This window comes from Loxodonta africana, chromosome 12, assembly GCF_030014295.1.
Source record: "Loxodonta africana isolate mLoxAfr1 chromosome 12, mLoxAfr1.hap2, whole genome shotgun sequence".
Classification (NCBI taxonomy): Eukaryota; Metazoa; Chordata; class Mammalia; order Proboscidea; family Elephantidae; genus Loxodonta; species Loxodonta africana.
This window is the reverse complement of record NC_087353.1, coordinates 19,433,951-19,555,425: the sequence shown is the minus strand read 5'-3', so window position 1 is coordinate 19,555,425 and position 121,475 is coordinate 19,433,951. Positions and strand designations below refer to the sequence as shown.

Genomic DNA, 121,475 nt, shown 5'->3' with positions numbered 1-121,475 from the left:
CAGCTGACGAGGTCACGATCTGCCTGCCTGGGTCTGGGAACCATCCTCAACCTCGTTCGTGGATCCTTCTCTCTCTCTCTCTCTCTCTCAGTTCTCATATCCTTCTCTCTCTCTCTCTCTCAGTTCTCATATCCTTACTGAATTCTCACCCGAGAAATTACTCAGAAATGTCTCCTTCCTCTGCGTGCCCACTGCAGCTGTCCAGTTGCAGAACTCCATGCTCATTCATTTATCTGACCCATATTGTCCACGACGTGATGGTCACTGGAAAACCGCCACAGTCTCCTAACCACTGTTTCCTAATTCACCGCGGTAAGTGTGCGTAGTGTGCCAAGTGGACCCGTCTGACACAACCGAGCCGCCTTCCCACATTGTCTATGCCGACCCCACCACTCTTCTGGGACCCCTCCCCCCAGTTCTTTGGGCCTCACCAATCAGTTCTTAGCTCTGCCTGCTCCTTAGCCCTCTTAGAGCCCCCATCTGGGCTTCAACCCCCCTCCAGGGCTCTTTCCTCAGTCTCAGTCTCGTCCTACCCACTACTGCTCCAGTAGCCCTATTGTCATCTCACACCTCTCAGCACCCAGCTTGTATTTGTTTCCACCCCTGTCACTAGCCCAAATTTTCCTTCTCAAATTGGAGCTCTCTTCTTTTCCAGGGTCTGTTCATTCATTCAACACACATTTATTGAGAGATCTACCATACATGCCAGGCACTCTTATGGATGCTGGGGATACAGCAGTGAAGAAGCCAGATAAAATTCCCCTGCCTTCATTCAGCATCTTAGTGGGGAGTAGCAGACAATAAGCAAAACAACCGGAATCATCTGGACGGCAGCTAACAACAACGATGGTATGTTAGTCTACTGGAGAAAAATAAAGCAGAACAGGCAGAGGAGGAGTGTGGGGTGGAGTCAGGGCTTCAAAAGCTTGAAGGAGGTTGGGTAGTGAGGCGTGAGGATACTTAGGGACAGTGGTCCAGGCACAGGAACAGCTGTGCAGAATCCGTAAGGTGGGAGCATGCCTGGTGTGTTCAGTGAACATCAAGACCAGCATGGTAAAAAGAGAATAGAAGGGGAGAAAGGTGGGGGGCAGAGAAGGAGAGCAAATTGGGTAGGGCCTTGTAGGCCATTGTAAGGGCTTTGGCTTTTACTGAGTGAGATGGGGAGGGTTTGGAGTAAGGTAGTCACATGATTTCACTTGTGTTTTAAAATAATTAATCTGACTGCTGTGTAGTAGGGGCACAAAGGTGGAAGCAGGGAGACCAGAGAGGAGGCTATTGCAATAATATAGGTAGGAGATAATAGTGGTTTGGATTAGGGTGGTAGCAGTGGAAGTGGTGGGAAGTCATAGAACTCAGGATATATTCTGAAGGTAGAACCAGTGGTTTCCCTGGAAATTAGTCATGAGGTATGAGAGAGAAAGAGTCAAGGATGACTACAAGGTTTACTGTCGAGCAACTAAAAGGACTGATTTGCTGTCCACTGACACAGGGAAGATTGTAGATGTGGAAGGTTTGGGAGATCAAAAGTTTTATTTTGGACATGTTAAATTTGAGATTTTGATTAGAGATCCAAGTAGCTATATTGGGTAGGTTTTTGGATATGAGTCTGGAGTCTAGAAGAGAAGTCTGGACTGAAGATACACATCTGGGAGTCAACAGCATATAGGTGATATTTAAAGCCTTGAAATGGGTTCATCACCAGGGCAGTGAGCGGAGGAAAGGAAAGGGAAAAGACTGAGCCCTGGAACCTCCAACACAGAGGCTGGGAAGAACCAGCAGAAGAGACAGGAAAGGAAAGATCACTGAGGTATGAGGAAAATCAAAGCATGGAAGCCAAGTGAAGAAAGTGAAACAAGGAGGCAGGAGTTGTCAACTGCGTCATATGCTGCCAACAGGTCAAGTAAGATGCTGACTTGGCAACACGGAGGTCACTGGTGTCCTTGTTCCCGTGCCAGCTGCCCTTCATCTATGCCACCGTCTTCCTGCTCCTTGTTCTCTTGGCCCCTTGGGTCCGAAATCATCCACCTTAGACCCACTTCTTGCTACCCTGTCTGGCATTTTTAGTTTCTGTAACTCTGGAGACAACAGTGGAGCCAAGGATGCTTTTTTTCTCATTCGCTAGTTTCCTGTTTAAATAAATTATTTACATTTTAAAAGAGAATTCATTTAAGAAAGATTTTGAGTAATACTAGTACAGGTGGGGTATAGATATGGTGCAAGTGACCAGACTTGTGCTGAAACAACTGAAATTTGGAAATATGTCTGTTTGCCTTGTCTTTCCTTCTTTATCCTCTGATCCATCGCCAGAGTGACCTTTATAAAGCACAAATCGTAGATTATGTCTCTCTGTTACACTCAAGATAAAATCCAAACTCCTTACCATGGTATACAAGTGAACCCTTCATCTTGTCCTTTGCAATTCTGCCTCTTCCCATACTGTGTGCTTTCAGGAACCAGCCTCCTCCCCTCATTCTCTGATCCTCCTCTTCCATGCTTGGCAAACTCCATTCAACCTTCCAGACTCAGCTAAGACCTCCCATTCCTGCAGAAAGCCTTCCTGGACTCCTCTAGGCTGGGCTCCGTGTCCTGTGTGCACTCATAGGACCTTCTCTAGAACCCCAGTACTACATTTACCACACTCTATTTGTTATATGTGACTTTCTGTTTGTGTGTCTGTCTCTGCCATAATGTGAGCCCTTCAAGAGAGGGCAGGAATTGTATCTTTTTCATTTTTATGTTTTCAGCTCCTGGTATATACGTAGAAAATATCCAGTAAATGTTTATTGACTGGATACATTCCTCTGCAGGCATGCATTCTGCCTCTTAGTCTTCTCCCTATACCTGTTGCTGCTAATTGTTATTGAGTTGGCTCCAACTCATGGTGACCCCATGTACAACAGACTGAAACATTGCCTGATCCTGTGCCATCTTCTCGGTCATGGGTATGCTCGAGTCCATTGTTGCAGCCACAGTGTATTTTGAGTGCCTTCCAGCCCAAGGGGCTCATGTGTTACCCATCTGTCAGTTTGTCATAGTGTGGTGGTTTTCATGTTGCTATGATGCTGGAAGTTATGTCACCAGAATTTCAAATACCAGCAGGTCACCCAGGGTGACAAATTTCAGTGGAGCTTCCAGATTAAGATAGACTAGAAAGAAAAGCCTGGTGATCTACTTCCAAAAATTAGCTTATAGAAAACCCCGCCATACCCAGGATTGAGGTAAATGATCTTGCCATTGCCTAAGACTAAAGGCCTTGTGCCTCAGCGGCAGTGCCTGACACATGGTAGGCACAAAATGAATATGGGATGAATGAATAAATATCAAATGATAAAAACCAAAAACAACACCAACGGCCCAGGATTATAAGACCATAGGTCTAGTAACTAAAAAAAAAATTGAGTCTATTTTATAAATTTGAATATGGGATTGTTGAGTTTATCTCTAAAAGCTCTCTAAAATATGTGTTAAAAATCCATGAGCTGTTGACAATAACTTCTTTATTTTAAAATTTTTTACTATTTTTTGAATTATAAAGATAATATTAAAGGAAGGAAAGATTGAAGAAAGAAGGAAGGAAAGAGAAAGAAAGTAAATTCAAGCAGTACAGAAGGGTACAGAGCACAGACCAACAGTCTGCCTCCCTCCTGCATCCCCAGTCTCTCTCCCCAAAGATAATCACCATTAACAGTTCTTATGTGTCTCTTTCCAGATGTTTGCTGTATACATGCAAGCATACATAAGCTTGGTTTTCTTACACAATGGGATTCATCCTATGTATAATGCTCTGAAACTTGCTTATTTTCACTTCTTATATCTTAAATATTTTCCACATCAGCACATATAAATCCACCGTACTTTTAAAAAAAGATGGCTACATTTATTTCTTTGAATGGGTGAGTGATAACTAGATTCTGTTGGTGAGCAACTGGGGTTTTTTTTTTTTCTTTCCAGCTTTGCACAATTAACATTCTGCAGTAAGCATTCCTCTAACTACATTTTGTACACTTATTCGAGTATAGCCTTAGGATAAATTCCTAGAGCTGGGGTTGCTGGACAGAAAGGTACACCCATTCTTATGGATCCTGCCAAATTGTTCTCTTTAACACTGTGCCCATTTAGACTCCTACCAGTGGGGTATCAGATTGTCTATTGTGCCACATGCTTGCCAGTCATGGGCTTTATCAAACTTTTTGAGCTTTTCCTGTCTATTAGATGAAAAACAGTATCTCATTGTTTTGACTTGTATTTTTAAAAATTATGAGTGAGGTTTATCATCTTTTTATTTGTTTGGGAATAACTTTTTTTAAGCTCAAGAATGGGGTAGTGGTTTTTAAGAGGAAGATCTTTGAAGGCACCTTCCCAAGTCATGAGCTTCAGAATGAGGAACTAATTTTCGAACCCGCCCCCCTTTGGAGACCATGTGGTACCAACAAGCTTACAGAGAGGCAAAGAGGCAGGGGAGAGGAGACTGGAAGTTCCAGTCCAGGCTTTTCCTCTGACCAGCAAGTGACCTCAGTGCCAATGTCCCATGACTCTCAGAATGGTAGCTAAGAATACTTTTGATCATAGCTAGTCCCTGGGTGGCACAGATGGTTAAGCTCTTGACTACTAGCTGAAAGGTTGGCGGTTCAAACCTACCCAGAGGCATGGCGATCTGCTTCCAAAAGGTCACAGCCTTCAAAACCCTGTGGACCAGTTCTGCTCTCCACACATGGGGTCGCCGTGAGTCAGAATTCACTCGATGGCAACTAACAACAATCACCCCTACTTTACAGGCTGAAGTCCAAATTCCTCAGCCTGGCATTCAAGTTCCTTCTCTATCTGGCCCTAACATACGTCTCCAAATTTATGTCCCAGTAAAAAGTCCCCACTACCCTGTGCCCCTGGCCTGCAATTTCAAGACATGAGTTTTTCCTATGCTTTTCCTTCTCTCCAAGGAGTCTTGGTGGTGCAGTGGTTAAAGCGGTCGACTGCTAACTGAAAGGTTAGCAGTGGCTCCGCAGGAGAAAGATGTGGCAATCTGGTTCCGTAGAGATTTACAGTCTTGGAAACCCTATGGAATTAACTCGACGGCAGTGGGTGGGTGGATTCCTTCTCTCCACCTCACCGCCTAGTCCATCTTCTTTAAAGGCCAAGCTCCAATTCCGTCTGAGATCAAGAATTCTTCCTCATTCTGTTAGAATTACCCCCCCACCCTGAGCCTCATCTATCCCTCTACTATAGCACCGATGAGTGGTATAGCTGCTCTGCCTTTTAGTTCAGTTCTGCGTGATTTTGAGAGAAGAAATTTAGAGTCAAGGAGATCTGGATTCAAATCCCAGCTCTGCCCCTTATTTTTTACCTTAAGCAGTCTACTTCACCAGCAATCCTCATTTTTTTCATCCATAAAATGGGAATAAGACTATCAAGCTTTGTGGAGTTAAATAAGATAACATACTTAAAGAATCTCACACAATGCTTGGCACATAGACACTTGATAGATGGCTCCATCTTCTTCAGAGACGAGGAAGGCAGGGACTTTGTCCTATACCCGCATGTGCTTGTTTGGTGAGCATGCAACTTAATCATAACCTGGCTAGCCGTTTCTAGGGCTTGTGACATTCAGGGACCTCAACTCTGATGAAATAGCCGATAGTCATGGAACATGTCAAGTATTTGAAGGATAATGGTAGAGCCTCCTGTTCTGACCTCTGCACCATGCCGTCATCCAAGAGGCTGTCCTACGCAAATTGCCAGAGCCGTTGTGTCTCACACTGTGACTGTCGTGAGATGAAAGTCTTCCCACTCCTGAGAAACGGGGCATGGAATAGAAAGAGTGTGGACTCTCCGCCCTTAACCTCCTACTCTGTGACTTAGGAAAGTTATTTAACCTCTGTGCCTAAGTTTCCTCAATTGTGGAATATGGGATAATAACTACTATCACCAAGGGTTTTGTTTGTCTTTGTTTTACGAAAAGTATCCCCAACAATGCCGGGCACATAATAGGAACTCAATAAACATTAAACTTTCCACCTTCCTATTTTTCAAAAAAAAAAAAAAATTTTTTTTTTTTTTTATATCATACACTGCTTAAGGGACAGAAAGTACCTCATATTTAAAAAAAAAAAAATCCCTTCAGCATGTAGTATAGGATTAAGCATATTGCAGAGGATCAATCATTATTGTTATTCAGAATGGTAATAGAATTAATATTTCAGCAATATTCAGTGTTCAAAGTGGTTGTGTGTCTGAGCTCATCTAATTCTTAAACAAGCCTCTGAGCTAGACAGGATCATGCCCATCTTGTACGTGGAGAAACGAGGGCCAGGGAGATCAAGTGATGAATCCAAAGTCTCATAACCGTTAAGTTCAGAACTTGAACCCGGGCATCTAGTCTCCATCTAGTCCCACGCTTCCCCTTCCATGTGATGGTACTGCAGGTATTTGAGTATTTCTGCGTGATATTCTGGGTTCAGCCTATGGCCCCATTATAGAGCAGCCTGGACACATTAAGTGTGTCAGGGTCATGGCTGGTGCTTCCCAGTGATAGTATCTAGTTTGGGGATGGCACTTAATTGGTGATGAAGGTTTTTGCTCTCTCTCCCCACCATGTCTGCCAGCCACTGCCAGGATAACTCTAGTCTCAGTTGAGCCTTGTCAAATACCTGGGACTTGATCCAGACACAGTCACGAGGAAGCCAACAGCTCTCTCTGTTCCTGAATGGAGGCAGAAGAAGCTCTGTCAAGTTGCGTGTCACCCACTTGCTGGCAACCAGAAGAACCTAGATACCTCACATTCTTGTCCTGCGGCTTCACTGTAGATCGACCATTCCAGGGAAGCTCAGCAGTTGCAACACAGCTACCAGAAAGCCCAAGGCTTAGGAACGCTGGTCTCAACCTCCAGGAAACCTCTCTCTGCCTGTGATTAACAACGAGTGGGGTGTAGCCATCACGTTGATTGCCGTTTCAAGAAAACACCTCAGCTGGGACCTGAGAGAAGAGGGCTCTGCTACCTGGCTCATATTGACCTATTTTACTCTTTGAAGAAAAGGTTACTAGTGGTAAAACATCTCCATATAAAATAACATCCAGTTAAAGTGGATGTAGCATCTCACCACATTTTGATACGAGAGATATTATCCTCACTTTAGAGATAGGAAACCAGCAAAGAGGAGTTAAGTCATTTACCCAAAGCTGACATTTCATTAACTAGATCCTTACAATAATCCTCCCCCAGCTGAAACTTTCCTTTCCTTGAAATGCTAGTATTTTTAGATTTGCTTTTGAGTACCTTTTCTAACCCATGAGAGCATCCATTCCAATATCTGGAATTTTAAGTTATCCCTGTTGGTGATAATTAGAAAAGGGTAGAACTAGGGATCAAAAAAAAAGAAGAATCAGGAGAATTTTGCAGTAAGCATTGAGAGAGAAAGGCAGTGGAAACAGGTCTTGGGAGTTGCGGGGTTGCTTCTTCCAAGGGGAGAGGGTCTGGTGTGTGCTTGGTCTGAAGTTAACAGGACACAGCTGTGGCTATATTGTCCGGGACTCAGGGAGATGGTTGAGCATTACTTCTTGTTGTGTGCCGTTGAGTCAATTGTGACACATAGCGACTCTATAGGACAGAATAGAACTGCCCCATAGGGTTTCCAAGGAGCAGCTGGTGGATTCAAACTGCCAACCTTTTGGTTAGCAGCCTGAGATCTTAACCACTTTGCCACCAGGGCTCCATTATTTACTTAGGTATCCTCTAAGTTTTTAATGAAAGCTACTCAAAGCGTCACAAAAATCCAAGTTACTGTGCTCTGGAGCCATTGTGGGAATCAAGAGACAGGAGGCATTGATTCCAAGATATGAAATCAGAAGGACATTTAACATCTAGATGGAGGACCAGGCAAAGGACAAAAACAAAAAAACAAACTTCTTAGTATGCACAAGACCCTTAATAAAGCAAAACAAAGTTACAGACATCTCACTGAAAATGCACGGAGGAGAGAACCTGAAAAGTTTCTAGTGAGCTATGGGCAGTAAATAGAAATTAAACCTGGTTATTATAAACTACCTGTGGCCAATGTCCTAGGTATACGTCTTCTTTAGCTTGCTGCCTATGTTATTTTATCTCTGTGACCTTTTATTTTTCACATAAATTCTCAACTTTCTTAACATCTCCTACCAAGCCCTCAGGGTTGGGGAGGGGGTGCTATGCTGACCGCCTACCCACTATGCTGGCACACATGGATGACTGAACCATGGTCCACAACAGGGACTCAATCTAGAGACACAGGCATATTCTCACAAAGGTGTAAGTGCCATAAGGGTAGTGTGTTCCACCTGCTTTGAAAACAATCACATCTGCCTGGAGGAGCTGAGTTGGGGAAGGTTGAACTGAGGAGGTAGCTTTTGAGGAGGGTCATAAAGGAAGAATAAGGGTTCTCTTGAAGAAGAGGGAGAAGGACATTTCTGATGGAGAATACGGCATGGGCAAAGTCCCTGAGGTGTGAGATGTCATGGCTTGTGGAGGACCCCTTTGGGCCTCCTGCCTGAGACTGTGGGGGTAGTGGTGGGACATGGGACAAGAAAAGTTGTATGGGAACCACATACTAACGGCTTCCAAGGCCAGGCCATCGAGGGTGTAGGCAACAAGGAGCGACCGAAGGATTTTGAAACTCAGAGTGTTCTTAGATCTACTTTTGGAAGGTAACTGGCAGAGGAACAATAAATGCTTGGAGAGGAGACTAGGAGGAGACAATGTGGGTCTGAAGTGGGCAGTGATCTGTGTTGATGGAGGGAAGGAGGTGGGTGAGAGAGGCACTTGGTGGTGGAAATGTCAGGGCTGAGTGACAGATGAGATGTTGGGGGTGAAGGAAAGGGAGAGGTTGGGGATTTATAGCTTGGGTGATTGGGTGAATGGCACTATAATTGAGAGACAAGGAACATAGAGAAAGAACAGGTTTGGGGTAGAGGGCTGGAGGTTGAGGGTGGTGTGAGTATACTCTAGTCATAAATGCTAAGAATGTTTTCTCCTGAGTAGAATTTGAGTTCTTTAGATTCCCAACTGACATCACCAGGGCTGAGAGCAGTGCTGTGAGGTGGTGAAACTCACCATCTCTGGAGCCGACTGTCTGGGATCACATCTTGGCTCCCACACTTGCTGTGTGACCCTGGGCAAATAATTTCTTTTTTTTTTTTTAAATAAGAAATTAAACTTCCACCTTATTTTTGGTGGGGCCTATGCCAGGAGTCCAGATTTAAACTCTTCGCTCAGCTGGACTGGAACACTTTGCTTAGAAAAAAAACCAAGGGCTAAATGAGGGTGGGGGAGGGGGAAGGGAGATTCTTTCTCCCATTAGGTCCAAATCTAAACCTTACCTTTCCTAGTGGGAGTTTTTTTTGTAAAATTCACAGAACATAAAATTTGCCACGTTAATCATTTTTTAGTGTACAATTCAGTGGCATTAATTACATTCACAAGGTTGTGCAACCATCCTTACTATGTTTCTGAAATGTTTTCGTAACTGCAAACAGAAACTGTGTACCCATTAAGCATTAACTGCCCGGCCTCCCTTTCCCTCAGCCCGTGATAACCACGAATCTACTTTCTGTCTCTATGCATTTGCTTATTTTAGATAATTCACCTAACCCCTTTTGTCCTTTTGTGTCTGGCTTATTTCACTTTTCCTAATGTTTTCAAGGTTCATCCACGTGGAAGCACAGACTAGAACTTCATTCTTCTTTATGGCTAAATAATATTCCACTGTTTGGAAACCCTGGTGGCGTAGTGGTTAAGAGCTATGGCTGCTAACCAAAAGGTTGGCAGTTGGAATCTACCAGGTGCTCCTTGGAAACCCGAGAGGCAGTTCTACTGTGTCCTATAGGGTTGCTATGAGTTGGAATTAACTCGACTGCAATGAGTTTGGTTTTGGTTTTGTATGGATATACCACATTTTGTTTATCCATTTATATGTTGATGGACATTTGGGTTGTTTCCACCTTTTAGCTATTCTGAATAATGCTGCAATGAGCATTGGTATACAGGTGTCTGAGTCCCTACTCTCAAGTCTTTTGGGTATATAATATACTTAGGATTGGAATTGTATGAGTCAGAATCGACTTGATGGCAACGGGATGGTAATTCTGGAGTTCTGGCAGTGGACCCTGGTGGTGTAGTGGTTAAGAGCTATGGCTGCTAACCAAAAGGCAGGCAGTTTGAACCTATCAGGCTGTCCTTGGAAACCATATGGGGCAGTTCTATTCTGTCCTGTAGGGTTGCTATGAGTAGGAATCGACTCAATGGCAATAGGTTTTTTTTTTTTTTTTTTGGTTGGTGACACAGTGGTTAACAGCTTGGCTGTTAAACAAAAGGTCACCAGTTCTAATCCACCAGTCTCTCCTTAGAAACCCTATGGGGCAGTTCTACTCCATCCTATAGGGTCACTGTGAGTCGGAATCAATTCAACAGCAATGGGTTACATGTTTATGGTAATTCTATGTTTAACTTTTTGAGGAACCACTGGGCAAGTAATTTAACTTCTCCATGGCCCAATGTCCTTATTTGTAAAATAATACAGTGGCACATCATAGAGTTGTTGAGAGGATTAATTGTGGTCGTTGTTAGGTGCTGTTGAGTAGGTTCTGATTCATAGGAATCCGATGTATAACAGAACAAAACACTGTCCGGTCCTGCACCACCCTCACAATCATTGCTATGTTTAAGCCCATTGCTGCAGCCTCTGTGTCAGTCTATCTCATTGAGGGTCTTCCTCTTTTTCGCTGACCCTCTACTTTACCAAGCAGGATGTCCTTCTCTACAGACTGATCCCTCCTGATGACATGTCCAAAGTACATGAGACAAAGTCTCGCCATCCTTGCTTCTAAGGAGCATTCTGAAGAGGATTAATAGAATGAGATATATATATATATATAAAGTGCTTTTATATACATATAAAGTGCTTAGAACAGTGCCTGGCACGTTCTAAGCACTATATAGATATTTGACGTGTCCACAGGACTACCATAGGCAAAACTCATGCCTTTTTTTTCTCTCCTTCTGCCTTAAAAGTACTTCAGCTTGGCTCAAAATTAGCATTTGGAAAGTAGGCAACTGAGTTCATTTGTTAGTGATAATTTCACTGCTGTAATTGATAATAAAGGAGGAAGCTTTTGTAATTTTTCCCTTTTTATCATTAATTTTTACTATCATCAAAGACGTTTACTGAACATCTCTTGGACATACAGCTGTGTAAGGAGCCATGAGAAATGGTCCCCAGTCTCACGGGCTTCATGCCTAGTTAGGAAAACAGCACACATAAGTACCAGCACCGGCTGCTGAGGAGACAGCCATGACTCATGGCAACCCTGTGTGCATCAGAGTGGGGCTGTGCCTCATAGGGTTTTCAATGGGTGATCTTTCGGAAGTAGATTGTCAGGGCTTTCTTCTGAGGTACGTCTGGGTGGACTTGAACCTCCAAACTCTCCGTCAGCAGCCAAGCACATTAACCATTTGCATTGCCCAGGGACTCCACATACGTAAGTAAGCTATACCAAAGGCCAAAAATTGGATGTGCAGGAAGTGCCGAGGAATTGAAAGTAAGGAACGCTCACTGACACCGCAGAAAGGCTCATGGAAGTGAACTTCTCAGGCAGAGGGAGGGTGGAAATGAGTTGAGGAGGCCCACAGCGAGCAGCAGGGGCAGGGAGAAGAGGAGCAGTGGAGGCTCAGGCCCCAACGGGGAAGAGTGTGAGCAGTACCTAGCCTCCCTGGTGCATCAGAATGGCCTGTGGGGGTTACGGGGCGAGGGGTACAGAAGTGATGAAATGCAGATTCTCAGAGGCCATCCCACATACTCCGTGGTGCAGGGGGGTGGAAGAAGGAGCCCCAGGAACATGTTTAACAAGCAGCACACGTGATTCTGTTGCAGGTCTCTGGGCTACACTTTGAGAAGCACTGGAGATAGCTAGGAAACCCTGGTGGCACAGTGGTTAAATGCTATGGCTGCTAACTGAAAGGCTGGCAGTTCGAATCCACCAGGTGCTCCTTGGAAACCTCTATGAGGTAGTATTGCTCTGTCCTATAGGTTCGCTAAGAGTTGGAATCGACCGGATAGCAACAGGTTTTGTTTTGGTTGGGTGGATAAAGGAGTCCTGGTGGTGCAGTGGTTAAAGCAATGGCCTGCTAATGAAACGTTGAGGGTTTGAGACCACTAGCAGCTCCACCGATCTGTAGAGATTTACAGCCTTGGAAACCCTAGAGGTTACAATGAGTCAAAATCAACTCGATGGCAGTTGGTTTGGTGGATAGATAATAAGGAGCAATTAAAGACAAAAACAAACAAACAAAACAACGCCTTTGGAATGGAGAGGGCCTGAGCTGGGTGACTGCTTCTGAGGGAAGCGACCTATAGGTGGAGGAGATCTTATAAGGGAGGTTTTTGTTTGTTTGTTTGTTGGTATGAATTTCTAAGAAGAGAAAGGTAAAAATAAGTAGGCTTGTTTTATATTATTTTCTTATCCTCCAACCTGGTAAGGGACCCATTATCTCCTACTTTTAATCTTGGGAGTTTTTAAACTCAGAGCCCACTCTCTTCATTTTAGGTCACGTTTAACTTAATAACTTAATTTAAATTCATGTGGAGAACAAGGGGGACAAATGGTAATTATATTTAATTGGTATTCAAACTTAAAAAGTCCTTTGGGAGTAGCTCTGAGTCACCCAGTTCCATGCAAAGATCCATAAAACCTGCACTAATTGTTCTAGAAGGAAATAATTGTTTCAGAAGGGCAAAAGGCCAAGTGAGCTGAAATACCAGGTTCTTAATTTATAAAGTCAATAAAAGCCTTCTTTTGTAGGTGCTTCTCAAGTCCTAGTGTATTACCAAGTAAGTCTGGCACACACGCAAAAAAACAAAACAAAACAAAAAAAACACTTGATGTTTAAATACTTCACAAGAGCCCAAAATAAGGGAACATACACTAAAAGCTTCTGGAACACAGTTTTTAAGAGACTTACAACGGTGTGAATTTGCTCAACTTTCAAGCATTCGGAGGCATTTTAAATCTTAAAGAGTTACTGGCTGGATACTCAAAAGTTCACACTTTTAGAGACATCATGCTTTGCAACTTCTATTCAAGTTTTTCTTTCAGATGGAGGAAATAATGCTCCTTCTCTCCTTTCAAGAAATATAGCTTTCTGTGTAAATACAGGGTTGACGACTGCTTTTTTTTTCTGGGTGGCTTTGGGCCAATGGAGTGAAAAAAAAAAAAAAAAAACCCCAAAGAAATAACAAAGACCCACTGACACTCTACAGGTAAAATCCGTAGCTCCCTGCTGCCAGGTGCCACACTGGCCAGCCCTGGGCTATCCCTCCTTCCATTGGGCTTTAGAAGGCAGCTGCACTTCTGTGTGTCAATGACAAGCCTGCTGCATGCATCCCCAGGCGAAATGCTGCCCTTTCGTGAGATAAGGCAACCCTGGGGTGCACCAACCTGCTAGCCATCCTTACATTCCCATAATAATGTTGATTGATTCAATGCAAGAGGAGCCAACCCCGGAAAGTAGCAGACACTCCCTTTGCTTTTAAGTCTAACACAGAAGTCCCAGACTGCCTAAAGAAACACACATTTTTGAAGGATTAAAAAACAAACAAAACTATGTTCAAAATGTATGCGCTGTCCCCACGGACTGAGGAAATCCTTGGTCTGGTGCTCTGTGTTCTCGCAGAAGGCAGCTTCCATTGTGTCTTCGCTGATTTTACAGTTTAGGTTTTTGTTTTAATCTCCTGTGACCAAACCTTTCATTGCTATAACTGTAGAGGAATAGATTTATCCAGTTACAGTGAGTGAGAAAACATGTAAAATGTTCAACACAACATAGGTGCTTAATAAATGTGTTTCACAGCTATTTTTCATAATGCTTTGATGATCCAAATGTGAAATTAAAATAACACCAAATTTAACTCAGTCTCAGCACAAAAATATTTGCATATACTTACACTTAGTTAGATTGATCATAAAAAACCCATTGCTATTGAGTCGATTCAGACTTATAGCGACCCTATAGGACAGAGTGGAACTGCCCTATACAGTTTCCAGGGAGTGCCTGGTGGATTTGAACTGCTGACCTTTGGGTTAGCAGCCGTAGCTCTTAACCACGATGCCAAGTTTTCCAGACTGATTACAGACATAAAACAATTTAAATCTCTTTTCTTCCAGCAGTCTCTGTATTCTACTTTCGTCCCCTAGAAGTATCAGACTTTACATTGCTGTGTTATTGGATCTGAGACCTTGTGAATCCCCCATGGTTTTATTTCCCTTTAGGTTGGCCGCCTAAATTGCAAATTCATGTTTCACTGATGTTGTGTGCTGTCAAGTCAATTCCAACTCATAGCAACCCTACAGGACAGAGAACAGCCCCACAGGGCTTCCTAGACTGTAATCTTTACTGGAGCAGATGGCTGGGTCTTTTCTCCCGTGGAGCCACTGGGTGGGTTTGAACCGCGGATCTTTCAGTGATCAGCTGAGTGCTTAACCATTGTGTCACCAGGGCTCCTTATGTTTCACTCTACTGGTAAGGAATTTAATTTAAAAAAAGAAATAAGATTTGTTCATAAAACAGATTCACAAGTCATCCTACCCGTCCCAGTGGCTATCAAGTCGATTCTGATTCATGGCAACTCCATGTGTCTCAGAGTAGAACTGTTCTCCACAGGGTTTTCACAGCTGTGACCTTTTGGTCTCAATCGCCAAGCCTTTCTTTGGAGGCGCTTCTGGGTGGGTTTGAACCGCTAACATCTTGGCTAGTAGTCAAGCGCTTAAATATTTGCACCACCCAGACATTACTGGCAAAATTATTTATTTGTATGTCTTCTGAAAGGAAATAAAAAGTTTGATTCCTGCCCTGGGCAGGGGCAGCCTGGGGACCAGGGGCTCCTTACTGGGAGTGCAGCTCCTCTGTGCCCAGAGCGCCATGTGATATTAATTTCTCCCTCCTCAATCCTCCTGCTGAGCTCTATTTGTACATCCACTATGGCACTTTGCCCCTTAGGTCATAACTGTGTGCCTTTGTAGTTTAGAAATAACTGAGGCAAGTATTTAGGCAGAACTGGAACTTGAGACCACCTACAGGGTACCCCTGTGCCAATATGAATGACTGCACCAGAGAAGAAATGGCTGCCCAGCCACCCCTACTGCCATGGAGTCTATTCCAACTCACAGCAACCCCACAGGGTTTCCAAAGTTGTAAATCTCTACAGAAGCAGACTGCTCATCTTTCTGCTGAGGAGCCGCTGGTAGTTTCTAACCACTGGCCTTTCGGTTAGCAGTCAATCGCTTCAATCACTGCGTAACCAGGGCTCCTAACTAATGCACCTGGAGGATGAAAAGGATCTAGAAGCACCTTCATGCTCCCAGTGAGGATATGGAAGGCAGCTGGTGGAGCCGAGCACTAAGCAGTCCTGTGGAGGAAGGACGAAAGACCGGAGACTCAGAGGATTTTGAGGACCAGAGGTGTGGAGCTCTGGTGGTGCGGTGGTTAGGAGCTTGGCTGCTGACAAAAAGGTTGGCAGTTCAAACCCACCAACTGCTCCTTGGAAATGCTATGGGGCAGTTGCTCTAAGTTGGAATTGACTCGATGGCAACGGGTTTGGTTTTTTTTTAGTGTGATGAAATAAATGTTGACTCTGCTAATATTATAAATTCCTTGAGAGTAAAGACTGTTTAAATCTCTAAAGAGACGGTGTACTGCAGTAACTTATTCTGTAGTCCAGCTGTGTGACTTTGGGCAAATTACTTAACCCCTCTGTGTCTCAGTTTCCCTATCTGTAAAATGAGAGTAATAGTACCTACATCATGTGGTTATTGTGAGGATTAAATTAATAACTCATTTATTAATATAATTCAGTTATATATATAGATATATATGAAACATTTAGAAAAGTATCTGATACATAATAAACATATAAGTGTTTGATATTATTAGGTATTTCCATTAGAACAATTCTGGATGCTAATAGCTATAAAGTGTCTAACAGTGCAATGGTGGTAGATGGTCAATAGATGTTAGGAATTGTATTACCCATAATACCACAGCATCATATTTTGTACATACTAGGTGTGAAGACTGTGAACTTGAGACCTAAGACCACATATGAACATTGCTCATCGCCTATCCAACAGACAGCACCGCCACCTTTCCCTGTTAACTGTACCCTAGTTTTTTGTTCACCACTACACACCTGTTTGTTGTACTGTGGTGGCTTGCATGTTGTTATGATGCCAGAAACTATCCCACCAGTATTTCAGGTTTCAACAGAGCTTCCAGACTAAGACAGACTAGGAAGAGAGGCCTGGTGATCTACTTCTGAAAGTTAAAAACCAAACCCGCTGCTGTTAGTTGATTGTGACTCATGAGATCCTATCGGACAGAGTAGAACTGTCCCAGAGGGTTTCCAAGGAGGGCCTGGTGGATTCAAACTGCCGACCTTTTGGCTAGCAGACATAGCTCTTAACCACTATGACACCAGGTTTCCAAAAATTAGCCAGTGAAAACCCTATGGATCACAGAATACAGTCTAAGACTTTGATGGCTTACTTTGGAGGCATCATCAGGAGGGGCCAATCACTGGAGCACATCGTGTTTGTGGTTAAAGTGGAGGGCCACTGAAGGTGAGGGAGACCCTCAATGGGACGGGCTGACACAATGGCAGCAACAATGGACTCAAACGTAACACGGATCATGAAGATGCGGCAGGACTAGGCAACATTCTGTTCTGTTATACACGGGGTTTCTACGAACCAGAGGCGACGTGACAGCAACTAACAGCAACAATTTTGTTCAAGTATTAGATAAAGATTCTTAATCCTAGGAGGGTAGGGATGCATGATGATAATCTAAACCAGTCATGGTAATCCTGTTCCTTTTGACCAGTTAATGGCTGAAGGGTGGACAAATGACATCATTCTGGGCGATGAATATAAAGGAAACTGGGGGGGATGGTTACAAGATATTTTCTTCCCTTTTTTAAAAATATTTTAAGGTGAAAGTTTACACAGTAAATTAGGTTCCCATTTAACGATTTCTATGTAAATTATTCAGTCATATTGGTTACATTTTCCACAATGTGTCATCATTCTCATTCATTTTGTTCTGGTTATACCATTTCCAGTGCTCTAGTTTCCCTGCCCTCTTACCTTCTCATCTTTGCTGTAGTTTTTGACCATTTGTTCTCATATAGATGATTTTTTTTAAAGGAGCTCATTACTCATCGGTGGTTAAGAAAATATTTTCTTGCCAGACAAAAATAACTCTTGAGAAAGTCTTTAGTCACAGCCCCCTCTTCCTACCTTGAATTTGGTTGTGTGGAATTACGGAACCCATCTTTGACCATGAAGTAGCAAGCTATAGAGTTAAAAAAAAAAAAAAAAAGCCACCATGCTGAAGACAGCAGTGCAGCAAAATCATAAAGTGTTTCGGCCCTTGATAACACTATTGAGCCACTGAACCAAAGGTGGCATCAATTACCTCCAGACTTTTCATTATGTAACGAAAAAACACCCCTGATTTAGTAGGGATTCTGTTCATTGTAGCCTGAAAGCATTCCTTACTTCATGTATCATGTCACCTATTTTTGAGCCTTTTTTGACATGATAAATCAGTGGTTCGCATGCTTTAGCATGGCTCAGAATCACCAGAAGAGCTCATTGAGCCTCACACAGAATTTGCATTTCTAACAAGTTCCCAGGTGGTATCGATGTTGCTGGTTCGGGGACCACATTTTGAGAGCCAGTGTAATAAGACAATCAAGAAATTTTTATTGCATTTAATTTGTGAAAATATCCACAAGCCTTCCTTTATCTTGAGGATGCCAATGAAAGGAAAACATACAGACTGCTAAAACAATAGGAAGTCTATGGTAGATTATGATTTTTTAAATGCAATTTGGAGTCCAGGACCTGGGCTCAAATCCCAGCTCAGCCACATACTAGCTGTGTGCCGTTGGACAGGCTACTTAACATCTCTGAACCTTAGTTCCTCATCTGTTACATCGGGGGATGGCAGTACGGTCCTCACAGAGCTTCTGAGAAGGCTGAATGAGATACACCACTTAGTACAGTCTCTTATACACAGTGGGTGCTTAATACACGCTATTACTGCCGCTTCTTTCCTCGTCTTTTTGCCAGTAGACAGACCGATAGGCTTTTCCTATGGAGGAATAGTTTTCAGATGTGAAAACACAGACTCTTGGAAAATAACACTTATTCATTATGCTTAAATGTAATTTGTAAGGTTTGGCAAAACCTTATTTTTCACTTCTCTTCTTCCCTGTTAATCTTATTTCTTATTGGTGGGTGTCCCAAAACTTTTCATAGCTTTGAGCTCTCTATGTCTCACTATTTTTAAGTGTGGAATTCGTTAGCAACTTTTTATTCAACAGAAGTGCCTCAGCACTTCAAATCATGTTGGTTCTACAAAATTCATATTCAAATGAATTTTTTTAGTTCAAAATTTTAGAAAGCAATTTTTTTGAGTTATAAAAGACATACTTCCTATATAAAAAATACATTGCCATCGAGCCAATTCCGACTCATAGTGACCCTATAAACCAAAACCAAACCAAACCCATTGCCACTGAGTGACTCCGACTTAGTGACCCTATAGGACAGAGTAGAACTGCCCCATATGGTTTCCAAGGAGTGGCTGGTGGATTCGACTGCAGACCTTTTGATTAGCAGCCAAGCTCTTAACTATTGTACCACCAGGGCACTCCCCGAAATTCTCTCCTGAAGAGGGGTGTTGTGACAGTCAGTAGTTCAGTCCTTTACACATTTCATTGTATGGCTCTCACACCTCACAATCAACCCATCGTCAAACACTTATTCACTCCATACTTAACCTGTATCTGGGATCTAATTCCTTTTTAACACCTCCATGACAATCTCCCCACTCCAAATCACTCTCTCTTGCCTGAGCCAGTATAACAGTCTCTAAAATAGCCTACTTCTGCCCATAACCCCTCTGTTCACCATAGTCAAAGTGATCCTTTTATGGCATAAGCTGGATCATTACACTCTTTTGCTCAAAATTTTCCAAGGGCTTCTCATTACATACTTGGGATACATCCAAACCCCTTACCACGGCCTTCTAAGCAACCTCTTCCACCCCATCTGCTACCACTATGCCATTCAACCACAACGCTGCAGCCACCCAGAACTATGCTTTGAGTTCATCAACAATCTCCTACCTCAGAGCCTGTACACTTCTTTCCTCTGCCTGGAATGATCCTCCCCTGGATAACTACATGGCTTGCCCCCTCTACTGCACTTCATGTAAGTTGGTCTCTGCTCAAATGTCACCTCCCCAGAGGGTCTCTCCTTGACCACTCTATACAACGGCCCACCCTATCACTTATCCCTTACCTTGCTTTTTCTTCATTGCATTTCACTACTCCAAACATTATATATGTTTACTCTCTGCCCCTGCCCAATTAGAATATAAGATCCTTAAGGGCAGATGATCTCAAAACATATTATAAAGCTACAGTAATCAAAAGAGTCTGGTACTGGTGTAATGATAGACATATACACCAATGGAATAGAATTGAGTCCAGAGTTAAGCATACACATCTGTAATTAATTAATCTTTGATAAGGATGCTAAAGCTATCAAATGGAAAAAGAACAGTCTCTTTAATAGATGGTGCTGGGACAACTGGATTTCCATATGCAAAAGAATGACGTTAGATCCCTACCTCACACCATATACAAAAATAACTCAAAATGGATCAAAGACCTAAATGTATGACCTAGAACCATGAAACTCTTAGAAGAAAACGTAGCAGTAATGCTTTGAGACTTAGTCTTCAATAATGGATTCTTAGATATACACTGAAAGCATAAGCAACAAAAGACAAGATAAATGGGATATCATCAAAATAAAAAACTTCTGTACATCAAAGGACTTTGCCAACAAAGTAAAAAGACAACCTAGAGACTGGGAGAAAATTTTTGGGAACTGTATGTCCAATGGAAAGCCTGGTGGCATAGCAGTTAAGTGCTACGGCTGCTAACCAAGAGGTTGGCAGTTTCAATCCACCAGGCGCTACTTGGAAACTCTATGGGGCAGTTCTACTCTGTTCTGTAGGATCGCCATGAGTCGGAATTGACTCGATGGCAGTGGGTTTGGTTTTTGTTTTTTATATGTCCAATTAGAGTTTAATAACCGGAATATATAAAGAACTCATAAAACTTAGTAAGAAAAAGACAAACAGCCCAATAGAAAAATGGGCAAAGGATCCGACTAGATATTTCACCAGATGGGATATTCAAATGGCCAAAAACACATGAAAAGATGCTCAACATCATTAGCCATTCCAAAAAGAAAACCAAACTTGTTGCCGTTGAGTCAATTCCAACTCATAACAACCCTATAGGACAGAGTAGAAATGCCCCATAGGGTTTCCAAGGAGCGCTGGGTGGATTCAAACTGCCAACCTTTTGGTTAGCAGCTGTAGTTCGCCACAGCTGTTAACCACTGTACCACCAGGGCTCCCATTAGCCATTAGAACCCTGAACCCAGTGCCGTCAAGTTGAGGAGATGCAAATCAAAACCATAATGATACCACTTTACTACCACTGGGATGGCTAAGATGAAAAACACGGACAAATGTTGGTGAGGATGTGCAGAAATTGGAACCTTCATTCATTGGTGGTGGGAATGCAAAATGGTACCAGCCGCTATAGAGGGCAGTTTGGTGGTTCCTCAAAAAGCTAAATATAAAGCTACCATATGACCCAGCAATTCCATTCATGTATATACCCTAGAGACTTGAAAGTAGTGACATGAATAGACGCATGTACACCAATGTTCACTACAGCATTTTTCACAACAGCCAAAACATAGAAACAATCCAAATACCCATCAACAGATGAATGGATAAACATAATATGGTACATGCATACGATAGAGTATTATTCTGCCATAAAGAGAAATGAAGTCCTGATATATGCCACAACATGGATGAACCTTGAAAATATTATACTCAGTAAAATACGTCAATCGCAAAAGGACAAATATTGTATAATCTCACTAATATGAAGTACATAAAATAGGTAAATATAGAGAGATCACAGTTCAATAGTGGTTACCAGGGGTGGGAGGGAGAGGAAATGGGAGAAATCATGGTTTAGGAAGCATTGATTTTTTGAATATGAGGACAGACAATTTGGCAAAGGACACTGGTGACGGTTGTACAACATGATTGAGGTAATTGATCTCAGTGAACTGTGTAAGTGAAAAATGTTGAATTGGCACATGTACAATCTATATTTTTTATGAGAATTAAAAAAAAAAAGCAAAAAGATCCTTAAGCGCAAGGACTTTGTTCGATGATGTATCGCATGTCTAGAATGTGCCTGGAACAAAGTAGATGCACAATAAATAGTTGCTGCACAAATAGATGAACTGTGAACAAGAATGCTCAATTTTCCAATATCCTCCAGGTATTATAAACCTTTATAGTCTGTGCCAATCTAAAATGTGGGTAATAGTAGCTCCTTATTTAATTTGCATTTCTTTAATATGAGTGAGTACCCTACCCTGTTTTTTTGCTTAGCCTTTGTTTTTTTTTTTAAATAATATTTTATTATATTTTCAGTGAAAGTATATGCAGCAAAACAGGTTCTCATCAACAACTTCTACACATACTATTCAGTGATACTGGTTATGTTCGTCACATTGTACCCACATTTTCATTATTTTTGTTCTAGTTACTCTGTCCCCACTAACCTAGTATCAGAGCCCCCCAACCTTCTCATCTATGCTTTAGAGCATTTGTTGACCATTTAGTCTCATATAGATGGTTTTTTAAAACAGTGCGGTACTCAAGGGTGATACTCATTGCTTTATGGGCTAACTTGCTATTTAGGTAAAAGATGACTTGAGGGATATATTTTGGTTCAAGGCTTAAAAAATGTCTCAGGGTAATAGTCTCAGGGATTCCTCCTTTCTCAGTGGGTCAGTAAGTCTGGAGTTTTTGGAATTTGAAGTTGTGTTCCGTATTTTTATCCCTTTCTATCAGGATCTATCTATCGTGGTCCTGATCAGAAATGTTGGAATCGGTAGCCGGGCACCATCTAGTTCTTCTGGTCTCAGGAGTCTTTGTGTGTGTGTTTTAAGAGAACTATCTTTTCGTATCCGTTGCTCAGCTTGTCTTTTTCCTATTATGTACAAGAGCAAATTCTTTATATTAAATAAACTAATCCTTTGTCCATTATATGCTACAAATATTTTTCCCAGTTTGTCTTTTGTCTTTGTAATCACATTATCAATCTTTTCCTTTTAGTTTCTGGGTTTGAGGCATTTTAGAATGTCCTTTCCCATTCTCAAGGCCATACCTGTTTTCTGTATGTGTGTGTGTGTGTGTGTGTGTGTGTGTGTGTGTGTATATATATATACACATAAAAGTTTATAATGTTTAGATCTTTGATCCATTGGGGATTTACTTTGGGATAGAAGGAGTAAGGAAGTGATCTAGTTTAAAAAGCAAATTTACCTTTAAAATACAATGAATACAAATTTACAGATACTATTTTTTTTATTTATATATAACTTATTGTTTTAAATTATTCAAAGAACATTCATAATTTAAAAAATAAATCAAAGTTCACCTGTTTTCCAATATATATGCACATATATGCATGTATATATGTATCGCATATATACATATACACATATACATGGTACCATATGTATGTGTGATAAAATCCTATTTCCACAATTTTGTAGGATTTTATATTCCAATTTGACATTATTGTCACTATTAAAATATTTTTTCAAGAAGGTTTCTTTCATTTTCCTCAATATCTTCTCACTTTTCTGGATCTTGAAGATTTCTTTTTTGTTTTACTGTATTTTGTTTTAAAAAGTTTCTTTTCAACTAAGCTCACTTCTTCATGGAGAAAGGACGTCTTTATTCTTAGGAGGAAGGAAAAAAGATTTAGTATAAATTGATAACTCAGAGAATAATTCGATTCTTCATAGGTTGTCACATGTTTACAGTAGCTAGAAGAAGAAGAAAAAGGGCTAAGTTATCTTTAAATGGCAATTTAGAAATGTATGCATATATACCTTGAACAACCCCAAACTTAACAACTTAACAAACATACATGGTTAGGTTTAAACTAGTACTCTGAACTAGAAGAACATTTAGAATAATTTGTTAAAACTCTTTAATTTTACAAAGGAAAAAAATTTTTTTAGCACCATCTGTGGCCATGATACAAGGTAAGGGAGGGATTCTGGAAGTATTTTTAAAACAAACAAAAGACGACAAATAATCCCCACTCAAACTAAAACAGCAGACTTCATACTTAGGCTTGCACTCCTACATGTAGTGTAGAAAGCAGAGTTTACAAAGTACCTGTTTTAAGATAGTGGAACCTGAATCTGATCAAATCTCTGTCTTTACCAAGATACCGGCAATACAGGGACGGAGGAACTTATTAAATATCCTAAGGCTGTAACCAGTAAAATCCACACTATAAAAAAACTACACAGGACAAATGACCTGGCTTACTCTACAAGTAAATTAAAAGAGAATGAAAATAAGAGACAAAGAGGAGGAATTGATGGATTAAAACATACTTAAGGGATATATCAACCACCTGCAATATAAGAGCCTTATTTGGATTCTATGTCAAACACACTTAAAAAAATTAGCTGACAATTGGAAAATGTAAAAATTGACAATAAGTTTGATAATATTACGGAATTATCAGTTTTTTTTGTTGTTTTTGGTAAAATAAATGGTATTATGGTTTGGTTTAAAAAATATTTATAGATTGTTATGGTTTGAATTGTGTCCCCCCAAAATCTGTGCTGCAAATCCTACTATAGCTGTGGTTATAATCCCATTTGGGAATGGGTTTTCTTTGTTATGTTAATGAGGCAGTATTAGTATAAGGTGTGCTTTAAACCAATCTCTTTGAGATATGAGAGAGCAGATTAAGCAAGCAGCAAGAAAGCACAGACGGGGGAAGACAGATACCAGGCCACATGAGATCTCCAGGGAACCAAGAAACAAGCTGAAGAGCGACAAGGGCCTTGCCCCAGAGAGAGAAGACTTCCCCTAGGGCCAGTGCCCTGAATTAAGACTTCTAGCCTCCTAAACTGTGAGAAAATAAGTTTGTTAAAGCCACCCACTTGTGGTATTTGTCTTATAGCAGCACTAGATAACTAAGACACATATGAAATGATATGATGACAACAGGTTTATAGAGTTGATAAAAGGATTATGTATATTAAGCACTTAACCCAATACTTGGTACACAGAAAACCAAAAACCAAACCCAAACCCATTGCCATCGAGTCAATTCTGGCTCCTAGTGAACCTATAGGACAGAGTAGAACTGCCCCATAGAGTTTCCAAAGAGGGCCCGGTGGATTTGAACTGCTGACCTTTTGGTTAGCAGCCGTAGCACTTAACAGACTCATAAAATGTTCGCTTCCTCTACAGGCCCTTAAAAATGTTTGGTTGTTTTCACTTAAAATCTTAAGGCTATTTTAATAATATACAATAAAGCCAATACTAAAATGTTCAGTGACTGGTTTAACAGACGTCAAATACAAGCCATTTACAGAAACTCTCATAAACAAGTGGCCTCCTGCTTTTCTTTTTTCTGATTTTTTAAAAATTTCTGCTATCTATACAAATAGGGCTTCTTTCAGACAAATTTCAAGTTAAAATGTTATCTCAAAGAGGGTTAAATTATGGTTTCTCTTACCTAGGGACCATAAGGAAAACTCTAATTTGATATCAGAAGGATAAAAACAGATACAGAAACGGGCTGTAGGGAACAGCTCAGTGATACAAGGATAAAAAAACTCATCAGAGGCCTCAGAATATCAGGGCTTCCCATAACTGTGATTTTTAATTTTTTTCCCCCTTAGTAAAATAACAACAAAAAAAACTAGCTAAAAACATCTTATTAGTAAAAATTGATAAATTTTAACATTAGCTTGGTAATAAATGTTTGGCAACGAACATTTAAACAGGAGTTACTGATGACGTCACAGTCATAATAGCCTAGCATCAAATTTATTGCTGAGAATATTAAGAAAATCCTAATCTACAAAGAAGTAGTTACAAACATCAAATTTTAAAATGGCTTTCTTTTTTTAATATTGGGATTCTTTTAAAATACATGGTCCCAAACTATTTGATAGAGTAAGAACTTTATTTCTAAGTCGAACCCCTATCTTACAGTGGGTTACATTCTTTATCATAAACTCAGAAAACTATGCTAAAATTATGAGATAAAACCAAGTATAATATAGAATTTGTTATTGCCTGTTATCCTGCTGTGACTAGTTCAGGTCAGGACAGAGTAGAACTGCCCCACAGGATTTCCAAGGCTGTAATCTTTATGGAAGCAGACTGCCACATCTTTCTCCTGAGGAGCAGCTGGTGAGTTTGAACTGCTCATCTTTTGGTTTGCAGCCGAGTGCTTAACTACTGCGCTACCAGGGCTCCTAATAATGATCATAGTGATTATTTATTGAGTTCTTCCTGTTTGACCAAAAAAAAAAAAAACCAAACCCACTGCCGTTGAGTCGATTCCGACTCATAGACACCAAATATCATTAAATTCTCATAAGAACTCTTTGGGGGAAGGCTTTATTTTCCATTCATTCATTCATTTAACAAATACTTGGTAAGCACCTACTATGTGCTAGGCCCTGTTCTAGCCTCTGGGATTTGACATTAAATAAAAGAGACTGAGTTCCTGCACTCAAGGCCTTTATATTCTGGTGTGGGGAAGTAGACAAATAAGTATATAATACATCCAATAGCAGTAAGAGCTGTAAGGAAAAATAAGACAGGCGAGGGGGATGGCAAGTGACAGGTTGTGTGTAGAGGAGGGGTGGTGCTATTTTAGACAGGGTGGCTAAGGAAGGCCTCTCTGAGAAAGTGAAATTTGAGCAAGAGCCTGAAAGTAGTGAGCCCATGTGGATATACAGAGGGTGGGGGTGGGGCAGGCAGAAGGCACAACATGTGCAAAGGTCTGAATCAGGACTGTGTTTGGCAAGTTTAAGGAACAGCTAGGAGGCCAGTGTGAACAGAGGGAGTGGGCACAGATACAGGCAGTAGCAGATGAGGTCAGGGAAGTGGCAGAGGGACAGATCAAGTAGGGGCTTGCAGACATCACAGGGCCTTTGGATTTTACTCTGAATGAGGTAGGAGTCACTCAAGGTTTTGAGCAGAGCAAAAGATCAGTATTATCCCTACCTTTATAACCGGGGCAAGAAAACTGCAGAGATGGTAGGTAACTTGGCCACCATTAGCAAGTAGCAGAGCTGGGATATAACAGCCTGATTCTCTAGCAAGTCCTCTTAACTACTATGGAAAATTTCCCCATAGACAATTTCTAAGCCAATATGGGGATGTGAGTTACTATAAAAATATAAAGTCACAGTGAGACTTATTTTGCCCATACAGATTACTCAGAATGTTAGGGAGGAAAGAATATTAGATGAATCTTTTTATTTTAAATATAAAGAAACCGAGTGATGAAGTGACTTCAAAGTTGTAATACCAGCTTTACTCAATGGCCTTTTCACTAGTATTATATACAACTGAGCTAAAAATTAAAATAGGCGAGAAAGAAAGGAATTTTACGGCATAGCCTGAACTGCTTTAGCTTTTTTCCCCTTACATTATGAAAAAAATTCAAATATATAGTCAAGTTGAAAGAATTTTCTCTAACTGTCCCGTAGTTTTTAATCCTTGTGCTCCTCTCTACAGCTATTGCTAAGACACTACAGAAGACATGGAGGAAAAAAGACACACTCTCCTAACAGACCTCTTCTCTCCACCTAGGCTCAGGAAAAAAACAAAACTTCGGGATTTATCTTGGGATCCACCTAGGATTTAAGACAGGCATTTACTTTCAAGTGCCCAAAAAATACTCTTTTGATTTGAATTTCAGTGTAATTAAAGAAAAAGCAAAATTTGTACTTTGGGAAGTACCACGTTCTTCACCACCCACTACCTGATGAAATTTTCTGAGTCATATAAAATAGATTACCTAAACAATAACTTACACTGTATTATTCCAACATATACCTTTTATAGGGAATATAAAGCTCTTCATTAAGATGACAGAGAGAAAATAAGGAAGCAACCTACCACTAAGGAAGAAGTGTGAGAAGGCAGTGAAGCTCGTCTGCTGAAGGGCCGATCATTAAATCTGACCCAAGTCAAAAGCTTGCATGTATTTTACTTTTTGGTCACTCTGGGGTTTTTGCTATGTCCCACGCAGATTAATTCCCTCTGGTTTCCTATCTTTAATCTCACTTTCTCCAAACTCAATAATCATAAAAGTAAGCTTTGTTTCCTAGTCTTTACATGCCTAGTAGCTAAGAGGAAAGAATCTGAACAGGGAATGCAGAGGGTTGAGAAAGGGGAAAAAAAAAAAAATCAAAGCAATAACTAAGCAACTGAACTAAAATACAATCTCAGTGGTAATTAGTCCAGAAGACACACCTACTCTGTATAAAATTATACTGTATGTTTCACTCATGCACCTGATTCTCTGATAACTTCTCTTCTGTGGTAGACTTGTAAATTAAAACTAGGATTCTTCATTTTTTGTATTACTTTCTGGTCTTTACCAGGGAATTTTTTATTCATATTTGCCAATATGCCTTAGTCCATAGATATACCTACCACCTACCCATTGTCATCAAGTCAATTCCGACTCATAGTGACCCTATAGCACAGAGTAGAACTGCCCCAGACAGTTTCCAAGGAGCGCCTCGTGGATTTGAACTGCCAACCTCTTTTGGTTAGCAGCTGTAGCTCTTAACCACTACACCACCAGGGTTTCCCCATAGATACAGGATAGGTACTATTTTAGAAATGAGTCTCTTAAATTTTTTTCATTATTCTCATTGATCTGATTGCATTTATATGTGGGAAGTCAACTCTATTTTTAAGACGACTATTAAAATTTATTTAAGTATTTACACAAGATATCACTATCAAGCTCAAACTAATATCTCTATTTCCTTTGAATGAAGAAGACCCTCAGTGAGATGGACTGACATAGTGGCTACAAGAACGGGCTCAAACATAGCAACAACTGTGAGGATGGCGCAGGACCAGGCAGTGTTTTGTTCTGTTGTACGCAGGGCTGCTGTGGGTCCTAATCGACTCAACAGCACCTAACAACAGCAACCACCACTGTGGTAACCTAGGCGAATATCCTTATTTTTAGTAAGTACATGAGGCAGTAGTAAGAGGGAAAGGGGCATGATATAAGTAACTTATTCAGAAAAATACATGAGAAGATACAGTATGCTCTCCTGATCCGCATTCGTTTATACTTCTGTTGTTTTGGCTGTTTCAGTGCAGGTTAATTTAGCCAGGAAGAACAGGTTTGTGATAATTGTGCTACAACAGCTTTCTTGATTTTTTTTTGCAGGCTTCCGAAAATTCTTGTGCAAGATTCAATTTATAATTCTCATTATCTTGATTTTAAGCTCACCATTTTCTCATTCCAACAAATAATCTATCTGGCTCTTATTATAGTCAACTATTTTAACTTTTTTTTAATTAGAAAAGAACACTATTTCAGGCCAAACTGGGGATTGCACCATGTCTTATATCTTTTGATTACTAAGAGCACTGTGTACCTTTTACAGAATTTCTGTGTACTAAGCCAATACAGTGAATTCTTGGTTGTCAGAGACTGGTCTTTCTTTTTCAGGATTCCCTGGAGGCTATGTCCATGGAAACAAGTTCTATCAGTGTCTTCTTCAGACCAGCTGAACTGAAAACTTGAAGGGCTTTTTTTTCCAACAGTTGGTGTTGAATCAACCAGTGTGCTAAATTGTTTCTGTAGACTCACTACCATTTCTGGAAATGGAGAAAAAAAGGAATAAAATAAAAATTAATGTTAAATCACAAAGTATGACATAAACAGACTTATTTTAAAATAAATATGACAAAATTAATATTTATTTGTTCATTCATTCATTGTAAAAAACAAACATTTGCTATCTACTATGTACCAGATATTGTACTTGGCACCGAAATACAATCCTGTATTAGTCACGATCTCCGCCCTCAAAGAGCTAAGAGTCTAGAGTAGGAAAGATGAACTAGTGATTATAATAATGAAAGCATGTAAAGAATAAAGCAGGCCTAACAGAAAGAAAGAAAGAGTCAACTTTTTTGCAGAAATGGAAAAGCGGATCCTCAAATAATTGCAAGGGGCTCTGAAGAGCCAAAACAACCTTGAAAAAGAAAAACAAAGTAGGGGAACTCACAACTCCTGATTTAAAAATGTACTGTAAAGCCACAGTAATCAAAACAATCTGGTACTAATATAAGGATAGACATACAGTCCAAAGGAATAGAATTGAAAGTCTGGAAATACACCCATACATTATGGTCAAATGATTTTTGACAAGGGTGCCAAGTCCATTCAAAGGGGAAAGAATGGTCTCTTCAACAAACGGTGCTGGGACAGCTGGATCTACACGTGTGAAAGAATAAAGTTGGACCTCTACTTAATACCATATAAGAAAATTAACTCAAGATACATCAAGGACCTAAATATAAGGACTAAAATAATAATACTCTTAGAAGAAAGCATAGGGATAAAACTTCAAGACCTTGTTTGTGGCAATGGATTCTTAGATGTGACATCAAAAAGCATGAGCAATAAAAGACAAAAAACTGGACTTCATGAAAATTTAAAACTTTTTTTGCATCAAAGGACTTTATCAAGAAAGTGAAGAGAAAATTTACAAAATGGGAGAAAATATTTGGAAATCATATATCTGATAAGGGTTAAATAAGCAGAATATATAAAGAACTCTTACACAACAACAAAAAAACACACAACCCAATTAAAAAACTGGGAAAAGGACCTGAATATACATTTTGCCAAAGGAGACATGCAAATGCCTAATAAGCACGTAAAAAGATGTTTGACATCATTAGTCATTAAAGAAATGCAAATCAACACCACAATGAGGTATCGCTGATTAGATATCACACAATAGGATGGCTATTACCAGAAAAACAGGAAACAACAAGTTTTGATCAGGATGTGGAGAAACTGGAACTCTCACCCACTGCTGATGAGAATGTAAAATGGTGCAGCTACTATGGAAAACCCTTCTGAGATTCCTCAAAAAGTTAAACACAGAATTACCATCCCAAAACTTATGACCCGCAATTCCACTCATGGGTAGGTATGCACCCAAAAGACTTTAGAGCAGAGACTCAAAAAGATACTTGTATACCAATGTTCACTGCATCATTATACACAATAGCCAAAAAGCGGAGAGAATCCAAATATCCATCAACAGATGAATAAACAAAAAGTGGTACACCCATATAATGGAATATTAATCATAACATTCATATTCATATTAATAAAATTCATAATTCAGAAATGAAGTTCTGATACATGATACAACATGGATGAACCCTGAAGACAGTATGAAGATACTATGTATAATCCTACTTATATGAAATATCTAGAGGAGGCATATGCCTAGAGATCCAAGTTTATTCGTGGTTACCAAGCAGCAAGGGGGGGAAGATGGGGAGTTACTGCTTCATGGAGATTGAGTTTCTGTTTGAAAACCATTTGGATATAGTGGTGGTGGTTGCACAACATGGTGAATGCAATTAATGTCGCTGAACTGTACGCTTACGCATGGTTAAAATGGCAATTTTTTGGTTATACATATTTTACCACGATGAAATAAAAAAGAAGGGGGGACTGGGAGATCAGAAGTGCTGGGACAGGGAAGAGGGTAGGTCGGAGCAGGGTTAGGGTTAGCCTCATGAAAAAGGTGATATTTGAGTAAAGCTTGAAGATGAGTGGATTAGCCGGGCAGGCTAAGAGAGAGAGATAGAGAGAGGGGAATCATTTAAGTTGGCAGGAACAGCCAGTACACAGGCCACAGGCAGGAGTGTGCCTGACGTCTATGAGGGTGCATGAGGAACTGCAAAAAGGTCAACATAACTGGGGTGCAATAAGGGAAGCAGATCTTGTAGGGCCTTGTTGGCCACTGTCAGGACTTGGATTTTACTTTGAGTGAAATAAGGGGTTAGTCCATTTTATGAACCAGTCAAGAAAACCACTTTGAAGCTACTTATCACTGTTGAACACAAAAAGTACTTTCCTCATGTCATCAATTTTATTCAAGACACCTGGCTTCAATAACGTCTGGTAATTAAACATAAGACCCGGCAAATCAAAACATTTGTAGCCACTGGGAATAGTTAAAAGAATGGACAAGACCATCTAAAGGCAATTCTCCAAAGAGTTCCAAAAGTCACAGAAATAGGATTTTTGATTTTGATGAGAACTTAAGCTCTATTTTGAATAACGGCATGTTACTGAAATAAATAGAAGAATCTGTGTGGAGATGTCTTGAAAGAGATGACGCTCCTTTGGATGTATATGAGCCCTGGAATATTTGTTGAAGTAAGAAACATTATTCACTTTTCAAGTCAAGATATTTAGCTTTTCTACAGCTGTTTTGTTACTTGGCATTAACAAGAAAAACTTAACTCACCTCTTCTTTTGTATACCACTGACTTATCGATGGATGAGTGGTAGACTGGCTTTTCACTTTTCCATATGTACCTATACAAGAAAAGTTGGAGCAGGATGGAGAAGAAATGAGCTTAAATGCATTTCAGAGAACAGTGTCTCTGAAGCAGTATGTGAATTCCTGATATTGTAAAAGCTCTGGCTTAGAGTCATTTATTGACACATGTGGGTAGAGCTTAAGTCTAGAAGTAAGCAAGTAGCGCTGAATGAGAGTGCAGACGAATAGAATGAGGTGCCTCTCCCAAAAGCCTCCCGAATCACAGAAGTTCCTGAAGAAACTATTAATTATACAAGAAACAGGGAGATGGTTTCCCTCACCATAAAATTCCCTTGCTACTCATTCTTTTTTTTTTTTTTTAAATTGTGCTTTAGATGAAGGTTTACAGAGCAATTAAACAATTAATACAAATACTGTTTTGTGACATTGGCTGCCAACCCCACAAAGCATCAGCACTCTCCCCTTCTCCACCTTGGGTTCCTCATTATCAGCTTTCCAGTCTCTTCCTGCCTTCTCGTCCTTGCCCCTGGGTTTGTGTGCCCATTAAGTTTCGTTTTGTTTTATGGGTCTGTCTAATCTTTGGCTGAAGTGACTTCAGTACTAAGTTAAAAGTGCTCATTCTTATAAAGTTAAGCTACTCAGGGAACAATTGTTCCTCCTTGTCTTTGCTCCAACTGCCCTTTTGCTGAGGACTAAGTTAGTAGTACTTCTGATTCTGGTAACTCTTACAAACAATTAGATGAATGTCTCTCTGGTACTGAACCCCTTGAAATCTATCCTATTCTGGATAGGAATGAAGTAGAGAAATCTAGATTCCAGCATGACATGGTTCTAATAGTCCCAAACGATTCTTGCCTAGAGAATGCCAGCCAGGGATTGCCACTATAAAATGGAGATCCTGGATTGACCTGGCCCCGTGGGTTACCCTCTCCAGGTTGCAAAGACCAAGAGTCATCTAGATTTGGCATGACCAGGCCAAAGGTAAGTGACATGTTGTATTTCTCGTCCTAGCTCTAGATTCCAGCATAAAGCTAGAATTTGGTCATTGCTAGTCTTTGCCAAGCAGGCGCTGCTGCTCTGGGAGTAAGATAACATCCAGTGTTCACTTTTAGACTCATTTTCATTACCTTTTAGTTCCCTAAAATAGGGGGCTTCCGTAATTTATAGTAAAAAACAAATACAGGGGGATAGAAGAGGTGGGATGAACAGATGGGACACGGAATTTTTAGGGCAATGACACCACTCTGTAAGATACTGTAATGGTGGACACTTGACATTACACATTTGTCAAAACCGATAGAACTGTACAACACAAAGAGTGAACTCTAGCTAAACTATGAACTTTAGTTAAGAACACTGTATCAATATTGGTTCATCAATTTTAACAAATGAACTGCACGAATGTAAGATGTTAATAATGGGAAACTGCAGGCAAGGAGAGAAGGAGTATAAAGCAACTCTGTATTTTATGTTCTTTTTTTCTGTAAACCTAAAACTACTCTTAAAAAAAAGTATTAATTAAAAAAAATATTAACGGCTTGGTTTCTGGCCCTTTTCTTATTTTGAGAAGTGCTGTGGTACATGGGGAAAAACCCTGAATCAGAGGACCTGGCTCTGCCACTTCCTAGTGGTATGGCCTTGAGTGACTAATAACTCGACAAACTATGGAGGTTCTCAGAGGCAGAGACTATGCCCCAGTCTTCTTTATAGCCCAGTGTCGGCTGTGACTGGTACATAGTAGGGGCTCACTTAAACATTTGTTGAAGAATGAATGGAAATAAATGAACAAATGAATTTAACATCTCTAAACATGTCTCCAACTTAACACAAGATTGTTGTGAGGAATAGACAACAATGTATGTAAAAAGGTCTTTAAATTCTATACGATTGTTAGAAGTAATTATTATCAGTGCTTGACAAAATGCTTGGCTAGCAGGTACTCAAGAAATATTTGTGGACTTTCTAGAGAAGAAGATGATAAAGATTAGAAAGCCAGCAATATAAACATTCTTATTTTTAAATTGATAATGTTCTATAATTGGTAATTTTTTTTATCATTTCTTCTTAAAGCTGGGAAAGAAAATGCAGATAAAAAGTAAACATTTTAGTAATATTATCATAGCAAATTATCACTTAAACCAATTTGAAGAATTTTTCCCAAGGATTTAAAAAACATCTGCTCAAATCAGTTCATATAAAAAAGGAGTTAACTTTTTATTTTGGATGCTCATGATGATTTAAAATGTTAAAAACTGAAATGAAATTTCTCTCATCACTAGAAATGTAATCAATGTTATACGGGAGATGGTCTTCCTGAAAATTACATGTGAACTAAAGGTTAGTGAACCATAGCACATTTACACCACATCAGGGAACTTGTTCAATTTTGTGTGAATGAGTCTGCGATTCTTGAAGATAGCTTTTTTATGATACGATTTCTTAAATTATAAAATTAACAACATACTCATGATAAAAAATCTAAAACAATAAAGAAGTTCCCTAAACTAAAAAGTCTAATTCCAATCCCGGCATATAAAAAAAACCCCATTGCTGTCGAGTCAAATCCAACTCATAGAGACCCTATAGGATAAGGCAGAACTGCCCCATAAGGTTTCCAAGGCTGTAATCCCCCCAGAAGCAGACTGCCACATCTTTCTCCCACAGAGCCACTGGTGGGTTCAAACCGCCAACCTTTTGGTTAGCAGTCGAGTGCTTAACTACTGTGCCACCAGGGCTCCTTACACAGGTAGCAATTATGCTATAATCAATGAGGGATTATTATTTCCTTGGGTTATATGCCCAGAGGATGGTAAAACCAGTCGCCGTCAAGTCAATTCTGATTCATAGGGACCCTATAGAGAATGGTGAAGGTGATCTGAAACGATAAAACTAACTGTTCGGATGCCACTTCTGAAACTGAAGCTTCTTCAAAGATTTACTCTACCTCTCTTCAGCTTACCTCTTGTCATTACATAAAGCTACAAAAACAGAGACGTGCCACCAAGTCCCTATGTTATGTTGTAAATTATCCGTATGCTGCCCTCCAGTCACTATACGATTCGTTTCCGTACTTTTGAAAATTGAGGTATAATTTACATATAGCAAAATTCACCTTTTTCAGTGTACAGTTCTACAAGTTTTCACAAACCCATAGTTAATCAACACCATGATTAATATACAGAATAGTTCCATCATTTCAAAAAATTCTCCATGCTCCTTGATGGTCACGCCCTCACCACATCCCCAAATCCTGGCAACCAATGATCTATTTTCTGTCCCTATAGTTTAGCCTTTTCTGGAATATCACATAAATGAAATCATATAGTATGTATAGCCTTTTGAGTCTTTCATATAGCATAATGCATTTGAGTCACGATACTGCTGGCTGTATCAGATGGTTGGTCTTTTGTATTGCTGAATGGTGTTCCATTGCATGGCTGTACCTCAGTCTGTTGATCCATTCACCAGCTGAAGAACCTCTGGGTTGTTGCCTGTTTTTGGTACTTATTAATAAAACCAGTATAAACATTTACATACAGATTTTTAGGTGGAGTTTTCATTTCACTAAATATCTAGAAGTGAAAAGTACTAGTATGATAACTGTGTTTAAATTTATAAGAAGCTGCCAAACTTTCCAAAATGGCTGTCTCATTCTGCATTCCCACACTTGGTATGATTAGTTTTTTTTTTTTTTTTTTAGCCACTCTAATTGGTATGCAGTGATATTCATTGTGATTTTAATTTGCATTTCCCTACTGATTAATGATGCCGAACATCTGTTTATGTGATTATTTGCCAGGAACCCTGGTGGTGTAGTGGTTAAGTGCTACAGCTGCTAACCAAAAGGTCAGCAGTTCAAATCCACCAGGTGCTTCTTGGAAACTCGACAGGACAGTTCTACTCTGTCCTGTAAGGTCACTGTGACTCGATGGCAATGGGTTTTTGGTTTATGTATTTCCTTGGTGAAGTGTCAATTCAAATCTTTCATCCATTTTTAAAACTGGATTGTTTTCTTATTGTATGAGAATTCTTTAGATAGTCTAGATAACAAATGATATATATTTTATATACAATCTAGATACCATATATAGTTTTTATATAGTCTAGATACAAACATGGAAGGTGATATCCACAAGAACAAAGAGAAAAATTAGAAATTTACGTCAAAAATACAGGTGAATAGGGTGGGAGAGAGAGATAATCAGCATGCGCTGGGGCTTCGTGCCCAAGCACAAGTTAGTGGTGATTTGTATGTTATCTCACTTAGCCCTTAGCACATACCCTATGAAGTAAGATCCCGGTAATGGATTCCCTGCGCAATTCCTTCCCTGGGGCCTCCTGTCTCCCTGCAAAATGCCATTTTGTAACTAGACTTAACTTTTTTGGTCATTAAATTCTCCCCTAAGGTAGCTAAAAGTCAGTAAGCCTTAGATGAACAATTAATTTTAACATTCCAATCTGAATTTGGGCTCTAATAGCTATTTCGAAGTCTGAGTAGGTGCCTGGTTTGGGCTAATGAATGCTTAGCTAGCCACTGAGAAGCCTGGGTAGTGTGGCCCCTGAACACCTGACCTCTCAATATCAGTCAGAACTAACCCCAGCTGGCACTATAAAAATGAAAGCCCAGTGGCTGCTTCACCAAGATAACCTAAGACAACAGAGCAAACTTTTGTTCTTGTTGCTGCTCTTGTACCCACTGAGACTGGCTGACTCAAGAGCCATTCCTCCTCCGACAAGGAAGAGGAAGGCCCTAATTTCCTGGGGATCCACAGGCTGTCAGAATAAGTTCCCCTCTCACCCATTTCTCCATTATCATTGTGGGCCAATCCCGAATAGTGAGAAACTGGTTCTCTTCTCCCTTTTTGCAAGGATCTTCTTCCCCATAGAGCTTTATCCACCCTTTGAGTCTGTTTCTCTATTTAGGAGCTCTCTTAAATTTAAGGGAAAAATCATCTAGTTCCACCTCTGAAACTTGAAAATTAGTTCTTAATTAGAAGAGCATATGAGTTGGCATTATTATCTCTATTTCACCAAGGAAGAAGCTGCAGGTGACCAAATTATCATTTTAACTAATTTAAAGAACCTTGATTTTTCTCAAAGGATATAAGAAATCTGGTCAAATTAGTACTATTGAAAATTTACATAAAAATACAGAGATGTTAAACTTTTCTTCAAAGTCTCACAGAGACTCAAAGTTCTAAGAATAGAAAGCAGAGAGCAATAGCAATGTACCCTATACTGTATGAGATGGTGTCTCTGAAAATTTATGAACGAACTAAATTTCAGTGAACTGAGGCTAAGAGGTTAAGTAACTTGCCCAAGGTTACACAGCTAGTTATGCAATCTGACTCAAACCTAGCCCTGTCTGTCTCTCAAGCTATGCTCTTTCTACTCTACCATGACAGGCCTAAATCAGAATGAGAGTTCAAAAAAGTGCAACAGTGAGACTGACTGAATTAAATATGCTCTCTGTTCACTTTCTTTTGATTTTCATAGGGATCTTTATTTTGGGGGAACATTCTCATATATTACATATGTCACAGGCTGATATTTATAATCTTCGTAATACTGGGAAGCATAGACAGAAAATAACCAACTTTGCAAAATGGGAAGGGGGAGGAGTATTGGAAATACAGACGAGACTCATGAAAATTATAAAAAGTTAATTACTAAATACAATGTGGTACCCTGGATTAGATCCTGGAACAGAAAGAAGACATTAATGGAAACACTGGTAAGATGCAAATAAAATCTGTAGTTAATAGTAATGTTAAAAAAAAAAAAAGTTAATTATAATGTATGGTTAATATTTCTAGCAATAAGTCACAATGTTGATGAGTCTATACTGATGAAACTTCAGCTTTCAAAAGTGATGTAACAGACTTGGAAAAAGTAGATGAATACAAAACCAGAAGAGAGAACATACTTGGCTCTGGCTTCTTCCCATTTTTGTTTTTTCTCATCAACAGTTCTCTTCATTACTTGGTACCACTTTCTGAAATCAAACCATGGGTTATCTGAAAGAAATGAAATCCATGAATATTAACCAAATACACTAAATTATCACAATATACATTGTTCATTTGCATCTTCATTCACCGATGTAGCTAAACATGTATATAATAGCTCTTGGAAATGATGGGTAAAGTAATTGTCTCCATACTCTGACATGACTCTCCCAAGCAATCCATCACTCCCTCCTCCGTGTTCCTGTCTACATTATGGCTCTAATTAGATTATACGGAAATAATCTTTTTATATGTCTGTTTCCCCTAGGCTTGATTATACCATCCTTGAGAGGAGAAGACACATTTTCCTTGTCACTACACAATCAGGTCTCCTCCTCCCAAACCCAGCGCCTAGCACAGTGCTTGGCATATGGTGGTGCTCCAATATGCTTGATAAATACATAAACCAAGGAACAAACGACTGATAAATGTGTGAACAGTACTATAACAGCTGACTCCAGAATTCCAGTTTCACTAACCCTATTCCTGTTCTTTATAATCCTAACCCCAAAAATCTAGGTAAGTAAAAAAGTAGACTGCACTAGACAGTTGGAGTGAGTGTGTGTTCAAGATGTGGAGGTTAGAGGGGCAACAGAATTGAATGTCGTAAGTATAATAATTTACTCTTTTATTCATTCCATACGGGGAGGTGGGAAGAACAGGGAGGTAAAAAAGGAAAATGAAAAGGTAAAGCAGAGAGGAGGATTACAGAGTGAGGGAGTCAGAAGAAAGGAAGGCTGATAGGAAGAAGATGATTAAATGAAAGGCTAAATTTTTTACATACCCTAATGAATACAGTACCTTTCAATGACTAAATAAAAATCTGCTCAACTGGCCAATATAATCATCAATCAATCCAATATAACCTTGTACGCCACACAGCCACAGAGAAAAGAAAACTACCAAAAGAACTATAAGGATAGAGAAAAACTATAAACAATTCAGTTTGGTAACCCTGAGTAAGTCACAACTTCTTTAAACCTCGTCAGTAATGTGGGGGCAGCAGGGGAAGGCGGAAAGGAGGGGAAGCAGAGAATGGAGACAATGATCTTTGCCCTGCTGACAGCATAGACTTACTCTGAGGATCACAGAGAAGACAATATGTCAAAGTACTTTGTTTATTCTAATTGTCTACACAGTCTACTCTGACTTTTTAGTATTAGAAGGGACATTAGCAGACATCCAGTTCAACCTTCCACTGTATGCAGGAGATACAGAACCATGTGCAGAAAGAACAATTTTATTTTGCATATATTCTGGAAAAAACACACAAACTGATTACTATTATTAAATCCAAGCTCCTAAAACCAGTGAACTAGTTAGAATAATTTAGAAGGTGGAATTGAATTTAAGAATTTACATATTTACTAAACTTTATGGAGTTGCTCTTAGGCCAGTCACTAGGTTAGACACTAAAGACATATATTTTTAAAATAATATCTTCTTGTGTTTTTAGTGAAAGTTTACACAGAAAATCTGGTTCCCATTTAACAATTTCTACACATATTGTTCAAAGGTACTGGTTACATTTTTCATAATGTGTCAGCATTCTCATTATTTTCATTCTGACTGTTCTGGTTCTTTCAATCTAGGTGTGTATCAGGGCTGTATCCTTTCACCATACTTATTCAATCTGTATGCTGAGCGAATAATGTAAGAAGCTGGACTATATGAAGAAGAATGGGGCATCAGCACTGGAGGAAGACTGGTTAACAACCTGTGATATGCAGATGACACAACTTTGGTTACTGAAAGTAAAGAAGACTTGAAGAACTTGTTGATCAAGATCAGAGACTATAGCCTTCAGTATGGATTACACTTCAACATAAAGAAAACAAAAATCCTCACAACTGGACCAATAAACAATATCATGGAGAAAATACTGAAGTTGTCAAGGATTTCGTTTTACCTGGATCCACAATTAATGCCCAAGGAAGCAGCAGTCAAGAAATCACATGATATACTGCATTGGGCAAATCTCCTGCAAAAGACCACTTTAAAATGTTATAAAGTAAAGATGAGGACTAAGGTGTGCCTGACCCAGGCCTCGGTATTTTCAGTTGCCTTATATGCATGCAAAAGCTGGACAATGAATAAAGAAGACCAAAGAAGAACTGATGTATTTGAATTACAAGGCTAGCAAAGAATACTGAATATACGATGGACTGCCAGAAGAACAAACAAATCTGTTTTGGAAGAAGTAAAACCAGAATGCTCATTAGAAGCAAGGATGGAGAGACTTCGTCTCACATACTTTGGACATGTTATCAGGAGGGACCAGCCCTGGAGAAGGACATGATGCTTGGTAGAGTAGGGGGTCAGTGCAAAAGAGGAAGACCCTCAATGAGATGGAGTTGACATGGTGGCTGCAACAATTTGTTTAGTAGTTCAGAGACATAATTAGATCATTATATGAAAATATAATCCTGGTACAACGTACAAGGAATACAATTTTATATGTGTGTATATTTTTCAAAGTTTTTTTTCCCCTACATTTACTCCTATCTTTTAATCCATCATTACAATCATTTTAAATTTGATGAAAAATTAAGTACCTTCTTTGTTCTTTTCGTTATGTTTTTCAGCAAGATTAGATAAAGACCTGCAGATAACAATAAACAAGTTAATTTATTTAGAAATCCCTTATTTGGAAAGCTAAATTTTGAATTCTTCTGAAAGAAAGGCATAGAATTGTACTTGAAACTGATACCAGATTTTAATGACAAAGTAATCACTGAAACAAGGAGGAAGATGCTATGAATATTGCCATTCTTTGTTGGCATTTGGGAGGTAACATTATAAGATTCTTTTACCTTCTAAAATAATCATTGAGAGACACACAGTGCCAAGAGCCTAAAATCTGTTGCCGTCGAGTCGATTCCGACTCATAGGACTCATAGCAATCCTGTAGAACAGAGTAGAACTGCTTCAAGGGTTTCCAAGGAGCAGCTGGTGCATTCGAACTGCCTATCTTTTGGTAGCAGCCAAGCTCTTAACTGCTGTACCACGAGGGCTCCTAGAGCCTAAAGACATATATAAATAGTTAAATGCTTCTTTAGGACTTTAACTTCTAACAATTAGGAAAAAGCAATACAATTCTTTTTTTTTTTCCCCTTAGCTTTTTAAAACTAAGATCAGTACAATGCTACTTTTCATAAAATTAAGACATACACTTACCATTCTAAATTGTCATCCAATAAAAAGAGAAGTTTCAGTACTACTATAATGATAGCTACAGCTTGTACATCATATTTAACAGTTTTTGCCATTTTAGCTATAGGATCAAATGTCAAAAAATCCACTTCTCCTATTCCAGTTAGTTTTACCACTTGGCAGGTTAAATTGTGCATTTCATCTGTTGAAGAACAAAATTGTATAAAGTAAATTCTTCAGTTAAGTAAAGAATATATATACCAATGTATATATGTATAAGAAAATCTTTACCTTAAAACACATGATACTAAGCTAGAACTTGGAAACACACATTTTGTGAAAAAGTAAAACAAAAAATGATATCCATATAGAAAAACTAATATTGGTAGAATCTTGGCAAGGCATACCTTTTCTTATTTTGACTTCCTAAAACACCTACTATTTATATGACACACCTTGGCACTGAATTAATACACAGCCGTGCCTCAGTTTTTCTAGTGTTTCATACATGTCTCTCGTCTGTGTCTCTACAGCAATTAGTGCAGACTAACTCCCCTCTAAGACCAAGAGTTTCTCTAGGGAATGAACACTTGGTGCTGGCACCATGGCTAGCACACTGGAGGCCCTCCACGTGCACTTAACTAGATGTACTGCTTTCCTAAGGAAATCAGAAGTTTGGCATGGGCTGCATCTATTACTCAGGAATGAATAATGTGATACTTGGAACCAGAAAATCTAGGCCTATGTTTTGGCTTCCTAATCATTAGCTTTGTGACCAGGCATCAGTCACTTAAGCTTAGTGTTTCTTCATTTGTAAAATGGGTTACAGTGAGAATAAACTAAGACTAAACAAAGTAGTACAAATGAGTATATTTTGAAACCTCTGAGTTACTAAACAACTTTCTTCACTCAGTAATCTAAGTACCGAAGATGTACCATATCCTATTCTAATTATTTTCAAGTACAGCTATTACTACAGAGCTAATAAACGTGTTGAATTTAGTAAATCTCCTACATTTTAATCAGTTACAATATCTTGTTGATGCTGTTCCCCATAATACAGGGTCACTATGCGTTGGAATCGACTCAATAACAACAGGTTAAGAGAGTAGACTATGAAACCAAACTGCCTGGATTGGAATCCCTGCTCCATCGTTTACTAGCACATTACCTCTCTGTGCCTCAGTTTTCTCATGTGTATGAAACAGGAATAACAACAATACCTATCTCATAGTTACTGTTAAGACTAAGTGAGTTTCTATACCTAAAGCACAACATTATTATTGTTGTTGTTGGGTGCTGTCAAATTGATTCCGACTCATAGCAACCCCATGTGACAGAGCAGAACTTCCCTCCTAGCATTTTCTTGGATGTCACCTTTATGGAACAGATTGTCAGGTCTTTCTCCTGCAGAGGTGCTGGGTGGGTTCAAACTGCCAACCTTTTGGTTAACAGCTGAGTGCTTTACCGTTCTGCCACCAGGGCTCCTGGCCTGGCATATGTTGTTGCTGTTTGCTGTTGAGTCAATTCCGACTCATAGCAACCATACAGGACAAGGCAGAACTGTCCCATAAGGTTTCCAAGGAGTGGCTGGTGGATTTGAACTGCCGACCTTTTGGTTAGCAGCCTGAGCTCTTAACCACTTCCTGGCATATACGCGTTGCCGTCGAGTTGATTTCGACTCGTAGCATATAGTGAGCACTTAATAAATGTTAGCTTTTATGCTGGCTGATCTCCAATCAATCCACTTCTCACTGTCTCCACTACTGCTATTTAGTGCATCATCACAACAGGTCTCCTTTCCTCCTGTCTTACCATGCTCTGATCCAATCATCTCATTCCCCTGCTCTTATTAACCTGTCCAGCCTTTAGCTTCCAACCCAAACAGCTGCTATAGTTTCCCCAACAAGCCACGTTCTCGCTTGCCTCTCTGCCTTTGCATGTTTTCCTTCACCCTTTTCCCAGGAAAGCCAATTTCTCTTTCTATTCCTGTTCTTAGGCTTTGCTGGGCTGATTTCTCACTGATCTTATAGAACTCAGTTACACCAATCTCTTCTTCTAAGAATATTTATCCGATAGCAGAAGTCTTCTTTGATCTGTTCTCTTCTGAAAGCTAAAGCAGCTATCCTAGGATTTACCCCACTGCTGTGTACAGTTAAGTGTTTACTTCTTTATCTTCTCTGTCTTCCTCTTAAGCTTGAAGGCAGAGACTAAGTCTTATTTTATTTGTCTTCCTATCCTTGGCTACCTGCACATAATTGGTGCTAACACATGTTGGCAATGAAGAATAAACAAAATACAAAACTAATTTTGTTCTTTGAGTAAAAATTTTTAAGTACAAAATTTTCACTGATAAAAAAAGCTTTTTCTCAGATGGAACATACAAAACAATGATAATTCAAAACATGGCATTGAAGTATTTTTATATATCTACAAGATTATAATAACTAAAATTTTCACTTAGCTTTTACTCATTCATTCAATGAATATTTACTGAGCAACTAGTTTTCAAGAAGTTCACTTAATAAATATCAAGTGACAATAATGTCTCTCTTCACATTATAGTGGATTTAATCCTACTTGTTACTCCCAGGAAGAGTTAGACAAGAAAAACTGTTAAACTACACACACTGGTCAGAAAATCCTGCCACCCACTCTGTCCAAGAGCAATCACTTGAGGTAGAAGCTTGCTTTAGTTATTTTCTTTTTTTTGAAATCCCTGGTATCCTTCATAAGCTACTATTCTCTTTTTAAGTTCAAGATTTTGAAATATATGACAGAACACAGGACCTCTCAATATTTTACGAGTCATCAAAGGAGTACATGAAAATAAGAAAATCCAAAACAAAAATTCTGGAATCTGAATCAAACAACTGGTGACTTCTGAAATCTCAATGAGACATAAATTCTTTAGCTAATAGATGATACATTTGAAGACTTTAAATTATTTTTGTTCCTGTTTTTAAAAATATTAAAAATTGTACACTCAGTATTTATATGTATATATTTATGTGTTAACCCAAAACTCACTGCCATCGAGTCGATTCTGACTTAGAGCGACACCATAGGGTTTCCAAGGTCATAAATCTCTATGGGAGCAGATTGCCACATCTTTCTCCCTCGGAGCCACTGGTGGTTTTGAACCGCCGACCTTTTGGTTAGCAGTCCGGAGCTTTAACCACTGTGCAACCAGGGTTACTACATATTTATATTTGTTTTTATAGCTAAAACTATAGTGTATATACAATTTCATATATTGCTTTTATTCATGTAAGTATTTTCCTCTTCTATTTAAAAATACATTCAACCACATTTTTTGTATGACTTAAGCAACAGTACTGATACACTGTGTTGATATTTTCTGTTAAGAACAGAAGTCCTGAGTTTCTCACATTTCTAGTTTAGCAAGAAATTCAGGAATGAATGAATTACATCAGCAGATCTAAGCATAGTGAGGCTCTTCTCAAATTCTGTGTTTCACTGCCTTAAAGAGTTCACTGCGATCCTACTAAACCTTGATCTCCATTTGTTTTAGGGATTGGAAATAGCCTATGTTACCAAAAACACAAAACACATTACCATAGCTCAGGTTATGGGATATTTTTCATTAGAATTTACTATGTAATAATCATGCTTCAAACAAATGAAGAAAAAGTGATGCTTTTTTTGTTGTTGTTGTTGGCTAGGTCTTTATTAACATGTATTGAGATGTTTAGCTATTTTATTTGGCATTCTATTGCACATGAGTTGGGAGCCAACTTGATGGCAGCTAATAACAACAACAGTAAACTTACTGTAAACACCGAATACATTATCTGAAATATAAAGCCCTCACACTTTCACATCCACTAAAACCAAAAAACCAAATCAAACCCAGTGCCATCGAGTCGATTCCGACTCATAGCAACCCTACAGGACAGAGTAGAACTGCCCCCATAGAGTTTCTGAGGAGTGCCTGGCGGATTCAAACCGCCAACCCTTTGGTTAGCAGCCGTAGCACTTAACCACTATGCCACCAGGGTTTCCCATCCACTAAAACAGGCCTCTTTAATTTATCTCTGAACGGTGTTCCCTTTTAGATAAGTGGTCTGAATTATTTTAAGAAAGGTATCTGAAATTAAGCTTTAAGTTACTATGGTTCCTTCCAGGTGGCTCCCATATTCTGTGATCTGAAAACATTCTATATTCCTATTATAATTCTAGTAGGTAAAGGCTTTCCTCATCATGTACACTACACACCTACCAGGTAGATTGACTTCCATTAAGTATTTCATACACAAGATGTTTGGATGTAGATAGCAGTCCTCAGTTATGTCTGGAAAACGAGGCAAATCTAAAAATGTGGCAACTTCAATAGTTTTTTTATAGATATCCTCATAGTCAGGCCAAGACTGAAATAAAAGAGAGTCAAGGTAGCAAGACTTGAAACATAAACTATTTTTTAAAATATTTTTCTGGATTCATGAATAAAATCTGAATGAAAAGTATAAAGGGGGAAAAACACACGTAAATCCTTAACATCCCATTTGAACAATTTTAAACAGTAATAAACCAAAAAACCAAACCCGCTATCGTCCAACCGATTCTGACTCATAGTGACCCTGTAAGACACAGTAGAACTGCCCCAGGGGTTTCCAAGGAGTGGCTGGTGGATTTGATCTGCCGACCTTTTGATTAGCAGCCAAGCTCTTAACCACGAGGGCTGCAAACAGTAAGCACTCCTAAATAAAAAAGCCACCAGAACTCAACACTTCTTGAGAGTCACAGTAGAAGAACCTGAGGGGACAGGATCTAGAAGTTACAACATTGTCCTAACTGCACTGCTCTAACACACAACTTCCCTCTCACCCTTCTTCACCCTTCAGCCCTCTTTGATCTTGAAATTCACAGCTAACAAATTTGGATAATCGTTACATAATATTTACATGCTTCTATGTAGGCAATAACACCAGGGTTTAAATCCAGTAGTTAAAAATTCACAATTCAACTTCATACTAAAATCTCTTCCACATAATAGTATATAAGATTCTCCTACAGAATTCAGGAAAATCTATGAGCCAATAGTAATAAATTCTGTTCAGCACTTTAAGGTTGCCCCTGTAGAGTTTTTGCATATGCTATTCACATTTCTGCAACTTGTGAACGTTCTTGATGTTAATACTATACAAAATTTTTCCTTTTACTCATCTGTTCACATAAAATTATTAAATTTATACCCTATTTTGTATAAGACACAACTGGGTGCTTTGGGGGAATACAAAGATGAATAAGACAATCCTTTTAAGAAGTTTATAATCTAGAAGGGGAGATAGCTGTTGTGTGGTGTTGACAGGTTAGAACCATGTAGGGTTTTCTAGGCTGTAATCTTTACAGGAAAAGATCGCCAGGTCTTTTCTCCTGTGGAGCCGCTGGTGGGTTCCAGCTGCCAACCTTTCAGTTAGCAGCCGAATGTTTAACCACTGCACACCAGGGCTCCTTAAAGGGGAGATAAGGTATGTATAAATAACTATACTACAAAACAGAAAGCTGTCGAGCACCACAAGTGAGAAATAAGAAAGTGTTACAGGGGTTCGGAAAAACCAACATTTCTGATATGGCAGGGCCCTGTTAAAATCGGGCCTGAACATAACCATTTCGGAAAGCTGGCAGCATCTACTAAAGTAGAGCATGTATACATTGTATGACAAAGCAATTCTCCTCCTACATACACAACAGAATCACATCCGCACATCTACCGAGAGATACGTACCAGGATGTTCACAACAACGCTACTCATAGAAGTCCCCAATGTTCCCATCAATGGTAGAACTGACAAATAACGTGATATATTCTCACAATAGAACACTATACAGCAATGAGAATGATCTACATGCAACCATATGGAAGAAACTTCAAAACATAATGTTAAAAGAAAGAAGCCAGGCGCAAAAGAGTATGATTCCATTTACAAAAAGTACAAAACTCATCGACTTAGTACAAAACTTCTATCCTGTCAGAAGTCAGGGCAGTGAGTACTCAGGAGAGAGGGGGTAGACTGTGACTGGAAATAAGCATGATGACGGGGCTTCTAGGGTGACAGTAATGTGCCGTTTCTTGATCTGGTTTCTAAGGTGTCTCTAAATGGGTTCGAACTGCCAACCTTTTGGTTAGTAGTCCAGTGCTTAATGATCTGCACCACCCAGGGACTCCCACACAATTATAAAGCATAGGGAGCCTATGTTAGCTCAGCACAGTATTTAACCTTTGGCTGGGAGCACTGTTACTTAGCAATGTTTTAGAGAATAAAAGGACAGTGAAACTTTTTTTTTTTCTGGTCTCTGCCCCATTGTCCTTGGCCCAGAGAGGAGATTAAGCCTTTATTTTGAAAAGATTCTAAAACATAGATAACTACCATATAAAAATTACAGTAAACATTCAATGACTGCATTAGAATAGTCTTGACATTAGAAGGGAAGGATCTCATAGAAGCTGCTAGGCTATTTGTACCATATTTTCATTAGGTGTATAGAATCTCTGACATATTAAGCAGAATGAGGTCTACCTGAACCCTGTTTAAAACTTTGCATGTCTAGTAAGGTATTTCACTTTATATTGACTCCCTGGTCACCTGCTAATGAGTCTAATTCTACCTCAAATCTTTTGTGGAACACGGGGCAATAGCAAAAGAAAGAGTGAGGCAGAGAGACAAGGTTAGTCTGTACTGCTCGAAGCACCACCTGTATCAGAATCACGTGCACGATGCTTATTGAAAATGCCTATTTCCTAGATTCCGCAGCAAAGTTATGGAACCAATCTCTGAAGCTGGATCTAAGAATCTAATCTAAATTTTAACAAAGTCCTTAAGATATCCTTAATCATATTAAAAGCCTGAGAACCTCTAGAGATCAATTAAATTGCTGTGGCTTCCTATCCTATTCTCATTTTTCTTGTAGTCTAAAGGAGACTTTCATCTGGTTTTAACCCACTAACTAGAAAAGAGAGGTACACATATCAATTCCAGTGATGGCTAAGGTGTTGTGAGAGGAGGGGAAAACAAAACAATACAAAACACCCAACAGCTAGCTTCTCTTCCTGCTGTCCTGCGGTGGTAATTCTGGGAGGTAGGAGTTGGAGTGAGGGAAGCTGAGAACACCTGCTATCATTATGCCAACCTTAATTTCCCTCAGGTAGATCTGAAACCTATCAGGTTATTATTATAACAAAGATTGCACAAACAATCCCAAGGGCTACTTGTGGCCTACAGAGTAAGGTGGTGAACAAATCTAGACGGGGCGGATTCTTCAATCGGCAAGGTAAGCACAGTGCTTACCAGATCGATCATCTGTAGTGAACAATTTATCATTTTTTCACCACATCAAAGATTGTGCTTCTAGGTATGGCTGGCATCTGTCTCTCTCCCCACCCTACAGCACCCTCCTACAGAATCAAAGTCTCCTTTCAAATTTACAGTCCCTAAAAAAAATTTAAAAAAAAAGATTTTTTTTTTCTTTTTTTTTAACAGGGACAAATCACCCAGTCAGCAAGGTATGCACGGGCTTACTCGTGCTTACTTTCTAATCTGTAGTGAACAATTTCACATTTTTTCACCCATGTGAAATTGTTCAGTACAGATTAGAAAGTAAGCACAAGTAAGCCTGTGCTTACCCTACTTATTGGGTTACCCGCCCCTGAATCTAGACTAAAGTTTGAAGACTCAGAGTGTAATAAAACTTGATCCAGTAAGACCTTCCTTCAGAGGTGCTTAAGAACTGACTGACAACTCTGGAGAAGTCTTTTTCTACCTTCCAACAAAAGACCCAGTTTCACAAGGGACGTAAGATTGCTCCAAGGCAAAATGAATCATCATGGCAAAGTGCCCTTCAGTGGGTTTGGCTGAACCAGCATTACATCTTTTCTTTTTACTCATTCAGAGAGAAGATCAGAATGTTGCCCATCAACATTCAAATACTGGGGAGGTACTTCGGAATGAGTTTCTGGTTTCCTCTTTATCCCTCCTTGCTGAGTCCAGTGAGGGATGATGAAATGACTAATTCTTGAGAAGATTTAGAAACAGTGCCAAAGACTGTGGTAGAATAATATGCATTATTTCATGTTATTTGTTTAGAATTTGTCTATGAGTTTAAAATACATAAAAATAAGGAAAATCAAGGCTGAAAAGACAGAAGTAGCCCTACTGTCTGTAAGTCATTAGCAGATAAATAGTATCTGTAATAGAGATAAGCATGTCCAGGCCCAATACTTTGGTTCATCCAGTGATTTACCTAGGACTTTGGGTAGAGATGGTGTCCCTGGAAGAGATTAGATTTTCAGTTTATTCTACCAGATAATCTGAAAGATTTTTTGCTAGAAGTAATGGTGCTTCAAATCAGCCTTGTGCTCCAGAAACTTGCCTTGAGAGAGGAGGGACGGGGGAGAGGCCGTAGAGAGAGAGACAGAAAGAGAGGCAGATGGAGGTAATATTCAAATTACATGTATAAATAAGGAAAATGAAGAGGCTATCTGCATGGGGTTGGGAATCTCAACTCAGAAAAAAAAAATGATTGGAAATACTAAAACTTAATTTTGCCACCTGTCTCCTCCCAAGCCTTGCTCTTAAGTCTGGGCAAAGGCAAGACTCAAGCCCTCATGAAAAAGAAAACAAATCACATCAATACTCTCTGTAGTCTGTATTCCATTCCCTGTGTTTTAAGTGAGTTTTCTCAGATTTGTTGTTAAAGGGACAGAGGGCCCCATTTAAATACTAACAGAACAACCTAAAGAAAAGAAATAGCTCGCCCAAGATACAGGTATGAGAAAGTTTTTTTCAAGCTTTTTTTTTTTTTTGGTTTGTTTTTAAAGTGTGCTCAACTTTCTGGGATAACAAAAACAAAACAAAACCAAACAGAGAAGAAAAACAGTCCCCAGCAGCCCACACACCAAATACTCCACTGGCATTATCTTCATCGCCATCTCCGAAAACAATTGCACCTTTTGTCATTTCTGGTGGAGGGAGAGCTGCTGAAGAAGCCAAGACTTAGTGGAGAAAGCTAAGACATGGAAGGAGGGAAGAAAATGCTTCCTTTGTTCATGAAAAGCCGTTTCCATTTAAAAGTTTCAACATACTATAGAACACTGAATGCACTTTTGTGAGCAAAGGCAAAGCACACAATGAAGAAAAGCTGCCTGTCAATTACATAAACAGTCATTTGAAGACATCCCAAACCTTCACCCTTTTTCCTGAAAAAGGTTGGAGGGAGGGTATTGGGGGAACCGAGTGTGAACTGTTACTACACTTGACTAAAGATGTGTCTAGAAGGTATAGTAAATACAAATTACAGGACTTTTGGAGTGATCCAGATTCATTTAATTACCCACCCACTGCTTACAATAGTAAGAAATCACAAGTTTAATATGTTTTCAAAAAGATCACAAAGCTATAACAAACTGTTCTAGCATGCATTAAAAACCGAGTGCTTGGGAAAGCTTTTTACTGAATTTCACAAATGTTCCAGCGAGTTTATTTTCCTTCATGAAGCAATGGTTTAAGGCAGGTAAGGACAAGCTAGAGTTTCTGTTACACAACAGCAGGCTCCTGTGATAAACCTGATTACAATACCCTGTCAGAGGTGAACTTCCTGCTTAGCTATTAAAAAAAAAAAGGGCAGTGCCTCACCCTTACTTATTGTTGTTCTGAAGCAAAGATTCAGCTGAGAAAAAGCTAATGCTACATGCACCTGTTAATCTAAACTTCTAACAAGACTTTCTATTACAAAGGAAAATTAGTAAAGAGTAAAACTATCAGAGGTAATGACAAAGCACTGTAATGTATTTCACATTTTTCCGAATTCACAAACACCTCGCATTTTTGAGTCTGCCAGAATTGTCTTAATTCTTGTAAATCTATCATGTGGTAACAAAAAATACTTTATGTTCAAAGTCTAATCTTCTGGAGGTTTGTGGTGAGCACATTACATTGTGTGGAATGTAGTCCTGGTCCTGGGGATGGGACCTTTTAAGAAACATATTGTCGACTTGCAGGGACAAATACAAAGCTTCTGAGCAACTACAAAATTATGAGCCGATGACCAATGAGGACTTGTCAACTGAACAGGTGACAGTAACTTGTTTTGGCCCTAGGATACAAACTGGGAAACACCTATTGGAGTCCTCCTTCTTAAGATTATCTGTTCTCCAATTACTCTGCTGATTGTTACATAGCTATGTTCAAATTTCGCACATCTGTACTAAAGGAGATTAAAAGATGGTATCTAGAAGACTAGATAATCCCAAGATAATTTCTATTTGATTTTGGAAGGTTGCATGATTATTTCTGCAGCAGATTTACCTTTGTTATGATTTAATTTTGCTTAAGCGAGTATAAAACCTAGTTCCTATTCTCTTCTCCTGGGAAGTAACGTGAGGAAGGCATGCTGGGTACTAGTAAGAAGCTGGCCCAGGATCAAACTAAATCACAGATAATCCACATGAAATTAAAAGGTACTAATGGTTTCACTTAGCAGATATGAGGTGGGATTCTACTATAAGAAATATCATAATGTAGCCTCACAGATAAACATTTTCTGACCTGAATAATGTACCATTAGTTTCATTACACTGGTGAACAGTACAAATTAACTGATAAGGTGATTTGTCTCATGAGTGATACTGATTTTTATATGAGTGATACTGACACACCCATAACTCTTATTTTTAAATGTCCTTGTATATAAGCAGAAGTCATATCCCTCACACATTTACTGGTAAAATATTAATAGAATGCTTAAAACTTTTTTTTTTTAAACCAAGCATCATTATTTAATGGCCTCCTGATATGTTATATAATAAATACACCGGAAGCAATCTGGAAGTTACCTACTTGGGAGAGGAGGAACTGCCAGCAGATGAATTAGAAATCTCCTGAGAATAAAGTGTTTAAACCAATTCTGTTCTATAGTTATTTCAAATCATTTAATCAATAAACACTGAGTCCTTACCATTTTACAGAAGTACATTATGTCTTATGGACAATAAAACAGAAGTATTAAACATGGTCTACTCTCAAAACAGTTCACACTTTTAGCTGGAGATTTAAGACATATACAAATTGCCTTTTACTCCTCTGCTTTAGAAATTCTATTTAGACAATATCCTCTAGCTGCCTTTAGAAATATGAAAAACACAAAAGAATGTACGTAACATATTTGCAAGCTATGAGGCATGATAATAAAATGAACACATATGAATCTACTACCCAACTTAAGAACAGGTACATCACCGATAACACGGCATCTACCTGAGGACTCCTGCCCTATCACATCCCTCTGCCTCCCCTACACACGTAACCAGAAGCCTGAACTTTGCCCATCGCTAACTTGCCTTTGTAAAAATAGTTTACCATACACATAAATATATCTAAATGTATTTAGTTTAACTTCTTTTTTGAGCTTTATGAAAACGGTATCATACTCTATATAGTGTTCTGAATCGTGCTTTTAACACATAATAGGAAGTGTTAACTCAACGGCACTGGGTTACTGGGTAGGAAGTGTTCCACATTCATTCATGTTTATGGATAGCTGTAGTTCATTCATTTTCACAGTTGTTTAATGTGCCATTGCATGAACATACCACATTTTATTCATTTTCCTGCTGACAGACATTTAGATTGTTTCCAGTTTTGTTCTTCAGTATCTAGCTGCTTTTTAAGCCTTTTATCACAAAATACAAAATCCCATCCTAGTTTTTATAAATTGTGGCATATCTATACTACACATCTCTAAAAAGAAGAGTTAGTTGATAACTAAACTGAGGTTATGTAGGAAAATATCTATTCTTATGAAATATACAATAAAATATTTAGGGATAATGGGCCATGACGGATGTAATTTACCCTCAAATGATTCAGAAATTCAATTAGATAAATAGGCGGATAGACAGAATAGCACAAACAATAAAGCAAATGGGATAAAATGTTAACAATAGCTGAATCTAGGGAAAGAGTATGAGTGTTCTTTGTACGATTTTTATTCTTGCGATTGTTCTGTAAATCTAAAAGTATCCCAAAATAAAATTAAAATAAGGCTCTCCAAGATACATTAAGTTTAAAAAGCAAAGTGTAAACAAAGGTTATTGTTACCAAAACATGGTCTCATATTTTATGCTCATACTTTTCCATCAAAATCTCTATGAGAAATTCCTTCACATTTTACCTCTGCCCCCTCATTCAATATTATCTTAAAAGCAGTATAGACAACAAAAGGGATTCTTACTAGGGCACGTATTTCGTGTAAGCGAAAGTCTGTAACTATGACTCTCCATTAACACCGTTCAACCAGGGGAAACAATTTAAGCAAAGATTAGACTAGTGACTATATTTATGGATAGAGACTACAATTAAAAAAAATCCAAGCATAAATGAGCAAAATGAGACGCACTTAGGCATTCAATAAAGAATTGCTTAGGAAACACCTAAAAAGCATCTAAATATTAAAAATTAATATTTAGAATACTTCTGGTTCTGCCCGCCCATGAAGGATTAACTACTATGGAAATTGCCTTCCCACCATAAGCTATCAGAGAATTGGGAAAAATATATGAAGTAACAGCTTTCAGGCTTGGACAACAGGCTTGGACAAAGACTACAGTCTCTGAGAGAAGGTAAACAAATGACCCCAGTTTACCGTCTACAGATAGTTTTCAAGCTGCAGTGCAGGGAGTGGGGAGTGAAACAGAGCCTAAGGGTCTTGCTGAGCTCGTGAGACAGAGATCAGAGTTCCATGGAAACTGAGGTATCTATAATTTGCAGTACAGTGTACCAGAAATGATGAAGCTGCACAGAAAGAGAGCTTCAGAGATCTGCAAAGGGGTCCCTTGAGTCTTTGACTGAGTATTGATCTGTACATGTGAGGGAAAAAAACTTGGGGTCGGGGAAAAAAATCATTGGAAAGCAGCAGACCAAACAATTTCCAGGGCTCAGACAAGGCTCCAGTGGAAAGACTATCTAACACAAGGGGCACTGGGTAGAGCCTTCAGAAAGGACATACCTTAGTAGTGTGGCTAAATTAGTCCGGAATAAAGGTCCTGGGCCGGCCTTAAGAAAGCTTAGAAACAAGCCTCAAAGGGATCAAAACGATTGTCAAGTTACTTAACTGAGCATCACAACAAAAATCCAGCACCAACAACATAAAATGTGTAATGTCCGCATCCAATAAAAGTTACCAGGCATGCAAAGAAAGAGGTAAATATGACAAATAACCAAGAGAAAAATCAATCAATAGAAACAGACCCAGAAATAAAAGAGATGACAGAATTAGGGGACAAGAACCTTAAAACAGCTATTATAAATATTGCCAATATACTTAAGGGCGTAAAAGAAAATATGAACAGAAGGAAGACAGAAATGGAAGAAATAGAGAAGACCAAAATGGAACTGCTAGAAAGGAAAATTTAGTATCTGAAATTAAAAATAAATTGTATGATATTAACAGCAGATTAGACCTTGAAGAAAGAAAAAAAGATAGGTGAATTTGAAGACATGACAATAGAAAAACCATTCAGAATTGAAACACACTTAGAAAAAAAGAGTAGGGGGGAAAAAAGAACACTAGCCTTAGTGAGTTACGGGACAATATCAAATAGCCTAACATATAATTCATGTCTCAGAGAAAAACAGAAGGGAGGACAGAAAAAAATATTTAAAGAAATAATGGCTAAGCTTTTTTCCAAATGTGATGAAAACTATATACCCACAGATCTAAGCTTAATGAACCCCAAGCAGAAGAAACATAAAGAAAACCACATCAAGGCACACCACAATTCAACTGTTGAAAACCAGTGGTAAAATCTTAAAAGCAGCCAGAAGAAAAACGAAGATTAATAGCAGACTTCTTATCAGAAATCAGGCAGGCCAGAAGACAATGGGATGGCATCTTAAAAATGTTGAAAGAAAAATATCAACCTGGAATTCTACGTTGTTGTTGTTAGGTGCTATCGAGTCTAACCCAACTTACAGAATTCTGTAACTACTAAAGAGGTCTTTCAAAAGTGAGGCAAAATAAAAACTTTCTAAGACCAAGAAAAGCTAAAAGAATTCATCGCTAGAAGATCTGAACTAGAAGTGTTAAAGATTTTTTAGAGCGATGGAAATTTGGATCTAAACAAAGGAATAATGTTGGAAATAGCATTTATGTGAGAAAAAATACTTTTTCTGATTTTTAAATATCTTTAAAAGATAACTGATTGTTTAAAGCAAAAACAATCATAATGTATTGTTGAATTCATAACAAAGTAAAAATAAAATGTATGGATTGAAAAAGTAAAATTGTTATGGATTGAATTGTGTCCCTCAAAAATATGTTTCAACTTGGCTGGGCCATGGTTCCCAGTATTACGTGCTTGTCTGCCATTTTGTCATCTGATGTGATTTTCCTATGTGTTGTAAATCCTATCTCTATGATGCTAACGAGGCATGATTAGAGGCAGTTATGTTAATGAGGCAGGACTTAATTTAGTCCAACTTCTTGGATTATTTGCTCAGCATACAGACTGAATAAGTATGGTGAAAGGATACAACCCTAATGCACACCTTTCCTTTTAAACCATGCAGTATTCTCTTGTTCTGTTCAAATGACTACCTCTTGATCTATGTACAGATTCCTCATGAGCACAATTAACTGTTCTGGGTTCCCGTTCTTTGCAATGCTATCCATAATTTATGATCCACACAGTCAAATGCCTTTATGTAGTCAATAAAACACAGGTAAACATCTTTCTGGTGTTCTCTGCTTTCAGCCACGATCCATCTGAGATTAGCAATGATATTCCTGGTTCCAGGTCCTCTTCTGAATCCGGCTTGAATTTGTGGCAGTTCCCTATCGATGTACTGCTGCAATTGCTTTTAAATGATCTTCAGCAAAATTTTATAATGGTATTGTTTGATAATTTCTGCATTCGGTTGGATTATCTTTCTTTGGAATAGGTATAAATATGGATCTCTTCCAGTCAATTGGCTGGGTAGCTGTCTTGGTCATCTAGTACTGCTATAACAGAATTACCACAAGCGGATGGCTTTAACAAAGAGTGGTTTATTCTCTCACAGTCAAGTAGGCTAGAAGTCTGAATTCAGGGTGCTGGTTCCAGGGGAAGGCTTTCTCTCTCTGTTGGCTCCGGAGGAGGGTCCTTATCATCAGTCTTCCCTTGGTCTGGGAGCACCTCAGCACAGGAATCTCAGGTCCAAAGGACATGCTCTGCTGCCGGTGCTGCTTTCTTAGTGGTATGAGGTCCCGCTGTCTCTTTACTTGCTTTTCTCTTTTTATATCTCAAAGAGATTGACCTAAGACACTATCTGATCTTGTATATCTCATCAATATAATGCCACTAATCCATCTCATTTCATCATAGTGATAGGATTTAAAACACATAGGGATATCACTAAAATGGTGGACAATCACACAATACTGTGACTCAAAGGCCTAGCTAAATTGACAGAAATTTGGGGGGACACAATTCAATCCATGACAGTAGCTGTCTTCCCAATTTCTTGGCATAGATGAGTGAGCACTTTCAGCGCTGTATCTGTTTGCTGAAACCGACAGATGCGTGAGGGCATTGATAATTACATAAATGTAAATTAGTCTAAATACCCAAATTAAGAGGCTGAGCTTACTGTGTTACATAAAAAATCAAGACCCAACTATATACTGTCTATAAGATACCCAATTTAAAAACAGACACAGATAAGTTAAAAGTAAAAGAATGGAAAAAGACATACTATGCAACCTGTAATTCCAAAAAAAAAAAAAACCTGCAGTGGCTATATTAGTATCAGACAAAGGCGATTTCAGAACAAGAAATACTACCAGGATAAAAAGGGACATTACATAATGATAAAGGAGTCAATTCACCAAGAAGATATAAATATCCTAAATGTTAGGTAGCTAGTAACAGAACTTCAGAAAACTTGAGGCAGAAGCTGATAGAACATAAAAGGAAAAGTTGCAACTATAGTTGGAGATTTCAACACTCTTCTCAGTAATCAATATGATGAGTAAAAATGACTATTTGAACGGCTTCAGAGCAAAGACAAGCAAATAAACATAAAATAACTCACTTCACCTCTTAATTTACAAAATTTAAGCCTAAAATCATAAAAATTTAGGAGAGGCAGACAACAATTTTGACTTGATATAATACTGAGGATACAATATTTTAGGCTGAAACCCTGAATTATCACCAGAAATAAATGTGGCTGTAGCAGCGGCAGGCACTTCTCACCATGCGTCGGTGGGAGGGCAGCGCAAATCTTAACTAAAGGCTTAAGCTAGGCTTCTGAGAAACGTGAGCCAAAATGGCTACTACAGAAAACGTCTCTTGATTCTGTGTATTACACGTCACTTTTGCAGTCATTTAAACATTCGTCAACAAAGGGATCTATTACTTTGTGAAAGATCATAGAGAATAAAAAAAAAATACATTCTTGAAAATAATTACTTTTACACAGGGGACTTTGAGTGTCTGTGCAAGAACATAAAAAGTGAAACCAAATTTCTTAATTAAAAAGGAAATCACCGGTTAGACACCAATCTCAGCCCAGGCAATAATATTCTTTGTAGCAAGCTGAATTTATGGTAACCTAAATTCTAAAATACTGGCATGAGAAGCAAGAGTCATTATATCACATTTTATTCCTTCCCATCCCATGTACTTCCTGGAAACTACTTTGAGAAAACAGAAATGGGCACATTCGAAGACTCTCTTTTATAACAGAATTTAAAATTAAAACTTCATTTTCCAAAAATGACACTTTCTTTTTTTTTCTCCAAGTAGCTTGATTCTCCTCCTAATCCCCATCTCAAAGGAAAAGTATTACCATTCTGGGGCCTGGGAGTGAGCCTATTATACCATCTGAATGTCCATATTTTAAATATATTATCTAAAATAATGCTAACGAAAACACTAATGAAGTTAAGTTTATTTATTCCCAGGTCACATTTCTTAAGCCTTTCACCTTATTTGAAAAATAAGAGAAGTGGACTAAATGATATACATATTTCCTTCCAGCTTTAGTATTCCCCAATTCTATATAAAATATTACCGTGTCCGCCCCTGAGCAGCTTACAATTAGGTTAGGGAGTTAAAAACAACTAAACAGTAATTTTAGGCATCAACAGAAAATACAAATAACCTCATCAAAGTTATCAATGTAACTTGACTGGTGAACGGCTCTGATAAGTCAGGTTAAATCCAAATCAGTTAAGACGTAAAATACAGAATATACTGCAGACTAAGTGAGAGAAGAAAAAGAAGGGGAGAGAAGGGAGCAGAGGAGAAAAGGAGGAGAAGTGAGACAGGAGAGAGAAAGAGAGAATTTTTTTAATAAGGAAGACTATATTGGTAACTGAGGAGCCCTGGTGGCACAGTGGTTAAGCATTCATCTGCCAAACAAAAGGCTGTTGGTCCGAATCCATCAGCCACTCCACGGGAGAATGATGCGGCAGTCTGCTTCCACAGAGGTTAAAAACCTTGGAAATCCTATGGGGCAGTTCGACTCTGTTCTACAGACTCGCTATGAGTCGGAATTGACTTGTCAGCAGTGGGTTTGGTTTTGGTTTTTGGCAAGCTGGTAACTGATACCAAACAATAAACTTAGTTCCATCGGTCCCTCTCAGAAAACTGAACAAATATAAAAAGACATACACCTCGATTTATGGAACCAAATGTCTTTTCCTTTCAGACATAATTGAAACTAAATTTAAAAAACTAAATGAGGGGGAAAAAATGCTAAATGGAACAAAGGCATATAATGCTAAGAGAATAGTTCTAAGGACCCTAATTAAGTGTCAAGTATTATTACATTTTTTATTCAAAACATGTAATTTAAAAGTAGTTCTCTAATTTCCGATTGTGTTTTTTACCACATTTTGAGATCCCCGATTTCATAACGAATGTCAGTGGGAACATTTTAGGAAAGCACCTGCCCTGTAACAGAGACATATGTCTTTGGATACTTTATTCCCTTCATGTGCAAAAGTACAACTTGAACAAAATGCATCTTGTTATCAACAAATACATAGTTTGTACTGTCAGGACAAGGTCAGGCCAAAGTATAAATTCTTGAAAAATAAAATAAAAATATAGTCCAGCTTCTTGATTATTTGCTTGTGAAAATAAGTGTGATTTTCAGAGCAACACTGCACTCCTATCCTAATTCTGTTATTACGGTCCAAAGATAACTCATATCAGTAACTCCATAGGGTTTCCAAGGCTATAAATCTCTAGGGAAGCAGGCTGCCACACCTTTCTCTTGAGGAGCGGCTGGTGGCTTCAGTAAGCAGTCAACCACTTTAACCACTGTGCCACCAGGACTCCTTTTGTAAGGCCACTCGAAATCAATCTACTTAAAAAACAGAGACCAGATTTTATTGGTAAACGGTGAAAGGGGGATTGATTGAAATTTAGTTTGAGAAACAAAATTAGAAAGCATAAAAACCAAAACCAAACCCACTGCCGTCGAGTCGAAACAAGTTTATCTTATACTGAACAAAATTTAAGTTATGATTATACCTATCCACTAAGTTCTCAAAACAATGAATAAAACAATTTTCTTGTTGGGATAATTTTTCTATCAAAATCTTATGATAACGCAATATGGCATCCTTCACATTGCCTTTGATTTGATCAGCATAATTACAAAGAGGGTCACTTTACCAAACTATTCAAGAGTTCTACCAACTTTGCCATGGGGCTCTCTTAATAGTTTTACATATAAATTTTCCCTTTTGAAGAATCTATTTTATTGTGTCACCCTCGTGACTGATGCTCTCGTACGTAGTTGGAGCCCTGGTGATGCAGTGGTGAAGAACTTGGCTGCTAACCAAGAGGTCAGCAATCTGAATCCATTAGTCATTCCTTGGAAACTCTATGGGGCAGTTCTACTCTGTCCTATAGGGTCACTGTGAGTTGGAATCGACTCAATGGAAACGAGTTTGCTTTTCTTGTTTTGGTTATTGCGTCACCCTTGTCACTGATGTTCTCTTCAATAGTTAATCTAATTTTGTCAGATTCTGATCTGTCAATGGGTTTGCAAGCAGTTCTATATCAATTTAAAAGACAGCATGAAATGCTGGAACTTTTACAAAATTTGCACTTTCACTTTAGATCTGCATTATATTAACATCGGTGCAATGGAAAGGGTTAAATCCCAATAACTTCAACATCAAAAGATGTTTGAATAGTGGTTAATTTTCTTTAGAGTCAGATGATTACTGAATATTTTTGTCTTATAATGACTTCCTTTCCAAAGTAAACCTTTTTAAGTTATAAAAACACTCTGACAAAAATGACCTCCCCTCACTGTGCACTATCAAGTAGTAAATTACTTAGATAACATTTACAGCAAGAGTATGAAGATAAAATTCTGAGAGAATTAGCAAATTGAGAGATTAAAAAAAAAATCTTAGTCTAATAACTTGAATAATAAATCTTAGATTACTTTAGCTTCATAATCTTTTCTTTTTTTAGTGACTCCTATCTTTTTTTTTTTTTATCTTTGAGGGAAGGAATCCACCTGCCTCTGAGAGACTGAATAATAACAATTAAAAAAAAAAAAAGCAAAATTTCCAAGATTTCAGATGAAAGTCACCTATCCATATAAGTAGTATAAGTTATACTCTGCACCATAACTTTTCATAACGAACATTAACCTTTTGCTGATGTTAAATTCTCTCCAGTTACAATGATAATCGTCTGTTATACACTCAGAATCTAAGATGTCACCTTAATGATCCTGACTCTCTCCATTTCTGGGATCTCCCTGTTAAATTTCTGACTAGTCCACCAGTGGTACCTCAATCTCAGGCTAACAGGGATGTGGGCTTTCTCTGACAGGTTTCCAGAGTTCTCTGTTTTTCCTGATGACACCATTATGCACGGTTTTTCACCCTCTCCTTCAAATCAAGTTAGTCCCCTTTAGCAGTTAAAGCTGGTTTCACAGCCAGTCCTCCCTAGTAGCACTACGTCCACAACCAAGGTTAGGGGTGAATGCAGCCCTGGGCAAGAACGCCACAGACTTCCAATGTTCTTACCCCCAATTCAGCAGCTCCTCATGAATAAACACTCAATTTGTTTTTTGTCTTTGGTCAATTTTCAGATATCCAAGATGATTTTTTTATGGGGACAATTTTGTCTAGTTTTATAGTTGTTTTGTGGAGACAGGATTTGACAACCTCTTTACTCCTCCATCTCTGGAATCTCTACCCTTTCTGATTATAGTTTTTATCAAAGACGAAAAATACATTGTAGCATAGAAGAAAGAATATGAATTTTGAAATGAGAGATGTTATTGTTTGTTGTTAGGTGCCGCTGTGTCATTTCCAACTCCACAATAACCCCATGCCCAAGAGAATGAAGCACTGCCCAGTCCTGGGTCATCCTCACAATCATTGCTATGTTTGAGCCCATTGTTGCAGCCACTATGTCAATCTCGTTGATGGTTTTCTTCTTTTTCACTGACCCTCTACCAAGCACGATGTACTTTTTCAGGGACTGATCCCTCCTGATAACATGTCCAAAGTATGTGAGATGAAGTCTTATCATCCTTGCTTCTAAGGAGCATTCTGGCTGTACTTCCAGAGCAGGCTTGTTCATTCTTCTGGCAGCCCATGATACATTCGATATTCTTCACCAACACCATAATTCGAAGGCATCAATTCTTCTTCGGTCTTCCCTATTCATTGTCCAGCTTTCACATGCGCATGAGGTGATTGAAAACAGTATGTTGGGTCAGGCGCACCTTAGTTATCAAAGTGATGTCTTTGCCTTTTAACACTCTAAAGAGGTCTTTTGCAGCAGATTTGCCTAATGCAATATGTCGTCTGATTTCTTGACTGTTGCATCCATGGGTGTTGATCGTGGATCCAAGTAAAATGAAATTCTTGACAACTTCAATATTTTCTCCGTTTATCATGATGTTGCTTATTGGCCCAGTTGTGAGAATTTTTGCTGTCTTTACGTTGAGGTGTAACCCATACTGACGGCTGCAGTCTTTGATCTTCTTTAGTAAGTGCTTCAAATCCTCTTTGTTTTCTGCAGACAAGGTTGTGTCATCTGCATATTGTAGGCTGCTGAGTCTTTTTCCAATCCTGATGCTTGTTCATATAGTCCAGCTTCTCAATTATTTGCTCAGTATGCAGACTGAATAAGTATGGTGAAAGAATAGAACCCTAACGCACACCTTTCCTGATTTTAAACCATGTGGTATCCGCTCGTTCTATTTGAATAACTGCCTCTTGGTCTATGTACAGGTTCCTCATGAGCACAATTAAGTGTTCTGGAATTCTCGTTCTTCTCAATGTTATCCATAATTTGTTATGATCCACACAAACGTCTTTGCATAGTCAATAAAACACAGGTATTTTCTTTCTGGTATTTTCTGCTTTCAGCCAAGATCCCATCTGATGATATCAGCAATGATAGCCCTTGTTCCATGCCCTCTTCTGAATCTGGCTTGAATTTCTGGCAGTCCCTGTGGATGTACTGCTGCAACTGTTTTTGAATGAACTTCAGCAAAATTTTGCTTCTGTGCGATATTAAAGATATTGCTTGATAATTTATGCATTCTGTTGTATCACGTTTCTTTGGAATGGGCACAAATACGAATCTCTTCCCTTCAGCTGGCCAGGTGGTTGTCTTCCAAATTTCTTGGCACAGACAAGTGAATGTTTCCAGTGTTGCATTCATTTGTTGAAATACCTCAATTGATATTCAGTCAATTCCTGGAGCCTTGTTTTTCACCAATGCCTTCAGTGCAGCTTGGAATTCTTCCTTCAATACCACTGGTTCTTGATCACATGCTACCTCCTGAAAAGGCTGAACATCGACCAATTCTTTTTTGGTATGGTGACTCTGTATATTCCTTCCATGTACTTTTGACGCTTCCTGCGTAGTTCAATATTTTGGCCATAGGAGCCTTCAATACTGTAACTCGAGGCTTGAATTTTTTCTTCCATTTTTTTCAGCTTGAGAAATGCCAAGCGTGTTCTTCCCTGTTGGTTTTCTAATGCCAGATCTTTGCACACATCATTATAATACTTTACTTTGTCTACCTGAGCTGCCCTTTGACATATTCTATTCAGCTCTTTTACTTTGTTATTTCTTCCTTTCACTTTGAGCAACTCTGTGTCCAAGGGCAAGTTTCAGAGTCTCTTCTGACATCCATTTTGGTCTTTTCTTTCTTTACTTGTGTTTATAATAACTTTTGCTTTCTTCATGTATGATGTCATTCCACAACTCTAGTCTAGTCTTTAGTCATTAGTGTTCAGTGTTCCAAATCTATTCTTGAAATGATCTCTAAATTCAGGGGGGATAAAAACTATTTTTTTTTATACTTAGGGTTGTACGTTGGCTCTCATGGACTTGTTTTAATTTTTCTCAGCTTCAGCTTGAACTTGCGTGTAAGCAGCTGATGGTCTGTTCTGCAGTCAGACCCTGGCCTTGTTCTGACTTACGATATTGAGAAATACTTGGGTCCAAATCCACGTTTCAAGATTTGTCAATTAAATGATCATGGGCAAGTTACTTAACCTTTTTGGGCCTCAGTTTCATCATGCGTAAAGTACAGCCACCCTTATTAAGTTGTTATAAACATTATGAAATGTCAGGAACACTCAACAAATATTTCTTGAATTAAGCCACAATAAAGTAAAGGGTGTGAAGATCACACAATAAAGTAAAGGGTGCAAAGATCATGAAGGACTATGAAAATAATTTAGGTGAACCATTATCAATTAGTATTTAGCATACTGAAAACCTTCTGATGAAGAATAAAGAGGAAAAAACATCGGAGTACTATAAATAGTGATAACTCGTTATCGTCGAGTTGATTCTGACTCACAGCAACCCTATAGGGCAGAGTACAACTGCCCCATAGGGTTTCCAAGGCTGTTAAGTCTTTACGTAAGCAGACTGCCATATCTTTCTCCTGTGGAGTGACTGGTAAGTTCAAACCACTGACCATTCGGTTAGCAGCTGGGTGCTAAATGACTGAGCCACCAGGGCAGACTCATATTTAAAAGAAAGAAGCCCTTTCACTGGAGACAACTAAAATCAGATCTAGAAAAAGATTAACAGAAATGAAGTAGTTAAAATAGTACCCTTTTAAACAAGTTAATAACTTTCTTCTATTTCCTCCAAAGTAATATAGTGTATGAACAACAACAACAAAAAGAAAAATTCAAATTACCTAAATGTGTCTATATAAAACTTCTAAAGTTTAGTCTCAACAATATACCTATCTGTAACACACACATATCACAGTATGGCTATATTTTGGGGATAACCCAAAGGATTAGGAAAAAAAAAAAATCTACATAAGGAAAATAAAAAGATAATCTTTTCATTACGTTATGACTAATGGTACATATTTGGAAAGAACAAGAACTAGATGACATTTAAAAAACTCACACAACAAATAGCTAGTCAGGTAAGGAATATAAATAATGATTTAGCACACTACATTTGTGTCTTGCTACTGACTACAAAGTAAGAAAGAAAATAATTTACCTCTATGGCAAAGATTCCTTTGTCACGCCCATATAATTTCATCTCTTCTGGAAAATGCTGAAAACTGTTTATGTAAGGAATATGGTCCTCTTCAACAAATCTGTTTTTAAAAAGGGTTTCAATCAGAGACAGGGTACTTATTTAGCAAAGTAAACTCTTTTTGAAAATCTTGTGTTTTAAAGACAGGTAAGAATCAACAGCATTTTCTATCTCCTTTTGCTCCCACATATTTTTAAGGATAATAAATCTGTGTAATCTATTATTCTCTGAAGCCAATGAGGAAGACATTCAACCAATTACCTAACAATTCTCTTAAGTTTCTCCCTAAATAAATCACATATTTCTAAGAAGTGTGTATTGTATTTGCCAATTCACCACCAGGCTTGCAGACATGGTTTTCATTCTATCAATACTTCCCCTACTTATCTTTTAACTCATTTCTTCAGGGAGTCCTTTCTTGATCTTTGTTTTCCTTGTTAGACTATATTTCTTGTTTATCTTTCTGTCGCCAGTACCTACAACACAGCACAGTAGAGGCTTGTTGCTGGAAGGATAATTAAGGGAAGGGATCTTGCCCACTGGCTTGCCGCTCTATCTTCCAATGTCTGGTACATAGTAGGGGTCAAATATTTTGAGTAAATAATTGAAGTTTGAAGGATACTGTGCATGCATACAAGTAAATATATACAGTTCCTATGGAAATTACATTTTAACAAGAAGAGAAAGACAACATATAAAATCTCTAGTACATTAGCTAGAAAAAATGGTAAGGAGAATGGAAAATGGGGGATGGGGATATTGCAAACAGTGACATACATATGTACGTATTATGGTATTACGTGTATATATGTGTGTCTTCTTTATCTAGTGCTGCTATAACAGAAATACCACAAGTGGATGGCTTCAACTAACAGAAGTTTATTCTCTCACAGTCTTGTAGCCTGGAAGTCCAAATGCACGGCGTCAGCTCCAGGGGAAGGTTTTCCCTCTCTGTCAGCTCTGGAGGAAGGTCCTTGTCATCAGTCTTCCCCTGGACTAGGAGCTTCTCCGCATGGGAATCCCCAGGTCCAAAGGATGGGCTCTGCTCCAGGTGCTGCTTTCTTGGTTCCTTGGCCTCTTGGGCCTCTCCACCTGTGTCTGCCCTGCTGGGGTAAGAGCTCCAAAGCTCTTTAGCTCCACCAATAAGTGCCTGGTGCACCCTAATTTGCCAGTAAACTTCGGCCAGAAGGCACTCAGCTCTCTTGGTCCATGGGTCAGCAAGCCTAACTCCACCGATAAGTACCTGCAGGCACCCCACTCCACCAGAAAGCCTCCTGCCCAAAGACACTCAACTCTCTCACTCCATGGTTTGGCTCTAGTACTGTCTCATGCTGGTCTCCTAGTTCTGCTGCTGCCGGTTCTCTGCTGCTGCCAGTTCTCTGCTGCTTCTCGCCGTCTGTACCATCTCCAGTGTTAATAGCTCTCCTCACTTCCTTCTGAGTCTTCTAACCATTCACAGTTCCAAAACTGCTTCCACATTTTAGGTATCTGTTAGAACAGCACCCCACTCTTGATACCAAATTCTGTCTTGGTCATCTAGTGCTTCTGTTACAGAAATACCACAAGTGGATGGCTTTAACAAAGAGAAGTTTATTCTCTCAGTCTAGCAGGCCAGACGTCTGAATTCAAGGTGCCAGCTCCAGGAGAAGGCTTTATTTCTCTGTCAGTTCTGGAGGTAGGTTGTTGTCATCAATCTTCCTCTGGACTGGAGCTTCTTGGCGCAGGGACCCCGGGTCCAAAGGATGCCCTATTCTCCTGGCTCTTGCTTCTTGGTGGTATGAGGTCCCCCTGTCTCTCTGCTCACTTCTCTATTTAATCTCTCGTAAGATAAAAGGTGATGTAGGCCACACCCCAGGGAAACTCCCTTTACACTGGATCAGGGATGTGACCTGAGTAAGGGTGTTACATTCCACCCTAGCCCTTTTTAACATAACCTAATCTTGCCTTATTAACCACAGGCAGCGATTAGGATTTACAACATGTAGGAAAACTATATCAATCACAAAATGGAAGACAACCACACAGTACTGGGAATCACTGCCTAATGAAGTTGACACACATTTTGGGGGGACATAATTCAATCCATGATATTGTATGTACATATGTTACATATATACAAATATGGATTAAAAAAAAACAAGTTGTTAAGGAAAATAAGACAAAGGCAGGAAAACGCACACAAAACGCATTACCTTATGGCCTCTGCCAGCTTGGTTTTCTTTAGTTTTTTAAAAATATTTTTTAAAGTATTTGTACGTACTAATCAGTATTCACATTATCTCGGAACTATATTTTGGGCTTCATATTATTTTATATGTAGAACGTATTATTATTTTATATGTAGGATGTATTGCTTATTACTTTTATTAATGATCCAATATTCCATTTATATATACATTAGTAGTTGTTTTGAGTTGCCATCGAGTCGATTCTGACTCATAGCAACCCCATGTGTGCAGAGTAGGACTGCTCCATTTGTGATCTTTCAGAAGCAGATTTACCAGGCTTGTCTTCCAAGATGCCTCTGGGTGGGTGTGAATTGGCAAACTTTCAGTTAGTAGTTGAGCACTCAACCATTTGCACCACCCAGGGACTCCAATACATTCCTAATTTCTCTAATAATCATCCTCATGTGATGATATACGCCGGTCGCTTTCTGAGGAGCTGGAGCGTTGATGGCATAGTAGATAAGAGCTTGCCTGCTAACCAAAAGGTTGACAGTTCAAATCCACCAGCCACTCCTTGGAAGCCCTGTGGGGCAGTTCTACTCTGTCCTATAGGGTTGCTATGAGTCGGAATTGACTCTACAGTAATGGGTTTAGTTTTGAGTTTTCTGAGGAGTTAGAGATGAATAAAACATTAACAGTTCATACCCTAGCCCCAAGGGGTTAAGAGCGACAGCCTGTAGAGAAATCAGTCTAAGAAGTGCCGTAAATGCCATCAAAGAGGTATGTGTGTACAGTGCTACAGAAGCACAGAGGAGGGAATGATAGCCTTGCCTGGGAGAAGCAGAAAAGTCTGCATAGAGCAGGTTTTGGGCATTTGAGTTTTTAAAAGTTTTCCACTATTAAGAAAAAGTGCTGCTCTTAACCTCTTTCTAAAGATTTTCTTTTTAAATTTCAATTCCTTCTTGAAAAATACATATGTTTCCAAAAAGACACTACTAAATCTTGTTAGGTATTACCAGATGGGTCTCTTGAAAACGGAAATTCAGGAATTTCAGAGAAATTGGCACAGGCTAAAAGCACCCCATATGTCCCTCCTGCTCAACAGACTACTTACTCTAGCCATGTCCCCCGGAAACAGTCTCTACTTCAAAAGTTTTAACCTGTGCTAGGCTGGAAATATAACAAATGGCTCCTTCATTGCAGATAATTTAAGAAGCACTACATTAGAGTTATGTCATGTCTACCTGCAAAATATTTCCTGAACTCATTCAGCTCTTTCCATCTTCATTACCATAGTCCTAGTTCAAGCTATCATCCCTTGCCTGAAGTATAGCAAAAGACAACCAACTGGTGTCTCTGTTAACACTCTGGCCTACCTATAAACCATTTTCCACACAGATGCCTGCATGATCATTTAAAAACATAAATCATGTCTCTCTCCTGCTTACCACGCCAGTGGCTTACTATTACACTTAAAATCCAAACTAGGTATGGGGTTTCCTTTTGGGGTGGTGAAAATATCTTGGAATTAGATAGTGGTGATAGTTGTACAACCTTGTAAACTATACATGTTGAAATGGTGACTTTTATGGTATGTGAATTACACTGCAGTTAAAAAAAAAATTACAAACTCCTAACTGGCCCTGCTGATTACCTTTTATTATCCCTCATCCTACTACTCCTTCCTTGAATTCTCCACTTTAGCCACACTAGCCTTCTTCTGTTGCTTAATCACACCAAGTGGCTCTTGCTTTAGGGCCTCTGCACTGCCTACTCCCTCTACTTGGAATGCTATTCCCTCTACCTGGAATGCTACTCCCAATATTCGCAGGGCTGGTTCTTTCTTGTCATTCCAAGGGCACCTGAAATTCCACCTTCTCAGTGCAGCCTTCCCTAATAACCAATCTAAAGTATACATCTAGTCATTCTCTATCACATTGTCCTATTGCAATCTTCTGGATAGAACTTCACTGATAATTTTCTTATTTTTTTATGTATTTGCTCATCTCTAGTGCTAAACTTCATGAGGGCAGGGATTTGATCTATATGGCTCACAGGTGTATCTCAAGGGTCTAGAATCTAGAACAACACCTGCATATAGTAGATATTCAATACATATTTGTGGAATGAATAATGTAGGGCATTGTTATTTATTATTATTGCTGTTATTACTACATAGGCAGGGTACTTAAATGCTATTTTAAGGGTTATGAATTTATCCTAAGGGCCATAGATGCTGCTAAAAGATTTAAACGGGAGTGACATGCAGGATAGTAGATGATATATGGGTATTCCGGCCACACTAATAACATATTCCCTTCAAACCAACGTTCTTTAAATATTTTTTCAAAGTTTGGTAGTAGTTCCCAAACTTCAGCATCCATAAGAATCCCCAGGAGGACTTATTAAAACAGAAAACACTGGGCCCAGTCCGTAGAGTTTCTGATTCAGAAGTTCTGGCATGGGTCCGGGAATTGCTTTTCCAACAAGTTCCAGGTGATACAAATGGTCTAGGGGCCATGCTTTGAGAACCTATGACTTAGAGCTCTTTCTGGGAGAAAAGCAGAGGAGGATCAATGGTGACAGCCACTTCTTCTATTGCCCCAAGCAACTTGGTTCTGTTCCCAAACTTGTATATACCACCAAAATAAAAAAAAAACCACCGCCACTGAGTCAATTCTGACTCATAGTGACCCCACAGGACAGAGTAGAACTGTCCCATAGAGTTTCCAAGGCGTGCCTGGTGGATTTGAACTGCGGACCTTTTGATTAGTAGCCAACCTCTTAACCACTATGCCGCAAAGGTTTCTGTATATACCATAGAAAAAAATAAAAGCCCCCTAGCTAACGAGACTCAATCTCCTTGAAGGTGCTTTAGAATTCTCCTTGGAGAGGATGGGAAAGAGAAAGGAGGGAGAGTGAGAAAGAGGTAGACAAACAGAAAGAAGAGAAATGGGTAGAGTCTGACCCTTGCCCTTCCAATCACAAATAATATTCTCCCTGAGAAACTTTAAGAATATAATAAACATTATATTCTGCAGCTTGTTAGATATCTAGGGAAATTTTCTTATCCCCTTTACAGATTGCCCTGGGTAGGACAGCTAGCTCCTTAATCCAGGGCTGATGACATAATTAGATCATTATGGTTATAGAGAGGAAAAAGGATAGGCGTGGCACAAGACTAGAGGAACAGAGTCCTGTTAGGAGGTTGCTAAGTAATCCATGTGAGGACAGAGAGAGAGTGGAGAGAAAAACTGTTTTCAGACATATTTTTGAAGTACAATTGATAGGATGTAAGAAGAGAGGAAAAGACCAAGGATGATTCCCAGGTTTCTGGCCAGGGAAACAGGGTACACAGCACTTACTAAGAAAGAAAACACTGAAGAAATAGCTGGATTATGGAGAAAGATGATGAACTTCTTTTAGTCATGCTGATTTTGAGATACCGTAAAGACATTTAAGTACTTATGTCCAGCATATATGAATACACGGGTCAGGCCCTCAGCATACAAGTCTGGGCTGGAGATACAAGTATGGGAGTCATCAGCATATGAGTGGTAATTAAAGCCATTGGAGAGGATGAGATCACCCAATAAGGGCATAGAGAGCAAGAGGAAGTTTTTAACTTAAAAGCAAAATTCACTGAATCATGGGCTATCTGCATGCAGTTAATCATACCTGAGAAAAGCCTTGTTACTTGGTTCATGTGGCCAAATTCAAAGGCATTATCATCATTTTATTTAATCAAAGGGTCTAGTGCCAATAATAACAATGAGGATGATGAAAATAATGGAAAGAAAACCAGCAATGACTAGCACTGAATTCTTAGTATGCGCCAGGCACTGTTCTAAGTGCTTTTCAGATAGTACTAATTATTGAAAAGTAGTTACAATCCTATGAGGTAGATATTATTATTAGCTCCATTTTATCAATTAGGAAAGAGAGAAATTAAATAACTTACTCAAGGTAACACATAAGTGGGAAAACCAAGATTCAAACCCAGGAGTCTGGTTCCAAGTCTGTGTGCTTAAGCCTACTCACTCTATACACTGATTAAACCCAAATATTATTATTTAGAATATATATAAGCTGGGGAAAAAATTAACACATTAATGATTTTGGCACATCTTCTGTTAAATGAGAAATTCTTATACACAATGATATAATTTACTCGTTAACTGTAAAACCCTGTAGATTTTCTTAAAAATACAAATGCTGACTATCTAACAGGTTCTTCCAACAGTTTTGTTTTCTATTTTACCTTATAAACACAGACCACCTATATGTCAGCTCTTAACACCACCAATGTCTGCTATTAACTACTAATAACCATTTTGCCAAAATGATCATCTATTCACCTTTTCTCTTAGAAATGAAAAATACTACTGCTACTACTTGGGTACTCAAATGTCACTTCATCTTCACAGCATTTTACTCACATTAGATAACTAATTTTCTAACACCTCATATGAGGTAAATGTTATTATTTTCACTATATAAATAATGAACCCCCCCCAAAAAAAGAAAAGAAATTACTAGCCCAAAGAGGGATTAAATTTCAGAATTCCGGCTGCCCAATCTTTTAGCCCCTTCCCTCTTGTAAAATTCAAAATATCCAAAGATTGACCCCTAATTCACACAATCAGCAAAAACATTATCACACCAGTGGTCCAGCTTACCTCAAAAGATCTGAAAGAGTAATTGTTTCTCTCTGCCAAAGTAATGACAGATAGCAGAAGGCAAGCGTCCTTGGCATAGTCATCTTCACAATTCCCTTTTCCTTTCGTCTTGAATATTCGACTCCATCAAGAGATCCAGAACAGACCGATGCTGTCTCTTAGGGTAAAAATCAAGATTTTAAGAAAAGCAGTCAAACAAAAAGTTCAAACAGATATTTAAGTATTTTCTATTGTAAATGATATAGCCTTTACAAAGAGCAATTGGCAATTAAGAGCAATACAAGTTTAGAAAGAGATAAGCCAAAAAAAGGTTACTGTGGATTATCTGTGAAAGTGGGATGAGGGAGGATTCCAAAGAGGAATTTGGACTGTTTGAATTTTTTTTAATGCGAACATGAAGAATTTTTAAAATAAATAAAAGGACAATTAAAAAGCAAAACAAACAATAATAAAAAAAAAAAAAGTATAACTCCTCTGACCCAGGCCTCAATTCATATGTCCCCTTCTCTGAAAGGCCTCTCCAAAACTCTTTAGCTAAAGAAAACCTCCTCCCATCCTGCCTTCTTGTCAACCTTTACCACATTACGTTATTTTTATCCTCATTCATCCATTCATTTAAGAAACATTAATCTCATTCTTTGTGTCACTCCTCTAGGCCGGGAGAAATGACAGTGAACAATGTCCCATTTCTCTTGGAACTTACAGCCTAGTAGTGAGAAGACAGACAATAAACAGATAAACATACAATTGGTACACAGTGATAAGTGCCACAGAGAAAAATAAAGCAATGTAAGGTAATAAAAAGTGATGGGAAGAGAGATGTATTATTTTATATTGTAGGGTCAGAGAAGCCTCTTTCATAAGTAGACATTTGAGCAGAGCCTGAGTGAATTCACAAGGTAAGTCTTGAGGATATCTTAGGAAGAGCCCCAAACATAACAACAGGAATGTACTTCAGGGAACAGCAAGGAGCCCAGCGTAGTGAGAACATCATGCATGAGAGGAAACGTGGTAGGAGATGATATTGGAGAGCGAGTCAGAAAGCATGTTATGTAGGGCTCTGCTGGCCACGATTTGTACTTTCGCTTTTATTCTAAGTATGATAAAAGGCTTCCGGAGAGTTTTAAAAAGGGGAGCAACATGATCTATGTTTCCAAAAGATCACGCCGGCTGCGGTGTGAAGAGCAGAGTTATAGGAGGAGAGCAAGACTGGAAATAGGAGACCAATATCACAGGAGAGCAATGATGGTGACTTGGACTGGAGTGGCAGCACTGCAGGCAGTGAGAAGAGGTCGAATTCTGGATGTATGTTCAAGGCAGAGTCACAACAGAATTTACTGATGGATTGGACATGAGGTATGAGATAATGAAAGAAGGTAAGCACGGCTGTTAGGCTTTTGGACTAAGCAACAAGAAGAATGGAGATGCCATTTACTGGCACAAGGAAGGCTGCAAAAGAGCAGGTTTGATGAAGGAAATCAAGATGTCAGAATTGCCCATGTTAAGTTTGAGGTCTTATTAAATACACAAATGTAAATGCTGAGAAAGCAGTCGAATATAAAAATCTGTAGCTCAGAGGAGAGGCTGAGCTAGAGGCAGAAATTTTAGAATCATCAGAATATAGAAAAAAAATTTTTTTTTTTTTTATTAAAAGCATGGTATCAGGAAAGAGGGCAGATAGAGAAGAAGGAATAGGAATGACTCTGAGAGACCCCATACTTTCTTGGGCATAAATTATCCAAATCATTCCTCGAAATTCCTTTTTCCAAATCCTATAAATCGTCTTTTCATAGCACTTCTCAGCAACTGAAATTTTCTTACTTTAGCTGTACATTTATTGTCTATCTCTGCCCACTAGAATGCAATCACCTTGAAGACAGAGACAGTCTTGCTCACTACTGTGCCCTGGGCCCACAACAATTCCTAGCACAGAGTAGGAACCCAGTAAGTACTTGGTGACAAGTGGATCCAGCAGTTCTACTTCTAAGATTTCATCCTAGTGAAATGATTTAAAAAACATGTGAAGATTGAGGGCCAAGAAATGTTTGTGGCAGCACTGTTTGTAATATAAAAAAATGTAAACAATCAAAGTGCCAGGAATAGAAGTTTCATAAAATAATTCCATGCAATGGAATACCATGTAACAATGTACGTAATGCTTTAGATTCTTTAGTGGCTCTCAAAGTACAGTCCCTAGAGCAGCAGTATTAGCATCACTTGGAAATGTATCAGAAATGCAAATTTTGGGACTACCAATCTGTTTTTTTAAACAAGTTCTCCAGGTGATTCTGATAGATGCTAAAGTCTGAGAACCACTGTTTTAGAAAAACAGAAGGGCACACATTTCCACAACATATTATGGTTTAAAAAAAAATAATGCAGGGACTTCCAGTTACGATGGCTAACTGAAAACACACATTAGCCTCCAAACTCTCCAACTACCACAATTATAAGGGAATTTTTAAAAAGATATAAACCCAAGGACAAATAACATGAAAAAGGAGACAGCAGCAGTAAATATTAGAAGCTAGGAAGAATAGGGACAGGTGATTACTGCCTTAGTGGTCTTTTGAAAAGCTGGATCCAAAGCCAGTAGTGGGGAAACTCAAAAAGCAATCTAATTTTTCACCGGGGACCCTTTTAGAAGGCTCAGAAACTGGTTAAACCAGGTACCCCTGAAAACTGGGGGAAGTTAGGGCTAACACCGGAAGGGTTGTTTGAAAGTCTGCTTAAGAAGCAATTAAAAAACCAGTTGCCGTTGAGCTGACTCATGGTGACCCCATGTATGTTAAGAGTACAGCTGTGCTCCATAGGGTTTTCTATGGCTGGTATTTTGCAAGTGGATTACCAGGCTTTTCTTCAGAGGCACTGCTGGGTGGACTTGAACCTCCAACTTTTCTGGTTAGCAGCTGAATGGGTTAACCTTCTGCACTACCCAGGGACTCCTAAGAAGCAGTCAGACATACAGATTCCTACCCCAATCCATGCAACCAAATGACTGCCTTTCCCCAGCCTGGCAGAAAACTGGAAGTTTCTTCTCTACAGAGTAAAACAAAGGGTCTCTGGAATAAGGTATGTCAGTCATACACACAGCTGAAGGTAGAGGTACCTTACTGAAAACAGGAGGGTTAAGATAAAGTTTTCATGTAGAAAGTATTGACCCCCACTCCCCTCGGGCCTTCTCCTTCCCACTCAGTTGCCACAACACTGACAGCCGGAATTACACCCTCCAAACAGAAGACTCAAAGAGGTTTCCTCAGGGAATCTGATCAGCTCAGGGGGAAAAGATCTAGAGATGATGTAACTAAAGGTTCTCAAAGACAATAACCAGCTAGGTCACCCTAGCATACACATCAGTGCTTACAAGACCCATCCATGGGTACAAAGTTTTCAGTAAACTTTCTAGCACCATTCTTAAGAATGATTAGCCTTCTTAGGCTCACCAAACATTTAAGAAAGCCTTTAATATAAGAAAGCATTTGGCTGCTAACTAAGGTCAGCAGTTCGAATCCACCAGCCACTCCTTGGAAACCCGATGCAGGCAGTTCTACTCTGTCCTATAGGATTGCCATGAGTTGGAATCGACTCAAAGGCAACAGGTTTGTTTGTTTTTTAATATAAGAAGCAGAGGACAAAACAATCAACTCAAAAGGAAAATATCTTAAATATTCTCAGAGAAATAAGAAAAGATGCTCTACAAAAATGATGGCATAACCAGGAAAGAGGAAATGGAATCCAGGAACTAAGTAATCCGACAAAAGAGAAGTGATAAGAATCATTAGGATGGTGGTAAAGAGAGATTCCAAAGACAGCTGGGCCACAGGTTGAAATAATCATTCCATATTGGAGCAGGTCAGAATCTCCAGAGAAACATTTTCAAGAAGATGAAACTGACAGAAAACCTAAGATATCGAGAAGATATTTTCAGAACTGGAAGGAAGTATGAGGATACATTAGTAATGTATTATAAATTAGTAATAAATAGAAAACAAAACAAATAACAAGACAATTATCAACTCTTGAAAACCAAAAGCTATAAAGTATTCACAGTAAGCTACATGGTTCAGTTCTAAATACCATTTACACATTTATAATTATTTATTTATTTTGGATTTCTTCTAAATTTATTCATAAGACATCAAGACTTCTAAGAAATTTTTCTATAATAGTGTAAACACTAAACTTTGATTCAGTAAAATTTTATAATTATTTCGGATGACAGAGAATGAAAAATGTACAATGGCGTGCTGGTGACTACTCTGGGAAGAAGGGCAGTGTGGGATGTGTGAAAGCAAGCTATAACTTCATCTTCAACAGTGAAAATTCAACAGCTAATGTCCAAAACCAGAAGTCAATATGTGGTACCAGAGGTATGTTATTTAGAGATACGGAGGTTCCAAAAGAGTTAAAAATGAATGCCTCTCAGGAAAGGCCATTTGGACTGCAATTTTCCATAACGAGCCTTACAGATCTATTTGAATTAGATGCATATACAGCTTTGATTTTAAAACATAATGAAAAAATACCTCACATTTTTGTAAAAATAAAACAAATCTCTTTCCCTTCCTCTCTATATATACTTGAAGCAAAAAACTGTCTACCAATAATGGTCATTTCTGGGTGGTACAATACCGATTTTGTTTTCTTTTGGACTATTTGCATTGTATAGTTTTATAATAAGAGTTTTAATAAGTTGTTTTTAATATAAAATAAACACTCAAAGCTTTATTAAAAAGTAAACAAACAAGCACAGGGAAATGAAACACAGGCAAACAAAACTGTTTGGATGTTTTTAGAGTCTCTGTTTCTGGGACTGCTGGAGTCGTTTTGCCTGGAAGCATGGAGAAGAAAACACTGGAGATTTTTTGATGCTAAGTTATTCTGATTCTAATACTTCTTTGGGCACAAAAAGTAACTTATCTGCTATCTATGTCACTGTGCAGTCTAGTGAGAAATGCAGATATGAAGATAAAAGGAATTTTTTTTATTACACTTTAGGTGAAAGTTTACAGAGCAAATTAGTTTCTCATTAAACAATTAATACCCAAATTGTTTTGTTACATTGGTTGCCAACTCCATGATTGGTCAACACTCTCCCCTTCTCTACCTCAGGTTTCGCATTTCCATTTGGCCAGTTCTTCTGTCCCTTCCTGCCATCTTGTCTTTGCTTTTGGGCTGGTGTGTCCATTTAGTCTAGTACACATGGCTGAATTACGAAGCACGTTCCTCACATGTGTTATTGTTTGTTTCATGGGCCTGTCTAATCCTTGGCTGAAGGGTGAACTTCAGGAGTGACTTCAGTACTGAGTTAAAAGGGTGTCCGGGGGCCATGCTCTCGGGGTTTCTGCAGCCTCTGTCAGACCAGTAAGTCTGGTCTTTTTTTTGTGAGTTAGAATTTTGTTCTACATTTTCCTCCCATTCTGTCCAGGACCTTTTATTTTGATCCCTGTCAGAGCAGTCGGTGGTGGCAGCCAGGCACCATCTAGTTGTTCTGAACTCAGTCTGGTAGAAGCTATGGTAGCTGTGGTCCATTATTCCTTTGGGCTAATCTTTCCCTTCTGTCTTTGGTTTATTCTCTTTTGCTCCAGACAGGGTGGGACCAGTAGGTATATCTCAGACAGCTTCTTGCAAGCTTTAAAGACCCCAGATGCTACTCACCAAAGTAGGATATAGAACATTTTCATTATGAACTATGTTATGCCATTTGAGCTAGACATGCCCTGAGACCATGGTCCCCCAGTTCTCAGCCCAGTAACTCGGTCCCTCAAGGAGTTTGGATGTGTCTGTGAAGCTTCCATGACCTTCCCTTAGTCAAGTTGTGCTGATTCCTCAGTACTGTGTGCTGTCTTACCCGTCACCAAAGTTACCACTTACCTATTATCTAGTTAGTGTTCTTTCCTCCCCATCCTTCCCCTCCCTCATAACCATCAAAGATTGTTTCTCTCTGTGTGTAAACCTTTTTTTGAGTTTTTATAACAGTGGTCTCCTACAGATAAAAGGGGCTTGCAAAGGAGCAGTACATACAAGAAATACTTTGTTGAAAATTTTATACAACCCCACTTAACCCAGATTTTAATAAACAATCCCTAACACCAGAAAGCTCAGAAGCTGTCTCCAAAGAATTCTATCAGCACACATCAATATTCTAGTAATCTATAATAAAAGCCCAGTCTGTTCTTTGGGGTCTGTTCTCCACTATCTTTAAAAAATAGAAACATTTAGTGAATGAATACATAAACGCTTGGGGAGAGAAGGTCTATATCTGTAATTTTAAATATATCCCTTATCTATTTCAAATTATGGAATTATATAAAAAAGCAAGCCACTAACGCACACAATATGGTCAGTTTTATTCAGTGTGCTTTAGTCTACAAAAAAAAAACCCAAAACCAGTGCCGTCGAGTCGATTCCGACTCATAGCGACCCTACAGGACAGAGTAGAACTGCCCCATACAGTTTCCAAGGAGCACCTGGCGGATTTGAGCTGCCGACCCTTTAGTTAACAGCCACAGCACTTAACCACTACGCCACCAGGGCTTCCGTGCTTTAGTCTATGCTTCAAAATTAGGCATATCATCTTGACTTTCGTCTATCTTACTACCGGCTAAATTCTATCATTTTTGGCTGCAACTTTTCTTTCAGCCTTTCAAAATTCTGAGCCCACACACAGATAATCTTTGAACTAGACTCCTTCTTGCTGGCCCCACTAACTCTTTATATTCCTTTAAAATCAGACAAAAATACTCACATGAAGACAATGTGCTTTTATTTGTTTTGTTCTTACTGCACCAAGATCTTATTTAATTCTCCTTTTTCCTAGCCGTATAATTTAGTAAGTCATTCTTTCTTGCTAGCCAAGTTCCCTTCCTTGTAATATGAGTCGATTGGACTAAATTATTTTTAAGATACTTTGTTGTTCTTGCTAGTTGCTGTTCAGTCAACTCCTATTTATTGGTTTTAAAATTGTAAACAGTTTAATTTTTATTTTTACCTGATTGTGATGCTTTGATGACAGGAAAAGACTTTTGAGTGTTGACATCAGACTGAGATTCTGCTCCACTTTCAACAAAAGGAAAGCTAAAGTCACTTAGCAGCTCAGGCTCACTCTCCCAGTCTGAATGACTTAGATTCTCTTCTAATACCTATTTGTAAAACAATATTATAAAATTATTGCATGGGAGTTAAAAAAAATTTTCCATAAACTTATTTCCTGACCATCACATACACACCAAAAAAGAAACCATTCTAGAGAACTGCACCTGTCTCCCAAATCCCTAAGACCAAAAGACCTTTACTTCTGAAACCTGCTCCCTGGAAGCTTCTGCTAAGGCTTCTCAGAGAAGGGCTACAGACAAGGGTGAGGCAAGGAAACAGGCTGCCTGCATAACCACCAGGATTCCTTATTTTCCCACAAACATCTCTCTTATAGCTCTGGAATCTACATCAATACAAATATCAAGCATCAATAATGACTCCAGATGCTATGACTTGCTTCTCTTCACCAAACCCACCTTGTGAATTTTTGCTTCATATCTTTGCTAAGTCCATTTCTCCTGCTCGGACTGTCCTTTCTTCTCTCTCTCCAACTCATTAATTACTCTATAATGCAGTCTTATTCAATGATTTCTTGCTTCTTTGAACTCTTCTAGCACTTTTATTACACTTAATTGATAATGATATAATAGCTTGTGTTAGCTTAGGCTGTTAGGTATCATTGAATTGATTTGTGACTCATAGTGACCCAATGCGAAAAAGCAGAACTGCCCCACTGGGCAGGATTCTACAGGCAAAATACTGAGTGACACAGGAAGCATCAAAAGAAGATGGAAGAAATATAACCCCAGTGCCGTCGAGTCGATTCTGACTCATAGCAATACTTACAGAGTCAAAAAGAATTGGCTGACATTCAACCATTCCAGTAGGTAGCACATGATCAAGAACCAAGAGTACTGAAGTTCTTCACTTAGGGCACTGGCAAAAATCAAGGCTCCAGGATTTGAATGGAATGCCAGTTGAGACGCGTCAACAAACAGACGCAATGCTAGAAGCACTCACTCATCTATGCCAAGAAATTTGGAAAACAGCTACCTGGCCAACTGGCTGGAACAGATCCATGTTTGTGCCCATTCCAAAGGAAAGTGATCCAATGGAATGAGGAAATTATCAAACAGTATCATAATATCACATGCAAGCAGAATTTTGCTGAATATAATTTAAAAATGGCTATAGCCATACATCAACAGGGAACTGTCAGAAATACAGCCTGGATTCAGGAGAAGACGTAAAACCAAAGTGCGAGAAAAATGTCTACCTGTGTCTTATTCACTACACAAAGGCATTCGGCTGTATGGATCATAACAAACTACGGATAACACTGTGAAGAAAGGGAATTCCAGAACACTTAATTGTGCTCATGCGCAACCTGTACGTAGACTGAGAGGCAGTCGTGCCAACAGAAAGAGTAGGGATACTGCGTGGTTTAAAATCAGGAAAGGTATATGTCCTGGTTTATCATGATATACGCCTCTTCGCTGAAAATTCTCTCACAAGCATCATGATCCCAGGTGCTCAAACTGGTCATGGACCCCATATCACTCTATATCTCACTAGAAATGTCCTTTTTAACCCCCTTTTCAGACTTGTGACTTACCACAGCTTTCCTTCTACTGGTATAAATTGGGTTTTTACAATATGCCTGCTTGCTCTTTTGAAGGTAGCGCTTCCAAAAATTATGTAAAACTTCATTCTAAGGAGGGAAACGAACGATGACTGAGCGCTAGCATATTACTGCAAATACACAGCACGTCTACACCCAGGAATCACTTGTGCTTTACACATTGCCTTCCATCCAAATGTATTCTTATCTGCTTTTAAAAAAACCTGTCATTACAATTTCAGGTAATAATAATAAATGCTGAATAAATCCTTACTAACTTCAGATTTTAGAGAAGGACGGGACATTAAAGTTCACCTCACTGAATCTCTTCTCGTAAGTTACATAAATTGAGGATTAGAGAAAGAAAGCAATTTATACACACTTGTAGTTGGAGGAAAAGCTAACTACCAGGTCTACAGTCCCAAGTGAAAGTTAAACAAAACAAAAACACTTTTCCATTTACAGGTAGTCCCCAACTGACATCGTTACTGGAGTTATGATGACCCGCAGTTATGACTGCCTGGGTTTAAAAAATTTTTTTGGCAGATGTTATTATCATCAATAATATGTACCACATACAATGCTGCAGCACATTATTTGCCAAAGTTATTGTTCTCAGATGTTCACTCACAGATGTTCAATGTTATGATTTACTGTTCAAAATGCTGCCGTATAGCTGGCTACGAAAACCAGAAAAAAAAAAAAGGAGTTATTCGACTTACGTCAGAACCAACTTACGACAGTCCCCTGTCCTAAATTGGGGACGACCTGTATTCATCACCAACTGTGTACCAGACACCCATTAGCTGACACAATACTGCAAGATAGCCATTATTTTCATTTTACTGTTGAAGAAATTGAGGTTCAGAAGTTACATAATTTGGCCAAGCTTGCCCAGCCAATAAGTAAGTAGAAAAGCCATGAAAAGGATTTGGAGTTAGGTCTGAATCCAGGGCCTATGAGCTTACCATAATGTCATTTAACTAATCAGGTCTGAATAGTTATGCTCATTGGCTAATTTCAGAGAAACTGTTTTCAGAATTAATCCCCGATGAACTGGGTGGAGACTCCACTGCAGTTATATAGTGTAACTATTTAAACTATAGAATTTATACACAGGATGACTATGTAGGGAGGAACCAGATTCACAAATCTCAGAGTATCATCAACTTACCTTTTGACCTTAATGTCTCTCTATGAGACTATGGTTTGCTAATGTCCTGCTTACTATTTGACATACGGAAACCCTGGTGGCATAGTGGTTAAGTGCTACAGCTGCTAACCAAGAGTTCAGTTTGAATCCGCCAGGCGCTCCTTGGAAACTCTACGGGGCAGTTCTACTCTGTCCTATAGGGTCGCTATGAGTTGGGATTGACTCGATAGCAATGGGTTTTTTTGGTATTTGACATATACATAAAGCCCTCTCCCCACCTAGACTGGATCTCTTAGCACTTAGTTCTCAATGATGGGCCTGGAACAAGTACACAGCAACAGCTTGTTGCTAAATAACTGGCTTTTAAAGAATTTCTGAAATGGTTTTAACTAGGTGAAAGGATATTAAGTTCAAATAATAGCAGGGATACTATATTACTTCCAAGGAGTCAGCACAGTGTGGTCCCTGGATCAGCAGCTATCAGTGTCACCTGGGAACTTGGTGGAAAAGCAAATTCTCAGGCCCCACTCCATACCTACTGAATCAGAAACTCTGGAAATGGGGCCCAGTAATCTGTGTTTTAGCAAACCCTTCAGGTGGTTCTGATGCACATGTGAGTCTGAGAACCACTATTTAATGTGTCATGCCTCAAGGTGCATTCTGTGGAACTCAAGTCCTGATAGATGGAATATACACACACACAAACCAAAATAGTTTGTTCTCAAATTGGGAATACTGCATACCATATCCGCTTAGAAATTAAACAAGCACATTAACACACATAAGGCCATTAAGTAATTTGTTTCCTAAATATCTAAAGGCTAAAACCCTTTTTATTTTCTTTTGGATATATCACTTATTTACATCCCATAGAACACACTGGGGATTGGTGATCCAGTAAAAAGATTAAAACAAAAACATGGGAAAATGATTCTTTCAGTAGCACTAGTATTATTAGTAATAATCTTACTTTTCTCCTTAGTTTCACTCTAAATCTTACTGTTCTCCAAACACCAAAATGTTCAGCTAACTTCTAGACACGAACGGACTTACCTTTAACTCCGGGCCTACTCCAAGGGTCTTCAAGGCTTCTGCTTGTTGACAAAGTATACACTGAAAACCTTCGCACACATACCAGTCCCAGCCTTTCTCTAAAGGGCAGGTAACATATTTTAGGCATTATTACACTGATTTGCTGGCTATAATGCTACTACATAATTACAACTTGTGGTTTATACATCACAACTTGGATTTTTTGGTACCCCTGAGTAGGGTTTGCATGTACATTCTCTTATTTCCAATCTGGCACTTCTGTACACAAATGTTAAAGCTAAACACCATTTTTATAAAAATAAATTATCAAATTTTAAATGTTTTTAATTATAATTTTTCCGAAATGTTAGACTAAAAGGCAAAAAAATGAGTACCAAACCAAAAAAAGATGTTTTTAAAATACACAGTTTACTGGATCACTGCCTAGCAGAATCCTAAATGAAGTACACATCCATTGCTTCTACCACTCTTCCATTTGAACTCACAAAGGGAATGATGAAAATTTGGTAAATGAATGGACAAAATTAAAAATGTGATGATCCAGGAGTACAGGAAAAGACACTAAGAATATTTAAAGAAAATGAACTATTCGATGGCATTCTGCTTTTCTGGAAATGATTCTAGGTTATGGGAGAAACTGAAAGAAAGGAAAACTAATACTTATGGATCTCTGCCTAGGCATGAGGTGTGTACAAGGTATTTTAAGTAGATTATTTTCTTCAATTCTCAAAACAACCCTAAGGGATTGTGAAGAAATCTGCCACCACAATAGCAGAACTATATGCTTAATATAACTACCAGTTAAATAAAGTTAAAATCTGATAAGACCCTTATGTTTTACCCCTCACTGCTGGAAGAGTACTGTAACTCTTTGAAAACTATGTTATCAGCCCTTCTTACACAAAATTTCTCAAGTTTCACAATAAAAATTATTTAAAAAAAAAAAGAGAGAGAAGCGAGCAGAGAGATGGGCAGAGGGCTAGGGGGACCTCCTACCACCAAGAAACAAGAGCCAGGAGAATAGTGTGTCCTTTGGACCCAGGGTCCCTGCACTGAGAAGCTCCTAGACTGGCAAAGATTGATGACAAAGACCTTCCCCTAGAGCCGACAGAGACAGAAATCCTTCCCCAGGAGCTAGCAACCGGAAATTCGACTTCGGGCCTCCTAGACTGTGAGAGAATAAATTTCTCTTTGTTAAAGCCAAAAAAAAAAAAAATTTTTTTTTTCCCTCAGGTTTGTTAACCTATGACTGCAAGAGCCCCTCTTCCCTGGAGCGTGCCATAGGACCCTACCTCTTCCTCACCTGAATGTCACAAGATGTCCCCACCCCTGCTGTCTAGCCCAATTCCTAGAAAAGGTCTTATGCCAATTGCCATCAAGTTGATTCTAACTTGGTGATCCTGTGTGTGTCAGAGTAGAACTGTGCTCCACAGGGTTTTCAATGACTAATTTTCCAGAAGTAGACTGCCAGGCCTTTCTTCCTAGGTGCCTCTGGCTGAGCCTTTTGGTTAAGAGCTGAGTGTGTTAACTGTTTGTGCCACTCAGAGATTCTGGAAAGGGTCTTAGGTTGTATAAAAAAATAAAAGAGAATGTCTGTGATTCTGATGCACTTGGAAGATGAGGGAATTAAATCTCTTCAGGCAATAAGCATGTGTATTCTCTTCTTCCTGCACGGTGTTCTCAGAAACTGATAAAGTCTTATTTTAAATTCTGAGCCTGGGTTCCTATTCTACATACCAAAAGGTACTACTATTCTCCTTTTACAGACGAAAAAAAGGACAGAGAGGTTGAACATAAGACATATGACATCTAATTTGAAGCACTTGATGTTTCATCAGCAATTTAAGTTTAACTACACATTTTAACTATTTAGATAGGTCAAGCCTGAATTAATCAGATTTTAGCCTAATAAAAATAGTCATTATTAAAGGTGAAACGGGAACACATGACAACATTTAGGAATTCCGCTGTTCTTCTAAGAATGTCAATGCGTTTTGTCTTAGTTATCTAGTGCTGCTATATAGAAATACCACAAGTGAATGGCTTTAACAAACAGATTTATTCTCTCACAGTCCGGTAGGCTGGAAGTCAGAATTCAGGGTGCCAGCTCCAGGGGAAGGCTTTCTCTTTCTGTACGCTCTAGGGGAAGGTCCTTGTTATCAATCTTCCCCTGGTCTAGGAGCTTCTCAGTGCAGGGACCCCAGGTCCAAAGGACGAACTCTGCTCCTGGCACTACTTTCTTGGTGGTATAAGGTCCTCTGTCTCTCTCCTTGTTTTTCTCTTTTGTATCTCAAAAGAGATTGACTTAAGACAAAATCTCATCTTGTAGATTGAGTCCTGCCGCATTAACATCATTGAGGTAGGGTTTACAACACACAGGAAAATCAAATCAGATGACAAAGGGATGGACAATCACACAATTCTGGGAATCACGGTCTAGCCAAGTTGACACATATTTTGTGGGGGAGGACACAATTCATTCCTTGACACATTTCATAAAGGCATTTCATTTATACACACACACGCATGCACACACGCACACACAATGTATTTTGTATGTGTGTGTCTGCTACCTCATGAAGCAGAGGGCACCATTTATATTAACCTGATTTCAAACTTGAGAATCTGGTATAGGTAATGTCACAGAACCAGCATCAATTAAGATTCAGGTTCATCTCAATAACGGTTAATTATATGCACTTACTGGATTAATGAAATGGATTACCTCTCAAAGCACACCCATGCTGAGGCTATTTTAAGGGAAAATAATCTTCCCTATTATATAAAGGTGTGTCCAAAGTTCACGTGAGACACAGATTTCTGAAAGCTGAGTATCGTGTTTAGCTCGCCTAACCAGACGGTTTACAGCTGAATCACTTCAGAAAGTAAGCATTTTTCTTTAAAAGCACAGAAAACCGTATGTGTTACAGACAACAGATATAGAACAGGAGAACATACATCAACAGAGAAGAACATATGCTCTCCTTGCTATTATTACTTTTTGCATAATAGTTGCTCCACTGGAATTGCACTTTATTGACAATAAGCACTAACCTAACCCTAATTCTACCAGGCTAGTTACCCACTTTAATTCCATTTTGGATTATTTGCTAAAAATCTGGCATCTTCTCTAGAATCTATTTAATATTCCAGCCCATGTCCCCAAATCGCGAAGGTGAAAGAAACTAAAGAGGTGCCAAGACGTGATTAAAGAACGCTAAGCAATACGAAGAAAGAGCATACCAAGTTTTCTTTTTCTTTTAAGTCCCCGATTGATGGCTTGTATCTTGGTATTTGGAATATCCCCAGTGTTTATAACTTCCTTAGATATCTGCAGGAAACAGAAACAAGCCATTAAAAAGATAGCTTTCAATTACAAAAGGACAAATATTGTTATGACCTCACTTTTATAAAAGGATGAAAATAGATACAGAAACCAACATTCATTGGTGGTTACCAGGGATGGGATGGGTGGGAAATCACTCTCTGGAAAGTACATGCTTGTTATTTATAGAGACGGGAAAGGTAAAACCAAATGTGGGTGAAGTATACAGAGCTGACCAAGGTAAATGATGTCACTAAGAAGTACACAAGAAAAAAAGGACGTTTTTGGTAAATGCTAGGACACACATAATTTTGCAACAATAACAACTCCAAAAAATGTATGTGTGGTTACATATATACATGTACGTGTACAGGCATGTATATGTGTGTGCATATGTGCACAAACATACATGTACCTATATTTATATATAAAGCACATAAAGGACACAGTTACAGATACTTCTTAGACACAACCAAATATCTGTGGGATTGGTTTTCTGGGTTTGAAGACTTTGTACCATGGTCTTGCAGGATAACTGGTCAACTGGCATAATATAGTTCATAAAGTTTATGCTCTACATCCTAGTTTGGTGAGTAGTGTGTGAGGTCTTAAAAGCTTGCAAGTGGCTGTCAAAGATACAACTACTGGTCTCTTCTCACCCAGAGCAAAAGAAAAAGAAGGAAATCAAAGATTCAGAGAAGAAACCAGTCCATAGCACTAACCGTCAACATGGACCATGCCTCATCTACCCTGAGACCAGAAGAGTTAGATGGCGCCTGGCTACCACTAATTACCATTCTGATCAGGGACACAACAGACGGATCCTGACAGAAGGGGACAAAGTGCGGAACAGAACTCAAATATTTAAAACGTCCAGGCTTTCTGGGCCAGTTGAGACTAGAGGATTCCCCCAGACTACGGCCCTGAGATGCTCCATAAACCTTAAACTGGAACTACCCCAAGGTCACCTATTAGCTAAATAACAGATTGGCTTATATAATAAAGAATATTATCCATGAATACTGCACGCCTTTAAAAAATCATCCGTATGAGACCAAATGGTCAACAAATACTCTAAAGCAAAGATGAAAGGGTAAAGGGTCAGGGAAACCAGATTACTGGAAATAAAATATCCAGAATGGAATTAATGAGTATCTTAACACATTACAAAAAATGTAACCGATGCCACTGAACAATGTGTGTAGTAATGGTTAAGTGGAATCTAATTTGCTGTGTAAGCTTTCACCGAAAACACAATAAAACATTATTTAAAAAAAAAAAAAGATAGCTTTATAACCTCTTAAACATATTTTCAAGTATGCTCTGCAAAGTATAATGAACTAAATGGTGAATGCTAGGACCAATACTGGTAACATTTTGGGAAAATTACGTAAGTTATATAACATTCTGAATAATGTTTATGTTGCTTTTTCATTCAAAATTCTCAGTACTTAAAACAGTACCTGAATAAATGTCTGTTAATTGAATACACTTTTATTTTAAATCACTTTTAACTTTTTCAAACCAAATCAAAAGTCAAATTCACTCATTTTTTTCTTCCATCCAAAACAAATTTCAGAATTAAAACAATTTCTGTATTTATTATAACGGACAACACCTGAACTACATATGAATTAGTTTCATCCTACTTTTGTGTGTTTAAATAATACTCTAAAACATCTTTCATTTCCGAAGTTACAAAAGTACTTGTCTTAGTCATCTAGTACTCCCATAAGAGAAATACAACTGGATGGCTTCAACAAACAGAAGTTTTATCTCTCACAGTCTAGGAGGTTAGCAGTCCAAATTCAGAGTGCCAGCTCCACACAAAGGCTTTCTCTCTCTGTGGGCTATAGAGGAAGGTCCTTGTTATCAATCTTCCTCTGGTCTAGGAGTTTCTCAGTGCAGGGACCCTAGGTCCAAAGGACACACTCTGGTCCTGGTGCTACTTTCTTGGTGGTATGAGGTCCTGGGTCTCTCTGCTCACTTCTTTTATATCTCAAATGAGACTGGCTTAAGGCACAACCTAAACTTGTAGATTGAGTCCTTTCTGATTAACATAACTGCCTCTAATCCTGCCTCATTAACATCAGAGAGGTAGGATTTACTACATATAGGTAAACCACATCAGATGACAAAATGACGGTCAATCACACAACGCTCAGAACCATGGCCTAGTCAGGTTGACACATATTTTTGGGGAATACAATTCAATCCATGACAGTACTAAGACAGAGCTAGAGCCATTTTCTAAAAATCGTTGTCTCTCCGGGACAGCGCCTTACCCACCCATTTCCTGAAGCTGTTTTTCTCTTCAGAACTTCCTTGAAAAGAAACAGCTACCAGCTAGCCGAAATCAGATGAAACAGTCTTGCCCTCTATCCTGGCACTCCAGGTGACCTTTAGCTCATTAACTGCCTCATGCATGGTAAATTCTCCACCCCTGGGTAGAGGGCTGACATGCTAACGAACAAAATGGCTAAGTTACTCCTGTGCAGGGAATCACACCCAGGCCCTAGAAAATGCTTACTCATTCTGGAACGTTCAGCATCAGCACCTGTGCCATCTTGTATTCTGTAACTGATCTTGCCTGAGTAAACCAGCTTCAACAAGCTGCTGGCAAGCATTCTTTGAAGGCACTTAGACCCAACTGTCTCCTTGCTTGGCCAACCAATAAAGTTGCCTTTTGCTCTCCCCAGTTCTGTCGCCGTCTTTTGGCCCCAAGAGAGTCGCACGGAGCAGAACCCGGAGTTCCCAGCAACAGTTGTTGTTAGGTGTCATTGAGTTGGTTCCGACTCATAGTACTACTACATAGTACTCAAGAGTACTACTTTTTATTTTTAGTAAAACTTACAGAATTTTAAAATGACTAAAGGGTGACTACATTTCATACCAAAGTCATCAATTCCAAGTGCTCTCAAGGGCAGGTATCTAAGATGCAAGCTCTCTCACTACCAAAAATAAAGTTATTAAGCCTTAATGCTGGAAGAAAAGTGAAGGCTTTTAACCAACAGGGAACATTTATGTATTTTCTAAATTTAGAAACTTGGAATAAAATTAATCTTCTATTCTGACTAAGAATAAAAGGGAAGACATGTCTCTAACAATAGGATTTTTGGAAGGCAGTCTTTCCAGTTACAGAAATCATATTCAAAGCAATCCTGGTGTCCTGGGTTGGCTCCACTGAGAATATAAGACATGTCAGAATAAATACTACAGCAGTGAATGCAGCAAAGACAGGTAAAACTCATAAAGGGTAGGCAGGAAACGAAGGCTTAAGATCTGGACTAGATAAAATGTGAAATAGCAAAAAACCAGAAAAGCTGAAAATATTCAAAAATAGAGTTATAAATAATTATTGAATGGTTACATTTTAGAATATTTATAGTCCATAAAAATGTCTGTAAATGCTTAGAATAACACAGAAAATAACTAAATTATTAAAATAGAAGATTCATTAGTACTCAAATACACCTCCTTCCTCCTCCACACACAGAAAAAAAAAAAAAGACTAAAAGGAAGCTATTAAAATGTGTGTTAAGGTTAGTAGTGACTTTAGCTTTTATCTTCACAATTTCCAAATTGTCTACAATAAACATGTATTATTGCTGGTTTACTCAGGCAAGATCAGTTACAAAATATAACCTGTTAAAACTCACACAATTCTAGTTTGTACCTTTATTAAATACCCGTGAAATGCTTGCAGAGTTATCTATTGCCTCAACTGGTCAGATTACAGACCTCAAAATTTTTTTCTAGATAAAATATGCCAGGATAACACTCTGTTTCCTTCCCAGCTCAGAAGGCCTTTTTCCAGACTGTAGAGAGTATCTAGAGCTTGAAAAATTATATACAGCAGAAACTGGGGGGCAGTGAAAGGGGTAGAAAAATAAGGAAAGTTGTACCGTGACTTCTACTCTTCCTAGGTCCCATCAGCCACTCGCCCCAACCAACTTCAACATGCCACACTACACAACTCCAGGGAGCACAGTCACATCTTACTCCTTGTGAAGAACATGCCTGGATTATTAACAGCAAAGAATAGCCACTTAGACTGTGCAACACACAGCTTAGCCTATTATGTGTAAGGTACTGAGCTAGGGTCTTGGCTCATATAAAGATGTTGCTCACCTAAGAAGTCTCTGTTCCTAGAAAGTTACCCCACATGAGCTGACAGTCTTTTAAGAACTCCCAAGCAAAAAAATTACCATGGCTGATTTGATCAGAGAGAACCAAACAGAAACATTATCAAAGGCAGAAACAAAAGAATTTAATTTCTAGAAAAATAGAATGCTAACTTCATCTCCTGATGGTGTACATTCAGACACAATCTTTCTTCACTGTGTTTACATTCGCACCACTGGTATAAAAACAATGGTGGGTAAAAAAAACTAGCACCTTAACACAAATCAAGGCAGAGGCACCATCTGCACACATTTAAAGTGTACAATTTGATGGGTTTTGATATTTATCTATATACGTAGACACAGATGTTGTTATCGTCAGGTGCTGCCAAGTCGGTTCCGAAGCACAGCGACCCTATGTACAACAGAACGATACAGTGCCTGATCCTGTGCCGTCGTCACAATTGCTGTCTTGCTTGAGCGCATTGTTGCAGCCACAGCGTCGATCCATCTCATTGAGGGTATTCCTCTTTTTTGCAGACCCCCTACTTTACCAAACACGGTGTCCTTCTCTAGGGACTAGTCCCTCCTGATAACATGTCCAGCATATGTGAGACGTAGTCTTGCCATTCTTGCTTCTAAGGAGCATTCTGGTTGTACTCCTTCCAAGACAGATCTGTTCGTTCTTTTGGCAGTCCATGGTATATTCAATATTCTTTGCCAACACCATAATTCGAAGGTGTCAATAGATACAGATAGAGATATATCCACAAAACCATCACCACTATCAAGATAGTGAACATTATCTATCTCCCCAACTATTTCATCAAGCGAGTACATACCTTTTTAAAATCCTGTGTGTTAAATGGGAAGTAGATATAAGTACTTCAGCTGCAGACTGAAGTACAATGATTGTCTCCAGGAAAGAGCACTTGTGAGATTGAATTGTGAACTAAATTAACCACTTTTCTCAAGAAAAAAATTTTTTTTACTTGTTTCATATTATTTTGTCTAGGTTTTTAATTATTTAAGGTAGGGAGTGTCAGGGATTGAATTGTGTTCCCTCAAAATATGTGTTTGAATCTGCAAAGTCAGGGATTACTCCCTCTAGCGAATCCCACCTTGTGCTCACACCAATTTATGATATCAAACCAGTCCAGGGAAATCTCAGTTTAGCCCTTCCCTGCTTAGTTCAGACAGCAGTTGCACCATGCAGTCCTTTCACCCTCATCTTCATTTACCCAGATCTAGGTCAGGGGGTACTGCCCCCTTCTCTCTCTTATCCCCATTCACCTGAGGCCAGGTCAGTAGGTACTGATCCCTTCTCTCCCTCATCCCCATTCACCTGGGGCCAGGTCAGGGGGTACTGCTCCCTTCTCTCTCTCACCCCCATTCATCTGGGGCCAGGTCAGTGGGTACTGCCCCCTTCTCTCTCTCATCCCCATTCACCTGGGGCCAGGTCAGTGGGTACTGATCCTTTCTCTCTTTCTTAAGTCTGATGATCCAATGGAATGACTCACGAGCTGCAGGGAAAGGGCTATGTTTAATCTAGAAGGAAAAAGGATACAAACACAAAGGACACGGCTTGGGAGGGGTCTCAGCAGAGAGCTCCATACTTAACCTCCTGAGAGCAGAAATGTTGGCTTTCTCTAGCTCAGGAGCTCCAGTGAACCTCCGTCTTCCAAGACCTTTTACTGATCTCACCACGTGGCCATGACAGATGACACCATGCCTCCTGAGGTTTAGTCAGCATTGGACCTCCAGGTGATCTCCTGTGGTCTGATGGGGTAAGGTGGGGGGGGGGCACTCAATGGCCTCAGGTGTGGCCCTGTTCTCAGGAACCAGGACCAAAGGCCAAATTGTTTACTACAAAGAGGTTCCACTCCTCAAAGAATCCTAAATCCTATATCTGTGGATGTAATATTATCTAACGTAATGCAACCACATTCCATAAAGCCACCTAATATAATCAGTCAGTTGAGGTCATACCAGTATAGGATGGATCCTAAACCTAATTACTTCTGAGCTATATAAAGAGCAACATAGACACAGAGACATGTGAGCACATGCTGGGGAAGGCAGATGCTGTGTAAGACTTGCTCAGAACCAAGGATTTCCTGGGATACTGACAAAGATGGGATCAACATGGCTGGGGACCCTGACTTGGACTGTTAGCCTCCAGAACTGTGAGAAAATAAAATTCTATTCTTTAAGGCCACCCACTTGTGGTATCTGTGTTACAGCCGCACCAGGAAAGTAAGACAGCAGGTAAATCTGGTCCCTGTTACTCCATTTTGGCCAGAAGCAGAAGTCTTATTCCAAATTTGCCTTTCATAAGCCCACTTAGCGATGGCAATATTTGTTACACGTGTTCCATCATGGCTCTGTGCAGTCTGAAGAGTGCTGGCATGTTTAGTCTGTCCAACAGCAGGTTGTCCACACATGATTATTTTGGTTCTATTGCCCTTAACGTGTGGTAATCAGAAAAGGACCTAGCACTTCCAGCGTAAAAGTAGCCTCATTTTACCAAGGTTACACAGACCAGTGTGACAAATTCTATATTAAGAGGCAGGTATGCTGGGGTTAAAAGAACACTGGAGTCAAACGACTCAGATTCAAGTCCTGGCTCAGACACATTATACTTGTGTGATTTTGGCAAATGCACTCAACCCCTGTGAGGCCTACTTGCCCCATCTATGGATAGGCATAACAGTGTATCTCACAGGTTATTACAAGGTGGAAATGATATAATGGATAAGAAAACATTTTGTAATCTGTGAAGTACTGTACAAAGGTAAAATGATAACGAAGCATAATTTCCAATACTCTCAACGGTTTTCAATTTTTCTAATGCATCCCCTGCCCCAAACCTCTACACTATCTTGGCACGTTAAAAACTCTTAAATAAGTATTAACTAATATAAAGAAACGCATCGTCTTCTAAGTCCAATTTTAATTATTTCCCCTTAAACCACAGTTTAAATCAGGAAATCAATTTTAAATGTGGCTCACCATAATTTCAAAAACTCATCTTAAGTCTAATTTACAAATTCCTTAACCTATTTGTAAGCACTTGAAGACTTTACATTCTTGGAACTGTGACATTGCATGAGTGAGAAAAATACATCAATTCTTTGGGGATTATGCTACTATTAGGTTGAAAATGTATTTTTAAAACATAAATTCAAAAATTATATCTATTACTTACTTCTGTAACATTGTGGCAAGAAGTACAATAATATTTGCCTTCATCAGTAAGACCCCAAGAGACGGCAGCACACTGAGTACAGCGTTCTTTGAACTCTTTCTAGAGGAGAGGAGAATAAAAGAGGTGTTACTCTCAAACCACATTCAATACATTGTACCTAAACCTTGTATTTCTGCTTAGAGTATTCCCTGTCATTATCACAGAAAATAGATTATTTGCAAATAAGTACAATAACGGTTCAGTCTCTTGATCAGTATGGAACCACTTTAAACTATAAGGGAAAATTTTCTAAACTTGGCCGTGAGGGAAAAAAGAAGAAAAGGTGGTAGGAGTAAAATTGGAAACAAAGAGAAAAGTAAATACAACTTCCCGAAAATGCTGTAAGAAAAAAGAAGACAAAAATTAAGTATAGAGAAGACTTCAAAAACAGAAGTAGCATATCATTGGGAACTTCCTCCAGGACACTACAAACACATACCCACCACAAAGGAGCTAGGTGTTTACTAGGGTACTTCAAGTTCTGATGTATTTATTCAGCAACATAATGAGTACCAGCTACGTATGTGCCAGTATTTTACTAGGTGCTGGGGAGTCGGTGAGCAAAACAGATGTGATCCCTACTTAGAGTATAACAGGCCATTGATGAGTTATAATAATTAATTTTCTTAATCTAGCATTTACAGAACAGTTATAGCACATCTACTGCGATGAAGGCGTAACAATTGTGAGGACGGTGCAGGACCAGCCAGTGTTTCCTTCTGTTGTGCACAGGGATCACCATGAGTCGGAAGCGACTCAACGGCACCTAACAACATCACCGTACTGCTTGGGTACATCCAAACCAAAAAACCAAACCCAGTGCCATCATGTCGATTCCGACTCATAGCGACCCCATAGGACAAAGTAGAACTGCTCCATAGAGTTTCCAAGAAGCGCCTGGCGGATTTGAACTGCCAACCGTTTGGTTAGCAGCCGTAGCACTTAACCACTAAGCCACCAGGGTTTCCCTTAGGCCTAATTCTCTGACACTAAATTACTTATTCCCAATGTCTTTGGTGTTTGACTTAATATCCTTTATCTAAATGTAGCCCTGGTGGCTCAGTGGTTAAGATCTCGGCTGCTGACCAAAAGGTCAGCAGTTCAAATCCACCAGCTGTCCCTTGGCAACTCCATGGGGCAGTTCTACTCTGTCCTATACAGTTGCTACGAGTCGGAATCGACTCGACGGCAACGGGTTTGGTTTGGTTTAATTCCCTAATCCTCCCGTAATACCATTAAAAAGTTGCTGCATTTTATGTAGCAGGTCAAAAATGAACGCAAAATTTATTTTAACAACTTGATAACGTTTTCGATGACCTCGTACTGATAACTGTCATGACCTTGGGGTGTTCCAAAACTAGAATTTGGAGTCACGGCACCAGGCTGTGGCAGGAGTCCCAGAGGGACCGGCCGGGGTTACCTGGGTGCATTCTGGTTCCATCCGCTGCCCCGCCCTCACCCATCCCAGCATCAGAGGGAGCTTGGGGGTGGTCCCGTCGGGCGAAGAGGAGCCAGTGGGTGGCCACCTCGCAAAACCCACAACTTCGTCCTCCTCCGTAATACACCCACATCGACAAGCACACCGCCCTCCCTTCACCCACAACCTCACCAAGCCAGACACTCCAGCCTTTTTCCAAAAACGCGCACGAACGCTCCCCGGGACTGCCGGTCAACCCCATCCCGTTTCCCCGTTCTGCATCCTTCCAATCCGCCCTCCTTCTTCCAACGGCTTCCCTCACAGCTAGTCAGCGTCCTCCAACCCCTTCTCCTCAGCCTCACTCCCCTCCTCCCCCAGCTTTCCGTAGCCTATTGGCTACAACGGCCTCCTTACCGCCTCGTCTAGGTCCATAACTGCTCCGCTCCTGCCCGTACGGCCGCCGCCCCCGCCGCAAAGGCCCGTTACCCCGGCAGCGAGCGCAGCTTCCGGGAGCCACGAGAGGAGCCCTCCGGCCGGAAACAGAACCCCCTGACATTGGATTCCGGCGCCTTCGGCCCAGGTGAAACCCCTATTCGCTCCGGAAGGAAGGAGCCCAAAGCCCCAATTTGAGAGCACCCCTTGACCTAGGCTTGGTATGAACCAGTAAGAAACTGAGCGGTGCCTACTGCTGAACTAATTCAGTCATGCTTTGTTTTGACGGCCTTTCACTCCAAGACCCACTGATTTATTCAGGCTGCCAAGGGAGGCAGTGGGGTGCCACGTTCCAGAACATGGACTCGAACCGTTTGAGTTCCACGACTGGCTTTCTCCACCTCTTACTGGCACAGGAGTGTGTACAGCGTTAGGTGCCGTCGAGTTGGTTCCAAGTCATAGCCACCCTGTGTACAACAGAACGAAACACTCTTGGGTCCTGCGCCATACTCACAATTGCTATTATGCTTCTAAAGCTCATTGTTGCAGCCACTGTGTCAATCCACCTCACCGAGGGTCTTCCTGTTTTTCGCTGACCCTCTACTTGACCAAGCATGATGTCTATCTCCAGGGACTGATCCCGCGTGGTAACATGTTCAAAGTACCCGAGACAAGTCTCACCGTCCTTGCTTCTAACGAACAGTCTGGCTATACTTCTTCCAAGACGGATTTGTTCATTCTTCGGGCAGTTCATGGTATATTCAATATTACTCGCCAAAACCGTAACTGAACTGCGTCAATTCTTCTTGTCTTCCTTATTCACAGGCATCGGGATTTGGAAGAAAAGAAAGAACACAGGTTGCTGAGTCAGACCTGCGTTTCTAATCACATCTTTTCTGCTTGTTTCTCAGTTTCCTCCTCTGCAAAAATTAGATGTTGCCTGTGAATCCCTTATAACTGAGCCTTACATAGTAAGAGCTCAATACGTTCAGCGATTATTGTTCATACATTGAACACATTTATTCCTTGATTTATTCATTCAGTTCTTTCATTCAACAGGCACTGTTTTAGGACCTGGGGATTTAGCAGTGAAGGAAAAAAACAAAAGTCCCTGCCTTCATAGATTATATTCTTGTGGGGAGAGAAAAAAATAAATAAGAAAAAAATATATGATATGTTAAAAGGTGGTGAGTGCCAAGAAGAACGATAAAGCAGGAAAGGAGAATGGGAGTGCTAAGATAGATAACTGCAGTGAGTCGACTCTGACAACTTAACGTACAACAGAAGGAAAAGCTGCTGGTCCTGCGTCATCCCTGACCCTCTACTTCACCAAACGTGATATCCCCCTCCAGCGATTGATCTCTCCCGGTGACATGTCCACACAAGTGAGTCAAACAATGTTCTGTTGTGATCCATACTGTATTCATTGGCCGGTTTTTCAGAAGTAGATCAGCAGGCCTTTCTTCCAAGTCTGTCTTAGTCTGCAAGCTCTGCTGAACCTGCCCACTATGAGTGACCCTGCTGGTATTTGAAAGACTAGTGGAATAGCTTCCATTATCACAGCAACACAGGAGCTACCATAGTACTAAAACTGACAGATAGGTAGTTTCAATTTTAAATGGGGTAGTCAAGAAAGATCTCACCGAAAAGGTAATCTTTGAGACAAGGGAGGAAGAGCCATGTTGAGAACAGTGTTCCAAGGCAGAGGTAGCAGTGAGTACCAAGGCCCTGAGTCCTGAGCCTTGTGTCATGTCGTTTAAGGATCATGAAGAAGGTCAGTGAATGGCTGGATTGGTGAGCTAAAGGGAGTGTCGAAAACAATGCCTTCGTAAGGTCTTCAACTTTTATATGGAAAACTTAGGGAAGTCATTGGAGGAGTCACATGATCTGACTTATGTTTAATCACTCTGGCTGTTGTGGGAAAAATAGAGTGCTGGGGAGGAGGGCAGGGCAAAGGAAGGGGTGGAGAGAGAAGTTAGCTGACTATTGCAACAGTCCAGGTAAGATATAATAGTAGCATGAACAAGATGGAAGCAGTGGAGACAGTGAGAAGTAGACAGATTATGGACAGATAGTACTTTGAAAGTAAAACCAACAGGATATTCTGATGGCCTGGAAGTGGGCTGTGAGAGAAAGAAAAGAGGCAAGGATGACTTTAAGATTTTTGACTTTACCAGCTAGAAGGTTGGAGACATCATCAACTGAGTTGGGATGGATTGTGGTTGCAATAGTTTGGGAGTAGGATAGGGGAAGAATAAGGAATTTGATTTTGGCAGTTTTAAGTTAGAGATGCTTATAAGACATCCAGGTAGAGTGAGAAGGCAATTGGACATAGGAGTTTAGGATTCGGAGGAAAGTTTTGGATTGTTGCTAGTTGTTGTCAAGTCAGTTCCAACTCATGGTGACCCCATGTGTCCAAAGTGGAACTGCTCCAGGGTGTTTTTAAGGCTGTGACCCTTCAGAAGGAGATCACCAGGCCTGTCTTCTGAGGTGCCTCTGGGTAGGTTCGAACCACCAAACTTTCAGCTAGTAGTTGAGTACTTAACTATTTGCACCACCCAGGAACTCCTTAAGTTTTGGGTTGGAGATATACATTTGGGAGTTATTTCTGACTAAACCAAAAAAAGCAAATCTGTTGCTATCGAGTCAATTCTGACTCATGGGGACTCCGTGTGTTACAAAGTAGAACTGAGCTCCATGGGGTTTTTTTTTTTTTTTTTTGGGCTGTAGTCTTTACAGAAAGGGGCCTTGGTGGCACAGTGGTTGGTTAAGTGCTTAGCTGCTAACTGAAAGGTCAGTGGTTTGAACCCACCAGCCACTCTGTGGGAGAAAGATGTGGCAGTCTATTTCCATAAAAATTCAAAGCCTTGGAAACCCTGTAGGGTAGTTCTGCTCTGTCATAGAGGGTTGCTATGAATCGGAATCAGCTCAATGGCAATGGGTTTTGGTTTCTGGAATCTTTACAGAAGCAGATTGCCAGGCCTTTCCTCAGCAGCCCTATTGGGCACGTTCAAACTGCCAGCCCTTCCACTGGTAGTCAAACACAAACCGTTTTCAGCACTCAAGGACCTTATCTCTGACCAGATGATATTTAAAGTTATAAGTCAACGGAGTGGCTCTTCTCTCACTTCACATTCACTTGTCAATTCATTTATTTCACAAAGATTCATTAAACACCCAGCATATGCCAAACACTCTTCCAGCTCTCAGGGAATGAAAGGTAAACAAGACAGATTCACTGCCCTCAAGAAACACCTAGTCCAGTGGGACTGACTCCTTATTTTAATATAAAAAAAGACCACCTATTGCTGTGGAGTCCATTCCAACTCTTAGCGACCCTACAGGACAGGGTAGAACTGCCCCATCAGGGTTTCCAAGGAGTGGCTGGTGGATTTGAACTGCCAACCTTTTGGTTAGCAGCTGAGCTCTTAACCACTATGCCCCAGGTCTCCTATTTTAAAGTGAAACTAGATAAATTCTCCTTTGCAGTTGCATCACCCATGTCATTCACCAAGGCTTGATTCTGTACAGCTTCAAACTCCTTCCAAAAAATGTTATCCACCTGCCAAGCATTAAGTTTTGCCATGTAAAAATTTTCAGTTATAAGCCTCCTATTTTCAAGGCCAGCCCTGATTTAAAATGTTGAAATATTGGACTGGCTGTTTGTGGAGTAGGGAGAGTGATAAATATTAAACTGAACAGAAATTAATGTATTGGTCTAGACTATAAGCTCCTTGAGATCAGGGACTTCTGTCTTTTTATTTATCGTTGTATGCCCAGGGTCTATAACATTGCTTAGCTCACATGATTTTTAATAAACCTTTTTTGAATGAATGAATGACTTTGTAAGAATTTTATGTACATGTAAAGTATTTAAATAGCCTATCTGTATTTTTAAATAATATTTTATTGTGTTCAAGGTGAAAGTTTACACAGCAAGTTAGGTTCCCATTTCTATACAAATTATTCAGGGATATTGGTTACATTTTTTTACAATGTATCATCGTTCTCATTCTGGTTATACCATTTTGAGTAGTCTAGTTTCCCTGCCCCCTTAACTTCTCATCTTTGCTTTAGTGTAATTTTTGACCATTTAGTTTTTTTTTTAAAGGAGTTCATTACTCACAGGTGATGTCCTTTATTTTAGAAGTCAATCTGTTATTTAGCTAAAAGGTGACCTATAGGGTTAACTTTGGTTTAAGGATTAAAGACTATCTCAGGGTGATCGTCTCAGGAAGTCCTCTAGTGTCAACTGGTCCAGTGAATCTAGACTTTTTAAGAATTTGAGTTCTGTTCCACAATTTTCTCCAGTTCTATCAGGGTCCATCTATTGTGGCCCTGATCAGAATGATCATTACTGGTAGCCGGGCACCATCTAATTCTTCTGGTCTCATGAAAGATGAGGCCATGGTTTGTGTAGACTGCTTTGTTCTCTGAGTCTTTGGTTTCCTTTTTTCTCTTTTGTTCTAAACAAGTAGAGACCAAAAATTGTATCTTAGATGGCCACTCACAAGCTTATAGGACCCCAGACACTACTCACCACATTGGGATGTAGAGCATACACTTTATGAAGTATATTATGCCAATTAATGAATTGTCCCATGAAACTCTGGTCCTAAGCCTTCAAACCCAGAAAACCAATCTCACATGGTATTTGGTTATGTCTAGGAAGTAAAAAAAAAAAAAAATTTTTTTTTAGGAAGTATCCGAAACTGTGGTCCCTATGTGGTTTATCATATATATAAGTATACATGCATGCACACACATACCTGTATGTACATATGATTATAGACACATCTATCTGTGCACAAATATGTACCCATATATTCATATATGCCTATATTCACATTTGTGTATAGACAACCTATCTGGATTTGAGACTTTGGACATATAGTTGCAGAGAAATGAGTAGCACATTTTTTTCCTCACCATTCCCTAACAGGAAAACTGACTTCCTTGGAAGAATATGTCTTCTTAGACTGTAAGGCTTAAAAAAAAGTCTTAGAGGGCATTTAAGCAGAGAAGGTTTAATATGTATTAAATACTGCGTTTTTGGTCTATCAGATTGGCACAGATGATTTTTTATTTAATGATCAGTGGCGGAAGGGCTCACTGAAATGGACTCCATCTTACGTTACTGTGTCTTATGGTGATGGTGAATGTCGATACATTTCTGAAAGTCAGTTAGACTACAGCCAGGTGATATGGTGAAGCAATATTGAGCTGGCCCCAGGAATAAGGAAACAGGGAAATAAGATTAGAATAGCGGTCATCAGTTGCTGTCAAGTCTCTTCCGACTCATGGGGACCACACGTGTGTCAGACTAGGACTGTGTTCCACAGGGTGCTTAATGGCTGATTTTTTTTTTGAAGTAGATTCCAGACCTCCTTTCAGGCTGCCTCTGAGTGGACTAGAGCCTCTAATCTATTAGTTAGCAGCTGAGTGCCTTAACTGTTTGCACCACCCAGATCAGAGGTCAAACCCCATTGCTATCGAGTCAATTCCAACTCACAATGACCCTATAGGACAGAGTAGAACGGCCCCCCTAGGACTTCCAAGGCTGTGATCTTACAGAAGCAGACTCCACATCTTTTTCCCACGGAGCAGCCAGTGGGATCAAACCTCGTAGAATCCTTCAATATTGCAGCTCAAGGCTTGAATTTTTTCTTCAGTTCTTTTAGCTTGAGAAATGCCAAGCATGTTCTTCCGTTTTCATTTTCTATCGCTAGGTCTTTGCGCATTTCATTATAATACCTTGTCTTCAGGAGCCGCCATTCGAAATCTTCTGTTCAGCTCTTTTAGTTCATCATTTCTTACTTTTGCTTTAGCTACTCAACCCTATAGGAAAAAGTAGAACTGCCCTATAGGGTTTCCAAGGAGCAGTTGGTGGATTTGAACTGCTGACCATTTGGTTAACAGCTGAGCCCTTAACCACTGCACCACCAGGGCTCCATAGACAGGCCTGTAAAATAAACAATAATACCCAAAAGGAGGATGCTCCTTAGAACAAGCAATTATACAAAGTCAAAAGGGCAACATTTGGCCAAAAGCAAACATAAGAAGGCAGGAAGTGGTAGCAATTCAGGACGAAAGGAAATGGGGAGCCTAGGATGGCAATGGGAGGAATGGTGGCACCTTGTGGGGAATGAAACCAATGTCACAGAAATAGAACACTTTATGTACAAACTATCGAATGGGAAACTAATTTGCTCTGTAAACATTCACCTAATGCACTATACAAATTTTAAAAAAAAGATTGATATTCAGCTAAAACGCCCACACGGCCAGTACCGTCAGTACCGTTTATTAAAATGCTAACAGCAGTCATGCCCTGAAAGCCCCACCTCCTGACCACCATCAGTGGCTCCCACCAGGGAAGGGAGTACGCACTTCTGGTGGATCAGCTGGCATCCAGCTGGCTGGCCTTGTATGTCCACTTAACCTGTGCCTGTGTGTGGGGATTACAGCCTTCATGAGATTTTACCTCAGAGTTGCGGAGATAGTAGAGGAACAAATAGGGGCCCTGCATGGGCATCAGCCAGGCATTTGGGACTCAGTTGGAATAGTGGGTACTTCCTTGACAGGAGGGAGGCTGTGAAGGAAGGAAGGGCCTGAGGAGATGGATGGGGCCTAAAGACACCCAGGGTGCAGCTTCCTCATCATTTTTACCAGATTTCACCTTCATTTAATGGGATGAAAAAAAAAAAATGAGTTTATTAAAACCCACCACTTGCCTTCTAGTCAAGGGCATTCACAACATTCATTTTAATTATAAAATGAAAGTTAATGCAAATCTAGTACATTTTCTGAGCCAGGCACCATTCTAAACACATTAACTCACTTGAATATCGTAATTATCATCATTAGCACCATTTTAGAGATGAGAAAACTCAAACAAAGAGAGGTCATTTAGAACCCACCGTTTTGGCCACTGTGCTATGACTCCTCTCATCTGGCCTGGAGGATTGTGCTTGCCCTAATTACGTATGGCATTCCAGTAAAAGACTTTTATGACTTAGCCAATAATAGAAATGTTGAGTATATGAAAATCTCAGATGATAAGGATCAGAAAAATTTTGAACATGATTCAACAGAACCTGTTTATTACCATAAGTGATATTGTTGTTATTAATAGAAATTCTCTATTTTGAGGCTACAAGTTACCTACTGGCTATTAAGAGTCCCTGGGTGGTGCAGATGGTTAAGTGCTCTACTACTAACAAGAAGCTTGGTGGTTCGAACCCACTCAGAGGTGCCTAGGAAGAAAGAGCTGGTGACCTGCTTCCAAAAGGTCACAGGTTTAAAAACACTATGGAGCACAGTTCTGCTCTGCAATACGTGGGATCACCATGAGTCAGAACTGACTCAATGACAATTGATTTTTTTTTTTTTTAATTTTATCTATCTAATGGGAAAATTGTTGGAAGGAGAGTTTGATGCATTTCCCTCTGTCAAACAGTTGGTCCAATGGGATCATCATTTAGCAAGTGAGAATGTACCAAACAAAAGCGCAAATGACTTAGAAAGTATGCTTTCTGTTACTGCTTATGTCATTTTGTAAGTTTTATTACAAGATAAATGAAGTTTGATTAATTTAGAAAACAGAAGAGAGTATATTTTAAAATGTTTATTTATATATAAACTTATATAAGAATATATCTTCCTCTCCCATGCCATCAAGTTGATTCTGACTCATAGCGACCCCATGTGTTACAAAGTAGAACTGCTCCATAGAGTTTTCTTGGCAGTAATATTTATAGAAGCAGATTGCTAAGACTTTTTTCCACATATATCCGTCTAACTCACTGTCATCGAGTCAATTCCAACTCATGGCAACCTATAGGACTGAGTAGAACTGCCCCATAGGGTTTCCAAGGCTCTAAATCTTCACGGAAGCAGACTGCCATATCTTTCTCTCACGTAGTGGCTGGTGGGTTCAAACCACCAACCTTTTGGTTTTCAGCCAACTCTCTAACCACTGCACCACCAGGCTCACTATATATTCCTCTACCAGTTGTTAAATACAGATATTTTGAATATTCCTTCTGAGTCCACAGGTAGGAGTTTCAATTTTATTCTAAGTGTGTTGAAACATCATTGGAAGATTTTAATAGAGGAGTGACATGATCTAATGAATGCTTTGAAGTATTTTTCAGGCTGCTATGTGGAGAATAGACCATAGAGCATAAGAATGGAATGAAGATGACTGATCAGGAGACTATTACAGGAATTCAGCCTAGAGATGGTGGTAGGTTGCACTAGGGCAGTAGTCGTGGGGCAAAGAGAAGTACCTCTATTTTGAAGGTGGAGCCAACAATGGATTGGATGTAGTTGTGAGGAAGGGTGAGGAATCGAAGGTAACTTACTGAAGTGAGTGGCGGAGTCCTTTACTGAGATGGTTATGAGCAGGTTTGGGGGTGAAATGAAGATCTGGGACATGTTTGGTGTATCTGTTAGAGATACTAGAGGAGATACTGAGTAGGAAAATGGACATAAGCATGTGTAATTCAGAGATGTTCTGGCTGGAGATATGAATTGGGAGTCAACAGTGCGTGAATGAACTTTATGGAATTAAATGGAGACACCTAGGGAGTGAGAGTAGACAGCAGGTAAGAGAAGAGAGCCCAGGACTGAGATGTGGAGCATTATCATGTTTACACGTTGGGAAGAGCAGGAGAATCTAGCAAAGATGATGGAGAGGGAGCAGCTAGTATGAAAAGAGGAAAACCAAGGGAGTGTGGTGACCAGAAGTCAAGTGAAGGAAGTTTCAAGAAGAAGAAATGTCAAATGCTAGTAATTATGACTTTAGGTAAAATTAGCATAGGACTTAGCAAGATATACATCATTGACAAGAGTGATTTCAGAAAAGTGAGAAGTATGGAAATTCCACTGGAGTAGGCTTAAGACAAAACAGGAGGAGGAAAAGAGTAAATGGTGAGTAAGTCAGCTCCTCGTAGAAGTTTTACTGAAAGAGGAGTCGAGAACTGGGGCAGTAGCTGAAGGGAGCTATGAAGATATGGAGAATCTGAGCTATTACAGCATATCTGTGTGCTAATGGAAAAGAAATATTGATTCTATAAGAAAGACAGGGGAGAATTACAGGAGCAAAGTCCTTGAGAGCTTGAGAGGACAGATCTGGCCCCTGATGAGGCCGCCCTTCAGGGCTACATTGTTCTCATGTGACCAGGTTTTGGGAATTCATGGAATGTGGTCACCATTCAGCCAGGCTGGAGGCCTGGTCTGCTGGGGCGTGGCCACATTAGACTTGGTCCCACCACCTCCTCCTGACACCCCCACCCCATGATGCCAACATACCAGTGCCACACCCTCAGAGCCCAAGACAACCCAGCTAAAATTTTACTTAAAGAGGTTTTAATGAATGTGGATATAGCTAAAGACTATTTCAAGGTGACAACATAGCAGAGTGTCTAGAATCAGAAGAGCAGATCTGAACCCTGGCTCTGCTACTTAACTGCTAGCTGTATGACCCTAGCAAGCCATTTCTCTGAGTCTCAGTTTTCTCATCTATAGTACAGGGATGATGGCTTTACTAAACCACCTCATGAAGTTGTAAGGTACAAATGGGTAATGGACTTGCAAGGGCTTTGTAAAAGCTTTGTTAACCGGAAAAAAAAAAAAACTGGAAAATGAGATACAAATGTCGTAAGTTGTCATTAGGCTCCATTTACTACATTACCCCTCCACCCATCCCACAAAACAGGCACAGTTTTGTTGAGGCGGCATTTCTAAGGACAAATACCTGTGCCAAGATAAGGAGCAGGTCTTGGCTCCTTGCAAGAACCTTCCAATTTCATTACTGACATAAGTGTATCACTTTAAGACCATCAGTTGAAAGGGAGGAGTAGACGTATTATTAACTTCAAAGCTTTCTGGAAGCCTATTAAATGCTAACCACGAAGCACAGGAATATTCCTGAAAGCAAACACCATCCTTGACGTTTCTCACACATACTAGCCTCCCTCTCCCTGAGATCCCATCAACATTTCAGCTGAAGAGAAGAGAGAAGCAAAGTGAATCCCCTGTGAATGGATCCTCTGAGCACTCCAGGGTCTGCTTGTGGTCTGGTCTGTCCATAACTGAAGCTGAAATTCCCTGTGGTTTGCATAATTCTGGGGAGAAAGGGGAGCCCTGGTGGCACACGGGTTAAGAGCTTGTCTGCCATCTTAGCTAGTGCTGCTATAACAGAAATACCACAAGTGGATGGCTTTAGCAAAGAGAAATTAATTTTCTCACAGTCTTGTAGGCTAGAAGTCCAAATTCAGGGTGTCAGCTCCAGGGAAAGTCTTTCTCTCTCTGTTGGCTCTGGAGGAAGGTCCTTGTCGTCAATCTTCCCCTGAACTAGGAGCTTCCCCGCACTGCTTTCTTGGTGGTAAGAGGTTCCCCCTCTATGCTCAATTCCCTTTTCCTTTTCCTTGTATCTCTTGTAAGATAAAAGGTGGTACAGCTCACACCTCAGGGGAACTAAGGGTGTTACAATCCCAGTTTAGTCCTCTTTAACATAAATTATAATCACAAAATGTAGTACAACCACGCAATACTGGGAATCGTGGCCTAACCAAGTTGACACATATTTTTGGGAGACACAATTTAATCCATGACAGCTGCTAACCAAAATGTCAGCAGTTTGAAGCCAACAGGCACTCCTTGGAAACCCTATAGGGCAGTTCTCCTCTGCCCTATAGGGTCACTATGAGTCGGAATTGACTTGATGGCAGTGGGTACATGTATGGGGGAAAAAGGTAAAGGAATGAAAATTTACCAGGCACATTCATAACTGACCTGGAAGGTAATCATTCTCTTCTCATTAAACAGTAGAGGGAACTGAGGCCCAGGGAAATTAAATCAGGTCACACAGCCCACAAGCAGCAGGGAAGAACTCAACTCAGTTCTGCGTGTTCCAAAGAGCTCACTCTTTCTGCTAACGTTGATACACTATAAAGGTTTCTTTAGTGAATGATTGAACAAACGAATAAAATACTCTAGAAGCAGAATTGCATTGTCAAAGACGTCAACAGCCAGAAGGCACAGCACCAATTAAACAAAAGAAAAATATCTGTCTAAGAGTCTTGTGAGCTGCTTAGAGTATGGCTTTAAAACCTCAGCATTCTTCCAAACTCTGGCGATAAGATCTCAGGCAAGTTGTAGAACTTGCTGGGCCCTGGTGTATCCATTTATTTATAGGTTAGGGCAAACATGGTCATGCTCCTCCCTCCCTTCCAGAAAGGAGACTTGACAAAGCCGTAGAAATCGTAGCTCTGGCAATGAGTGTTAAGTACTTGAAAGAGGCTGACTGGCTTGTGACCATCCCATGGCCAAGACCAGCTACATAATTTGCAGGGCCCAGTGTAAAATGAAAATGTGGGGCCTCTTGTTAAAAAATTAATATGAACTTCAAGATGGCAACCACACAGCGTTAATCAAGCATGGAGCACTTCTAAGCGCAGGGCTGTACGTGACGGTTGCATGCCCAGGAAGCCAGCCCTGTCCGTGACCATTGTTCCAGAGAAAGGCAGACGAGATCAAAAAGGGAGAGTGGTTGGACATCTTGGGAGCACCAAAAATAACAAATAGCCGTGGAGACCAGTTTCTGGTTTCTTGAAACATAATTTCAGAAGAGCATTTTTAAAACTCATCTAGTATTAGTCATCCATTTTATAGATAAGGAAACTGAGACTGAGACAGAAGCAGTGATTTGGGGGTTTGTGAATTACCATGGAGAAGGCAAAGTCTCCTCTGAATCTCATTCCGTTTCCTTATCACTGAAACAGGGACAGGCCAGATTGAATTAAATGCACTATTTTTTTTTTTTTCTTCCCCAACCTCTACTAAAATAACAGTAAAATAAAATGTTTAAATGTACAAGGACCAAGAAAATGGGAGCGGAAGTAGTAGTAATTGAAAGAGGAGTTTAAGAGTGGGCAGGTGGAATGGGAGGAAGTACAGGACTGAGAACTGAATGAAAATCTAAATACTGCCCCATCCCCCTTTCTAGAATGCCAGTAGCAAGTTTCACATTCCTCCAGGCAAGAGATTAGAGGAGTCTTCTCTGGACTAGATCCCAGATATTGATATGATTCTTTACGATGACAAACTAGCTTGAAGCTCCGTTTCCTAGACTCATCCACTAGGGCACAAGACTACCTCGTGAGCAAAGAACTACACACCAACTGTCTGGGTTCCAGTCATAAATAAGAGTTGATGGCTGTGCACCTCCAGATACTTGAAGAAAGCTTCTAACCTCAAAGATAGAAAACAAAACAAATAATTGGAGAATATAATTCCAAAAAATCAGAGAAAACTGGAAAAAATATATAATTCAAAAAATCAGAGACAACCTCAAACTAACAATCTCTCCAAGAAGGATAGAGATACTGTATTCCTAAAACAAGACTCAGCTTGAAAAAAATCCTGAAAACAGGGGAAACCCCTATAAAATTAAATATGTAAGAGCCCAAATAAAAATTTAATATGAAAAAAATTCAGAGATATTTCTAGAAAATGGAACAAAAAGTTCAAAAGATAGAAAAATAGCAAAGATAATAAAAAGCTAGAGGTAAGTCTAGGTGGGCCAAAATTAACTACTAGAAATGCTAGAAAGAGAACGAAGGGGATACAATTATCAAGAAAATAATACAAGGAAATTTACCAGAACTGAAATAGGAGTTTCCAAATCAAAAGGGCTTACCATGTGTTTAGCAAAAGGAAAAAAAAAAAAAAAAAAAAAACAACTCAGTGTCAGGTATACCACTGGGAAATTTTAGAATATAGGGAACAAAGAAAACACTGTAAACTACAGAAAGAGAAAAAGAATCAGAAACTAAAAAACTTAACAATGTTGGTATCTAGTAGACAGTGGACTGGTGCCATCAGTATTCTAATTTATCAAATTTTTAGGCAAATAGCATGCATCTTCTACCTTTGTTTGCTAACCACACCCTCCCCCCACGAGGTGTTTTTAAGCAAGCTGTGCTTTTTCTTTCTTTCTTTTTTTTTTTACAGCAACATGTAGGAAAAATTGGCGTAGTGATGCTGATGAAAATACCTCATGGGGAGAGTGCATGGTTGGCAAACTCAGAAGATGCACATTATTTGCATTTAATACAGTACATCCTATTCTTAATATTCAGCCCAACTGTCAATCAAACAAGGGTAGAATAGGACATTTTCAGATATGATGAACTAAAAGAATTTACTCGTACCCTTACTTAGTGAGCTGTTGTTAGGTGCTGTCGAGTCAGTTCTGACTCATAGGGACCCTATGCACAATAAAACAAAACACTGCCCAGTCCTGTGCCATTCTCACAATTGTTGCTATGTTTGAGCCCATTGTTGCAGCCGTTGTGTCAATCCATCTTGTTGAGGGTCTTCCTCTTTTTCACTGACCCTCTACTTTACCAAGCATGATATCCTTCTTCAGGGACTGATCCCTCCTGTTAACATGTCCAATGTATGTGAGATGTAGTCTCATCATCCTTGCTTCTAAGGAGCATTCTGGTCATACTTTCTCCAGGACAGACTTGTTCATTCTTTTGGCAGTCAATGGTATATTCAATATGCTTCACCAACACCACAATTCAAAGGCATCAGTTCTTCTTTGCCTTCCTGATTCATCGTCCAGCTTCCAAAAGCCAAGGCAATTGAAAACACCATGGCTTGGGTCAGGTGCACCTTAGTCTTCAAGGTGACAAAGATGTCACCTTAGTGAGCTACTAGAGATAAAATCTAGCCAAACAAGGGCGTAAACCAAGGAAGGAAGACATGGAATCCAGAAAACAGGGGATCCAAAACATAAGAGGCAAAAAGAATCCCCAGGATGATGATGAATGAAAATGTCTGGATGACAATTCCACAGCAACTAGTCTACAGAGAGAACATGGAAGCAAGGCTTTGAGAAGGAGGTCTCCAGGAATAAGATGAACATGACATAAATAAAATTATGGAAAACATTATTGATAGAGTTGAGGCTGAGTTATTGGGGCATTAAAAAACTTAATGATAGATGTGCAAAAAATCAAGCAAATGAGAAAAAAAGGGAAAATAAATAATTTCAGGAAAAATGAAGGGCTGAATAAGAAAGGTAATGTGAACATAAGGAGCCTTGGTGGCTCAGTGGTTAAGCCCTCTGCTGCTAACCAAAAACTCTGCGGTTCAAACCCACCAGCCTCTCTGCAGGAGAAAGATGTGGCAGTCTGCTTCAGTAAAGATTTACAGTCTTGGAAACCTGATGGGGTAGTTCTACTCTGTCCTATAGGGTCGATATTAGTGGGAATTGACTCGATGGCAGTGGGTTTGGTTTTGGTATTTTATAAGGCATCCAGGTTTAAGTTGGTGAGGAAAAAATGTTCCTGCTTCTCTCAAAAAATCACCCTAAAACAAGAAAAATAAGAAACAGAAACACAAACTTTATCCTCAAAAGTAGGAGAATCTTAATTCTGAACTTTAAATATGAAGTTGAAAAATGCCTAGAAGAATGACAAAGAAGTTGATGAAGATAAATCCAAATGCCAGCAGAAGTATAATTTATTTACAATAAAATTTACCAATTTTAAGTGTATAATGACAAGTTTTAACATATGTACGTAGTGGAAATAACCACCACCAAAAACCTGGTTTAGAATATTACAGTCAATTCCTATTCCCAAACTCCTAACCTTTAGCAACCACTGATCTGCTAACCCTATAGGTTTGCCTTTCTAGAACTTCATATAAATGGAAACATACTTAGTTTCCTCGTGCTACTCTAACAGAAATACCACAGTAGGTGGCTTAAAGAATAGAAATTTATTTCCAGAGGCTAAAAGTCCAAAGGAGGGTTTCAGTCCTGTCAATCCTTCCTTCGTAGGTGGCCCTGGGCATTCCTTGGTTTCTTGGCTTGTAGATGATGCTTACAAGGCTCCTGTCTTCCCCAATGTGAGTGTGTATGTGCGCACGTCTCTGCTTCTGTGCTGTTCTTTATATAACTCAGAAGTGAGTAGATTTAGGATTCACCATACACTGATATGACTGCAGCTGATTGATTGATTACATTAAATTGCTTTATGGATGATGATTATATCCACAGGTATAAACCATAAAAAAAAAAAAAAAAACCTGTTGCTGTCGAGCCTATTCCAACTCACAGCGACCTATAGGACCAAGTAGAACTGCCCCATAGGGTTTCCAAGGAGCGGCTGGTAGATTCGAACTGCCGACCTTTTGTTTGGTGGCTGATCTCTTAACCACTGTGCCACTAGGGCTCCACCCACAGGTATAAGGGTTAGGATTCCAACATCTATTTTGGGGAGACACAATTCAATCCATAACACATATAGTACATAGTTTTTTTGTATTTGGCTTTTTTTCACTAAGCATAATGCTTTCGTGATTCATCCATGTTGTTGCAAGTATCAGTAGTTCATTACTGTTTAGTGTTTAGCAGTATTATATTTAGGTATAGGATTTTTGTTTGTTTTTTTAATCCATTTACCAGTTGATGGACATTTGGGTTGTTACCAGTTTTTGGCTACTCTAAATAAAACTTCTGTGATCTTTGTGTGGTCATATGCTTTCACTTCACTTGAGAAAAAATACCCAATAGTAGAATTTCTGAGTCATAGGGTAAGTGTATGTTTAATTTTATAAATAAATGAGAACTGTTTCCAAAGTGATTATACAATTTTGCATTCCTGTCAGCAACATATGAGCATTCCAGTTGCTCCACATTCTAGCCAATGCTTGGTATTATATCTTTTTAATTTTATCCATTTCAGTGGATATGTGCTGGTACATTCTTGTGGTTTAAATTTTTATTTCCTCGAGCATCTTTCCATATGCCTGTTTGTCATCTGTCTTAGTTATCTAGTGCTGCTATAACAGAAATTCATTTTCTCAGAGTTTAGAAGGCTGAGAATTGGAATTCAGGGTGCCAGCTCTAGGGGAAGGCTTTCTCTGTCTGCTCTTGGGGAAAATCCTTGTCTCAGCTTCTCTAGTCTACTTGATGTTCCTTGGAGGCCTCCATGTGGTATCTATCATTTCCCCATTCGTGATTGCTTGCTTCTGTGCCTAACCTGCTCTTTTTATATCTCAAAAGTGATTGGCTTAAGACACTACTGATACGGCCTCATTAACAAAACAAAGAAAACCCTATTCCCAAACGGAATTGCATCCACAAGTATTTGTTGTTGTTAGGTGCAGTCCAGTTGACTCTGACGCATAGAGACTTTATGTACAACAGAATGAAATGTTGCCAGGTCCTGCACCATTCTAACAATCATTGCTATATTTGAGTCCATTGTTGTAGCCACTTTGTCAATCCAAGGTATGTTGTTGTAGTGGGCCATCAAGTCAGTTCTGATTCATGGTGACCACATAGGACAGAATAGAGTTTCCAACGCAGTAACCTTTACAGGAGCAGATTGCCAGGTCTTTTGCCTTGTGAAGCCCACTGGTGGGTTTGAACCACTGACCTTTCGGTTAGCAGCCAAGTGCTTAACCATTACGCTGCCAAGGTATAGGTATAGGGGTTAGGATTTACAACACATATTTTTTTGGGGGGAGGGGACACAGTTCAGTCCATAACACCATCTGTATATTCTTTCAATAAAACATTTGTTCAAATCTTTTGCCCCTTTTTAATAGTCTTGTTAATACTGAGTTGTCAGAGTTGATTATATATTCTGAATACAAGTCCTCTATCAGATATATGTTTTGCAAATAAAGTCTCTTAGTCTTGGCTGCCTTTTCATTTTCCTAATGGTGCTTTCAAAGAACAAATATTTTAAATTTTGATGAAGCCTAATTTATTGATTTTTTTTTCTTTTATAGTTTATGCTTTTTGTGTCCTATTTTTTTTTAAATGCCTAAATCAAGGTCACTAGGATTTTTTAGTTTTAGATATTTTAAAATGTTAGCTGTTATATTCAGATCATGATCCGCTTCAAGTTCATTTTTGAATATGGTGTGAGATAAGAGTGAAGATGCATATTTGCGTATACGGCCAACTAATTATTCCAGCAACTTTTGTGTAAAAGAATATCCTTTCCCTAACTTAATTGTCTTGGCAGTTTTGCTTAATATCACTTGACCATTGTCTTAGTTATCTAGTGCTGCCACAACAGAAATACCATAAGTGAATGGTTTCAACAAAGAGAAATCTGTTCTCTCACAGTCTCAGAGGCCAGAAGTCTGAATTCAGGGTGCCAATTCCAAGAGACAGCCTTGTCTTTCTGTCAGCTCTGGGGGAAGGTCCTTGTCATCAATACTCCCCAGGAAGGAGGCACTTCTCAGTGCAGGGACACTGAGTCCAAAGGATGAGCTATTCTCTTACTGTTTTTTCTTGGTGGTATAAGGTCCCCATGTCTCTATGCTCACTTCTGTCTTTTATATCTCAAAAGAGATTGACTTAAGAAACAACCTAATCTTGTAGATTGAGTCCTGCCTCATTAACACAACTGGCCCAAAACCTACCTCATTAACATCATAGAGGTGGGATTTACAACACATAGGAAAATCACATCAGATGACAAAATGGGAATCGTGGCCTAAGCAAGTTTACGGATATTTTGGGGGGCACGATTCAATCCATAACAGTCAAATATATGTGTTCTGCCTCTATTTGTAAGGTTTTCACTGGCCAATTTTTTTAGGAAAAATTGGAGAAGGACATCATGCTTGGTAAAGTGGAGGGTCACTGAAACAGAGGAAGGTCTTCAATGAGAAGGACTGACACGGGCTGCAACAATAGGCTCAAACATAGCAATAACTATGAGGATGGCGAAGGACTGGGCAGTGTTTCATTCTGTTACAGATAGGGTCGCTATCAGTGGGAACCAACTCAATGGCACTTAACAACAACAACAACAACATATATATGTGTAGGTCTATTTCTGGGCTTTCTAGTCTGTTCCGTTGATCTATAGGTCAGCCTTTACTCAAATGCCATACTTTCCTGGTTACTTTTAGCTTTATAGTAGATCTTGAAGCCAGACAATGTAAGTTCATCCATTTTGTTCTTCTTTTTCAAAATTGTTTTGGCCATTCTACGTACTTTGCATTTCCATATAAACTTTAGAACTCGCTTGCTCAACTTCTACAAAAAAAGTTTGCTAATATTTTGAATGTCATTGTATTGAAGCTACAGATCAATTTAAGGAGAATTGGCATTTTAACAATATTGAGTCTTCCAGTCCATAAGCATGGTATATCTATCCATTTATATCTATTTTCTTTAATTTCAGTAATGTCTTATAGTTTGTAGAGTACAGATCTTGCATGCATTTTATTACATATATCCTATTTTATAATTTTGATGCTATTGTAAATTATATTGAGCATTTTTTGTTGCCTTTTATATGCCTTATAGTATGAATTCACTTTTTACACCATGTAACAAAATTTTTTGATAAAAATTAAAAATTGATTTTTTTTAAACATCTTTTTTTATTTTATTTTTATTTATTTTTTTATTAACTTTTATTAAGCTTCAAGTGAACGTTTACAAATCTAATCAGTCTGTCACATATAAGTTTACATACATCTCACTCCCTACTCCCACTTGCTCTCCCTGTCTTGAGTCGGCCCTTTCAGTCTCTCCTTTCGTGACAATTTTGCCAGCTTCCCTCTCTCTCTATCCTCCCATCCCCCCTCCAGACAAGAGTTGCCAACACAATCTCAAGTGTCCACCTGATATAATTAGCTCACTCTTCATCAGCGTCTCTCTCCCACCCGCTGACCAGTCCCTTTCATGTCTGATGAGTTGTCTTCGTGGATGGTTCCTGTCCTGTGCCAACAGAAGGTCTGGGGACCACGGCCGCCGGGATTCCTCTAGTCTCAGTCAGACTATTAAGTTTGGTCTTTTTATGAGAATTTGGGGTCTGTATCCCACTGATCTCCTGCTCCCTCAGGGGTCCTCTGCTGTGCTCCCTGTCAGGGCAGTCATCGATTGTGGCCGGGTACCAACTAGTTCTTCTGGTCTCAGGATGATGTAGGTCTCTGGTTCATGTGGCCCTTTCTGTCTCTTGGGCTCTTAGTTGTCGTGTGGCCTTGGTGTTCTTCATTCTCCTTTGCTCCAGGTGGGTTGAGACCAATTGATGCATCTTAGATGGCCGCTTGTTAGCATTTAAGACCCCAGACGCCACATTTCAAAGTGGGATGCAGAATGATTTCATAATAGAATTATATTGCCAATTGACTTAGAAGTCCCCACAAACCATGTTCCCCAGACCTCCGCCCTTGCTCGGCTGACCTTTGAAGCATTCATTTTATCCCGGAAACTTCTTTGCTTTTGGTCCAGTCCAATTGAGCTGACCTTCCATGTATTGAGTATTGTCTTTCCCTTCACCTAAAGCAGTTCTTAGCTACTGATTAATCAATAAAAAACCCTCTCCCACCCTCCCTCCCTCCCCCCCTCGTAACCACAAAAGTATGTGATCTTCTCAGGTTTACTATTTCTCAAGATCTTATAATAGTGGTCTTATACAATATTTGTCCTTTTGCCTCTGACTAATTTTGCTCAGCATAATGCCTTCCAGGTTCCTCCATGTTATGAAATGTTTCACAGATTCCTCACTGTTCTTTATCGATGCGTAGTATTCCATTGTGTGAATATACCACAATTTATTTACCCATTCATCCGTTGATGGACACCTTGGTTGCTTCCACCTTTTTGCTATTGTAAACAGAGCTGCAATAAACATGGGTGTGCATATATCTGTTTGTATGAAGGCTCTTGTATCTCTAGGGTATATTCCCAGGAGCGGGATTTCTGGGTTGTATGGTAGTTCTATTTCTAACTGTTTAAGATAACGCCAGATAGATTTCCAAAGTGGTTGTACCATTTTACATTCCCACCAGCAGTGTATAAGAGTTCCAATCTCTCCACAGCCTCTCCAACATTTATTATTTTGTGTTTTTTGGATTAATGCCAGCCTTGCTGGTGTGAGATGGAATCTCATCGTAGTTTTAATTTGCATTTCTCTAATGGCTAATGATCGAGAGCATTTTCTCATGTATCTGTTGGCTGCCTGAATATCTTCTTTAGTGAAATGTGTGTTCATATCCTTTGCCCACTTTTTGATTGGGTTGTTTGTCTTTTTGTGGTTGAGTTTTGACAGAATCATGTAGATTTTAGAGATCAGGCGCTGGTCGGAGATGTCATAGCTGAAAATTCTTTCCCAGTCTGTAGGTGGTCTTTTTACTCTTTTGGTGAAGTCTTTAGATGAGAATAGGTGTTTGATTTTTAGGAGCTCCCAGTTATCTGGTTTCTCTTCATCATTTTTGGTAATGTTTTGTATTCTGTTTATGCCCTGTATTAGGGCTCCTAGGGTTGTCCCTATTTTTTCTTCCATGATCTTTATCATTTTAGTCTTTATGTTTAGGTCTTTGATCCACTTGGAGTTAGTTTTTGTGCATGGTGTGAGGTATGGGTGCTGTTTCATTTTTTTGCAAATGGATATCCAGTTATGCCAGCACCATTTGTTAAAAAGGCTATCTTTTCCCCAATTAACTGACACTGGTCCTTTGTCAAATATCAGCTGCTCATACGTGGACGATCTATGTCTGGGTTCTCAATTCTGTTCCATTGGTCTATGTGCCTGTTGTTGTACCAATACCAGGCTGTTTTGACTACTGTGGCTGTATAATAGGTTCTGAAATCAGGTAGAGTGAGGCCTCCCACTTTCTTCTTCTTTTTCAGTAGTGCTTTGCTTATCCGGGGCTTCTTTCCCTTCCATATGAAATTGGTGATTTGTTTCTCTATCCCCTTAAAATATGACATTGGAATTTGGATCGGAAGTGCGTTAAATGTATAGATGGCTTTTGGTAGAATAGACATTTTTACTATATTAAGTCTTCCTATCCATGAGCAAGGTATGTTTTTCCACTTAACTATGTCCTTTTGAATTTCTTGTAGTAGAGCTTTGTAGTTTTCTTTGTATAGGTCTTTTACGTCCTTGGTAAGATTTATTCCTAAGTATCTTATCTTCTTGGGGGCTACTGTGAATGGTATTGATTTGGTGATTTCCTCTTCGGTGTTCTTTTTGTTGATGTAGAGGAATCCAAGTGATTTTTGTATGTTTATTTTATAACCTGAGACTCTGCCAAACTCTTCTATTAGTTTCAGTAGTTTTCTGGAGGATTCGTTGGGGTTTTCTGTGTATATAATCATGTCATCTGCAAATAGTGATAACTTTACTTCCTCCTTGCCAATCCGGATGCCCTTTATTTCTTTGTCTAGCCTAATTGCCCTGGCTAGGACTTCCAGCACGATGTTGAATAAGAGCGGTGATAAAGGGCATCCTTGTCTGGTTCCCGTTCTCAAGGGAAATGCTTTCAGGTTCTCTCCATTTAGAGTGATATTGGCTGTTGGCTTTGCATAGATGCCCTTTATTATGTTGAGGAATTTTCCTTCAATTCCTATTTTGGTAAGAGTTTTTATCATAAATGGGTGTTGGACTTTGTCAAATGCCTTTTCTGCATCAATTGATAAGATCATGTGGTTTTTGTCTTTTGTTTTATTTATGTGATGGATTACATTAATGGTTTTTCTGATATTAAACCAGCCTTGCACACCTGGTATAAATCCCACTTGATCAGGGTGAATTATTTTTTTGATGTGTTGTTGGATTCTATTGGCTAGAATTTTGTTGAGGATTTTTAAAAATTGATTTTTAAAAGGCAGGGTTATATTACCAATCTCACAGGGTTCTGAGAAATAAAGAAGATAATGCCTGTAAGAGCCTGAGCTCCTGTTTAAAAAAAAACAAAAGCAGTTGCCATCATGTTGATTCCAACTCATGGAATCCCCATGTGTGGCTGTGACCTTTTGGAAGCAGACTGCCAGGCCTTTCTTCCAACTTGCCTCTGGTTGGGTTTGAACCACCAGCCTTTTGATTAGCAGTCAAGCACTTAACCATTTGTGCCACCCTCTGGGTGGGTTTGAAATGCCAACCTTTCAATTAGTAGTCAAGCACTGAACTGTTTCTGCCACCCCGTCTCCTGCTAAGGATGCAATATCGCCAAGTTCACACTACAAATTAGCAGCAGGGACCTGACTTGGCAGAGATATCTTGATCCCTAACATCATTCTGACTTTTTGAAGTAACAAAAAATGCTTTGTGTTGCTGTTTAAAATCTTGCTAAAATGTTCCTTTTCATAACCTGTTTGAAGTTTCTTATTGGCAGCATTTAGACGATTTTGTGATTGTTCAGGAACTTTAAAGGTCCCTGGTTATCTTTTGGAGCACTGGTTAACAATCAAGAAGCATGTCTCGAGGCGGGGCCAAGATGGCTGACTAGGTAGACGCTACCTCGGATCCCTCTTGCAACAAAGACTTGGAAAAACAAGTGAATCGATCACATACATAACAATCTACGAACCCTGAACAACAAACACAGATTTAAAGAGTTGACCTGAATGACAGAGACGGAGAACGAACAAATACGGGGAAGCAGCGACTGTTTTCGGAGCCTGGAGCCAGCGTCCCAGTCAGTGACGGCTCGGAGACAGCAGTCCATATCAAACCACATAAAGAAGCAGAACATGACAGCTTCTACAACCCCCCAAACAAAAGAATCAAAATCTTTCCCAAATGAAGATACAATCCTGGAATTATCAGATACAGAATATAAAAAACTAATTTACAGAATGCTTCAAGACATCAGGGATGACCTCAGAAATGAAATAAGGCAAACTGCAGAAAAAGCCAAGGAACACACTGATAAAACAGTTGAAGAACTCAAAAAGATTATTCAAGAACATAGCGGAAAAATTAATAAGTTGCAAGAATCCATAGAGAGACGGCATGTAGAAATCCAAAAGATTAACAATAAAATTACAGAATTAGACAACGCAATAGGAAGTCAGAGGAGCAGACTCGAGCAATTAGAATGTAGACTGGGAAATCTGGAGGACCAGGGAATTAACACCAACTTAGCTGAAAAAAATCAGATAAAAGAATTTAAAAAAATGAAGAAACCCTAAGAATCATGTGGGACTCTATCAACAAGGATAACTTGCGTGTGATTGGAGTCCCAGAACAGGGAGGGAGGACAGAAAACACAGAGAAAATAGTTGAAGACCTGCTGACAGAAAACTTCCCTGACATCGTGAAAGACGAAAGGATATCTATCCAAGATGCTCATCGAACCCCATTTAAGATTGATCCAAAAAGAAAAACACCAAGACATATTATCATCAAACTTGCCAAAACCAAAGATAAAGAGAAAATTTTAAAAGCAGCCAGGGAGAAAAGAAAGGTCTCCTTCAAGGGAGAATCAATAAGAATAAGTTCAGACTACTCAGCAGAAACCGTGCAGGCAAGAAGGCAATGGGATGACATATACAGAGCACTGAAGGAGAAAAACTGCCAGCCAAGGATCATATATCCAGCAAAACTCTCTCTGAAATATGAAGGCGAAATTAAGATATTTACAGATAAACACAAGCTTAGAGAATTTGCAAAAACCAAGCCAAAGCTACAAGAAATACTAAAGGAAATTGGTCAGAAAACCAATAATATCAGATACCAGCACAACACAAGGTCACAAAACAGAACATCCTGATATCAACTCAAATAGGGAAATCACAAAAACAAATTAAGATTAATTAAAAAAAAAATGCTCATAACAGGGAATCATTGAAGTCAATATGTAAAAGATCACAATAATCAAAAAGAGGGACTAAATACAGGTGGCACAGAACTGCCATATGGAGAGTGATACAAGGCGATATAGGACAATACAAGTTAGGTTTTTACTTAGAAAAATAGGGGTAAATATTAAGGTAACCACAAAGAGGTATAACAACTCCATAACTCAAGATAAAAGCCAAGAAAAACGTAACGACTCAACAAACATAAAGTCAAACACTATGAAAATGAGGATCTCACAATTTACAAAGAAAAACGTCTCAGCACAAAAAAGTAAGTGGAAAAATGAAATAGTCAACAACACACATAAAAAGGCATCAAAATGACCACACTAAACACTTATTTATCTATAATTACACTGAATGTAAATGGACTAAATGCACCAATAAAGAGACAGAGAGTCTCGGACTGGATAAAGAAACACGATCCGTCTATATGCTGCCTACAAGAGACACACCTTAGACTTAGAGACACAAACAAACTAAAACTCAAAGGATGGAAAAAAATATATCAAGCAAACAATAAGCAAAAAAGAAGAGGAGTAGCAATATTAATTTCTGACAAAATAGACTTTAAACTTAAATCCACCACAAAGGATAAAGAAGGACGCTACATAATGATTAAAGGGACAATTGATCAGGAAGATATAACCATACTAAATATTTATGCACCCAATGATAGGGCTGCAAGATACATAAATCAAATTTTAACAGAACTGAAACGTGAGATAGACACCTCCACAATTATCGTAGGAGACTTCAACACACCACTTTCGGAGAAGGACAGGACAACCAGTAAGAAGCTCAATAGAGACACGGAAGACCTAATTACAACAATCAACCAACTTGACCTCATTGACTTATACAGAACTCTCCACCCAACTGCTGCAAAGTATATTTTTTTTTCTAGCGCACATGGAACATTCTCTAGAATAGAGCACATATTAGGTCATAAAACAAACCTTTGCAGAATGCAAAACATCGAAATATTACAAAGCATCTTCTCAGACCACAAGGCAATAAAACTAGAAATGAATAACAGAAAAACTAGGGAAAAGAAATCAAATACTTGGAAAATGAACAATACCCTCCTGAAAAAAGACTGGGTTATAGAAGACATCAAAGGGGGAATAAGGAAATTCATAGAATGCAACGAGAATGAAAATACTTCCTATCAAAACCTCTGGGACACAGCAAAAGCAGTGCTCAGAGGCCAATTTATATCGATAAATGCACACATACAAAAAGAAGAAAGAGCCAAAATCAGAGAACTGTCCCTACAACTTGAACAAATACAAAGTGAGCAACAAAAGAATCCATCAGGCACCAGAAGAAAACAAATAATAAAAATTAGAGCTGAACTAAATGAAATAGAGAACAGAAAAACAATTGAAAGAATTAACAAAGCCGAAAGCCGGTTCTTTGAAAAAATTAACAAAATTGATAAACCATTGGCTAGACTGACTAAAGAAATACAGGAAAGGAAACAACCCGAATAAGAAATGAGAAGGGCCACATCACAACAGACCCAACTGAAATTAAAAGAATCACATCAGATTATTATGAAAAATTGTACTCTAACAAATTTGCAAACCTAGAAGAAATGGAAGAATTCCTGGAAAAACACTACCTACCTAAACTAACACATTCAGAAGTAGAACAACTAAATAGACCCATAACAAAAAAAGAGATTGAAACGGTAATCAAAAAACTCCCAACAAAAAAAAGCCCTGGCCCAGACGGCTTCACTGCAGAGTTCTACCAAACTTTCAGAGAAGAGTTAACACCACTACTACTAAAGGTACTTCAAAGCATAGAAAATGATGGAATACTACCCAACTCATTCTATGAAGCCACCATCTCCCTGATACCAAAACCAGGTAAAGACATTACAAAAAAAGGAAATTTTAGACCTATATCCCTCATGAACATAGATGCAAAAATCCTCAACAAAATTCTAGCCAATAGAATTCAACAACATATCAAAAAAATAATTCACCACGACCAAGTAGGATTTATACCAGGTATGCAAGGCTGGTTTAATATTAGAAAAACCATTAATGTAATCCACCACATAAATAAAACAAAAGTCAAAAACCACATGATCTTATCAATTGATGCAGAAAAGGCATTTGACAAAGTCCAACACCCATTTATGATAAAAACTCTCAGCAAAATAGGAATTGAAGGAAAATTCCTCATCATAATAAAGGGCATCTACGCAATTTTTTTTTATGCAAAGCCAACAGCCAACATCACTCTAAATGGAGAGAACCTGAAAGCATTTCCCTTGAGAACCGGAACCAGACAAGGATGCCCTTTATCACCGCTCTTATTCAACATTGTGCTAGAAGTCCTAGCCAGAGCAATTAGGCTAGACAAAGAAATAAAGGGCATCCAGATTGGCAAAGAGGAAGTAAAATTATCTCTATTTGCAGATGACATGATCTTTTTTTTGATCTTATACACAGAAAACCCCAACGAATCCTCCAGAAAACTACTGAAACTAATAGAAGAGTTTGGCAGAGTCTCAGGTTGTAAGATAAACATACAAAAATCACTTGGATTCCTCTACATCAACAAAAAGAGCATCGAAGAGGAAATCACCAAATCAATACCATTCACAGTAGCTCCCAAGAAGATAAAATACTTAGGAATAAATCTTACCAAGGATGTAAAAGACCTATACAAAGAAAAGTACAAAGCTCTACTACAAGAAATTCAAAAGGACATAGTTAAGTGGAAAAACATACCGTGCTCATGGATAGGAAGACTTAACATAGTAAAAATGTCTATTCTACCAAAAGCCATCTATACATATAATGCACTTCCGATCCAAATTCCAATGTCATTTTTTAAGGTGATAGAGAAACAAATCACCAACTTCATATGGAAGGGAAAGAAGCCCCGGATAAGCAAAGCACTACTGAAAAAGAAGAAGAAAGTGGGAGGCCTCACTCTACCTGATTTCAGAACCTATTATACAGCCACAGTAGTCAAAACAGCCTGGTATTGGTAAAACAACAGGCACATAGACCAATGGAACAGAATTGAGAACCCAGATATAAATCCATCCACATATGAGCAGCTGATATTTGACAAAGGACCAGTGTCAGTTAATTGGGGAAAAGATAGTCTTTTTAACAAATGGTGCTGGCATAACTGGATATCCATTTGCAAAAAAATGAAACAGCACCCATACCTCACACCATGCACAAAAACTAACTCCAAGTGGAT

At 39.2% G+C, this 121,475-nt stretch overlaps 1 protein-coding gene across 5 annotated transcripts; it reads right to left on the bottom strand.

Moving 5' to 3' along the window:
* Nucleotides 1-17,444: 17,444 nt before the first annotated feature.
* On the bottom strand, nt 17,445-94,688 carry TAF1B (TATA-box binding protein associated factor, RNA polymerase I subunit B). 5 transcript variants are annotated; one of them, XM_010591908.3, is made up of 15 exons: nt 94,577-94,688; nt 92,707-92,805; nt 85,293-85,380; nt 82,050-82,147; nt 79,838-79,933; nt 78,179-78,329; nt 71,188-71,344; nt 64,302-64,401; nt 45,010-45,157; nt 40,791-40,968; nt 40,169-40,215; nt 37,532-37,622; nt 31,570-31,640; nt 28,663-28,885; nt 17,452-22,941 (listed from the first exon to the last, which is right to left on the bottom strand). In XM_010591908.3, exons 1-15 carry the CDS (start codon nt 94,592-94,594, stop codon nt 22,824-22,826), a joined length of 1,683 nt encoding a protein of 560 aa, XP_010590210.1. In that variant the 5' UTR covers nt 94,595-94,688; the 3' UTR covers nt 17,452-22,823. The 5 variants fall into 5 exon arrangements, with proteins under 5 accessions (XP_064151092.1, XP_064151093.1, XP_023406189.1 ...); XM_003411881.4 differs by having other exon boundaries at nt 17,453-23,028; XM_023550421.2 differs by lacking the exon at nt 79,838-79,933 and having other exon boundaries at nt 17,450-23,028.
* Between the last annotated feature and the right edge of the window lie 26,787 nt (nt 94,689-121,475).

Bases quoted from the DNA above. Each gene is read 5' to 3' on its own strand.
- TAF1B (XM_003411881.4), bottom strand. The intron at 64,402-71,187 runs GTAAGCTGGACC...TTTTAAAAACAG, and splicing joins ACTCTTTCAGATCTTTTGAG to ATTTGTTGAAGAGGACCATA. The intron at 28,886-31,569 runs GTGAGTTAAGTT...CTCCATTTCCAG, and splicing joins AGTGGTATACAAAAGAAGAG to AAATGGTAGTGAGTCTACAG.